General features: G+C 39.0%; 1 protein-coding gene across 1 annotated transcript; it reads right to left on the reverse strand.

The window, feature by feature from the left end:
* Window positions 1-711: 711 nt before the first annotated feature.
* Window positions 712-118,604, reverse strand: TER94 (Transitional endoplasmic reticulum ATPase TER94). The gene is made up of 14 exons (XM_068227580.1): window positions 118,451-118,604; window positions 102,142-102,247; window positions 93,199-93,452; window positions 78,334-78,526; window positions 67,413-67,647; window positions 66,767-66,900; window positions 56,404-56,652; window positions 55,854-56,018; window positions 50,303-50,425; window positions 34,306-34,518; window positions 28,080-28,388; window positions 26,402-26,563; window positions 26,165-26,319; window positions 712-2,329 (listed from the first exon to the last, which is right to left on the reverse strand). The coding sequence occupies exons 1-14, from the start codon at window positions 118,465-118,467 to the stop codon at window positions 2,233-2,235; spliced, it is 2,412 nt and encodes an 803-aa protein (XP_068083681.1). The 5' UTR covers window positions 118,468-118,604; the 3' UTR covers window positions 712-2,232.
* Window positions 118,605-144,179: the final 25,575 nt, after the last annotated feature.

Genomic DNA, 144,179 nt, shown 5'->3' on the forward strand with positions numbered 1-144,179 from the left:
ACACGTGTGCAGCAATTTCTACATTAAATTGAAGTACTCCTTATACCAAGAATTTACTAATTCAGTGCTCCCCTTGGGCAAAATGCTTTCACTGTTCTTTGTAAGTGAATCAGCAGTTTTAGTTTTTCAGTTTGACACTGATAAATTTTAAAACAAAGTAGCTCTTGAGCAATCCCGATGTACAGCAGTTTGAGAGGCAGAGGCACTACCCGTTTATGCTCCTACAATAAACCCTTTACAAAATCCAATAAATTCCACCCCTGCTGAGGCACAGAGAAACTATCTATTTACCATAACACATTCTTATCCATAGTACGTTGTGAGATGCGATGACTATGAACTCTCTACTATCATGTAATGGAAACGGCCAATTCACTTATTTCTAGAAGTTGTGATGATTTAAGGATCACTCAGCCATTACAATAAATGTGAAGCTTCAAACATAACTTCATCATAGCAGCACACATTTAACATCCATGTATCAGAGAGAGACAGAGAGAGAGAGAGAGAGAGAGAGAGAGTACATAATGTTAGTATCCATCAAGGTGGTGTTCCAAAGCAAAATGTATGAGCAAATTGTTTGCAGAGAAGGAAGGAAAAAATGAACCAATACGTTCCTAGCCACATAACAAATTTTCTCATTTTAAAGATAAAATATGAAAATTTTCACCTACCAATATTATTAGTGGCAACAGATCAATAATCTGCACCTCATCATGAGAGTTACGTTTTATTTGATTAGGATAATGTATTGAAGTGTTGTACATATATTCACAAATAAATTAAAACATCACAGAAAAAGAAAATTAAAATTCAATCAATGGATGCAACTGTTACAGATAAAATACATCCTAACTTCTGTAAGTTAAATAATCAAAACATTTGCATATCAAACAATTATACAAGCAAATAAAAAATTATGAAGTACATTCATGTGCACCAGGCAGAGATATGTACCTCAGTAGTTCATGTAAAGCTACTGTTCCAAAGGCCACTGCCCAATACAGTTATTTCTCTATCAAAGATGCAATTTGAGTTTCCGTGTTGCATTAGCTGCACCAAGCAATATGAAATCTTAAACTAAAATAACTTTATCTAGAACACCACTGTAAGGAATAAGTATGTAGAATAGTAACACCAAGACCAGATAATTAAGCAATGCAATACTGTGAATCAAGCGGCAAAAGAACATGAGCATGAGAGTAAACAGACATTACACACTTATCCCTGACAGGACTTAGCAGAGTAGGAATAGGCAAATTAAGGATATCTGACCAAAAAGGACAAACTGAAGCCACACACTTATACCCGAAACCTCGTGCAAGTCTGGAAAATGTTCTCACATTTATTTCAAATAATCCACAAGTTTAATTAAACAATTTTAAAAATAAAATTAAAGAAGGTAAACAGCGACCCACAGAGAGATATCCTACAAGATAAGACCCTCCCATGAGGAATTATGTACATAAATCTAATACTTACTAAGTACCCTGTTTACGACCATCCAAAACATTTTAAGTATTAAGAACAACAAGACCGTTAAAAGAATCACAAACCAAATTGTTTCTTTCTCATAGTTTCAATAGTAACAATATTCAAGGATAAAAATGGGACTTGTTTTATAATCAATAAATCATATCTACTAGGTTGGAGAGTGAAACTTAGGAAGTATTTCCTTCTTTTATTTCGTGTAAATTTATTTTGAAAGTAGTGCGTTACAGGAATTTTCTCTGCTTTTCAGAGACCAACCACTATTCCAGCATAAATCAGTATTAAGCAGAGCCAGATTACATCCATAATTTTTGAGGATTATTCCACAAACACATTACCCACAAAAATCAAGGGAGAAGACACTGTTTTATAAATTTGAAAACAAGGAGAACTTTCCCACTTTTTAAAACAACTATCATTCTAGTGTATAATATAGGCACGCAGACACATACATACTTGGAACACTCACACACATATAAAACAATCACACTCCTGTTATAAGCAGTCGCCAATATCAGAAATGATGCTGACCAAAATTATATTGACAAGATTTTCTTCCAATATTAAACAACTGTGTATTTCTTCTTAGAATATCACAAGTCTTCGATAGAAACTACGGTTGGTCTTGTGTGTGTGTATGTATAGTAACTCGCTGGTTACAACAGACCTATGATACAACAGAATGATTAATGCTGTCTGATTAAAGTTCACTATATTACAACTTTCACAAGGTCCTTCAATTTAGTTATAGAGATCATCATCTCCATCATCTTGGAAATTACTCTGATCACCTCCAGTACCACCTTGAGATGAACTTCCAGGATTTGAAGATGGAAATCTGAAAAAGAGATAAATTGTTAAAGTCAATAGTTTCAAGAGTTACTATCAGTTATGCTCTTGTTTTTAAAGGTACCTAACATCTGGGTCATCGGCACTATCAGTTGTGCATTCACCCATTTGCATTTCTAAGCGCAATGATACACATGTAATGCCTGGCCTAAATTGTCAAGCATATTTCTACATGAATGTGCAGTCTATAAGAAGCACGTATTAAGTTCTATGTGTGTTCTTGGTAGCTAAAATCATTCCCTTTATGGTAACCTCTACAGAGTAAAACCGAAAAAACTTAGACCACAAACATGATGGTATATATTTATCAAAACCTGGTGAATTCTGAGTAGCGATGACAACACTGATGTACAGTGTCAATGCTACCTCTAACACCTTTGCCACGGCACTGGTGCTGCAGCACGATCAGTACCTATAGCTTGTAGTTGCCTAATTCAGAACTTCGTGGTTAATTTAGCACTTGTACAGGTCTATAGTTGTGAGTGGGTCACTACACAGTTTAGTCTAATTTTCTCGTAACTCGAGGCAATGTTTATAAAAATAATTTCACGATTAGTTTATTACATCAAAAGACGCTAGAAAATATGTGCATCCGAAGAGAAATAAACCTACAAGGAACTAGTTTTACATTGATCTGCCATATCATATAACTAAAGGTAATGGCTGCAGTAAGAATAAACCTACAGCACAGCACAAGGCATGCAGCTTGAGATACAGGCTTCACTCGAAATAGCTTGGAAGCTGGCAGACTGGCACGGATATGAAACAATGTTTTGTATTCACGGCACTTCAACCCTGTGGTGCCCCGTGGGAAAGACAAGGGTTTGGCAGATATGGTAAGGCGTTTCTGCTCATGCACATTGTAACTGAAAATAAGAATTTAATGCTATTTTAAATATTCACGTTCTTTATGTGCTCAAACCATCCGTTTTAATTCCCTTCAATGGTATCTCTTCACACAGTATCACTGGCACTGTGACATTTAACCCTTTCCACTCGAATTATTTGCAAGTCCTGATTTCTCCCAAGTTGTATTTATTTCTGTCAGCATTCTTCATATTTTAAAACCTGGTATTAAGTACTGGTTGTAACAATATATACAGGAAGGAACTCAAAAATTAATGAATGTATGGTATTTACAGGATACAAAATCAAGTATTTCACTTTTTTAATAGTATGTCTTGGGTGTGTGGAAGCATTCAAAGCAAATGCCTGGATGGAGCCCTGTTTGTTTATCCAACCAGTCTTCACTAAAATAATCCTGCATTTCTGCCTTACTGTTCATCCCCATGTTGATAATTATACCAATAAATGCCTTCAGCTCTTCTAATGTCACAGCTTTCCGAGAAAACCAGATAGATCTCTTCTGAAGTGGATATATTTTGCTGTATTTTCATCTCGGCAAATTTGTTTGTCTCAAGGACAACAGAGGTTATCACCTGATCACTAAAAAAATAGCTACCAGTACTCTAGTTCCAATTTAGGTCTATTGCCACAACTTACGAATCCACTGACTAATCTGTAAAGAAATTTGACTAATCCTGCATCACCCGTTCTCTGCGATCTCCCAAGGTATGTTCGAGGTCAGCACTGTATGACTGGGACGAGTCACAATACTATCGCCTTCTCCACGATTTCTTGCGACACTGATATCAATGGAAGATAGAAAACTTAAAAGGGTCCACCTTTTCAATACAAAAATGTTATACCAATTTTATATTCTTGTCGAGCTGAATACCGGACCTGTGAAGATTACAAGATTATTTTGTGCATCTACAGAATGGTGGTGTAAATGAAGCTATGTAATATAGAGAGAGACTTTCAAAAGGTGGTTAAATGAAGAAGTTATATCATGTTCAAGATCATGCTTTCAGGTCTCTGCACAGTATTTAAAATACAATTTACCGTTGGTCTTTATAGCTATTGTTGAGAGTGAAGGAGAATTTCCTGTTGTGTATGTTTATCAGGAACTCAAGGGAGACTTCATTAGTTAGTCGGAACATAGAAAAAATGATGAATTCTAAGAAGAACTCTTAAGGTTTCACCTTATTTTTTCCTGCCTGCTGGCTCTTCAGAAGTGTGTGCGCGTGCGTTTTGTATTCAGGAATCATTCAAGGCAAATATTTTCGCACTGCAAGATGTGTGGTTAAGGTTATTTTTAATATGTATAACTTTTGCTTTCTCAACGATTCATTTGTTTCTACATTTGTCCCTGTTTTTATCTCCTCGTAAGATGTGTATTGTTTAATGTAACGCCTTGTGTAATATAAATGTCTACATGCTGGCCTATTTCCCACATTTTGGCTGAAGATGACGCCAAACAGCGTCGAAACTAGTTCGAAGTGTAAATATTTGTTGTAAATGAACTATAACATTTTTGTATTGAAAAGGTGGACCCTTTTAAGTTTTCTATCTTCCATTCTCAGTTCAATACGGACAAAAATGAAATTCTTAGATTTAAACTGATATCAATATCGTCATTTGAATCACTAACGGATATATCATTTTCATCGCCAGATTCAAAATTTTCATCACTTTCATGGTCACTATCATAAAAATCAGATGAAATAGACAAATTGTCAAGGAAATGGAGCAATTTTGCGAAGCAAAGAGAAACTAAAACACACCTATTTGGTTTCTTTCGGTTTCCGGAAGGGACCAGCACTTATGAAACAAAGTACAAAAGCCCTGGCATTCCAGGTAACCTAGCAACGAACGGCGAAACACTGTGTCGACTCAGGGTCGACACACGAGCAGAAAGAGTTAAAATGCTGTCACCACCGCTTCTGTGCCAGCCCTAGCACTATTGCCAAAGCACGATGTTGGTGCATTCTTGACATCACTCATCCTGAGTGGCTTAATCTTGGCTTTGGGTAGTAGATGTACACATTTCAGACTCAAGCAAAGTAGTAGTAAAGCGAGTCCGGCCCCGCGGTGTATGGGGCAACGCGTCCGCCTATCGCCGGCGCCCAGGTTTGATTCCCGGCCAGGTCAGAGATTTTTAATTGTAAATGATTAATATCCCTGGCCTGGGGACTGGGTGTTTGTGTCGTCCTTAATGTTCCTTTCCCCACATTCAACACACTACACTTCCGCCATTTTCCAAATACACGCAGGTTCACAACATATGGTGCAAAGCAGGGGCAAAAGATCATCTTATGTCAACGCCCCAAATAAATACCATAAAAAAAATGTAAAGGGATCTAATTAGATTCTGATGATCTTGAAAATGATTTGGAAGAAGATACTGCATCTATTAAGCACGTAAGAAAAGAATCCTTGGGACCCCATGAAGGTCACACACACAGCTGCTGCCAAATGAGCTAAGACAAAAAATTATGCATCATGTGTCTGGGGAAGTAGTTAGAGAAAGACTATTCAGTGTGACAACTCGTATCTCATATTTCAACTCATATCACATACCCTAGAATTATTAGAGGTTTACAGCTTCTCCAAATAGCTAGAATCATCAGATATGGATTTAAAAAAGATAATTTCCTAGTTCTTTAACTTTACACTAACCATTGAAGGGTTTTGGTAATAGAAGGATAGGCAAAGACTAGAATTGGGAGGGTAGAGACTAAGGCCTTAATTCTGGCACAGCACAAGCATTTCCCTGGTGCAAAAATAGGAAACCAGAGAATACCATCTTCAAGACTGACAATGGTGGGACTTAAATTCTGTAAGGGAGTTGATTGATTCAAGTACCAGATAATTAAGTACAATGGACTTTCAGATTACTATTAAATGGACATTTCTCTTCAATACCTTTCAAACCAGTCACAATTATAATTTAAAAAATGTCCAAGTTGCCGCATTTTTAATAAACTACTGTCACTGGAACCAATTACCTTTAAATCCTGTGGATACAGGAGTCATTCACATGTGCCCAGCAAACAAACGGATTATAATGTCATTACACGAACAGTCAGAGAAGGCTATAACTGAATGTTCTGCCTTATGTTTTCTATAGGTTTTTTTTTATGTGAAGTGTTTCTATTAGTGGTGTTTTAGGTTCTTACCTGTGTGACATTGTTTTTTCATTATTTTTCTGGTTACAGTGATATAAATATTTAATTCCATAAACTTCAGAAACAAATGACAACATTGTGGCCATGCAATTGAACGATCCCAATTTATACTGTATGCATTTTACACTATGTTAGTACAGTAGAACCTCATTTACCCAGATTAACTGGGACCAGGGCCGAACCAAGTCAACAAAAATGCGGGTTATCCAGAAAATGACGGAAAAAACATGTACATCACCGGAATATTTTTAATGGAGATACATAGTTTTTTGGAATATTATTGTATATTTCTCTTGAAATTAAATCAGAAAGACCAGAAAATGTGGAAACAAGTATTTACAAACAGTTAAGGTTCAGCATAATGTTGCGTTTATGCAACTTCGGGCCTAGTAGGCCGCTATCATTTAGCGGGAGTGAAATTGTTGGAAACAGTTTGAATGAAGATGAACATTGCATTTTTGACACTTGTAAACTGTTGTGCTCTTACACAGTCGGCATCATCTTCTAAGCTTTGTTTTCCTCTTGGATTATGAAATGTCTTACTTGATCATTGCAAGCTGTCCACTTCATGGCTGTATCGATGAGTACAATCAACAAATTAATCTAAAAAGCCACCTAATCGATACTTTATTTCTTTTGCCTTTGGCAAACTTAAAAATACATTAACAAACACAGTACATGTTTCGACCACTTAGTGGTCATCTTCAGCCGTATATAAAAATCTTAGATGATAACATTTAAAAGCATGCACATTGGATCTTAAAACTATATCCCACGGGAATCCAAAAACTATTGTTCTAGATGCTTTAAATGAAATGGAAGATGGGGGCGGGAGGGGGTTGGGGGTAAGGAGATTTATGTGAATGATACTTAAATTACAGTATTTTTTTAAAAAAACACAATTGTAAACGATACTGTAATTTAAGTATCATTCACATAAATCTCTTTACCCCCCCCCCCCCCCCCCGCTCTTCCATTTCATTTAAAGCATCTAGAACAATAGTTTTTGGATTCCCATGGGATATAGTTTTAAGATCCAATGTGCATGCTTTTAAATGTTATCATCTAAGATTTTTATACACAGCTGAAGATGACCACTAAGTCGCTGAAACATGTACTGTGTTTGTTAATGTACTTTTAAGTTTGCCAAAGGCATAAGAAATAAAGTATCGATTAGGTGGCTTTTTAGATTAATTTCTTGATTACTTGATCATAACGCACTTCCAAGGGTAAAGCTACTTTTAATGGTCGACCATAATTAAAATTGTTTCTTCCTTCTTTCTATGTCAGTTTCTTTATTGCCTTCCCCGTCATCACTACATATTTCATCATCTTTAATGTCATCATCTTCAGATTTCATCAGGGCCAGAGCTATATATGATCTAAATTGCAGCTGAGATATTTTTTCATCGTTTGCTAGTCTACGTATTTTCCAAGAATTGACTATGACACTGTCAACCAAATATATAAACCGAGGCCACCACCACTTTTTACCCCTAACTCGAATCCTGCAATTGGCAATGCCATTGTCGTGCAGATTATTGCATATCTGATTCTCCTCAAATGTTGAAGTTGCTCCAGTATGAAGCAGTATGGTGCAAAGATTTTGACGCAGTCAGTAACAACACTATAGTAGCTGCTTCATCATTTGCAGAACTTGTGAATCGAAGTACAGTGAAAATAGTTCGTAAGGTGACTTACCACCTACAATGATTTTTATTTCTTCAAACTAGCCTATTCTTCTGAGGTTTGTGAAGAAGTATAGACAGGAGCAATTTTTCTTCTCCAGTTTGGGAGCTGCTCCTTCTTTCTTTCTGCTTGCTTTTTAGGTTTATTTACAGCTGACCCTCCACGTTCATACTCCGGTTCTTGTTCAGTACTTACATGTATTTCAAAGGTACCAGCCACGTCACATACTTGTTCCTCTTCCACACGACAAAGCCTTCTTCATCCGTTACTTCATTGACATCAGGTAAAATATAGACAGTGTCAATGTATCTGCATTCACAAAGTCATCTTTTTCATCTTCTAGGAAACAAACACAACTGCCTATTACTCTCGTAGCATTTTTCAATTACCTGGCACATACTGAAAATCTGATCCTGACGGCCCCTCTGTGGTCTGAAACCACACTGGTTTTCATCCAACTTCCTCTCAACGACTGATCGCACCCTCCCTTCCAAGATACCAGTAATACTTTGCCTGGTATACTAATCAATGAGATACCTCGATAGTTGTTTCAATCCTTCCTGTTCCCTTGCTTATAGATAGGTGCAATTACTGCTTTTGTCCAATCTGAAGGTACCCTACCAACACTCCATGCTAATCTTGCTACTCTATGAAGCCATTTCATTCCTGCCTTCCCACTATACTTCACCATTTCAGGTCTAATTTCATCTATTCCTGCTGCTTTATGACAATGGAGTTTATTTACCATCCTTTCCACTTCCTCAAGCATAATTTCACCAACATAATTTTCCTCCTCCCCATGAGCTTGGCTGTTCGCAACACCACCAGGAAGATTCCCTTTTACGTTGAGAAGCTGTTCGACATATTCCCTCCACCTCTCCAGTGATTCCCTGGGATCTATTATGAGTTTACCTGAATTACTCAAATCACTGTTCATTTCCTTTTTCCCCTACCTTCCTAAGATTATTACTGTCCAGAAAGGTTTCCTTGCTGCTTGACCTAGCCTTTCCAGATTGTTACCAAAACCTTCCCACGACTTCTTTTTGGATTCAACAACTATTTGTTTAGCTCTGTTTCTTTCATCTACGTACAAATCCCTGTCTGCCTCGGCCATTGTTTGGAGCCATTTCTGATAAGCCTTCCTTTTACGTTTACAGGCTGCTCTCACTTCATCATTCCACCAATATGTTTGTATTTTCCCATCTTTACACACAGTTGTTCCTAGGCATTCCCTTGCTGTTTCTACTACAGCATCCCTGTACGCCACCCATTCACTTTCTATATCCTGAACCTGCTTACTGTCTACTGTTCGAAACTTCTCACTAACGATATCCATGTACTTCTGTCTAATTTCCTCGTCCTGGAGATTTTCTACCCTTATTCGTTTGCAGACAGATTTCACTTTCTCTACCCTAGGCCTAGAGATACTTAGTTCACTGCAGATCGGATAGTGGTCCGTATCATCGAAAAATCCGCGAAAAACTCTTACATTCCTAACAGATTTCCTGAATTCGAAGTCTGTTAAGATATAGTCTATTATGGATCTGGTACCCATGGCCTCCCATGTGTAGTGGTGAATAGCCTTATGCTTGAAGAATGTATTCGTAACTGCTAAGCCCATACTAGCACAGAAATCCAGCGAACGCTTCCATATCTTCCCCACATTTACTAATTACCCTTTCGTATCCTTCAGTTCTATTTAAAACTCTCGCACTGATATCGCCCACTAGCACTATTCTATCCTTGCTGTTGACCCTGACCACAATGTCACTCAATGCTTCATAAAACTTGTCAACTTCATCCTCATCTGCACCCTCACATGGTGAATACAATGAGAGAATTCCTGTCCTAATTCCTCCAACTGCAAAATCTACCCAGATCATTCGCTCATTTACGTGCTTAACAGAAACTATGTTGCGTACAATGGTATTCCTGATAGAGAGCCCTACCCCATACTCTGCCCTTCCCTTTCTAACACCCGTCAAGTACACTTTATAATCTCCTATCTCTTCCTCGTTATCTCCCCTTACCCGAATATCACTTACTCCTAGCACATCCAGATGCATCCTCTTTGCTGACTCAGCCAGTTGTACTTTCTTTCTTCCTTTCTCTTTCTTCCATAAGCCCCATTAATATAGATAGCCCCCATCGAATTCCATTTCGTTTGCCAAGTTATTTCCAAGGAGTCCCTCGCCTGTCAAATGGGAGTGGGTCTCCGTTACTCCCATAGGTCTGAGGCTTGCTTAAAATGTTCTGAGCTTGGTAAATTCACGAAGCAGGATGCTACCCTACTTGCACATGACCAAGTGAGGATTTCTCCTCTAACGGGTTATGGAACACTGGTGAAATGTATAGTCCTAGCTGCCTGAGCAAAAGGAGGGCCACGACTCAGAATATGTCCGAGATGCCCACTCCCATTCCATAGCAACTGGTATCCCGACTCTCAGGACCACTTACTAGGACATTCAACCGTTGCCCATGGTTCACGAACTAGGACGTGACTACAGTAACCCATGCCATGAGACAGTATTAAATAGTTCGAGACTCCCCCTATAACCTTTTCGAACTGGAGTGTGTTGCCATTTGGAAATTCTGTGTCAATCGGCTTTTGCCAATATACTTTTTTGAGGACAGCATGCCGTGTGCGGCAGTTTGAGTTCTGTGTCTGCGCCTACTGCGCGTGCGCGAGTGGTGTGACGCGAGTCTACTGTTCACTTCTAGCGACTACTTCCGAGTGAGTCGGCGTCCTGTACCCGCCATGGATGGACGTGAATGTGTGTGTTCCGCTATGCGGCGGGTGGTTGTGCTGAAACCCCCGTGATATCCAACTTAAGAGGGATTATCCCTTATTCCATTAGTTGCTGGCCTCCTACTGTGTCATTGGATTATGTTTTTGCTACGATAATTCTCCAGGATCCTTGGTGAACAACTTTAGTTCACGGCCTCGTGGTTGCCGGTCTTCAATAACAATGGCCAGGTTTGAGTTTCTCAATTTTTCTGGACTCAAAGGTATGTAACTGTTTTGGATTAAAGTAATTCTGGGGAAGCAAGAAGATTTATGTGTTTCGGCGTACTTCAAGATAACTGTAATAATAATAATAATAATAATAATAATAATATTCGGATTAAGACTTCCTCTTCGAAATTTGTGCTGGATATCGTGTGCGTCTGTGAACCATGAGAAACGGTTTCGGCAATTAATCATTTTAGAATGCAGTTTGCACGGTGAAAGAAATTAGTATGTTTATCTTAAAATTAAGAAAAGGTTTTTTTTTTGGCACTTTATTGTACCATAAGGTGTGAACCAAGGCGCTGTTTCCAAGGTAGCGGGGTTAGCTTTCCTTCGGGTTCCTTGCCTTCTGGGATTTATTTCTCCTTGCTTTGATTTTTTTTTGCATTGTTTCTGGGATCTCTGTTTTATTCTAATTTTAAACCGTTGGTTTTACTTCTCATTTGTAGACGGTGCTTTGCTTGTCCGTTACTATGGCAACGTGTGTTTGGGTAATTGTTGTGGGTTTTTGTTTTTAACGGTGATTGTTGTTGGTTCGTGTGTGCTGCTTGGATGAAAATATTTTTGTTGCCTGGTATCGTTGGCATTTCTTTCATATAAAGTGATTTATTTCGGCCAACCTCTCTGTCGTTTCGTCTCGTTCCTTGTCTGGGCGAAATGTGTAACTTCTACCTTTATTTTCGTGGGCCCTTGGAAATTGCCCTTGGTAGAAATTGGAACGAATTGTAGTAAAGTTAAAAGGCAACCGGCCTAAAGGTCATGAACTACGGATTGTTTACTAAACATGGTATTTTGTTTTTCTCTTAAACGCGTGATCGATCACATTTAAATCAATATTTTAATTATCTTGTTTGAGGTATGGAGGTCACTGTTGCTTTTTTTTCTTGTTGATATTTACGGATTAGTTCCTTTATTATTTGTTAAATGAAGTCTATATTTTCTTATTTAAAGCTGCCTCGTTGGCTATTTATTTACTAATCATATTAATTTCTTGCAAGTTAATTCAATTACTGTTAATCGAGTATTTACATTCTTTTAAACAACCTGGTTCAAGTTGTTATCCGACTAATCTCCTTTGATGATGAACCTAGGTCCACTCTAGATATTATTTTTTTGAATTGTTACCTCTCATTTAAATGCCTATTAAAGTTTTCTTTCATATCACTTAAAAGTTGGTTTTCATTTACCACATTTGGTGCAGCGCTGCAACTATTTCTTTGTTTGGGTGTCCACGGGCCTTAAGCCGCTTTTCCTCCACGTTTTGGGTAAGTGTCTCTATTTTCTTCCTTTTGGGTAATTTTAGAATCATGTTGTTTGCTGGTGTTTTACCCTTGAATTTTTTTTGAATGTACTGTGACTTGTTGTTCACTTTCCCCCTTGTTCTCTCTTGTGTTCGCTTAATCTACCCATTTTGGGCGGACACAATAACAACCTTCACACCAGTCTCTCTCTCTTCCTTTTTTCCTCAGCTGGTGGATAAGGTTATTAACCTCATAACCGCTAGGATGTTACCGGGGTCCTAGAGGGTGGTGCCGGTTAGAGTGGTATCAGAGCGGTGGTTGTTTTGTTGTTCCACTGTTGTTCTGAACCCGGTTAGAGTGGTAGCAGACTTGTGGTGGTTGTTGTTGTTGTTGCTCTGCTGCCTAATCTCAGTTGTTTCTGCCTTGTACAGCCTAATTTTCCTTCCCTTCTACCCTTGCTTGGTGCAGTGCTGTAGTAGATGTTGGTGGATGGAAATCAAAGACTAAGAAACTAAAAGTGTTATTGTTAATAACTATTGTAAAAGGAAATGCAAGGATCTCGTGTAATTCCCTACGTTATTTGTTTCATGTACCACCGGGCGAGTTGGCCGTGCGCGTAGAGGCGCGCGGCTGTGAAGCTTGCATCCGGGAGATAGTAGGTTCGAATCCCACTATCGACAGCCCTGAAAATGGTTTTCCGTGGTTTCCCATTTTCACACCAGGCAAATGCTGGGGCTGTACCTTAATTAAGGCCACGGCCGCTTCCTTCCAACTCCTAGGCCTTTCCTATCCCATCGTCGCCATAAGACCTATCTGTGTCGGTGCGACGTAAAGCCCATAGCAAAAAAAAAAAAGTTTCATGTACCTGCGATTTGGAGTTCCCTGTTGCTTTCTACTGTGTTTATGCTGAGCTGTATGGATTTACCTACTTGCTGATTATGATTTTGAAACCCTATGGGTACCTGTGCTGTGAATTCTGCTTCTGCCTTGCTGTTTCGAGGTGACCTGTAAATTTTTCTTCCTTTTTCCCGGCGGATTTGGTGAGTGACTGCATGTAATTAATTATTCTGGGTTGGTGGAAGTTGTAATAATTGAACAACTTGTAATGGAGTATGACTTGGTTGACTCAGGGCTACTGGTGTACTACCGCTTAGTACATGTCCTGTATTATGAGTACTGGCTGTCAACCTTGTATTTTTGCTGCCTACCTGCATTCTGTGGTTGCGATTTAGGTTTGAATTAATCTGGTTTTATCTTGGAGAGCTTTTCTGATCATTATGTTATGTGAAGGTTGCTCGGTTGCTTTTGGAGAGTGACGTAGTGTGTCCTGGGATCATTTTATTGCGTTATCTGTTCTGGCCTTGCTTCTGGCTCCTAGACTTAATGATGTTATTATCATTTCTAGCATATTTTCCTGTATGGTACCTTGGTGGTGTACATGCTAACCGTTTATTTACCTTCTAAATTTAATTCTTTCTACTGCGTTAACTCTGGCGTGTGATTCTGATCTATAATTTGACCTAGCCACTAGGCATGTCCAACTGTGCCTAATTATACGTGTAAACGGTTATGTGCTGGAGTGTACGGTGATGTGTTATGCCCTTTCATGGTTTTGAACTGTGACCTGGTGTTTTGGCGTTGATGGTTGTATGTGCTTTCCATTCAATTGGTGCTGTGTGGATAAAGTTATGTGGCCCTACTAACTTATGGCTAACCACTGTTGTTTCCATGCCAGTAACCATTCTTTGCTGTCAGTAGCTGATAATCTGGTGAGCAACATCATGGTATTTTGAAACTTACCAAGCCTGTAATGCTTCTGTGCACCTTGGTTGGTGTTTACTTTGGAAATTGCTTAACCTTACTTGTCGATTATTATTTCTTTAAATTTGGTTTAGGTTACGGTTATCTGAAGTGTAGTTGGCTTTTAGTGTGCCGTTATATATGCACCCGTGTGAGATCATGTCTGGGTTATTTGACCTGTTACTAGAGACGTGTTCCCATCCTTGTGTGGAGTTTGGTATATTGAATCTGCCTATATGATGTGACTCAATCATTACCGAGCTTTTGTGTGTTTGTGCTTTGGCTGAGTGCTGTGTGTTGTCGGCATGAGTGTCCTTTCATTTCATCATCCCATCCGTGAATATGTATGTATGCCTGGTCTTGGTTTGTGATTGGAGTTATCCTTTCTGTCAACTCTTTGTGAGGCAGTTATCAGTTATGGTTGGGCCATGTTGGCTGGTATTAGGTTGGGATAACTAGATGGCCTTGTGCCTGAGCTGTTATAGTTTTATCTGGTTTTTCCCTTCCTGATTATTGGTCGGACGGATTTAGCTATTTCTGGTGTGTCGTGAACCATCTTCCTCGTGTAACCTATCAACTAGTTGAAGTACATTTATCTGGTGCCTGGGCCACTTCTAGTTTTCCTACTCGTAACTTGTCTTGCTGTGTATTAATTAATGTAATTGACCTTTTCTGAACTACTGCTTTGGATTTCATCCCGGTGTAAACGTTATTTGGTAATTTGGTGTTTCTTATGCCTGATTATTCTCTCCATTTTGGTATCGTGCACTGCCGTGGTAATTATATGCCTAGAATATGTATTTCGAAAATTTTGTTAACCTATTGGTACTTATCTAATTCTTTTGAGTTGTGGGTTCAAGTATTCCCTACCATATCTGCTTGTTGGCTCTTGTGTTGTGTTGTTGATGATCCTCTGCCTGAGGGGTGGTATATGCCCTTTTGAACCTTGATTGGGATGGCTTTGGACATATGTAAGGTGGTTGTCTTGTGACGGTACCGTGGATTGTTTTTGGGGATTTATTTTGGGGTGGCATGAGAACTTCACGGCATGTTGTTGAGGATGTTTGTGTTCCTTTGATCCCTTTGTGGGGCTGACACATGTCCGGTGTGGTTTGTCATGGTTGGGTTATTCTTGTTGTGTTGTATTATTTGGTGATGTTGACACCTTGGTATGGGCAGTGTTCGTGTTTGTCTTTGATTTACCTCCGTGTTCTGTGGATATGGCCATTTCTTCTACATGAATCTACTGCTCTCAGAATTAGCTTGTGGGTTTTCAGTAATGTGTTTGTTTGGTATGCTCGGGTTCTTCTTTCCCTGTCTCCGTGCATTTCCTATTGATCTGATGTCGTCGTGTATGTAATTTCTTCTACGGTAAAGCTCATTTTAATTTTACCTGCCACTCTATGGTGTTTTATTTTTCTCAGTGGATCTCTTAGTGTCTGTTGACATTGGTGTTTGTCATCTTACCGTGTTCTGGGTTTGCTACTCTGGTATGGGACGGAGTAGTGCTCCCTTAGTCGGTACTGGAATATTCCTGCGAGTAGATTATGGGGTCTACTTGTAGAGTACTGCCTTCTTCATGCTACTGTGAGCATTTTCCATGGACTCGCCTCGTATTCCGCCACTTATGTTTTATTTGCTTGCTCTCCTGGTGGATAGGAGAAAGTACCTGTGGCCGTATTGGGACAGTGTGATGGGAAAGTCACGTATTTATAGACCGGGTAATGCCGAGACCCTATTGGGTATCCGGTGGTGTACGTTGTGTGCGTCATTGCTCGATATTTTCCATTTTGGTCTTCCGATCTGAGGTTTTACTTGCCTTTTAATTTGATTGGCTGGCCATTGTGAAATTAATTGTATTTAAGGTTCTGTGTAGTAGGTTGGTTACTGATTCCAGTCTGTGTCCCTCCTGTGATTCTTCTATCCCTATTTCTGTTCCGTTAAGTCCATGTCGCTTATTTGTGACTAATGATATGTGCGGTTGCTTGGCTGATCTGTTGTCGATGACAGACTATTCGCGAACCCTCCATCTGGATATTTTAAGAAGTCTCCAACCGGTCCAGTCAATCCTTCCCTTGCTCTAAACATGTTTACCCTTTTAAGCCTTGGATTTTCCATATTTTATACCCTAACCCCGACTTCTTGAAGCTAGATTTATCTATTGTGTTTTGGTTGCTTGTCCTCACTCTTATTCTACTAGGTGGTGTATTTTGAGGTGTGAAGTTGAACCGGTGTTCGTGAAAATTTCCTTAATGCCCTTGTCAGTGGATTTTGGAATCTGTTAGTGGTTGATTTTTCACCGTGTCGTAGCCCTGTATCTGCTAAATTCTAAAACCTTGGACTTAACCTGCTTTCATTGGTGTACGCCGGTGTAATGACCTTTGTCTAGATGAAAACTTTCTTGAGTTATGTCATATTTATTTATGTTTAGTTAGTGGTGGTAAGACGTTGTACTGTTGTGATGGTACTTGTAAGCTAGGCGTTGTTTCACTCTGTGCATCTAATTTGGGCTCCTGTGGAAAATTGCTATTTGACACGGTGGTTATGGCACCTTATGTTGTGGTTGATGCTCTTGATTTTGGGTTGTTTTGCGGTAATTTTTAATCCTGGGTATTTGATTCCTCTACCGAAACGTGTGTTGAAGTTTGAGTTCTCGTTTGGCTATGGTGATGGGTGTGGTTGCTCGTTCCATTCCGGTATTATGGATACTCCGTGTACTACTGGTGCTTACCCTGTTGACTACCCACTACTGTGTTTTGTGGGGTGTACCGTGGCCCTGACTCAATCAAGCGTAACAAAACTGTATTGATCTAGATTTTGCGGTTCACTTATTTTGAAGATTACATTCACCAATTGCGCCTACTTTGGTCCTCCCCCGATTCCGTTGTGCGTTCCTTTATCCTGGTGTCATTCCTTTTTTGCAACTCGAGATCATGCATTCCCTTAATACCAAAGGAGACTTGTAAAGGTATTCGTGCATTAAAATTAATTTACCACCGTGCTTTAGGAAATAACCTGGATGCGTGGACTAATAGTCATGTGGTTTTCGTTTGATTTGGGTCAGTATATCTGTGATTAGTGTAAGAATTGCCAAACCTCAAAGGTGAACTTGTTCATGTGTCAAAAACTATATCATCGTGTGATGCCTTGAAACAAAGTATATCAGGTGCATCTGAAGATTTTGTGAACTCTGATCATTGTGCTCTCTATCTAGTGAAAAACATTACTCTGGTGATTTCCTGTGTGGGCGATTAACGTTTCTGAACACTGATGTTGATTGCATCCCGCCAATTATTTTGAAAAACAATGTAATATGCAACTGTGTCTTGAAAAATTTAACCTGGTCATGTGGACTCCCAATTAAATCTAGTTTATCCTGGTGGTCGTTTTCAGTTGGACTACTTCACCCAAATTTAGGTTATGTATGACCACATCATCATCGAATTATGCTTGAGATTTGTTGTCTTTCGGGGCGGGAGGACTGAGACAGTATTAAATAGTTCGAGACTCCCCCTATAACCTTTTCGAACTGGAGTGTGTGTTGCCATTTGGAAATTCTGTGTCAATCGGCTTTTGCCAATATACTTTTTTGAGGACAGCATGCCGTGCGCGGCAGTTTGAGTTCTGTGTCTGCGCCTACTGCGCGTGCGCGAGTGGTGTGACGCGAGTCTACTGTTCACTTCTAGCGACTACTTCCGAGTGAGTCGGCGTCCTGTACCCGCCATGGATGGACGTGAATGTGTGTGTTCCGCTATGCGGCGGGTGGTTGTGCTGAAACCCCCGTGATATCCAACTTAAGAGGGATTATCCCTTATTCCATTAGTTGCTGGCCTCCTACTGTGTCATTGGATTATGTTTTTGCTACGATAATTCTCCAGGATCCTTGGTGAACAACTTTAGTTCATGGCCTCGTGGTTGCCGGTCTTCAATAACAATGGCCAGGTTTGAGCTTCTCAATTTTTCTGGACTCAAAGGTATGTAACTGTTTTGGATTAAAGTAATTCTGGGGAAGCAAGAAGATTTATGTGTTTCGGCGTACTTCAAGATAACTGTAATAATAATAATAATAATAATAATAATAATAATAATAATAATATTCGGATTAAGACTTCCTCTTCGAAATTTGTGCTGGATATCGTGTGCGTCTGTGAACCATGAGAAACGGTTTCGGCAATTAATCATTTTAGAATGCAGTTTGCACGGTGAAAGAAATTAGTATGTTTATCTTAAAATTAAGAAAAGGTTTTTTTTTTGGCACTTTATTGTACCATAAGGTGTGAACCAAGGCGCTGTTTCCAAGGTAGCGGGGTTAGCTTTCCTTCGGGTTCCTTGCCTTCTGGGATTTATTTCTCCTTGCTTTGATTTTTTTTGCATTGTTTCTGGGATCTCTGTTTTATTCTAATTTTAAACCGTTGGTTTTACTTCTCATTTGTAGACGGTGCTTTGCTTGTCCGTTACTATGGCAACGTGTGTTTGGGTAATTGTTGTGGGTTTTTGTTTTTAACGGTGATTGTTGTTGGTTCGTGTGTGCTGCTGGGATGAAAATATTTTTGTTGCCTGGTATCGTTGGCATTTCTTTCATATAAAGTGATTTATTTCGGCCAACCTCTCTGTCGTTTCGTCTCGTTCCTTGTCTGGGCGAAATGTGTAACTTCTACCTTTATTTTCGTGGGCCCTTGGAAATTGCCCTTGGTAGAAATTGGAACGAATTGTAGTAAAGTTAAAAGGCAACCGGCCTAAAGGTCATGAACCACGGATTGTTTACTAAACATGGTATTTTGTTTTTCTCTTCAATGCGTGATCGATCACATTTAAATCAATATTTTAATTATCTTGTTTGAGGTATGGAGGTCACTGTTGCTTTTTTTTCTTGTTGATATTTACGGATTAGTTCCTTTATTATTTGTTAAATGAAGTCTACATTTTCTTATTTAAAGCTGCCTCGTTGGCTATTTATTTACTAATCATATTAATTTCTTGCAAGTTAATTCAATTACTGTTAATCGAGTATTTACATTCTTTTAAACAACCTGGTTCAAGTTGTTATCCGACTTTAATCTCCTTTGATGATGAACCTAGGTCCACTCTAGATATTATTTTTTTGAATTGTTACCTCTCATTTAAATGCCTATTAAAGTTTTCTTTCATATCACTTAAAAGTTGGTTTTCATTTACCACATTTGGTGCAGCGCTGCAACTATTTCTTTGTTTGGGTGTCCACGGGCCTTAAGCCGCTTTTCCTCCACGTTTTGGGTAAGTGTCTCTATTTTCTTCCTTTTGGGTAATTTTAGAATCATGTTGTTTGCTGGTGTTTTACCCTTGAATTTTTTTTGAATGTACTGTGACTTGTTGTTCACTTTCCCCCTTGTTCTCTCTTGTGTTCGCTTAATCTACCCATTTGGGGTGGACACAATAGCAACCTTCACACCAGTCTCTCTCTCTCTCTCTCTCTCTCTCTATCTTTCTCTCTCTCTTCCTTTTTTCCTCAGCTGGTGGATAAGGTTATTAACCTCATCACCGCTAGGATGTTACCGGGGTCCTAGAGGGTGGTGCCGGTTAGAACCATGAACCATAGTTTAATTTCATTGTGAAAAAAATTATTATATCACTCCAAAGGCCTCTGTGGCAAACGTTCCAGTTTTCTTCTTCAAACAGCACCACCTAACCCAACCGTACATATATCATGGTAACATATTTCAAGCGCACGTAGAGAAATTATAACCTCCTCGCTACACATTTACATGGGATCAGCCTTCTGGAGATATAACTAGACTTGAGAAAATATAAAATACCCTCTGAATCAGGAATGTACTCTGCCATATCTTGAGGTCTATCACATTTTTACTTAATTTCAGTACATAACATTCAGCAATCTGCTATCGGCCATGTTATTTACGCATTTATTATGAAAAAGTGCTATCCTCTTTCATTCTGAATTTCCTTTTAGAGAACAGCAGTTGACGGGTATTACTAATCAACTCAGACATCGCCTTCGAATGTCGCGAGGGAGCTTGCAAGTGTACATAGCGAAAAAACGATATGGTACCCAAGATGATAGATCACATTTTGTGGCAAAGGTTTAAGTTTTCTTATTCAAACAGCATCACCTAACCTAACTTAACAGTACTAAATGTATCACGAAAACATATTCCAAGCGCCAGAAGAGAAATAACATTTTCGCAATAAATTTACATGGAAATAGCCTCTCCGAAATTTAACCAGATGCGAGAAAATATAAACTAACCTCTGAAATCAGCGATGCGCTCTACAGTATCTTGAGGTGTATCACATTCTTTCTTAATTTCAGTGCAGAATATTAAAATAAAACTTTTACTTAGACATTATTTTTAACGAGTTAAAAACTGCTACGTTATTTATGTATTTGTTACAAAACCATGTTCTCTTATTTTCAATTTTCTTTACGGAACAGCAGTTGACGAGTATTACTAATAGACTCCGACATTGCCATCGAATGTCGACGAGAGAGCTCGCAAGTGTACATAGCGAAAAATAGATGCCAAAGTTGGCATTCTGTAGCAAATGCTTCAGTTTTCTTATTCAAACAGCGCCAGCCAACCTCACTTAACCACGTATGTACCAAGAAAACAAAATCAAGCGCGAGTAGAAAAGTGATAACCTCCTCACTATAAACTTAGACGGGAATAGCCTTATCGAAATTTAACCAGACACGATTCAAAATACAATCAGAAGGAGAATCAGAGAAGCCAAGAGGAAAGAAAAACTGAATTATGAGCAGAAAGAGTGTTTTATCAGAGTAGACATGACAATTTCAATGTGCACCGGAAGGCACAGGGAAAAAAAAGCATACAAACTGTGCAAAGCTAGTAGATAGTAGTTTTTTTTTTTTGCTAGGGGCTTTACGTCGCACCGACACAGATAGGTCTTATGGCGACGATGGGATAGGAAAGGCTTAGGAGTTGGAAGGAAGCGGCCGTGGCCTTAATTAAGGTACAGCCCCAGCATTTGCCTGGTGTGAAAATGGGAAACCACGGAAAACCATTTTCAGGGCTGCTGATAGTGGGATTCGAATCTACTATCTCCGGGATGCAAGCTCACAGCCGCGCGCCTCTACGCGCACGGCCAACTCGCCCGGTGATAGTTCTAGTAACCTCATTTAGAGTTCGTGGTTTATAGCATTTAAAAATCAGTGATTTAGCGTTTTGATTTTAAAATTTAGCGTTTTGTAGCATCTAAACTTCTCAAATTTAGCATTTTGAACCAAATTGGTTAAAAATAGGGAGTAAAATTATACTGCTTAATCACACATTGCTCGTCATTCAGTTTTGAATTCACTATGGAAAATAAGACAAACATCAACATAAGACTGCAAGAAGTATTAACGAACACACAGGAATACGCTTATTTTCAAATTTACAAACACAATTTCAAAGTGAAAAATACTATTCTGAACGTATTTATTTATCACAGTACAACACACCTACAAGGAAGAGGAAATTCAATGATGATTTAAGTACAACATGCCAATTGTTTAAAAGGTGTCCTTCATTTGAGACTGCCTATCAGTTACAATTATGTAGTACTTGCTAAAAAGAACTCTACATCGACACTGTTCGTAGAGGCCCAAATGCATATAAGTGCTGCCAAGGCAAAGGAAAGCCTGCAAAACATTTTTTTTCTTCAAGTTTTTGATTGCAGAGTCGGCACATCAATATAGGCCATCTGTATCGCTTACATAAAAATGTCCCGATTTGTGACTTTCGGCATGCTGTTTGATCGTCACTTCGCTTCTACCCATAGCTAACAGACAATAAAATAAATCGCTACCGTACTTTTAAACAGAACTACTACTCAACACCAATGTCAAGAATAACCGACTATGATCAAGGGTCAACACACAAAGAGAATGAACGTGGTGCTTGAAAGTGTATTTGCTGTTTGACTGACTGGTCTTTGCAGTGCCCTTTAGCCAGTGAAAGAAATTCCACACATTGAATGATTTAACCCTTTGGGCTGCCTTACTTGTGAAAGGAAATATTCCCTTACTTACTATTTATTTTTTCGTCACTTTAACATAAATTTGATTAATCACATAGGCTACATAAGAATACACAAAGCAAAGTGAGCTTTTAGCTCGTCTAAAGTAACAGGAAACCAATGTTTTTGTTCGTAAGTATTATTGGTTTCCAGGGAAGCAGATAAATTAGCAAGAAATGTAGAGGCATAGGTACTGGTTTCCTTAGTGACGTGATCCCAGAACTGTGAGGTTAGAAATTCATTCCTTAAGTCCATTTCTTTCGGATTATTACCCAACCCCCTCCTCACTATAGAGTGAATTTCAAAAACTGGTTTACATGTTACAGAAAGAGGCTTATTGTCAACAAGACCATAATTCCAAGTATCATTTTACTAGACTTCTCAACGAGCAAGTTGGCCGTGCGGTTAGGAGCGCGCAGCTGTGAGCTCGCATCCAGGAGATAGTGGGTTCGAACCCCACTGTCGGCAGTCCTGAAGATGATTTTCCGTGGTTTCCCATTTTCACACCAGGCAAATGCTGGGACTGTACCGTAATTAAGGCCACGGCCGCTTCCTTCCCATTCCTAGGCCTTTCCTGTCCCATCGTCGCCGTAAGACCTATCTGTGTCGGTGCGACGTAAAGCAACTAGGGAAAAAAAAAAAAAAAAAAAAAAAAGAAACTAGACTTCTCACTCGCTCTTGTTGCATTCTGGTTTCGTCACGTAGTTTCAATTGGCACTATCATCTCGGAACTGAAATCGGAATCACTTTCATCACTGTCATTTGAAGAAGAAGTATTTTCACTCTCCAGAGAATCTTTTCCACTTTCAACATCACTATTTTCATCCAGTTACGAATAAACTCATCCATGCCGCGCTTGGATGCCGCCATGATTGTTTACAACCTGCGGCAAAATGAGGTGCTTTTTATTATCCGTATTTCAGCTCAGAGTTACTATTTACACAGAGAAAATAGCTTCAGGTATCATCTGACATCAATCGGTTAGGCTGAAAAACAAAGAGAATAAATCTCTCCGACCAGCTAACTGCGATAATGAACTTATAGATGTTCCGTGCACCAAGACGGAAGTGTCCGTCAAAGCATGTTACCGTTTTACGATCGCACTGGGCGCCGTAATAATTATTTCTCCTGAAATAAATAACAACATTTATATCTTATTTTTAAGAAAAATGCATAGTTTTAAAAAATATATGTTTATTTCGTATAAAACTGAGTTTCGCATCTATTTCGCATAAATTGTATAATTTCGCATTTTGAACCAATTTCGCATTTTATCGCGAATTCGAAATCGCTAAAAACCACACGTACGGGTCATATAAGATGAAGGCACATACACTGACAAAGTTTCGGCATATTTCGCATTTATCGCAAATGCTAAAAATCACAAACTCTACTCATAATCAACAAGGAAAAAAGAGAAAATGGGAGAAATATCTGGAACAGTTAGGCTATTCCAAGATGAGATGAGGAGACAGGAACCAGAGATATCAGATACAACGGGATCAGATATCCTAGCAAGTGAAGTGGAAGTGGGCATACAACAAATGAAGGAAGAGAAAGCAGCAGCTGGGTCAGCTGGCATACAAGCAGAATTTCTCAAACTGCTCAGTGAAGAAAAAATAATGATCACAAAAATATTCAATGACATTTACTTATCATGTAAAGTCCCTCCAGAATGGTTAAAATCAGAATTTATTGCTTTACCTAAGAAATCAAATGCCAAAGAATGTGAGGACTACCATACCATCAGTTTAATGAGCCATCTGCTAAAATTGTTTCTTAAAGTGATACACAAGCGGATATGCAGCATTTGTGAAGAATAGATAGCGTCCAATCAGTTCGGGTTTTTAAAGGCATTTGGCATTAGAGAAGCAATATTTAGTGTACAGGTAATCTTCCAAAGATGTATGGATATCAACTGTAATGTATTTACATGCCTCATTATCAAAAAGGCATTTGATCCTGTGAATCATGAACACATGATAGATGTACTCAAGATAATAGGAATTGATGGGTAAGATCTAAGAATAATAGCAAATTTATACTGGAACCAATCTGCTGTCATGAAAATGGATCAAGACCAATCTGAGGAAGTGAGAATACACCGAGGGGTCAGGCAAGTGTATAATATCACCGAAACCCTTCAACCTTTCTTCTGAGCACGTATTCAAAGAAGCCTATTTGATGTGGAAGAAGGAATTTCAGTGAATGGTGTCAAACTCAATTTACGATACACAGATGACAATTGTCTTTGCAGATACGATGAAAGGACTACAGAAGTTGAACAAAATTTCTGAAACAAGCAAGAGATATGGTCTGGACATCAACACTAATAAAATAAAATTTATGATCATCAGTAAGAAGAACATCTGAGGCATGAATCTGTTCCTCAATGGAGCAAGTATAGAGAGAGATTCACAGTATCCGTACCTGGGTACCATAATTAACGAAGCATGGGACAATTTGCAAGAGATAAAGTGTCGCATTGGAAAAGCAAGGAGTGTTTTCAACTCAATGAGCTCAACCTTCAAGAATCACAACCTTATCATGGATACCAAAACGTGGCTCCTTAGGTGCTGTGTGTTTTCAGTTCTCCTTTATGGTGTGGAAACCTGGACCCTTACAAAAGCCACCACTGCTAGACTGGAATATTTGAACTCTGGCTATACAGAAGAATTTTGAGAACATCATGGATTCAAAGTTACAAACGCTGAGGTTCTACGCTGAGCTAACGAGAGACCAGAGCTGATCAACACCATCAAGTGTCGTAAACTACAATATTTTGGACACATCATGAGGAATCAGAAAAGATAGGAGCTAAAATAGAAAGAAAAAAGATCTGGGTGAAGCAGAATTTCCTGGCTTGACAACCTTAAAACCGGGTTCAACAAAACATCTGCAGAACTGTTCCAAATTGCAATAGACAAAGTCAGAATAGCCTAGTTGATCGCCAACGTTCGAGCCAGACAGGCACGCTATGAACAACCAGCAGAGAAATCAGTGATGCACTCTGCCATACCTTGATGTGTACCGCATTCTTAATTTCAGTGCCGAGTATTAAAATTAAGCGATAGTTTATTTCTAACGTTTAACTGTTATCGACCACGTTATTTACAACATATTTATTACGAAAACATGTTTTCTTTCATTCAGCCTTTATTTTTAATGAGTTAACTGCTATCGGACACATTTATGCATTCATTATGAAACATGTTCTCTTTCATTTCCATTTTTCTTTACGGAACAGCAGTCAACAGGTATTACTAATTGACTCTGACATCGCCTTCGAATGTTGACGCTGCATGCATAAATATTGGTTAAAAAAAAAAAAAACAACCCAAAACGCAGATGCTTAATTGCTCGTAATAATGGATGCGTCAGTGATTGGGCTCTTGCTGTAAGAGAAGGATAATACACAGTTTAAAATAAGAATTTTGAGGGGACAGACAAAAACTGTCATAACGTGGTACTCGTTATAGCGGACTTCTACTGTATTTTCTACTCCACTGATGTTTCCTACCACTACCTCTAAAAATTACCCTGCATTCATTCCACACATGTAATAGCTTGGCAACTAATATATTTGTTCCAAAATGCTTGAAATGAATAAAAATATGTCCATTCCTGTTGGGATTCACTTCTCATATGACTACTGAGGGACACACGAACATCACAACTCGGAATATTTCATAACCTGTTTTAAAATATATTCGGACTGTGAAAGAGACAAATGCCTGTAAAATGGAAAAGAAAGGGATGAAACCCCAAATGAAAAACTTGAAAATGAGTCCTATATAAAAATGTATTGACCACTCTTCTCTCAAGCAATGAAACTCATGACAGACTTTTCTCAATGAACCATAATTAGAGTGACTGTAAATTTGTTAGAAATAACATTCATCAACTGTGCTCAGCAAAGAAGCCAAAAAGATTGAGCTGACACACTGATTCTAAAAATACACTACATCTCAACAAGCAAATAACACCTCTAAAGAAAATATTCAATGTACATGATGATTCAACTTAATTGTCAGTACCTGAAATTTGTGCCAAATCCACGAGACTGTTGTAACGTCTGAGCAAACATTTCATATTTCCGTATATCGTTATCAGACACCGATCGACGTGCAAATCGCATTGCTTCTTCAAAATGTGCACGAGTTATTTCAGGAACAGGATCTTCTTCATCCATCTGCAAAAGATAATATCTGCCATAAAGGACACTTACAATAAAGAATACAATCTAGATACCATCAAGCATCAAGTTTCCTTACATCCATAGCCAAGTTCTGATTGTTAGCTCTTTCACGTTCACGTCTTATTTCAGCTTCAATGCTTTGGCGAATGGCTAGTTTACACGCTCGTTGACAGATTTCTGTGAGATCAGCGCCAGAGTATCCATGGGTCACTTTAGCAATGTAAGTAAGATCCACATCCTAAAATGATAGAATGAAAAAAGAATTATGCACACACATGCTGAAGAAAATTTACACATGAATGAAAAAATAAAGGATTAAAATAGGTCATTTTGACTTCAGACCTGAAAACTGGTCATGAAAACAAAATCTGAGCTGGAAAGTGAAAGACAAAGCCAAAATTATATTTGGCGATACAACATGGTTTAATTAAAAAAACTTGTGTTATTCAGGAAACATGACAATGCAAGTTTTAATTTGGCTAGACTACACACAAACTGAATCTTCATTAATCTAACTAGAAATCGTACCATACCACAAGGCCGGCATTTAGAAAAGGACAAAGATATAGGCAATAAAAAAACACCCCCCCCCCCCCTTCTGCGCGCTTGAGGGAAAGATACATACATTACACAAAAGACTTGTATTCTTCCTAATCTATATTCCTATCTTTCCACAGAAGTCTGGGTTTGCATTTAATGAACCATCAAGCATTCATGTATCTAATCGGATATGCTTTACACCGGCGCACAGCGCTTTTACAAGGGGCAAGCAAGTGTTAATTTGCAGAATGCAGCTCTAGGTTAGTAGCGGGAAGGTAACCCATACAACAGTAAGGGCCTGTACGACTGTCGAACATCGACATACATGCCAACTTTTATAAGGAGAAATCCATAAATTCTTAAAGCGGAAAAATTTCAACAACATGATAATGGACGGCAAGGGGGGAGATTACAAACAATACTAATACAAGTCGAATACATGTTATGATTACCCAACAGCGGATACACGTACAAATTCAACTAGCAGGGATGAACGTGCACATAAAACAGAGGCCAGGGTCAGGGAACACAAATCATGTGAAGGTATACAGCGCCATTCCCTTTTCACGTGCAGCAAACGAGCCCACAGAAAAAACACTGGGCACACCGGAGTGAAGTTATGAAAATTACACGCATGTAATTCTCACTTGTGCCAGAGGATAAAGTAATTTTTATGAGAATTTTACGAACAACCGCCAATGTCCTCTATGCTGCTATTTTGGTCACACACTGAGTGAGATAGTTTAAGCACATGGTGAAGGTACACCATACAGTTGGCAGCTAGGTTTCGAGATCCACTGAACCAATGTAAATTGATATGAATGGCAGATTTGAACTGGTTGGATGTCTATGTTTCCATTCAAAACCTCCAGATAAAGCCAAAATCAGCCAAAACTTGAATTTAGAGGTTGATGTTCAGAGTATAGTTAAGCTATGCCGAAGATCGAGTGGCAGTTGAAGCTCTTATCTGGAACTCAGCTGTCAGAATAAAGATGGTTGCACATTGTATGATTTGGTCATCTGCATCTGCATGATGCTATATGGAAAATACATAGCATGAACACATCATCAACCTGTCCTCCACATTCCTTTACATTGATCTTTCCCCCCATAATACTACTTTTAATATTAAAAAAATAAATCCAAATATTGTACATATCTACAACACAGAAACCTTACACTTGATAAGTGACAAAAATATCTTTGACACTAACCTTAGCAACTGGAGATTTGCGAAGATTTGCTTTGAATATAGCCTCTCGAGATTTTTCGTCTGGCAAAGGAATGTAAATCAACTGGTCAAGACGCCCAGGTCTGAGAATGGCTGGATCAATAATGTCTGGTCGGTTTGTGGCACCGATGATGAACACATTCTTCTTTGCTCCCATACCATCCATTTCTGTTAGGATTTGGTTGATAACTCTATCAGCAGCACCACCACCATCCCCAACCTTTCCTCCTCTGGACTTCGCAATAGAATCCAATTCATCAAAGAACAGCACACAAGGAGCTGCTGCACGTGCCTAAAAAAATTACAAAACATAAAAGTCATTCAAATTTACACTTCCATTCTAAAGCATATTGAAGCATATATTCAAATTCTATAGTGAAGACATCATTTGCTTTAAGTAAACATTCGTTACCCTGAAGAGACAATTAAGGAATGGTTTTTAAAAGTCCTTATCACTGATATTGAACAATGTTTTACATGGGCTCCTTTAGTAATAAATAACTTATAACACATACATGAGGTACACAATGTTATAAACTTTGCCCAACTAATTACTTTTAGTGTTATTTTTTTTTTTAGACGCCAAGGTCCCAGTATGTTCTCCCGCAGGAGTGCTTTCACGTGCCCGTAAATCTACCGACATAAGATTGGCGCATTTGAACTCCTTAAAAAAATCACCTGACTGAGCCAGAATCGAACCCCCCAATATGGAGTCGGAAGGCAGCGCTCTTACCATCTGAACTACTCAGCCCAGCTCTTTAGATGCATATACAGGGTCTTTTTTTTTTAGCTTCAGTTGCAGCACAACACGAGAGTACGGCACAGCTGGCGCAATGACAATATCGCTAGCCGGTATAACATGTGCCTTTTCTCCCCACTAGATCGCGGCAATTCATATTTATAGGAAGCTATTTCTAGTGAAACTATTACTGTAGTCTAAAACCTACTTAGAATTACATTTGATGTTCAAAATATTGTCCCTCAGTAATCAAACACGCATGACACCTTGTCAACAGGTTTGGAGACACTTTGCGAATCTCAGTCCGTGTGATGTTCGAAATAACTTGTAGTTCTTCTCTTGTAAGAGTTGTTGACATAATTATGCTTTTCCCTTAACCCTTTCACTCCAGTCGACTGCTCTAGCAGTGAGGAGGGATCTGTGCCGCACACCCGGTGGACTGCTGTAGCAGTCGTGCTGGAGCTGTGCCTCATAGCTGGTGGACTGCTGTAGAAGTCGCGTGTCTTTCGGCTGTTTTCCGTTTCGCTAAGATAGACTGCTGGGGAAGTTCGGCCTTGGAGGTTTCTCGTGGACGACTTGGGAATCTATAGTTATGGCTATGAAATGAAATGACGTATGGCTTTTAGTCCTGGGAGTGTCAGGCGCGGGTCTTTTTATTTGACGCCTGTACGCGACTTCCGCGTCGTAATGAGGATGAAATGATGATGAAGACAACACATACACCCAGCCCCTGTATCAGAGAATTTAACCAATAATGGTTATGGCTATGATCACCAGATGAAAGGAGTAACCAGTACAAAGACTAAAGCAATTTGTCCGGTATGCTACTCACTTAGCGCCTGGTTGCTCCCCTGTACTGACATGCTTGTGCTTCTCGATTTAACTTTCAATCACTTTTAAACTGTGAAAGCCCTGATGACGGGGGAAAGATATACTGCGGAGGAGGCTCTTGCCCTCATATTGGGTAGTGACTTTGAAAAAGACGACGATAGTGATTTATCATCCGATTCTGGTGACTGAACGACTTCAATCACACCTTCTACTTCAGGCCATTACCTACTTCAGTTATCACTTCATCGTCTAAAAGGTCGGCCTGATTCGACTGAAGATGAAGATCAGGTGCCTGAATCAGAGCAGAAAACTAAATTGGAAAAAGAATAACCTGAATACGAAGAAACATAAAAACTGAAAAGTTTAGTGGACAATGCTAGCATGTTAAGATTCTTTCAGCTGTTGTTTAACGCGAGTATCATAACTGTTCTCCGTTTTTCGAGGGACCATGAAAATAAAACATACAACACGGGAAAAGGGAACATCTGGGAATGAATGAAAACCATCAACAATTTGGCTAAACATCACAAAAATGAAATATGTATAATTATAATCTTACAAAAACTCCTAAACCAAACCAAACTATAGCCCCAGTGGGACTTTGCCTGCCAAGCGACTGCTGCTCAGCCCGAAGGCCTGCAGATTACGAGATGCACATGGTCAGTGCGACGAATCCTCTCGGCCGATATTCCTGGCTCTGTAGATCGGGGTCGCCATCTCACCATTAGATAGCTCCACAATTAAAGGTAATCACGTAGGCTGAGTGGACCTGGAACCAGACTTGTATCCAGGTAAATTTGCCTGACCTGGTCGCACTCGAACCCGGGCCCTCTGGATGAGAGGCGGGCATGTTAGACCGCGAAACCGCATTACTTACCGGTACGGAAGTTCAAAATCTCGAGTCTTTATATTCAGTTTTACAGGGGAATCTTCGTCAGTTTCTCGTGAAAACTTCTTTCAGTTCAGCAACTTTAATTTGGCTAGCCAAACTCTTCGAAAAATCTAATAACGCCAAGCCAAACGACAATCGACCACAAGTAGTTTTTAATTCTCTCATCTAATAAAATAAAGCACATTAGATACAAAAGCACCCAAAATGATGGCAAAATCCGTTCATTTCTTAATCTTTCATTGTAATTTGGTCCCCGGTATACTGTTCGCAGTCAGTTTCTGAAAATCTCGTAACACGCAAATTAGGCCTACATCGACATTTAAAGGTTATGTTGCACTCGAAAACATGGTTTCAAATGTAAGTATCAATTCTTAAAAGTTCTCAAATGCATTATATTCAATTCTGCGCATCACAAATTATTGGAAAGATAAAAGAAATATAAAAACTTCAGAAATTACGGTTATTCGTGACCTTGAGGTCATCTGTAAAGCGCGCTCGTTGCACATGTCAGTACGACGGTTTTTGGTATTTTAATACGAAAACGTAAAATTTCCAGCCTTACAGTAATAGGCAATCCCAAAACCTCCCATGGCTTTTTTTTAAAAATGTAAGATGCAACATCTGTTTTGGTCTCGCTAACATAATCATGTACGATAATATCAAAAATAGGTACTGAATTTGTTTTAAGAAGGAGCAGTTTCGATTCCAGCCTGAAAGCCCAGTTCCTTTGCAGTGCCCTGAGCAAAGTGCCAAAAACCTCTTCGGCAGTACGAATGAAAAAAATGAAAAAATATAAACGTCTAACCCTGGACATAATATGGACGTATTATAAGTGCGAACATTCGACGAAACTCGTTCCATCTTCAAGCAGAGCTGTCAAAATGCGGCGTGTCTCCTTGCTATTATTGTTGTGGCCACTTTCTGCTTTATGATTTTCCGAGATTCTCTAATGCGATGCGATGCTAAGGTGGTCTCTTATGCAAGTTCACCGCCGATCGCTTTTCCAGTACGGTACCGGTACAGTACTTGCTTTAATTATTGCAGTGACGGGGCGTTAACGCCAAGATCCATAAATATGCCATAGCCGTCCTTTCGTGAGATACAGTTTATTAAAAAACGATTGATCGACGATTTAGCGTTGATGGAACTGGAATTTCTGGACGGTTGATCCGGGAAATAGTTTCTTCGAGGAACAGATGATGCGGGACTTTTACAACGTGATTTAATTACGATGCTCGCGGGACCACGTAATTTGGACGCATATTCCGGGAAAATGTATTTTCCGGGAACGGATAATCGAGGTTCTACTGTATACTTTTCTCAGAAGGTGGCTGCAGGTGCAGTTCCGCATTGAAAGTAAAATACATTTAACCCCTTCCTGTTCTCTCCTCACGTCGTGAGCCGTATGCAGACAGGAAAGAGGAGAGAGACATATATCCTGTACAATGGGCTCGGTGAGCCACTCTCTGCTTGCCTTCAGAGGGTCACGCCACCGTATACACTACGTCGGTAGGGTAGGGACCTGCATTTTTCACGTTTTCATGTCCGAATATTAAAATAATCTTCTATAATTATAAAAGGAAGTGTTTGTCTGTGTGTCTGTGTGCGATGCCCAGCAAAATCTATAGCAGGCAGAGATCTGAAATTTTGAACATAGGTAGATGCACCTCGAAGCCGGAATTTTCATTTTCGTTGGTGAGTTATGAACGAAAAACCATTGGAAAACGTGCATTGGAATATGACAATCCAACGTGCTGTCACCAAGATTAAATGCACAGAGTCGCTGTTGCTAGGAAGCACACATAAGATAGGTAGAGAACACAATATTCAAGGAGCCATTTTAAGTCCAGGGCGTAGGAAACTGTTTCTGGTCTTATATGGTGTGAGAGCATATGACGCTGTTGATGGTGATTCATCCGTCAGACCGGGAGCTTTTCAAGAGGAGTGGGCTATGTGCCGGCGCCGGGATTCATCCTCTTCATTCTTACTATCATATACAATGTCATTCATTTCATCGCATTAACTTATCTGATTAGGTTGACGTCACGAAAGTCATCCGGTCGTAAAAATTCGCTACAAAGATTAATCTCACTTCATACCCAAACCCCGTAGAGAAAGGGGACAAGGGTTGGACACTTACACATTTAGAGGAAACATATATGACAAGACAGACGATAGTAATAAACAAGGAATAATACATATATCAGTCAGGGTGCCATTGTAAGTCCGTGGAATAGGAAGCCATTTTCCTTCCATCCATGATGGTGTTCACGTGTGTGATGCCCAGCCAAATCCACGGCAAACAAAGATCTAAAATGTTTGTCATAGGTGGGCACAGGTTTTCACCTAAGACGCATGGCTGTGTCTGAGAGCAATTCTTGCACCAAGATATGAAGCTGTCAACATCATCAACAAGCAACACTCACAATAATTATCCGGTTTCATATAAATTGAAAAGTCTCTCGACATGACATGTCCTACAGATGAGGCTGTCAACTACACGACAGATTTTGAACAATTTGGAGTCACCTGGAGTACCCTCGAACATCTTGGGGTGGACGATTGTGGCACCGATTATCCTTCTCAGGAATATGAATCCTTCCCTCTGCAATGAACATGGCTCTGAAACTGATGACTCATATTACTGAAGCCACCATCATGACTGAGCATGCCACAGGAGAAGTAGTATTCCTCGGACTGTAAGTCCATCGAGTAGGAAGCCATTTTCTGTCCGCGACACGAGGAACCATCAGCCCGTAATTTTCGGAAGTGTGTGTGTGTATGCAAAGCCCAGTCAAATCTACGACACACAGTGATCTGAAATTTTGACACAGGACAATCGCTTAAAGTTGTAAGACTCCATCTTCGAAAACAGTGCGTTTGCCATTGTCAACTGTACGGGGATTGTTCAAGAGTTCGAAAGTCAAACACAATACAGTATACATCTTACCTCCAAATGGAAGGACATTATTATATTTTATTCCAAAGCTCCAAGGAAACAATATGTTTTGTATTATATAACATGGTCTTTTACATGGTTTTAATATTATTTGTACCATCCATCAACCCGGTATCTTAATCGCTGAAAGTAACAATATAATAAAAATAAAATAATGTATTTCATGCAATTTACATCAAAAAGATGTGAGTTAATAAATATAATGCTTTAATTTGCTTTGAAATAAAGAATTTAGAAACATGTAACGGTTGAATTACTAAATGCGGGCAAAGCTGCGGGCACATGCTAGTGTACCATAAAGCCACTAATAATCCAATCTTTCCACACCCTAATATAAAAACGACAAAAAATAGGCTGTTTATTTACAAGAAATTAATCCTACATAATGATGTACTCCAAAATTGAATAACATATAAATTTATTTTAAGAAATTAATCAATTATCACATACTGCTGGGTAGGCAACCCACCAATCAGAACTAAAAATAATTTTGCAATTATCAATAATTAGCTATATTGGCATTTGTTACAGCAACATTTTAATATATATGAGTTTGTGATAATTTGTACCCAATATGCATATGTTTGTAAACATACAGTAAGGAGACAAACGTTCAATTAGTAATGGTATAAACTGGAAAGTAGTTCAGAAGAGGAGTGAAACCTGCCCAGTATTTTCATTCAATCTTTTCGGGAGTTATCTTCATTTTGGGTAAGGACCGTATAATTATTATGAATGAACTATTCATGCAAATGCAGTATTCATACAAACTTTGCAATTCAACTCACCTTGTCAAAGACATCCCTGACATTGGCTTCTGACTCTCCAAACCACATAGTAAGCAATTCAGGTCCCTTCACAGAGATGAAATTTGCTTGGCACTCATTAGCAATGGCCTTAGCTAGCAGTGTCTTACCACAGCCTGGAGGTCCATAGAATAGGACACCACGGGAAGGCTGCATGCCAAACTTGAGAAACTTGTCTGGATGTTCAACAGGATACTGTAATTTAAAAGAAATTAACATTTATTTACAATAATTCAGTAAATTAATATAGCTGGATCAAAACCAGGAAAATTTATCTTAGTAGAATGGTGATGGTTGTGACAAAGTTATTATCGGCTCTAATTTAGAGGAATTCTTCTGAAATCTGGACGCACATAATCATAACAATAAAAGTTAACAGTGAAATTACACAGGTTGAGGAAAAGGAGAGTGATGACTTACTAGGTAAGAATGATTACACGATTTTCAACATCTTTACTAAACCAAGCACGGCATTCAGCTTTCTTAACTTTTAAGAGAAGTTTCCCCTCAAGAACAGCCCAATTCAATAGAAACCACAGCCTTCAGCAAAAGTGTAGAACATATTTTATTTAAAACTTGTTTTTAGAGAACGGTACAAAAACACCCTAAGATTTTAACAAATACTAACCTATATTTCAAGTGCTACAATATACAACAGAAAGATCCTTCTATGAAGAACTGCATTCAACTGTAGTACATTAAGGACAGATCTTAACACCAAAATGTACTTTCATAGGTGTAAAATGTGTGTTATGGAAGTTGTATATTTTTATAATGACGTCGTTTGACTAGACTCTATAGATTTAATTCAAAATGCATGTGTAATAATGTGACTAGGGCCTATATTTAATGTGATAAGTTTTGATTAGTGCACAAAGATAGGATCAGGTACCAAGAATTTCCAGTGTCTTTCAAAATCTAAATACTTGCATATTAGACCCCCTTTCACCCCACTTTTACAGCAAAAAAACGTAAAGGGGGGTCCAATATGCAATAACCTCAAATTTTGTGCAGTGAACACAGGACTTCTACGCCATAAAGAGTTATAAATTATACACATAAATATTCTACACAGTTCTTTAACAAACCTGGGAATGTATTTGAGTTATACTGGCTATTTTTGTTGGAAGGCAGTATTTCTAAATGTTAAAAGTCAATAAATGGTGAACAAGACTTCTAGGCCTACATATAAAATAATCGGTTTTAGTTACTCATATCACATCATGCATTTCATCGCGTTAATTCCTCTGATGAGGTCAACGTCAGAAAGGGCGTACGGTCTTAAAAACTTGCTATGAAGATTTGTTGCAGTTTATACGCGACCTCGTAAAGAAAAGGGAAAAGGGTATCGTATCATCACATTATGCAATATTGATAAAAAATAACTCAATGGGCAGTCTTTTGTCAGTCAGTTGAGCAGTAAGCCTACTGCACAGTAAACCTGATCACTGCTTTCATTTTAATTGTCTTACTCCGCTAACTTCCCTGCTACCGGCATGTCGTCATTCCAAGTGACGGCATCTTCACTGCCATCTTGTCAGCCATGCACTGCAACTGCAATCGAGACAGAGCATTCGAGGTACTGCCTTTTTGAACCTTTTAAAAAGTAGTCTTGTTTCTGACTATAGAGTCCAAACTGTGCGAAGCTATTCCCAAATGGTTTCTGGAGATGGTCTCTGATATTCCCAGCTGGTGTATGTGTAGCAGAAACCACTCCTCCTGAATAGAGCCGTGTTGTTGAAAGCGTGCCAAACCACCAGCTGATAACTAGGGTATGTTATGAGTTGTGTTTCCAAATGTAATACTGTATATAGCGACTTGAAGCACTCTTTTGATAATTGCAGCTGTTGAAAGGCAGACCCTTATTTTTAAGTATATTTCATGCTTTATCATATCAGCATTTACCGAAACAGCTATAAATGATATAAGAGAGACTGCATTGTTTAGGTTAGGTATGGTATCGCCGGGATAGTGCCAAAAGTTCCACAATGGAAATAAAAAAAAATAACAGGACTGCATTTATGGATATCTACAGGTGTAGCGGTTATGCGTTTTATTATCATAATGTTTAATTTCGAATGTTTGTTGTCTCTCACTTTTTATTAATGCATACCCTAGTATGATTTGCATGGCGCTCCGAAAATCGTTGAAAGTGGGGACATAAAAAAACCAATATTATTATTGTTAGGTACCTTGGCAAGTAAAACAATTGCGATTGGATTGTTTTTATAAAGTTTCAAACCCACTTCTCTCCCAAAAAACCTTATATTGGCCTGAGTTACGAGATATTACACGATCACTTCGTTAATAATCTCGCCTGCCTATATTAATAGGTCTAGCAACAACCGTGAATATTTCTCAACTAAAGTAAACTAGTTTCCTCATACCGAACTGTTGCAGCTCTTTTTAGACAGGCCCCCCAGGGAGTTACATGTATCACTTTTACAACAAATCAACCTTCCTGCCTTTCCCAAATATCTGGCAATACAGTTCGGGGAATCGAACTCAGGTTCTTAAGGCAGCTAATTGTGCTAACCATTATGGTGGCGGACATTCGTAACTACAAAACAAAGACATATACAAGACTGATGCGTGCTTGCAATGCGCAGGTCGGAAACGAAACTATTCACTATCTCTGCAATGTCATCAGAGCTGCAGTACGCCTACGCTACAGTGGCGGGCATTTCTTAACTACAAAACACAGATGTACCGCATGACTTGAACGCGTTTTCATTGCGCGGGTCGTACGGACAAAACTATTTGCAAATTTGTAAGATGTCATCAGAGCTGCATAACCCTTCTAGCTGCTTCAAAGCGGAATCGTTTTTCTCTGACAAATTAAGTTTTATTTGTTTCATTTTCTATGTCTCGAAAACCTAAGGGGGCTTATTACATGAGTAAATACAGTATATCCTTGTTCTCTTTTTTTTTTGTGTTTTCAATTTTGATGGCTGAAGATGTCCTGCAATGAGGACGAAACATGTACAATGATTTAAGGTTATTCTGAAAGGAATATATTTAATTTGTATTATAAAGGTGGAATTCTCCTAAACATACCATAACACTTCTTAGGTAAGAACGAGTTACAACACATACAGGAATCATCATAGTCATTTCCCATTATTATCTAGCTTCAGCCAGGTTGGGGCATTTATGGTTCTTCTAGACCTTCACCTCCCTTTCCATCATTCTTCTTCAGTGCAGTGGAACCTCGATTCTCCGTTTTTGGGGGGAGCATGGGAAGAAAACGGGATAAGGGAAAACAGAAAATTTGGGAACGATTTAAAACCATCAACAATTTGGCAAAATATCACAATTACATGCGAATAATTATAATCTAACCGACACCCCTAAAACAAATCAAACTACAGCAATAATGGGCCTTGGCCTTACCATGCGACCGCTGCTCAGCCCGAAGGTTTGCAGATTACGTGGTGACGCATGGTCAGTGTTACGAATCCTCTCTGACGTTCTTCCCGGCTCTCTAGACCGGGATCGCCATCTCACCATTAGTTAGCTCTTAAAATTAACGGTAATCTTGTAAGCTGGTGGATCTAGAACCAGCCCTTATATACACGTAAACATTTCCAACGTAGCCGGGAATCGAACCTGGGGCCTACGGGTGAGAGGCAGCCAAGCTAAGTCACGTGGCTGGCTTTGAACATTAATTACGAGTTACAAATCTCAATATTTTACATTAACTTTTACCAGGGAAATTTAGCCAGTTTTCTGTGAAAACTTCTTTTATGTAAGCAATTTTGATCAGCCAAGCAATCGAAATATCTAACAAATAACACCAGGCTGAACAAGAATCGATTGCAGGTAGTTTTATCGTTCTGCATTGCGATTTTATTTGACGGAAATAAATATCACATGAGAACACGTTCACTTCCTTATATAAATTACTTTATTGTCACTGTAAGCCACAACACACAATTATACACAGTAGCAAATGACACTACAACACTTAATAGCGGAGTACCCTGAAGTCGATTCTGACAAGTACAGATATGAACAACACTGACTCGTGCACTATAACATACACTCTCTTGAATTCACCGCCTCACTCACTGACGACTCGACATACCGTATTTCACGGCATAATCGTCGCACTTTTTATACCAAAATTTTCGAAAAAAATTGTAGGGTGCGACCATTATACGATGAATATTTAATACCAGTATTTGTATTACTCAAAAAATGTATTTATAACTAAATTGTATTTGATACAAATTTAAGATGCACGTAATACTCGCGTTTATACATCAAAATAATTAAAATAGTCTAAAACAAAATTCATAATTTTTCGCAACAATTCGGCGAACGTTTTTCCAACCTGAAAATAAAAATGAACGTATTAAGTTAATTTGTCACTAATTTGAGTATTAAAGTTAAAATATTACACTTGCAAAAAATTATCGCTTTGTTGTGAAATGCGGACTTACCGGTATGCAATTTATTCCAAATCTTCGGTGTCGCTATCGCAGGTTTCGCTATCTGATGCGCCGTCCTCGCCTCTGTTAATACCAGTATCAGATTCTTCGTCTCCCTGCCTCACTGCGTCATCTTCGGAACCGTCTAGTGCATTCGAAATCCCAGTCCTTTTGAAGCTCTTGGAGACTAATTCAGGTGGTATAAGATCCCAACTCTTCTTCACCCACGAGCATAACAAGTCCAAGGGTGGACGCCTGATATTTCCGGCGGGCATCAATTGCTGATCGCCGCTCATCATCCACTCGTTGTAAAATCGACGTAAGTGGTCTTTAAAGGGTTTATTAACACATACGTCTAGTGGCTGCAAAGCAGATGTTAGGCCACCAGGAATGACTATCTGTAATGTCTTATTTGTAGTGAGAATTTGCTTCACTTCGTTCACGAGGTGACCTCGGAAACTATCTAAAACAAGCAGAGCTGGTTGTTTTAGTAGTGCACCAGGTCTTCTATTCCACACAGTTTTAACCCTGTCCAGCATGAGTTCTACGTCCATCCAACCCTTTGGTTGCACTCGTACATGAATTCCACGGGGAAACTGTATATTCTTAGGCATCGTTTTCCTCTTGAAAATGATGTAAGGCGGCAACTTTCTCCCGTTAGCTGTAATGGATAGCATTGCCGCGCATCGCAACTTCTCAATACCACTGGTTTTCATTAATACACTCCGTGATCCTTTTAGCGCAATAGTGCTGTTGCGAGGCATATTAAAAAAGACTGGAGTCTGATCGGCATTACCGATTTGAGAAAGCAAGTACGAAGTTTCCTTGCGCAAACGTATGACGAATCGGTGAAAATTTACAATCTTGTCCGTGTAATCAGCAGGCAACTTTTGGCTGTGTTGTTCTCCTTCTCACTGACAGATTGTGTCGTCGCATGAACCCCTTAATCCACCCACGAGTCGCCTTAAACTGAGTTACCGGTATGTTGTGTTTGCGCGCTACCTCCTGTCCCTTAATTTGTAACATTTCATATGATACACTGCAGCCATTGTTACGTATTTCACTGACATACCTAAACACTTCTTCGTCAATTATAGGAAACTTCCCTGTTTTAGGACCTCTAAACGCGCGTCTAGAAGGGTTTGTGCTTTTTAGCTTGTTTTTTACTTTCCGCCAGTCACGCACCAACTTTTCACTCACAGAAAATTTTCTTTCTGCAGCTCTGTTCCCGCGCTGTTCAGCGAAGGCAATTACGCTTAGCTTGAAGCCCGCAGAATAGTTTCTATATTTACCCATAATCGCTTATAAATGCTTCACACGTTAATGTTTTGCGATATAAATGACTTTCCGTAATTGTTCACTATTAAAACAAATTATTTCTGCAAACACCCAAAACACAAATTAAAAACTTAAATTCTCACGCACACATGTCTACAGTAATCACGTAAATCTGAAACAAAATGCATCTGTGATCTGTCCATTCCAGAGCAGCCAATACTGTTAGGCAGCAAGGAAGCATGCAGCAATTTATCAGTTTAGCTCGCTGGTTGCGACACTCTACTGCGCTTGCGCAAAGCTCGCAAATCGGAGCTCTAGCTAGCGCGGTGTAGATCTACTGTATAGTTGACTGTATTCCGAGACGTCAGTAACAAACATTCATTTTTTTCAATTTCTTTTAAACATACGGTAATTAGGTTAATATTTCTTCCCAGTTATTGATGATTTTACATTACAGTACTGACGAGTTTATAAAGTAAAACTTTAATAGCATTGGATAATAATTATCTTGACTGCTTGGATAAAAGTTTTCATCCCATGCCCGGACACTTATGACGTAGTAGTAAGATAAGAGTCTAGCGATGACAACTGAGACATCGTAAATAATTCGGCTGAATAATTCCGTGGAAATCTGCGTTATCGTCTTGGATTTCACTTCGTGCGCAATAACACAGGAGCCGGCCCCATGGTGTAGGGGTAGCGTGCTTGCCTCTTACACGGAGGCCTCGGGTTCAATTCACGGCCGGGTCAGGGAATTTTACCTGTATCTGAGGGCTGGTTCGAGGTCCATTCAACCTACCTAGCCGGTATTTCCCGGCGACGTTGCCGATAAGCGATAACTTGCAGCCTTGCGTATTTCAAATGGGAACTCATAATATGTAGGGGGTGAATAAATAGTACACTGTCTCGCGACCACGTTGTCAAACTGCCGATAGTCTACCGGTAAGCCATGCGTCGTACATATACCGGTATTATTTATTTATACGTTGTGCAACATGTCGCAAACATGACTGTGTTGCCAAATTGCCCATAAACCATACACGCATTTAAATTGCGCATTCATGTGCAACTTACGTTGCAGTTCCATTTACCTTTTAACCAGATTAGTGAACAAAATTTGGACGTGCGACGATTATGTAATTAAAGGTTTAAAGTCCGATTTTTGTATTGAAAATAAAGGATGCGACGATTACGCGGTGGCGACGATTATGCCGTGAAATACGGTATATACGGTTCGATCAACCATATAGAATTATTGATTTCTGGAAGGGTTCTTACAACAATCTAATGGAACACACTCGAAACATCGATTGACCAGCTAGTCGAATGGAGTACTTCAGTAAAGGATCCTACTCGAAGTTTCGTTTACTGTTTACCAATACACACAGAGATTTCTCCAACATTCCTAATGTCTCTCCATGTATCTGGATAATAAACCTTACAGCAAGTTTCTAGAACCCTTCATATACAATAAATCTAATTATTATTATTATTATTATTATTATTATTATTAGCGTATGATGTGTACATGACAATCAAAATATACAAACATAATTCAAAATATACAAATATACAAATTGGTGACAGCATCAGGACTTCACTTTTATATTTTAATGTCCAAATTTTTTATCCACGTAATCACTTCTGGTGTTACTTCAAAAAATTCCTCCACAGAGCCAGGAAATGCACGTAGGGGGCACTCTTGAACTATGTGCTTGATAGACTGCACTTGAGCACCACAGTCGCAGCAGGGAGAATCTACCCACAGATGTAAGGCTGCGCCAGTCCTACTGACACATCGGATCCTATTCAGGGTTGACCAAACAGCACGGGGCAGACTAAAGCCAGCCAGTTTCATGCTGGGGTCAGAGATATCACACAAGCCACTGGGAGACGACATCCTCCACTCCTCTCTCCAGACATTCCTGGGATTGAACTGAAGACATGACAGGTCCAAACGTGTCTTCCACGCTGGTTTTCTTGATTTCAGCCTAGTTGTAGTGTGCTGCTTTATATCCTGATGTATAGGAAGGGCCTCATTCTTCACTATTCTGCACCATAAGCTATTAAGTGCTTGTTGTCTCCTTGTATGAGGGGGAGAGATGTTGCAAAGGACAGGTAACCATTGCAATGGAGTTAAGTACAGCGTGCCGGATACAATACGCATAGCCTGGCGAAGTTGGATATCAATTAGATTGTAGTGAGAGCTATTTAACCATATTCCAGCACAATACTCAGGTGTAGAATACACCATAAATCTAATATATGAACATTATAGAGTTTTCTACTGCTTTCAACTAAACAGATTTTGAGGTTAAACTTTTACACAATACGTATTTGAGGTTATACAAATTTATAATACATATTTACAGGAGAACCATGTATTAAGTCATAATTTACATTTAATAAAATATAATTTAGCACTTAATAAAATATAATTAAAATATATTAAACATAATACTTGAAGGTTTTACACCAGTTACAATGGCAGTTTTTAATTCTCTAATCAAATACAGCACATCAAATATAAAAGTGCCTAACATGACGGTGAAATCCTTTTTTTTAATCTTCCATTGTAGCAAAACCCTCAATAAGAACAAAATGCTTGGATTTTTGGACGATTTAGCTCTCTTACCCCTTAAACTGAAAGAAGTCCATCCCAGATCACCAGTGTCCAAAAAAATTCCCTAAAAATAGGATTACAAATATCCTTTGAGAAAATTGAGATCATGCCCATGAAACCCCTGACCATAAATTAAGTCTCCATAACTTATCAAAACATTAACAGCGAAATCATCACACAAAACTTAAAGGAAGAAAGATGGATAAATACTACTATCAAAATGAAAAAAGACCAATTTCTAACCTGGTCAATATATAATAAGAAATGCTTGTCAATAGACACCAAGATCCGACGCTATAAACCTGTAACTCTGCCGGAAGCCTCTTATACTTGTGAAACCCTGTTCCAAATTAAAAATGAAAGAACTGATTAGCTCCTCAAAATTGAAAGAATTATCAGAACTTGCATAAATAAAAATTACCAGACTAAAGGAGTCTAGTTCCACGACGTGAGGAATAAAATTAAATAAGAGGCAAGTTTTCTGCATTTATGGATATCTACAGGTGTGGCAGTTATGCGTTTTATTATCATAAGGTTTAATTTCGTACGTTTGTTGTCTCCCATTTTTTGTTAACACATACCCTAGTATGTTTTGCTTGGCATCTCTGAAAATCGTTGAAATAAAGTGTGGACATAAAAAAACCAATATTATTATTATTAATTGTTAGGTACACTGGCGAGTGAAATAATTGTGATTGGATGGTTTTTATAACGTTTTTAACCCACTTCTCTCCCAAGAAACCCTATATTGCCCGAGTTATGAGATATTAAACGATCACTTTGTTAATAACCTCACCTGACTATATTAACAGGCCTAGCAACAACTGCAAATATTTCTTAACAAAAGTAAACTCTTTTTGTCATCCCGTGGTGGTACAGCTCATTTTTTAGACAGGCCTCCCTCCAGTGGAAGGGAGCTGCATGTACCATGTTTACTGCCCAGGCTCTCCAGAACGGCAGCTAATTGTGCTAACCATTGCGCTGGTGGATATTCTTAACTACAAATCAATGACGTATATACATGACTGATGTGTGCTTGCAATGCGCGAGTCAGACAAAACTATTCCCCTATTTGTGCAACGTCATTAGAGCTGCAATAGGCCTACGCTACGGAGGCGGACATTTCTTAAGTAGGAAACACAGATGAACCGCATGACTGCGAAGCGCTGTCAATGCGTGGGTCGTACGGATGAAACTATTCGCAAATTTGTGTGGTATCATCAGAACTGCTTCAAAGCAGAATCGTTTTCTGACGAATTACGTTGCGGGGGGGGGAATCTTGTAAGCGAGGTGTATTTTTAAAATTTTGTTCATCTCGAAAAGCCAAGGGGTGTCAAATACGCGAGGGGGTGTAACACACAAGTAAAAACGGTAAACAACACCAAGTCCACTATAGCAAGAACGCCTTTGTAATGATAGTTTTTCTGTCCCTTAGAAATTCCTATGATAAACTGTATTATCCTTCGGTTACGGCGAGAACACTGATGCATTCGTTATACAGAGCAATTAAGCAGGAGTAATTTTTTCCGTGATCGATATTTATGTGCTCAATGGTTGTATTGAATACGTTCATCTTCAGTATAGTTTTCTCACTATGTACACTAAGTGAACTCTCCCATTAACATTTGAACTCGAAGACGAAGTCTGAGTCTTAGTAATACTCGACTTGTGTTGTGGAATCACAATTCAAAATTAAAGAAAACATGTTTCCATAATAAATGCATAAATAATGTAGCAAACAGCAGTAGTTAACTTGTTAGGAATAAAGGCTGAAGTAAATGATCGCTTAATTTTAATGCTATGTACTGAAATTTTAGTAAAAATGTAATACACCTTAAAATACGACTGAGTGGATGACTGATTTCAGAGGTTAGTTTATTCAGTAAAACCTCGTTAGGAAGTTTCTGCAGGGGACAAGGAAAGAACAGTTAAGTGAGACAACATAATATTCAATACACAAACAAAAGATTATCCAACAGGGATAAGTAAACACTTTATATGTTTTTATTCCAATGTTTACAGTATAATCCCGAATACCACCTGCCACCGAATGAGACCCGCACCCTAAATTTGAGACGGCAAAATACAGAGAGAGAGAGAGAGAGAAAAAAAGCCACATATGGAGGGAGTTTGGCTCCATCCGCGAATACGCACATTACCATACATCGTTGCTTTTCGTTACCACCTGTTCTGATGGTTACACTTCTAGAATCCTTTGTATCCACTGTATTTTTCAACGGCATTTCAAAATAGACAGAATTCCCAATTTGCAATAGGAAATAAGAATTTTGCTTAATCTAATGAATGTGACGCTGAAAGGCTGTTAATTTTTCTTCATACGCCCCAGGGAGACATTGTGAAACAGACCTACGTCTTCGAATGCACAATACCTTTCTCCGATAAAAGTTTAGAATCCATCCGCGGCTTGCAGTAAAACCCTGTGTTTTGAGTTCTTTTGAGATCACTACTGCTTTCAATCGACACATTTCACTACAAACACAATATCCTAACTCACGGTGTTCTATCACAAATTTGTGGAGTCCTTCAATTTCCGAAAACACTGCACTCCGCTCGCGGAACGCTCTGCGATCGCTGTTACTTTTTATAAGTTTTTCCTTCTTCCGCTCATCACGAATACACGATTCATCAATATCGTACTTTCTGCCAAGGGCACGATTTCTGTATATTTTAGCTTTGCTTACAACTTTAACTTTCTCACGCACAGTAAATGACCGCAGATGCCGTTTTGAATCCATCGCTTACTGGCTAGTTGCTTTACGTCGCGCCGACACAGATAGGTCTTATGGCGACGATGGGACAGGGAAGGGCTGGGAGTGGGAAGGAAGCGGCCGTGGCCTTAATTAAGGTACAGCCCCAGCATTTGCCTGGTGTGAAAATGGGAAACCACGGAAAACCATTTTCAGGGCTGCCGACAGTGGGGTTCGAACCTACTATCTCCCATCGCTTACTATTGAGACAGCACTTTCAAGAGATAGATACGGAACTTTAATGTGAGTGAGTTAGACTTCCGTAACCAACAGTCTAGATTCTCACAAAGTATGATATCTCGCGAGATCAGCTATTCGTGCACCCAGCATACCAACAAAACTTGTGAAACAAATTACGATCGAGCATCCGCAGCAGCGTCTTTCATATTTACCCATTATCTTTGATTTACCGCATTTCATCACCTTACATTTCGCATTTACATGCCCCTCTAACTGTATTGAGAAAAAAATCGATCTTGTTTTCTAGAACGCAACTAAAACACAATAAGACCTGACTGCCCGTTTACACGTGGTATAATGAGTACGGTAAGCGTATTCAAATCTATTTCAATACTCCCATGTAAATATAGTAAATATTTACGAGAATGAACGGCTTGAATACAACCCGCATTTAGAACCAATATTTCGGGGGGAAAAAGTGCGGGTGGTATTCGGGATTATACGGTATATATGGGTACAGTGAAGGATATAGGCTATCTGCCGTTTCTAAAGACGAGATAGAGAGTATTAGGAGTGGAAAAGACTAGAGAACAAATAAGGAAACCTTTTCCACCAGAGATTATTAAATAATAGTGTATTAAAAGGTGTGTAGAACACCAGACAACGAATGTTAAAAACAAACACTGAGGCCCACAAATTATCAATGCTTGCAGATCACACTCTTTCTAACACGAATATTTGAAGCCTTAAATTTCGGACCAGTGCGTTAAACATTCACTTCTAGTCATACTCTTCGACCATGAATTATTTCGCCATGTGTGCGAGAATGACTCTGAAAGTAATCTTGAATCTGAAACACTTCGATATTTGACTCAAAACTCGAATGAGCGAGTTTCAACATACACGCCACCGCTGAACGATTCAGAAGCCTGTCCACTTCCAGGATTTCAATTTTGTCTTCATCAGTAAGCAATTCAACAACTTTCTCAGTATCCATATCACAAGACAAACGTGCACCACACTAGTAAACTTCACCCGATTATGTCCATAATCTGTAGGTAAGCTACTGTGTGATAAATATTCACTACCTTCACTGTATCACTCAACACAGAAGGAATATCTATTTTCTGAAGGGAATGCAAAATACAGGCACAAACAGACTAATTGGGTTATTCAGCAATATTAATGAAAACCAGCAAGCAAAAATGAACTTTTCTGAGGCAAACCGCCTGCTTTCCGAAAGTTCAGGAATAGGCCATTTTGCTGTTTTCATGCAACTTTGCCAGACGTGCCTCCTCTAGTGAGGGCTCTTATCTGAGCTGGATAGAAAAGATTTTCAGGGCTAGGAAAAATGTGATCGCACTAAGCGGTGTTAGTGAAAATTTGTGACGTGATAAGCGAGGTATTATATAGATGTGCTATGCAAGAAATCGCCTTGGTGAGGAATACACAAACGAAGTTTCACTTCTCACATCCAGTTAAATTTTGGAAAAGCTATTCCCATGTAAATGTATAGCAAAAAGGTTATCAGTAATTCATTGGTATTTTGAAATATGTTTTCATGATATATGTAAGGTTAAGATAGGTGACACCGTTTGAACAAGAAAACGTTTTCTACAGAAGCCACTGTAGAGATATTACTACAATTTTTCAGAACGAAATTGAAGATACACATTCATGTATTCTCTGAATTAGATAAATAATGAGCAAGTCATAATCATACCTGCCAACTTTACAAAACCAAAAATCAGGAGATTTTGATTTGAAAATCAGGAAAAATCAGGAGAAATCAGGAGATGAAATTGGTCAAAATTGCTTATTCTACATGTCTTGCGCAACACAGTACTACGATATATTTATAAGACTTATTGTCTCAAAGACCGACTGTTGCTATACGAGACTACAAGGCTAAAAATTACACATCTCTATTCCCTCACAGGAAGTACGTGAGTGGGATAATCGGTCTCTGATAGCCTACCGAAAATAGTATGAACTCATGCTCCACATGTGTGAATCAGTCATGCACTTAGATGCTATTACTTAGAAATGCAAAAATTAATATATTGCATAAAGTGCCCAAGCAACTATGTGAAGCACAATGCTATTTGGATCAAATAACTAGCTGATGTTCCCGTGTTTCGCTACGGAATTCTCAGAAAGACTGTCCTTATAGTTTTCCCAACTGAAGTCAACATGTCATTACGACGATGCCAGTATGAATGTCACGATTAAAAGCAATGCTTTCATACGAAATATTCGATAAAATGAAAACAGAACATTTTCTCACTTTTAGCGAAAAGTACTGCAGTGTCAATCTATCAGTTCAAAGTTTCAGAGCTAGAATGACCGGGCTGCAGACAGCCGCGAACACTCCTGTGTAATTATTCTGTTTAAGTGTGCACACTGCTCATTCAAATCACTACCTCAGAGTAGGGATCGAACAGCTGGAATACTATGATGATCCAGTGTGTTACGTACCAGTAGTATCAGAAAATTTATGAACCAGAAGAATAGCATGCTAAACAAGAGAGATCTAACTCCCCACTCCCCAGCTTCTTCCCGCCAATATTCAAACAGGCTGTTATACTTGAAACGCAGCAGTAATCCCGCCTATCGTAGATAAATGGCAGCAGAATACACAAAGCACATCACAACAAACAATGGTCAATGTAATTGTTGATCAATTTTATGAGCTTTCTATATTGGAGGCCTTCACATTTAGTTTTCTTCCAAATCTGTGATATTAGAGCATCTAATGTAAAGCGAGTTGTCCTTTCTTTCATGACTCCCTCTTGTGTTATTATTATTCAAGCGATCGTTCCTTCATGACTTTTCTCATTCTTATAATCTTCAAAATTTAATCACCATCACCACCAATATTATTGTAATCGGAACGGTAAAACTGAATAAGCAAATTATCACAAAAATAATTTATTCCATTATTACCACCTATTCAATACAAGCCACGTGCTACGTGGATGAAATCTACGTAATACTATATACACTTCTCAGGGACATTTTTCGCCCCTCGTTAAGGGCATCATCAACCTTTAGGTAACCTTAAAGTCACATATCTGAAACATTATCTATTCATACATGGATTACAATGGAAAGTATGTTTCAGACATTTGAACTTAAGGTTTCCTAAAGGTTGATGATGCCCTTAACAAGGGGCGAAAAATGTCCCTGAGAAGTCTATATAGTATTATGTAGAATTCATTCACGTATCACGTGGCTTGTATTGAATAGGTGGTGATAATAGAGTATATTTTTGTGATAATTTGCTGAAGTCAGTTTAAATACGAATCAATCATGAGAATTGTCTCTTGCAAAACTGAATAAGACAAATAATCAGAAATTGCATTCTCTGTAACTTTTGTTATATAGTACTTTTCAATATGACCACTAAGATAGGTAATTAAAAATTAAATTTTTGGCACCTTCCCCTCAACTACCATTTCGAACAAAGTGAATAAAATTATTTATAGCATAGACTGTAGTTCCTTATTCCCTGACTTTACGTAAAATTCTGTTCACCCATTTTCTTGTACCTCGGCGCTGATACAGGGAGAAAAAAAAAAAGATCCAAATTCATGAATATCTCCGTTATCACAGCTGGTACGGTAAAAATGCATAAGACATAAATGATAGGAAATTTAATAATATATAACTTTAGTTATGTAGTATTTATCGCTAGGGCCAATAATAACATAAATATTTGCGAATTAAATTTTAGGCCTTCCCCTAAACTACCATTTCACTCAGCGTGAATAAAATTATTTATGGCCTAGATTGTAGCGACTTATTCCCGACGTTATATACCGATTTTCATTAAATTCTCTTCAGCCGTTTTCTCGTGATGAGCCTGCGTACGTACAGACATACAGACAGAAATTACGGAAAATTAAAACGTGTATTTCCCCCTTGTTACTATGGTCACGACCGGTACGGAAATATCGTTCTTTTTAAATTCTGAGCAATGTACAGACAAAACATTTTATATATACTAAGATAAATTACAATTAGTCAGAATTGTATCCATGGCTCCTAAAATCTCTACAAAAGTCACTAGTCGTTATCATTGAAATTATGTCACTAAATTACTAAGAAAGCGACTAGTCTCTAGAATCGATCAAAGAGGATGGAATCGACTAGACTGACGTGAACGAACACGAACATAGCACGCGAGAACGAGAGATTGACAATCGATATACGCGTTGCGATATACAGGTTTCAATCAACATCACACATTCGCACACATTTCTCGCATTAATAAACTTCGATATTTCGTTTGAAAGCGGCCAATGAGCGAAGGACTTCCGGCCACTGGCGTTAAAAAGCTGAAATGGCGGGATTTGAAATCAAATGTTTAAAGTTCACCAAAAAATAAGCTAAAATCGGGAGAAAAGATAAAATAATCGGGAGGCGGGAAAAACTGTCGAAAATCGGGAGTTTCCCGCCTAAATCGGGAAAGTTGGCAGGTATGCATAATATAGGAATATGTAAAAACACAAGTTTTGAACAAATTGATTGCCATTTCATAATGATTTTAGTGTGTGTGCGTAGAGTTAATTACCGACTTTTTACGAAAAGTCTGGTATAATGAAAATACAGTATAGTGAGCAAATTTTTCACTGTTACAAAATCCTGCTATAATGGAATTCTACAGTATAAACTAAATTAAAAAATAAACCTACCTGAACCAGTTCTTGAAGTTCACGCTTAACGTTTTCAAGGCCACCAACATCTTCCCACGAAATATTAGGTACCTCAACCACAGTCTCACGAAGAGCACTGGGACTGCTCTTGCCCATGGCATACTGTTAAACACACAAAAACAAATGAACAATTAACATAAAAGAAAAGGAGATCCTTGTTGTAAATAAAACACATGTTCAACATACAATGTCAATAATACTGGTCTAAAAACTGAAAATTTTCTTTCGCAAGAACAAAATTAACTGAATCTGCTTTTTTCATGCCGAGCTCAAAAACGATTTCAAATTTCTTAGATCGGGCAAGTTTCTTTTGTGGCACATGTTTTATGTTTTGTAGAATTAGTACTAACGTATGTACAACTAAATTAAATCTACCTCATTTGGGATTACCACAAATATTTTATATAATGATTTTTAGCAATATTTTGCCTATGGGGTGTGTCTCTCTTCAGAATCCAGTAGAGGTCTGCCAATCCATCTGCCTTGGTATCTTTTTCATTTCAGAAATCTGCTAATGAAAATGCTTCACCATGCCCATATTTGAGAGTTCCAAGATCTTGTGGGAAGAAGATTAAGTAGAAATAAATAATGCTATTGTTTTTACATCCTACTGACTACTTGTAATGGTTTTCAGACATACAGTAGATAAGAATTGAAGTTGTGAAGACTATGTTGCATTCCATACCTTAGAATGATTTCAGAAAATCACTATTTCATAATAGCTTCCTGCTTACATAATTTCCACGAATTTTTGGCTTTACGTTGCACACGCACAGATAGGACTTATAGCGACGATGGGATAGGAAAGACCAAGGAGTGAGAAGGAAGTGGCCGTGGCCTTCAGGTACAGCCCCAGCATTTGCCTGATGTGAAAATGGGGAAACTACTGAAAACCATCTTCAAGGCTGCTGGCGTGGAGCTCAAACCCACTATCTCCCAGATTCAAACTCTCAGTTGCGCGCCCCTAACCGCGCGGCCAACTCGCCCGGCATTTCCAAGAAAACCAGAACAGATACTTTTGAATAATTTCCTGGCAGTTTTTCAGTAATTTTCACAGTTTCTCAACATTTTCAACACTGATTATTAATCACAACTCATTTGGCTGGTGTTGAAGTCCAAGACCCTCCATTAATGAACAAACATTTTATAAAAAATTACACTCCTTTACAGTAGTAGTCTTAGAAATCTCTATCACAACTACAGTAAATGCAAGCTGCCTCTGTGGATCAGTGGTAGTATGTGCCTCCGGATCCCAAGACAGTGTGTTCAAACCAGACAGGGGCAGTCAGATTTTTGAGGGGCAGAAAAAAGTCCATTCGACACTCCATGCTGTACGATGTCGGCATGTAAAAGATCTCTGGTGACACATTTGGTGTTTAAGTGACGAAATACATTAAAAAAAACCAGCCACAGACGCCCAAGTGAGACTGCTGACATCAACACAAGCCAAATGAGTTGTGATTAATAATCAGCGATGAAAATGTTGAGAAACTGAAAATTACTGAAAAACTGCCTGGAAATCATTCAAAAGTATGTGTTCTGGTTTTCTTGGAAATACCGGGCAAGTTGGCTGTGCATTTAGGGGCGCAACTGAGTTTGCATCCGGGAGATCGTGGGTTTGAGCTCCACTGTCGGCAGTCAGTCTGCCATCTAGTAGGCCTAGAGTAAAACGGAATGTCGAAATTGATGAGCAGACAGCCAGATAGTGTCAGATTGAAATGTCTGCACACGGTAGCCGAGGCCATAGGATTATTATATTTAATAAATGCACATCTTTCTTTGTTGAGTGGATTCCAAACTTTGAGCCTGGAACTTGAAACTACAGCCAGTTCTGAAGAAAACTGGAAATCCCGAATCAGATCATTAAGATATTGAGTTAAAAAGTGAGGTTCTGATGAACAACTTTCTTCACATGTACAATCACTTCCCCTGTCTTCCTGTTCTTTACTATCAGTTGGGTTTGAGTTTGAGTTATCACTCAAGGTCAAGCAATCTGGATACTTTGGTTCAGGATATACTTCACTATGTAATACAGCCCAAATCTGAGAATGACAAATAGGGATAGTTTCTTCAGCAGCCCTACTGATCGCATTCTTCATGACTATCCACTCTGTCGGTTTAATATACAGTAGAAGCCCGCCATAGCGAGTACGGCATATAACGAGAACTCCGTTATGGCGCAGATTTTTTTCTGTCCCTTCAAAATTCCTATATTAAACTGTGTATCGTCCTTTGGTTACAGCGAGAGCCCCATCACTCACGCATCTGTTATTACGAGCGATTAAGCGTGTGCAATTTTTCTCGTTACCGATATTGCATGCGATCGATTACCTTCGGCATCGTTTCCTCACTATGTGCACTAGCGAGTTCTCTCGTCGACATTCAAAGGCGATGTCCGAGTCCATTAGTAATACCCGTCGACAGCTGTTCCGTAAAGAGAATTTGAAATGAAAGAGAACATATTTTCGTAATAAATGCGCAAACAACGTGTCCGATAATGGTTGTTAACCCGTTAAAAATTAAGGCTGACTAAACGACCGCTTAAGTTTGAGGCAAAATACTGCAATTGAGTAAGAATGGGATACACCTCAAGATATGGCAGAGTACATCACCGATTTCAGAGGATATTTCATATCTTTTTGCATCTAGTTAAATTTCGGAAAAGCTATTTACATGTAAATTATTACATAAAATTAGCTTCATGGTCCGTATCGCACTTCAATAGATTCACAACTATTTATTTATTTATTTATTTTCCACTTAGTCTATACAATGATCATTCATCATTCATATGATTTTACAAAGTACTTTTTGAGCTTCAATTAAATTTTGACTGACAATGATCATTGTATCGACTAGGTGGAAAATACTTTGTTGTGAATGTAAATTATTCGCGAGGAGGTTATCATTTCTCTACATGCATTTCAAATATGTTTTCACGATATTGTACAAATACGGCTAGGTTAGGCGACGTCGTTTGAAGAAGAAAGCTGAGGTGTTTGCCACATAAACCTCTGGAGTGATACTGTATTTCTCCAAATCCAAGACTTTTTTCTCAGAATTTCATGCGAAAACTCAAGGGTTGTTGCATTTGCAGCCTAACAGGAAGTTAATGGATATCACTGGCAACTACCGCAGTAACCACGCTGCTTCTTTCCACACGCACACAGAACTCTGACAATAAACGACCGCTTCTTTACTATACATCGCTAGCCGCGACAACCTGTTGTACAGTGCCGGTGAGTAACGTCACTGGATCTCAGGAAATAGTGAAGAGAGAATGGCGTTCTATTAGCCTCTACAAAAAAAATTCTCGAATCTGCAGAATGGCATCAAAACATGCGACCCTTCGAATTCTTAGAAAGGCCATGGCCACTCAGTGGCAGAGTTATAACGTGTCTATTGTACTCGACGCTGAGTGAAATTAAGTTTTATAGACAGCAGAAATATTTTCGTGATGGTTAGTCGTATTGTAAAGGTATGAGGAAAAGGTATTGCCAGCAAATTTTTACGGGTTCTAGTCGATTATATGATACCAGTTTTAAGTTAATGAATTGTTAATAAACACTCTGAAATTTAGAATAATTGTGCAGCCGCAAGAAAATACAGCATAGGCCTAAATAAAGCCAATATTTGCCGTTAGCAGGAAGACAAAGAGCTAAAAAAATGCATTCATTGATCCGCAACAAGGACGGTTTGAAGAAGTCGAAGATGAAATTGTGAGGTATGTGCACGAAAAACGTAAGGGCGGAATGGACATACCGTGGCGCAATAAACTAGTTCGTTGACTTTCAATGTCCGCAATTAGGCCTATACATCAAGCCACTGAATTTGGCCGAACCCGGCAAGCGAGATGTGCGCGTAGCGGTAGCCGGTTATATCTGACGCTGAATAAAAGTAACAGTTTTATAGACAGCAAGAATAATTTCCTGATGGATCGTCGTATTGTAGAGATGAATGGAATAGGTATTACCCGCAAATTTTCAACAGGTTCTCTTCAGTATTATGATACCAATTTTAAGTTGATGGTCATTAAACCCGTGAAAACAAATAATTGTGCAGCTGCAAAAAAAAAAAAGTCAATGTTTGGCGTCTAAAAATGTGTAGGCCTACTGTACAACAAGGCATTCATATGATTTTACAAAGTACTTTTTGAGCTTCATTTAAATTTTGAAGGAAAAAGTGGGGTTCATCTTGGATTCGGAGAAATACGGTACAATTGTTTTTTCAGAATGAAATTAAACATACACTTTCACGTAGTATCGGATTTCGAACAATAACAAACAAGTAAGCCGCAGTGTGGATATAATCTGCGGAAACGCACGTTTTGAACAAACTGATCGCATTTTCATCCCGATTTTAATGTGCATGGGGGTTTTCCGACTTTTAGAAAAAAAAAAAAATGGATATAACGACAATCCGTTATAGCGAGTGAACATTTCGCTGTTGTGAATTCTCGCTATAATGGACTTCTACTGTAGTCCTTGCGCAACATGTTCCTTGAAACAATTCCTCTCTCATTTCCTTTGTCTCTCGGCATTCCCACATTTCAACCTGAGACAGAATTTTATGAGAAAATTGTGGGCAGAGTGCAGAGTTTTGCAATAAACCACCTGCTTTCTGAATCTCAGCCTGATCATAATGAAATCTATTTGATACCTTCCAGTGTCTCCAGCTGCCGTTTTTGATGACTGAAACAAGTACTAGCTGGGTCTAAATTATGATCCATGTAGAATTATGCCAGCCAGCTTCCTCTTTCATACCTGTGTTCTAGCCTGTGTTCTACTATATTACCTCCTCATTCATGACCTCTTAACTGCATCCCAGTCTCGTATCACAATTAAATTCTCAACTTTTCTTACATATTATATTGAATCTTCTATTTCTTCATATATTCTTTCGATTTCATAATCATCTGCTGAAGCAGGGGTGGGGCAGTGGTTTGGTTTCTATCATTACAACAATAATCCATTCACTATGTTGGTCATGGTAGATTACCTGTTGCCCTTATTATTAAACCAATTTCTGAATCCCTCCCCGTTCCCACATGATTTTATACTGACCATTCTAGTTACCAAAATTCCTGCTCCTCATGCCAAACTTCTTCACTTATACCAACTACATCTAATTTTAGTCTATCCATTTCCCTTTTCAGATTCTCTAACCAACTGCAATGATTCAAACCTGAAACATTCCAGGCTTTGTCTCGTAGAATGTCAGTATTCATCTTCCTGATGATTGCTCCCTTTCATGTAGTCCCTTCCTGGAGATCCAAATGGGGGACTATTTTCCTCCCACCTATTATAATATAAAAGTGTGTTCCTCCACAAGTGACTGAGAAAAAGCCACTAATTCTGATTAAATGTTTGAATTCAGCATAAAAAACTGCACTAGTCAATATTCTGTTTTGCTGTAAAAAAACCCATCCTATCCAGTGTAATTTCGAAACTAGCAACATAAGTAAAGTAACATCTTAAGAGCAGCTTCAATAACAAATATGGAAAGAAAATCTGAGCATTTCATAACATACCCTGAAATTCTCCATAGTCACTGCTAGAGAACTGAGCACCTCGGCGTCAATCTGATCATCTTCCAAATCAATCAGATCCATTTTTTCTCGTATTTGTTGAAGAGCTGCTTCAGAACAGAGGGATGCTAAATCAGCACCAACATGGCCATGAGTTTCAGCGGCAATCTGGAATATAAAAATTAAAAAAAACTTATTCACCACAACTCCATGGAAATATGGGAAATGCATAAATTCCCAGAAATATCAAGCATTATCTTTTATCAATGAAAATATTCTTTGCTTCCAGCTTAAGTTAATAGACAAAAACAGCATATTTATCTAATCCCTAAAAGGAAGGAAACAAACATGGATGGTTAATGAATAAGTGCAGAAAAATGTCATTTTCCATAAATTTTCCAATCATATCAACATTTACAGCAACTTATTCCACAGAAGTTCTTGAAAGCAATCAGAGAGAATAAAGGTGTAACATATAAAGTAGAACTGATTAATGTTGAAATATTCAACTGAAGTACATTTCAAAAAAAAATTGATACTGAATGGAAGTTACCTGTTCAAGATCTACATCATCAGCAAGTTTCATATTCTTCGTATGAATACGCAATATTTCTAGTCTACCAGTTGCATCTGGTATGCCAATATCAATTTCTCTATCAAAACGACCAAATCGACGCAGAGCACCATCTATTGAATTTGGACGATTGGTAGCAGCCATCACAATGACATGAGAGCTCTGCTTTAGGCCATCCATTAAGGTCAACAACTGTGACACAATACGGCGCTCTACTTCACCATGGGTCTGGTTAAAAGAGAAAAAAGTACACATGAGAGAAATACAATGAAAAAAATGGATTTTATTTTAATTTAAGTCTGTTCTTTTATAGTATATACAGTAAAACCTTGTTAAGGCGTTTCTGCAGGGGACAAGGAAAAAGAACATGTTAAGCGAGAAAACGTACTACTGAATACATGAATAAAAACTATCCAACAGGGATATGGAAACACTAGATACGGTTTTTTCAGACATAATGGGATTTTACATTGTATATCAACGGGTAGAGTGAAATTTCTATGGGGAGAGAGTATTAAAATGTGTGAAAAACACAAATAAGAAAACTTGTTCTGCTGGGGTTTATAAAATAATAGTGTACTGATAAGTGTTAAACACGCCAAATAAATATGAAAACATATGAACGGATCCCATAAAAATATCAAAGTATTATTGCAGATCACACTTTGTAAAACAAATGTTAGTAGAAGCCTTTTATTTCGGACCAGTTGGTTCTTTCTTTTCTAGCCTATTTCAATACACTGCTGGATGTAGCCATCTACCATATGCTTCCATCATCTTCGGTCTTGAACAACTTAGAACCAGTGTATTCCAGCCAACGGCTTTATGTTATCGAGCCATCTCTTCTGGGGTCTTCCAATGCCTCTTGTGTTCCCATGGGGTCTAGTGAACAATCCTAGTGGTCCACCTGTTGTAGTCTTGTTGATCAATATGTCCTACCCATTGCCATTTTAGTCTTGCTAGTCTGTCCAGGATGTCTGTTACATTCGTTCTGTTCCTGATGTCCTCCGAACAGATCTTACCCCTAAGACTGATCCCTAGCATCTGTCGTCCACGACTCGTCGTGGTCGCTGAAGCATGTGAGCAGTTGTATTAGAGTCATAATTTCGAGACCATAAGAAGGTAACTGGCAGCACACACGTATTATAAACTTTGGTCTTTCGGTTAATTGGAACATCCTTGTTGGTCAGGATGAATCTTCAGAATTTTCAGAATGCTATCCAACTCATACCTATTCTGCGGGGGAATATCTGCACGTTGGTTGTTTTCCAAGTTTCATCTTGTGTCCAAGATAGATGCACTCATCGACAGCTTATATATATATTGGTTTCCTATTTTAAGTAGTTGACGGTCTGGACTTAAGGCTGGTTTACACGGGTAGAGTAGCGAGGCGAGTAGAGTAGATAGTAGAGCTACTAGCATCGTGTAAACGGTTAGGATAGTAGCAAGCAGAGTAGCTAGTACGCAGTAGAGTAGAGTGGGTTTCAGCTGTGGTAAAGTAACTCTACCACTATCCTTCCCCCTCCACCGGAACCGAGCTCCGAGAGCTAGCGGAGAAGGCCGAGGACTATTTCCATGTGTGTACTGATGGTATTCTGTTCAGTAAATGAGCATTTTTGTGCGTTTATTTGGCGGAAAAATAAAGTGTACGGAAGAAGAAACGTGCAAATTTGTAGAACTGTACCGCAAAAAAGAATGTTTATGGAACATAAACAGTATTATTTACAGAAACTAAAATATGAGACGGGAGGCAGAAGAGGACTTCATTACGAAAATGGGTAAAGAGGGTTTTGGTTTTATGGAACTTAGAAAGTTTTTAAAAAAATACGATGTACCTACAACCAAGAACTGATGAAAATTCGTGAATCCAAGAAGTCTGGAGGTGGTGCCGCAGACATCTACACTCCCTATCTTAAGTGGTTTAGTAAAGTATAATCTGCAAGCTAATACTGAAATCCGTCCGCCTCTGTGGTGTGGTTAGTGTGATTAACGGCCACTTCCTGGGGCCTGGGTTCGATTCCGGACTCTGCCACGAAATTTGAAAAGTGGTACGAGGGCTGGAACGGGGTCCACTCAGCCTTGGGAGGTCAGCTCAGTAGAGGTGGGTTTGATTCCCACCTCAGCCATCCTGGAAGTGGTTTTCCGTGGTTTCCTGCTTCTCCTCCAGGCAAATACCGGGATGGGACTTAAGGCCACGGCCACTTCCTTCCCTATCCCTTCCAATCTTTCCATCCCTCATGAAGGCCTCTGTTCAGCATAGCAGGTGAGGCCGCCCGGGCGAGGTACTGGTCATCCTCACCAGTTGTATCCCCCGACTCAATGTCTCACACTCCAGGACACTGCCCTTGAGACGGTAGAGGTGGGATCCCTCGCTGAGAACGAGGGGAAAACCAACCCTGGAGGGTAAACAGATTAAGAAAGAAGAATACTAAAAGCCTATTCATCCACAGAATAACATTATAGCTGAGTGCTATTAAGGGGAGGCACACCTTTGAAGGTCAAACAAATGCAGGTGTATTGTCCTATAATGGAGAACAAACCTCCTTTTCGATGGAAAGAGGATTTTAAAAATACCTAAACCTATAATAGTTTCAAAGATGCAACAACAAATATAAACAAGTGTCTGCCGTGATCTACATATCACTTGCCAATGCCATTAATTTTAAGCAATAATAGTAATGTCAACAACAAATAGAATAATTTTCATATTTAGTTTGGAATATCCAAAATAATTATTGTTTACAGTACAGTGTTGGGTCTTGAAGCTTAAGCTCTACACCTGGGTCGTACAAGCAACGAACGAATTTGTAAAGATATCAGTAATCGGGGTATTTATGGCAAAGAAGCTACTACAAATTAGGCCTACGCCAGCATGATTTACAGCGTACTGATGGCTATTATCAGTGGCCAAGAACTTCAGAGTCACCTCAAGCTTAAATCTTTGTGTTATTGCATCTCTCATCACTGTGTCGTGTCTTTGAATTTGCGATGTTATAGCATCTAACAAGTGTCTGAAAGTTATCAGGCGTCAATCTCATACACTTTCTGTATTCTTCTTTATATTCTGTCGCAAGTTCTCTCAGAATTAATGTTGATGCCCCGAGTGTATCTCTCCTAAGCCAGCCTCTTACCCATTCCCTTCTTTCCTCATTTGCTTCTTCTAACGCTTCACTAACCTCTTGCATTAATATGTTTGCAAATGTCTTTAAACTCTTTGTTACGATGTGCTTGCGTCGTGACATGGTGCTACTCTACTGTATGACTACTCCTGTATGAACGATATGAGTGTCAACTCTACCAGACAGTGGTACAGTAGAGTAACGTGGCTACTCTACCCGTGTAAACCAGCCCTAAGTACTTTCATTTTGCCAATGTTCATTTCCAAACCAATCTTAGCAGAGGCAGTTTTTAACTCTTGGATCATGTTTCCTAATTCTTCCTGATTTTCACTTATGAGCACAATGTCATCGGAAAAATGCAGGTGGTTCAAACATAATCAGTTGAGTTTTATTCCTATATTATCGCAATGAAGAGTTTTGAATACATTTTCAAAGGCAAGGGTAAACAGCTTTGGAGAGATTGTGTCACTTTGGCGAACTCCTTTCCCAACTGGGATTTTAGTGGTAATGAGGTCTTAATCCAGACTGACCACCATTGTTGCTTGATCATAAACGATTTCCAGGAGCTTTATATACCTTAAGTTTATCAAGGCATTTTGAAGTGCCTTCATCATTGCCCAAATCTCCACTGAATCAAAAGCTTTTTTATAATCAGTTGGTTTTAAAACCTACAACCTGTTTTCCAGTCATTGACTGGGTCAGGGATGGAAAGATATTAAACATTTTTCTGGTCACACACTTGGACAATGAATTGGAGGTTATACACGGCCATGTGTGACTGCAACAGAATGACTTTGGTTACCATTTTGAATCGAATAAAACTTCGACTGACTCGAGTGATCGATGCAAGTGATGAATATCATTATGGATCCGTATTTAAGATACTATACTGTAGGATGCTAATTAGTTTATTAACAATATCACCTATTCAATATATTAACATTTTTAACAATTAGGAATTTATCATTATTACCATAAGAATGAGATAATGATATGGTTATAGTATGGTAATGAGAGTCGAAACTGGAAGGTGCGAGTTTCAACATTCACGCCAATTCTGCGCGCTTGAAGTTGTGAATGCCAGTCGACTTGCTGATAGACTTCAATTTTGTCTTAATTAGTAAGGAATATCAAGACTTTTTCCGTATCCATAATTAGGCTATCATAAGACAAAGATGCACCACACTAGTCAACTTCACATGATTATGTTCCAGATGTAGACTATCGTGCAACAAATATTCACTGCCCTTCACAGTACAACTAACCAAGAAATACATACTTTTAAATGGAATGCGAAATACAAGCACAAACGGCAAGCAAAAATGAGCATTTCTGAGGTTAATGGCTTGCTTCCCGAAGGTGCAATTTATCCTGTGAAGTTCAAGAATTCAAGGCATTTTCCCATTATCACGCAACTGCGGCGAGGGCTCTTACCCGAGTTGGAAATCAAGTTTCTTCCACAAGGAATGACATAACATTTTTAGGGCTAGGAAAAATGTGATCGTACTAACCGGTAACAGCGAAAATCCATGATGTGAAAAGTGAGGTATTCTTATATAGATTTAATACAATGAGAATCGGGACTTCGAATTTACAATGTGCAAAGCGGGAAAATGTGTTAATGAGGAACGCACTAAGGAGGTTTTACTGTATTACTTGCAAAATGAATAGGTAAATTACAAATGTTTCTTTAAGCATATTTATGTGTAAAAATACAGTAAAATGTCAACAAAATATCTGAAAATTAACAGTATTTCCTGTTTAACAGAATTATTTTCCAGGTATTTAATTACATCTTATGCCAAAAAGTCTAGTTTTATGAATGCCACTATAATGACTTTTCAGTTTTAGGAATCTGAAGAATTCACAATGACAAATTGCACATTTTCCATTAAATGTATCTACAATATGCATTATACCCAAATATTAGAGAAAGAAATTCATTGGTTGAAAGACATGTACTGTATCAAAGAACATGAGCTGCACAGACTAGGTCATATGCTAGCAAAATTGACAGTATCCTTTCAATTGCTGTAGTACATCTGACCTGGTTCTTTCACAATATAGAACATTCTCAAATTGCAGAAAATGAATTTCACTGCAAAGCCAAATGGCAGCACTACGAACTGATCCCCAACCAAGAGTTGATCTAACCAAATAAAAGTGAAGAAAAACATCTATTTTTGGAAAGAGCATAATCAATGAATTGTCACGAGGTGGTAGTAATAGATGAGCTTGAATTTGATTGCTTTCATATAGTATGCAGTTAAGGTCATGATTCTGAAAAAGGTGTAAATGCATAAAATGACAATCCCATTCTTCAGTAAAAGTCAAACAGAAAAACACCACCATATTCCTGTTCTACAATTTGATCTGTCATTCGTTCTTTTCATTATATACCGCATTTACACGAATAATCCACGCATGTGTTTTAAAAAATTTTGAGGCACGAAATTAGGGTGCGGCTTTTATTTGCGTCAAGATTGCTAACACGCTCCTGGTTCACCCAGTTTTCGATGCTGAGTGTACAGTTATGCTTTGTGCAACCGTAGATGGAAGGAAACTGTCCCCATGTCATACTTAAACTGAAAACAATTCAGACTTTTAATTCTAACCTGACTTTACATTAAAAAAAAACAGTACCGTATTTTAGAGCAATTTAAATTCAAAATTTCTCCGCATCACAATAGAACGCGTCTTCCGGAACGCACAGGGGTAGCTTTCCGCACTTTCACTCACTTTGGTGTCTCTATAGTGTTTCATAGTTTAAAATAGAGTGAAATCTTAATTCTTTTGTATTCAGCGTTTTAAGGAACGCCACAATATCACTTAGCAGGCAGCATGCGGAAAAGCAGAATCCGCGAAAAAGTGAGGGTTGGCATTTCTGAATTACAAGATCGCTGTGAATTTGAAATCACGTAATTGGAAGTCCAATTTCTGTATTGCAAAGACTTCGAATTAAAGAGATTAAACTGTATCGCAAACCTAACATCAGATTTTGCTGGTGTGTCTATTTCAAGTGTTTACATTGCATGAAAGGAATTATCCACCACCTGTTGTGTTACTGTCCAGTAAAAAGAGACCACGTGTGAGAAGTGTTTTAGACGTGGAGTGTGACGAACTTACAGTCTCTAGCTCTCTAGTGTATTTGCTTGTAAGTAATTTAGGAAAGGATTCTAGAGTAGAACGCAGCCAGGAAGGCGGTCTGAAGAGGGTTGCGCAGTAACATTCACGCTTTATAGTATGACATGTTTTCTGCTGAGCCAATAGAATCATTTCAATAAGAAGTGCCTGCCTGTTTGTGCGGGTCACGAGAGAATGTTTCGAGATTTATTTGCAAATATCATAATCAATGAATTTAGGGAATTATTTGCGTGTGTATGATGGATCCACGAAGAGCCAAAAGACAAGTACTGCATCGATAGGCGAGGGAAATAATATTTGGAGTGTATTTGTATTTTGTAAGCATGCAGCAACAGGTGTTCAGAGGCGGTGAGGAAGGCCATGTTGCCATCCCTCAAAAGAATACAGCACTCGCATGTGGTATGGGCCTGCAAACAGTACAGCGGATAAAACAAGCTACGGTAATAAAAATAATGCAGTTTCAGGTCGCCAGGGAAGAACCCTAAGAAGAAGAAGCCAGTGACAGACCTCGATGATTTCAATAAAAATGTTCTGCGTACAACAATTTGATATGTATTAAAACGGCGAAAATCCTATGGCATTGAAACTGGCCCGTCCGTTTACCTTCCTTAATATCTCAAAAATTTTCCTCAACACTTTCTCGGAGTTTGGTGTTAAAAAAATTAATTTAGACTTTCAGGAAACATTTAAGCACACAAAAAATATAGGTCATCGCTTTGGAATTCAAGATATAACTGGATGAAAAAATGATTATACTTTCGTGCTGTTATGCTCTCTGCATTTCTCTCAACTTCCATTTACATTCTTTAACCCATATGCACCCACCCGTCCTTTGATCGCCAACATTTTAGTATACAACCTTGGTGTTGCAAGCTTTCGGTTAAAACAGTATAGTGGGTGATCGACTGCACGTCTTACACGGGACCTGTTTTATATTATTGAGAAATTCCACGCTATTGCCCATGACACAAAAAACAGAATACAGAAATATAACACATTCAAAATCCCTTTGAAAACTTAAATTTTTCATTAACTTATCTTACCTTGGAAGTTCTTTAGAGTGTGGTATGGCCTTAATACGATACGAGCCTAACATTTGCCTGATTTGGAAATAAGGAACTAATGAGAAACCAACCATGAGGCACGCGAATGATGAGATTCGAACATATCTCCCAAATATGAACTTACAGCCGTATGCCTCACTCTGTGTATTATTATTATTATTATTATTACTACTACTATTATTATTAAGATTCAGTCTGAGATCAGTGGTAAAGTGTTCACATCCAAGTACCAAGATCGTAGGTTCAAATCCGGCAGTCGTAATCGGATCGAGGGGCGGGAGAAAGTTCATTCGGCATTCCATGTCGTTTGATCTCTGGTGATACATTTCGCGTTCATTCATGCACAGGATCACTAATAACTTCTTCCTCACTATCACTGCTGAAATCAGAGCCTAAAACATCAAGTATGCTTTGAATTTCGCTATTACCGAGCATTTCGCGTGAGCAAGCAACTTCCTTCTCAGCCATCTTGTCAACAACAGAATACAAATTTCTTGATCGATATTTTATTCAATTCTCCTTGCCAAAGAAGCATACCAGAGCACTCTGGAGACACTTTAATACACCAAGAACAGATTTCTATTAGAAATGTTTCCGGAAAAAGCCAACAGATGTCTCCAATATGCGACCTTGCACCCTGGTGTATCAGGCCACATGTGGAGTCCTGACCCACCCGCTCGAGCGCGTATCTGTCTGCTTACGGGTGCATAGGAGTGAATATCTCGAAAATATCCCTCAACACTTTCTTGGGATTTGATGTTAAAAATTAATTTGGACTTTCAGGAAACTTTTAAGCCCGTGAAAAACATAGGTCATGGCTTAGGAATTCAAGATATAACTGAATGAAAAAAATATTTACACTTTCGTCCTGTTATGAGTAGCCCAACTGGCATCATCGCACCTCATACTTCTGCCTCTGGAAAATACACGGTATTTTATAGCAGTGATAACGTATTTTTAACATCTCAGGCAAAGCAGCTATATCCGTAAATTTACACGTTCATACTTGTGTAAAGACCACGTGGACCTTGCGGAGGGGTACGAAATGTTTGTTTATGCCTACGTTACTTTTTGGATGGAAAGAATTTTAGTTTATTTCATTTTTTTTCTCAAAATGAGCCTTCCTAAAATGAGGGTGCGGGCATTATTCGGGTAAATACGGTAACTAGGAGCAAAAAAGAAACACTAAAATGTAATTGTAACGAACACCAGTTTAATGAAATGTCCAGAATAGTGAAATTATTTTCAGGCCCCTTTCCCTATTTAACTGTGTTAAAATATTTCACTGTAACGAATTTCAAGCTTTAGAATAACAAATTAAAATGTAACCTTTTTCTTCAAAATTTAGTTGAAATCCATCCTGTTTTAATCGCCGGGTATTTTGCACAACATCTCTATACAGCTAATACCAGACGGCACACACTATACAACACAGGCGAAACTGAACTATTACAAATCAGGGAAAAGTAAGCAAATGCATCACAATTATGACGAGCGTGCCTACCCAACAGCACGTGAAGATTATCTTATTCAGTTTTGGTGTACTGGTACAGAACGTTATTACAGTAAAGCCTCGTTAATTCAAACTTGTTGGGACACAAAAATCTGACTTCGAATTAATGCCAACACGTAATTAAGAAATGCCAAACCTTGCCGCAACACAAAATATTCCAACACCTGTTACTGCATGCAGTTAACCTTGATTCACAGTTTAAACCTTTCAAATGTTATGGAAAAAGCTATTTCCAACACGTATCCAACAAGGTACATTTCCAGTATTCAGATAATGTACTCTGATAACTCACTGACAAACAACCTCGTGCAACGGAAGAAAATGCACGATTCAAAGACGAAGAGAAGTTTGTGCTGGCTCTTATGTGCAAGTGCTTTCATTGGATAACTGTACTGTATGCATTTTATATGCCCTGTACTTGCATGATAAGTGCCCGATGCCCTTAAAACGTTGCGGCTTAGTTTCCTATGGCGACGTTATAAAGTCTCTCGCTTCCGTGTGCATTGTAACACAGTACAATGTCCCCCACCCTTGTACGATTACCTTGTTGGCACTTATGTCCATTAGGACTTGTTATTAAGTGATTATATGAGCCATGGTTTTTTCGACAACCGTCGACATAGCCAGCGTTTGCGGATTCTGCTTCTCCGCCCACTGCGCGATATTGTGGCGTTCCTTAAAACGCTGAACACAAAAGAATTACGACTTTACACAAACTTAGCAAATATGAAGCACACTGTAGACACACCGAAATGAGGGAAAATATGGAAAGCTCCCCCAGCACATTCCGGAAGACACTTTCTATCATGATGCGGACAAATGTTTTAATATAAATTTCCTCTTTAAAATATTTGCTCACAATGTAAAGGTAGTTTTGAATTAAAAGTCAATTTCGGTAATGATGAAACCGACATGGCTCTTCAGAATTAAAAATGATCCATATTTCAAATTAAACTATTCAAATAACAAGCAAAACCGCACTTCATGTTTCTGGGAACAAGACTGAGTTACACCATACATCGTTTCAGTGGAGTCCCCTTGAAATGTTAAAATAGATTTTTGTTAACAAAATAATATTGCAAATGGTCATTATGCTTGTGATTGGTCAAATTTTGGCAAGGTCTACAGGAGACTCCAATCAGGAAACATATTGTTAGATGACTATAACTTTGTTAGTATACTAGTGCGACGACAATGTAAGTGGCATATATACTTGCAATGTGCGTATAAATACATACTCAGTCTTACATATATCACAAAATTTCAGTTTTAAGAAAATATTAAAACAGAACTTGGGATTTTATCTTAACATTATTTCATTGTATACCTTAATAAAAGGCCAAGGCCCAAGATAGATTCATCATAGTGGCTCTCAGACTCAAGAGTAATAAGTTGGCAACAAAAGATTGAAAGATCTTTGTACACTACAAAAGGAAACAAAAGAACCCACAAAATGATTACAAAATGAAGACCTATTTGTAGTAATTTCCAATATGTACTACCTTCTCTCTCTTGGGTGCAATAGCATCCAATTCATCAATAAATATAATAGCTGGAGCATTTTTATCAGCTTCCTCGAATGCTTTGCGCAGATTACTCTCTGATTCACCAGCAAGTTTACTCATGATTTCTGGGCCTAAAATCAAATCATAACAAATAGAATTCAGTTTCCAGTGGTGAGAAAACAATTTGGTTCAACAAATGTACTTCCAAACAAATTTCATAGAGAAAGTTGCCAACACTCCCCAGGAACAACTTAGTAGCAGTAAAATCAGAATTTGAGATTCAGACATGTTCATAAATAAGCTTTACAAAGAAACTACTAATGAACGCCGCAACCATAACCTTATCAAAAATGTAGGATAAGCATTACATACCCACCTGTAAGTCAAATGGTAGAAAACTAACAATTATCTGCTCATTCTGAATTATAGCACTGAAAACTCTACAGTGGCTCTCCTTAAATTAAACACTATTAGATGGGATTTCACCAAAGATTCCATGGAAAAGGACGGTCACATTTAAGCATTCTAACCAAACGTGTTGGGATTTGAACCTGTATCCTTGGGCTCAAGAATAGATAACTTCAGCTATATATGTTCTAGAACAATCACATTTAAAAGAGTAATTATGGAAAATATTTCTTACCATTGATAAGGAAGAAAAATGCTCCGGTCTCATTTGCAACAGCTCTAGCAATGAGAGTCTTGCCAGTACCAGGAGGTCCATACAGCAATATACCCCGTGGAGGTTTAACTCCAATAGCCTTGAAGAGACTTGGATGTCTTAGCGGTAGCTCAACCATTTCTTTAATTTGGGCCAACTGTTTTCGACAACCACCAATGTCATCATACCCTACAGCATTCAAGGCTTCTTCCTCTTCCTGGGGAGAGAGACAAAATGTTTAGCGTTCCATATTAAGATTACAGCATAGCAGAGGAGAATGTAATACATGCAACATCTAGGGGATAATGTAGTCTTCAGGCAAAAAGTTCCTGTCTAAAAATTCAAAACAGAAGGTTATGGAAACAAGTTATTTAAATCAAGATTTTTTTTAGCATCCATTTTTCATACCTGACAACTTAAGAAACTGAAAAGTTTATTTTGGTGGTAGTGTGATTACACATAACACCACATTCTTCACATACAGTAAAAATAAACTACTATAGTAAATTACCCTAGCATCTTTTGCACTTGCCAAAAAATAAAAAAAAGATGCTATATACCATCACTGTTTGCCTGTAATACTTCTGCCTTATGTTCAGGAAGTCATAAGAAAAAAAATTACTTTTGCATGTAAAATCAAAGAAGGTTTTTCAACTTCTATTAAAATTGGTCGTGGGTACAAGTGTCACTACATCTGCATCACAATAAGGTCAGAGCTAACAGTATTCCGCTACCCCTAAATTCCATATACCTTCTATCGTCAAACCGTGCCTGTTAGCCTGGAGCTAGAGCATGTGACCTTGTATTGCAAAAGTCAGAAGTTACAGAAGTGCGAAAATGAGGCAACGTCAGTTCTTTACGAACTTATTCAAGCTGAGCGTACAGAATTTGCAAACAAAAAAAAAAAAAACAACCCAGCACCTGGGCATTGAGTCAATTATGATGAGCGACCATGTATAATTTTATGCTAGTGATACCTAGGCTAAAAAAAACCTACTACAGCACAGTAGTAACAAAGAAAACCTGCAATTTTGTGGGGGTATAGGAAGCAAAGTATGAGAATGCAGATAAAATGCTTGAGAGAGTAACAGGGACAACAAACAATTTGTACATGAAACAGCAATATGTAGCAACCCAAAATTTAGCATTTCAAGAAATGCAAAATTGCGCAGAGCTTTGTTATTTTGGAAAAAGACTCTCGCCTTAATTGGCTCTTAAAGGGCACTCTTTTGTCCTTGAGTTGAGCAACTGGCTTTAAAGGCAGAGGAACCACAAAGGTGGTCAACGGCATAAGGATGTAGAACGCACTGGACAACGACTACATTAAAGGCCTGATGACAAGTCCTAGTAATCATTATGGCTATGCTCATGACGAAATTATCATCATCCGGAGTAAGTCTCCGGGAGGAACAGTAGTGAGTACTGGCATGAAGAAAATCAAGTGGCAAGAAAAAATTAAAGTGGCAACCTGGAATGTGAGAACGAGCCAAGGAGGAAAAATACATAATACGATTAAAGAAATGGATAGGATAGAGTTAGATATACTTTGTGTTAGTGAGATGCGATGGCTGAATACGGGAGATGTTTCCATAAATAAACATAGAGTGCTATATTCGGGTAGAGCTGATGGAACGCATGAACATGGAGTCGGTGTAATACTTTCAGCGGAAGTAGCAAGGTGTCTCAAAAGTTTCACACCCGTATCAGCCAGAGTAATGATGTTACAGCTGAGTGCTAGGCCAATTGACATAAACATAATACAAGTGTATGCGCCTACAATGGACAAGGAAGATGAAGAGGTAGAAGAATTCTACGAAAGCATAAATGAAATTTTGGAAAACCTTAACAAACATGACCTGACAATTGTGATGGGAGATTTCAATGCGAAAGTGGGGGAAGGTAGGACATCAGACATGGTAGGACCGTTTGGACTACGAGAGAGGAATTCCAGAGGGGATAATCTTGAAAGTTTTGCGATGTCAAATGATTTAGTGATCATGAACACTTGGTTTAAACTCCCACCTAGAAGACTATATACATGGAAGTCTCCAATGGACAAACCCAGGAAATGTGCGAGAAACCAGATTGATTTCATATTGGTAAATAAACGTTTCAGGAACAGTTGCAGCGCAGTGAAAACCTACCCAGGTGCAGACGTCAACTCAGACCACACACCACTTGTAAGAGTTTTCAAAGTCAAAATGAAGAAAGTGAAGAGAAAGAACAGGCAAAACTACAATTTGAGAAAAATCGTAGACCCAATAGTGAAACAGAACATGCAAGTAGAACTTAACTTGAAGATTATCACAGCGGAAAACGTCACCAGCAATAATGTCAAATTAGAATTAACTAAACTACAAAACACCATTCAGCAAATAAAAGAGAAGTACATGAAACCGGACGAGAAAAAGAGAAAGTCATGGATGACAGATGAAATACTGAACCTAATGAAGAAAAGAAGAGTCAATAAAGGAAAACCTGCAGAATACAGAAAGATAAATGCAGACATTACAAGAAAGATTAGGGAGGCAAAAGAAAAAGTGGAGTAATGTAAGGAGATTGAGTTAAATTAAAGTAGGTATGACAGCTTCAATGTACACAGGAAAGTAAGAGAAGTAACAGGAAAATACAGCAATGGCACTGATGGAAAGTTAATAGATGAAACCGGGAACTTGATGGTGGATTTAGAAGTCAAGAAAAAGATTTGGAAAAAATATATAGAAGATTTATTTCGTGACACTAGATGTACTTTTACACAAAATACAAATGCAATAAGTGGCACAGATATATTAGAAGAAGAAGTTAAAACAGCCATCAATCAGATGAAGGACGGAAAGGCAGTGGGACCAGATAAAGTAGAAGCCGAGTTCTTAAAAAACTGATGGATGATCATCATGTAAAATGGTTGACCAAAATTTGCAACCAAATTTATGTATCCGGGAACATTCCATCGGAATGGCTCAAATCAGAGTTCATCACCTTGCCAAAAAAGCCAAACGCAAACCAATGTGGAGATTACCGCACAATAAGCTTGATGAGTCATCTCTTGAAAGTGTTCTTGAGAGTGATACACAGAAGAATATACAGACTGTGTGAAGATCAGATAGCCCCGAATCAATTTGGGTTTATTAAAGCAGTAGGTACGAGAGAAGCTTTGTTCAGTGTGCAGGTCCTCTTTCAGAGATGTAAATAAGAATGTATTTGCTTGTTTCATAGACTACCCTTTGAATGTGTAAAACATGAAAAATTGATGGAGATTTTGAGAAATATTGTAATGGAGGAAAGAGATCTGCGAATCATCAAGATGCTGCACTGGAATCAATCAGCGGTGTTGCGCGTTGAAGGAGAACACACCGAAGCAGTCAAAATCCTGAGAGGAGCGAGGCAGGGACGTATCTTGTCACCTATACTATTTAATTTGTATTCAGAATACATATTTAGAGAAGCCTTAGAAGATATAGAAGAAGGAATTTTGATAAATGGAATGAGATTAAACAACATCTGGTATGCTGATGATACAATTATATTTGCTGATACTATCCAAGCGCTACAATCACTAATGGATAGAATTGTAAGAGTCAGCAGCCAATACAGGCTTGAAATAAACACTGCAAAGACAACACTCATGGTTATAAGTAAGGAAAATATTTCCGGAATAAACTTGGTTATAAATCAAAAGAGTATAGAAAGGGTAAAACAATATTCATACCTTGGAACCATAATAAATGAAGACTGGGATTGCTCACAAGAAGTCAAGATTTATGTACACTGACTGATAGAGCAAATGCAACACCAAGAAGGAGTGGTTCGAAAGGGATGAAAGTTGGGAAAAAAAACAGAGACGGCACGGATGAATAATTGATGTTTATTTCAAACCGATATGCAGGTTACACAATGCGCACGGCATTGACTCAGTAGGATGTAGGACCACAGCGAGTGGCGATGCACGCAGAAACACGTCGAGGTACAGAGTCAATAAGAGTGCGGATGGTGTCCTGAGGGATGGTTCGCCATTCTCTGTCAACCATTTGCCACAGTTGGTCGTCCGTACGAGGCTGGGGCAGATTTAAAAACGGCGTCCAATGAGATCCCACACGTGTTCGATTGGTGAGAGATCCGGAGAGTACGCTGGCCACGGAAGCATCTGTACACCTCGTAGAGCCTGTTGGGAGTTGCGAGCAGTGTGTGGGCGGGCATTATCCTGCTGAAACAGAGCATTGGGCAGCCGCTGAAGGTACGGGAGTGCCACCGGCCGCAGCACAGGTTGCACGTAGCGGTGGGCATTTAACGTGCCTTGAATACGTACTAGAGGTGACGTGGAATCATACGCAATAGTGCCCCAAACCATGATGCCGCGTTGTCTAGCGGTAGGGCGCTCCACAGTTACTGCCGGATTTGACCTTTCTCCACGCCGACGCCACACTCGTCTGCGGTGACTATCACTGACAGAACAGAAGCGTGACTCATCGGAGAACACGACGTTCCGCCATTCCCTCATCCAAGTCGCTCTAGCCCGGCACCATGCCAGGCGTGCACGTTTATGCTGTGGAGTCAATGGTAGTCTTCTGAGCGGACGCCGGGAGTGCAGGCCTCCTTCAACCAATCGACGGGAAATTGTTCTGGTCGATATTGGAACAGCCAGAGTGTCTTGCACATGCTGAAGAATGGCGGTTGACGTGGCGTGCGGGGCTGCCACCGCTTGGTGGCGGATGCGCCGATCCTCGCGTGCTGACGTCACTCGGCTGCGCCTGGACCCCTCGCACGTGCCACATGTCCCTGCGCCAACCATCTTCGCCACAGGCGCTGCACCGTGGACACATCCCTACGGGTATCGGCTGCGATTTGACGAAGCGACCAACCTGCCCTTCTCAGCCCGATCACCATACCCCTCGTAAAGTCGTCTGTCTGCTGGAAATGCCTCCGTTGACGGTGGCCTGGCATTCTTAGCTATACACGTGTCCTGTGGCACACGACAACACGTTCTACAATGACTGTTGGCTGAGAAATCACTGTACGAAGTGGGCCATTCGCCAACGCCGTGTCCCATTTATCGTTCGCTACGTGCGCAGCACAGCGGCGCATTTCACATCATGAGCATACCTCAGTGACGTCAGTCTACCCTGCAATTGGCATAAAGTTCTGACCACTCCTTCTTGGTGTTGCATTTGCTCTGTCAGTCAGTGTATGTATGTATGTATGTATGTATGTACAGTCTTCAGCCCTAAGGCTGGTTGGATCCTCAACAGCTCTGCCATCAGCTGTCATAGATGGCCTAGGCATCACTGAAGAGGCATACTAGGGAAATGAGGAGCGAGGTTGTTTCCGGTTGCTTTCCTCACCGAGCCAGAAGTTGCTATTACATATCAGCCTGCCAAGCCCACTGAAATGCATGCACCAACCAACCCTATGAGCAACATTTTCACACCATTCATAGCAGGGACTGGCTGCAGAAGGAATGGCATTACTAGCATCGCTCATACCTCAGTCACTTTCATAGAGTCAAAGCCAAGGATAAGACAGAGACAGATCAATGAAAGTAACAAAATTGCTCTAGCCTATACCAGAAGATACAGTGCACTGTAAACACTAGGTCCTGCCAGCAAAGGCACGAAGTCAAGGTACACATTGGAAAAGCAAAAAGTGTGTTCCAGAAAATGAGTAATGTCTTTAAAAGCCACAATCTAACTTTAGGGACTAAAATCAGACTTCTGCACTGTTATGTATTTTCCGTTCTTTTATATGGTGTAGAGACATGGACCTTAAACAAAAACACAGAGAAGCTGGAGGCCTTTGAAACATGGCTTTATAGGCGGATCCTGAGAATATCTTGGATCCAGAGAATGACGAACGTGGAAGTAATGAGTAGGATGAACACAATACCTCAGTTGATCAAGATAGTGAAATGCCAAAAGCTGCAGTATCTGGGACATATAATACGCAACACAGATAGATACAACCTACTCCAAAAAATACTCCAGGGGAAAATCAACAGCAAAAGAGGTCCTGGAAGAAGACGAATATCTTAGCTAGACAGTCTTAATAGGCTGGTGCAATATGTCATCAGTTGAACTGTTCGGCGCTGCCACAAACAAGACGAAAATAGCCATCATGATCACCAACATCCGAAATGGATAGGCACCGAGAGAAGCAGAAGTTCACTCTTTGTTGCAGTTGTTAACGATATTGTGGCAGATTTGTAATATATATTTTTGTAATTTATTAAAGTTTTCATACTTATCTGAATTGAATGGCAAAAAAGATACTTGCAGAAATCTTATTCTTGTCATTTGCTTATGTTTGTACATATTTGTTAATTCTTCTTTGTTAATGCTTTATTGGTGACATTGGCTTTTCTGGCTAAAAAGCGGGGGTGGGGGTGGGTGGGGGGAGAGGACAGCAACGATGACTTTCATTATTGAATGTAGTTTATTCATTCTTCTGAGGGACACATATTGCACTGGAAAGAGAGTTGCATCTTTCCAGGCTGAATGAAATTGTAAAAGCCAGAGGAAGCATAACATCAAGGAAATACGAAATATTCCAAATTTGAGGAAAAGGGAAAAAAAAATAGCAGAAGCTGGTTCAAAACTTGAGCAACAGGCATTGCAAATGACTGTATGCTCTTAATGGAAAAAGTGCACTTGGCATACAATCTTTTAAAAGGTGCACTTGGCGAACAATCTTCTGCGCATCCAATGGTTGGATCGACAGATTTAGGAAAACTTGTAATCTATGAAATTGTTTGTGGGGATTCCAATGTAGTCAGTGACAAAACTGTGTAAGACTGGGTCAATGAACAATTGCAGGAGCTCTGAGAAGAACCACCACTTTGTGATTGGGAAATCTAAAAAGCCTCCTTGCTTCTAGCATGAGCGATCAATGTCAAGTGCTTATGATGCCAACCATAAAGCTTGGATGACCTCATCTTTTTCTATAGCAGTTGGCTGCTCTGGTCGCAAAAAACGGGTGCGCAAAATAGGAAGATCCTTTTCATCGACTGTTGTGCTGCACAACCTGTCGATGTTTATTTGAAGAACGTGCAGTTAGAATTTCTGCCCAGTAACCACACAAACAAGCTACAGTGGAACCTCGATTATCCATTCCAGGAAAATACGTTTTTCCGGAATATGCGTTCAAATTACGTGGTCTCGCGAGCATCGTAATTAAATCACGTTGTAAAAGTCCCGTATTATCCGTTCCTCGAAGAAACGATTCCCCAGATCAACCGTCCAAAAATTACAGTCCCTTCAACGCTAAATCCTCGATCAATCGTTTTTTAATAAACCGTGTCTCTCGAAAGGACGGCTATGGCATACCGGTATTTATGGACCTTGGCGTTAACGCCCCGTGTTTGCGATAATCAAAGCAAGTATCGGTACTGTACCAGTACCTACTGGAAAAGCGATCGGCGGTGAACTTGCATAAGGGACCATCTTAGCATCGCATTCGGGTGGTATTGTTTAGAGAATGTCGGAAAATCATAAAGCAGAGACTGGCCACAACAATTGCAAGGAGACACGGCGCATACGAGAGCTCTGTTTGAAGACGGAACGAGTTTCGTCAAATATTCGCACTTATAAAACGTCCATATTATGTCCAGGGTTAGATGTTTATATGTTTACATTTTTTCCGATTGTACTGCCGAACAGGTTTTCGGCACTTTGCTCAGGGCACTGTAGAGTAACTGAGCTTTCAGGCAGGAATCAAAACTGCTCCTTCTTAACACAAATTCTGTATTTTTGATATTATCGTACATGATTATGGTAGCGAGACCAGAACAGATGCTGCACCTTACATTAAAAAAAAAAAAAAAAAGAAAGCCATGGGCGGTCTTGGGATTGCCTATTACTGTTTAGGTCCTAATGTAAGACTGGGAATTTTACGTTTTCGTGCTAAGATACAAAAACACGCAGTCGTTTTATCTGTGCACGTTACATTTTAAATGGCTGGTATCATTTCCAACTCGTACCGACACGTGCAACGAGCGCGCTTTCCAGATGACCTAAAGGTCACGAATAACCGTAATTTCTTAAGTTTTGATGATATTTCTTTTATCTTTCCAATTTGACTGGATTTGTGACACGCAGAACTGAATATAATGCATTCGAGAACTTTTAAGAATCGATACTTACATTCGAAACCATGTTTTCGAGCTCAACATAAGCTTTAAAAGTCGATGTAGGCCTAATTTGCGCGGTACGAGATTTCCAGAAACTGACTACGAACTGTATACCGGAGACCAAATTACAATGAAAGATTAAGAAATGAAGGGATTTCGCCATCATTTTGGGAGCTTTTTTATCTAATGTGCTTTATTTTATTAGATGAAATAATTAAAAAGCTACTTGTGGTCAATTGTCGTTGGCTTGGCGTTATTATATTTTTCGAAGAGTTTGGCTAGCCTAATCAAAGTTGCTGAACTGAAAGAAGTTTTCATGGGAAACTGACGAAGATTCCCCTGTAAAATTGAATATAAAGTATCGAGATTTTGGACCCTCGTACCGGTAATTAATGCGGTTTCGCGGTCTAACATGCCTGCCTCTCATCCAGAGGGCCCGGGTTCGATTGCGACCAGGTCAGGCAATTTTATCTGGATATACGTCTGGTTCCAGGTCCACTCAGCCTACGTGATTACCTTTAGTTGTGGAGCTATCTAATGGTGAGATGGCGACCCCGATCTACAGAGCCAGGAATATCGGCCGAGAGGATTCGTCACACTGACCATGCGCCCTCGTAATCTGCAGGCCTTCGGGCTGAGCAGCGGTCGCTTGGCAGGCAAGTCCCAATGGGGCTGTAGTTTGGTTTAGGAGTTTTTGTAAGATTATAATTATACATATTTCATTTTTGTGATGTTTAGCCAAATTGTTGATTGTTTTCATTCAATTCCGGATTTTCCGCTTTCCCGTGTTGTACGTTTTATTTTCATGGTCCCTCGAAAAACGGAGAATAGAGGTTTCACTGTATAGCCTATGGATTTAAGGGTTATACATTCCTGAAAGTCACTTGATAGGCTCCATGTATTGATGGGAGAAATCTGAGTGGGGAACATTGTAAGTTAATGTGTCTCACTTCACAAATATCTCCTGTCTCTCACAGTGTTGCCACGGCCGACTGAAAACAATAACAATAGTACATTGTAAACAACTCTTCAGCAAGAAGATCATTCTGAGCATCACTGCTGGACGTTTAAGACGTTCACTGTGTGTGCAACCTATGGACATCAAAGTATTCAAGAACTATAAATATATACTTTTTTTACCATATGGTTTTTAGTGCCAGGAGTGACCGAGGAAATATTTTGCTTGTCTGGTGCAGGTCTTTCTATTTGACAGCCATGGGCAACTTGCATATAAATGAATAAATAAATTGCCAAAACATTTCTCAAAATGTTCTCTAACCCACATAACATGCAGGAACCCCACCATGAATACAAGCTCCACCCCCAAGCTCACTCACCACGCCTTTCCCTTCCCTCACTCAAGGCCTCTCACCACACAGCGAATCTCTCACAGATGAAAGAATGGAAAATATGACTAATGTAGTGTTAATAAGATCTGCATGAAACAGAGGGAGTAAGTACATTACTTAATACACCTCTCACACCTTTAGCTTTGTGTAGTCAAGTTCTTATATAAATTCTGTATATTTACAGACATCCAGTACATACAAGCTAGACATACACAATTGACCTACAAACTGATTTCAACACTACATGTTCCATTCAACCAACTCAAATAGTACTGAGAATGATGATCCCTCCTAATCATCATCCGTGTTTTGAAGCGACACTCACCATACAATGATGCAAATTATTTGTTGATACCTACATATGCATCTGCAACATTGTGAATTTTTATCATTTTAACTTATGGATAACATGAATTACATGTTAACATCAAGGTCAACACCATAAGTGACCTACACTGCAAGAGGTCAAGAGTGTACCAAACCATTTTAAATGTCATCATAGCACAGACTTATTTTACCCAGCCCTAATACAACAAACTGATGAGATTTTAAGTGTATACATTGAGAAAACATTTTTATGCTTAGGCTAATTAGTCCAAGATATTCATGATTAAATGGCTAAGGATGGCCCTATGCTGTGCCGAAACTAATACCATTATATAATATTGTGTCGAAAATAAATTTTATTGGTTAGGAGGAACATATACCAAACTTATATACCATCAATATGGAACAAGAAGCTTATAAATTGCACACACCTGTGCGAGATGATGACTATATAAAGAGGTAGGGAGAGGGGTGAAATCCTGTATGCTCACTGCCTATTCTTGTCAAATAAGTATGGATCTACTCAACGCTTAATGTCTCCACCTGAACGACAAATCACCATGAACACTGCGGAGAGGCTTGAAATTGAATCCAGGCTTTTGGCATGCAATATAGGGATTAGCAATTTTATATCACCACCTCTCCTACCCTGCCAGCTAACATTCTAACGGTGAGTATTTTTTTCCAAATCAGCTAACTATGGTGTTAGACCATAAAGACTCAGCGTCTTAATGGACACGGCCACCAGGTGAGTTTACTGTAAAAATACATTTCATATGATATCAAAAGCATGCAACATGAACATCTGGTAAAATTAGGAAAGCATTTGGGTAAATTATGTAGCTGGATTTTGTGTATGTGGTACATTACCCAATCAGTAAAAATAATTGGCAACTTTTAAGAAACACTTGCATGTAAGCGAAGATTACAACCTTTTGTTATATGGCCCTTATGAAATGAGATGAAATGCATCTTAATATCAAGAACAATCACTGAAAAATTATAAAATGTATATAAACCATTAAAGGATAAAGAATAATAATCACAATCACATTAATAATAATAATAATTAGTGAACAAAACTGATAAAGATGGCTCAAGTCCTCACCTCTCTTTTGATTGGATCTCCTTCACAATGTATTACTGTGTCAGGAGCAACAATGCAGTATGGTGCAGGGTCTGTCTCCACAACTTTGAACTCAACTGCTCTCATTCCTCCACGAACAATGAAAGCATCATCTTTATGAATGGGTCGATAGGCCTCCAGGAAATACGGTTTCAGGTACACTTCAAACAAGTTTCTGTTAGAATTAAAAAATCCGTTAAGAAAAGCAGTGTTTAGCATACAGGGATTAGCAAAACATTTTCCTTTTAAGAATCCATAACACATGCAATAATTGTCATAGCATACAGTTTACCCTTATTTAATTTTTCATACTACAAGAGTGGAATCTTCCAATCTTACTGTTTGTAGTTTACACATAGAATTAACTGAAGGGTGGTACTCAGGAAGACATTTCTGAAACAATTAGGCTTATGCCAATAATCAAATTGAAATGACAGGGTCCAAAAGTTTTAATCTTATCTTGGAACTTGAAGAGCAAGTATTGCATGGAGATATACTGTACATATCATGGAAACTCGAGGCATTTCAGTAGAGAAAATGTAAGAGAATCGACAGCCAAGTATGAAATACAACCAGGAGCAAATGAACTTATTTTAAGGAAGAAATGTTTTGATCAACTTGTCAGATGGGATAGTGGGAGAAACAGATTCAATGTGTAGGGAAACTACCGAGTGTTTGAATTATGTAGGAATGCTGTTAGTTCAGGTTTCAGCCTGATCTTTTAACACAAGGGTGATGGGCCCCAAGAATCCTCGTAGTTGCTCAGTCGACAGACGGGCTATAAGAATTCTCAAGGTTATGTACCTCATGTTTCCTCAATCGCTGCTATAATCTGGTGGTGAGATTGTAAGTTTTAAATGGTGTAGTCAAGCAATATAGAGCATAAGGTAGCTATTGCTGTACCTTTCTTTCTTTAAACCTCCATGGAGTTAAAATAATATAGGAAATGTAAAGTTCCAGTGCAGCTGTCAACATGGTGTAGCTCACACAGTTGCTAAAGGATAGTAATATTCGTGATGAATTATGTGAAGACTGGTTATCAAATGTACAGTGAGACAGTGAATTGGACATTTCTTAATGATGCGAGTGATTTTGTAAGTGATCTTGGTCATACTACATCCAATCATGGGCAATAATCGCATCTGTAGGAATACAGCAGCAACTTGGATACAGCTGATAACTTAAACACAGCTTATGTAGTAGGCATAGATAGTGTGAGGCAAAGGACTCTACTTTGAGAAGTATCACACTGTACAAAAATACTAAACAACCTGGTTAAAAGTATCATGTTCCAAGTTTGAGGTTGATATTTCAATACTTTTTTGAGTTAGAGCAGTGTGAGTGGAGCAGTGTAATTTTGTTCTTGCAGCCTTGAACTGTACAGTTAACAGGGGTAGCAGCCTCCATTCAGAGTGCTTCACAAAAGTGTTAATATGGGAGTAACTACAAGAGAACAGTTTACAGCCTTCAGATGGATTTGTTGAGAATGCACTCTCCAAAATTTCCTATATGCCTTCATTCATTCTTCTGATCGTTTACATATTACACATCAAAACCATCTGTGTCAAGGCCTTCCTCTATATGATCTCATATGTTTACAACATGGCAACATGCGTCTTGTAGCAAATTTTTAGATTTCTGCATCACTATTCAGCTCCAAATTAGGCTTCTTACACACTTCAATAATCCCCAAATTTTCTGTTTCAGTCTCTTCTTTCTTTTCAGTTTCCCACACTTCACAAATATTTGAAATTTCTTTACATTTTCACTTCCACATGTTACTCCAATATCAGGTTTTTCTGCCTGCATGTTGTGATAAATACTTCACCATTCTCAGTGCTTACTTTCATTCCACATATGCCACATGCATCCATAACATCTTACAGTTTCATTATCCATAAGCTTTCTGTACATATAAAAGAAATATGGTTGTGGAGAAGAATGGAAAAAGTGAAGTGGACAGATAAAGTGAGAAATGATCAAGTGCTAAGAAAAGTAGGAGAAAGGAGAGGAAAATATCCTGGTTGGGTCACATACTACGTAGAAATTTTCTTCAACAGGGGAGGGAAAATAGAAAAGGAAGAGGAAGAAGGTTTGGAATGTTAACAGATGTCAAACAAGGGAGAAGCTATGAACAACTGAAGCAAAATGCTCAGGACAGGTATTCGTGGAGGCTGTCCAGTTGATAACTGTCTCAAGACAGATATACAGAAGAAAAGAAAATGTTGGAAGGAGTTTCCTGTATATGTACGTACAGATTTTGGCAAAAATACAAGATTCAAAGTTGATTCTCCAGGGTAGAAGCTATGTTCTCAAAATCGATTTTTAGGCTGCTCTCGATAAGTTATGAAGTTCAACCCATTTTCATATGATCACATCAGAGTTATTCCCTTTTATCTCTTTTCTTCAAGATTAACGTTGTTCTTCATTCCTTGCTTCCACTCATTTGGAATAACCTTTCCTTTTGAAACCATCATACAGCCACAGCATCTGAACTATACCAGGTGCTATCTACATATCCTCCTTTAGATACCGTATTTACTCATGTATGAGACCCCTCTTGGCTCTTTGAGATGAAGAAAATGAAAAAAATAAATCTGAAATACAAGGACCCCCCCCCAACGTAATTCGTCAGAGATGAGCGATTCCACTTCGAAGCGGGTACAAGTCTTATGTACTTCTGTTGACATCACGCAAATTTGCGAATACTTTTGTCCAAACGAGCCACGCAATGAAAACGCACGTCAAAGTCATGCCGTACATGCGTGTATTGTAGTTAAGAAATGTCCACCTCCGTTGTGTAGGACTGCTGCAGCTCTGATGACGTCGCATATATAGGTGAATACTTTTGTGTCCGACCCGCGCACTGCAAGCACGCATCAGTCATGTATATATGTCTGTGCTTTGTAGTTACGAATGTCCACCAGCGTAATGGTTAGCACAATTAGTTGCCGTTCTCAGGAGCCTGAGTTTGATTCCCGGTACCGTATTGCCAGAGATTTACGAATGGCAGGAAGGCTGATTTGCGGTAAAAATGTTACAGGCAATTCCCTTCCACTGGAGGCCGGTCTAAAAAAGAGCTGCACCACCTTGGGATGAGGAAACTAGTTTACTTTAGTTAAGAAATTTTCACGGTTGTTGCTAGGCCTATTAATACACGCAGGCGAGATCATTAACAAAGTGATCGTTTAATATCTTGTAACTCGGGAAAATATAGGGATTTTTCGGAGGGAATTAGGTTTAAAACGTGATAAAAGCAATCCAATCACAATAATTGATTTACTCGCCAACATACCTAACAAATAGTATTAATTTTTTTACATCCCCCACTTTCAATGATTTTCGGAGATGCGAAACAAAACATACTAGGTATGCGTTAATAAAAAAAGGGAGGCAACAAACATGATATCAAACACTATCATAATAAACACATTACCGCCACCACACCTGTAGATATCCTTAAATGTGGCAAACTTTCCTGTTACTTATTCTTTGGGTGGTGTGCACCATCTTGGAGTAAATTACTACGGAAGTAGCGTTTACTAAAGAAGTCCATACTACAGATGTAAATTACTACGGGAGTTACTCACTCCGGAAGTAACGTCGGAGAATTGAAGTACAATTTACTCTTTTAGTTACTACTATAGAAGTAGTGTTCGTTACTCACGGAGTAGTGTTGTGTTTGCGTATCTTCTTTAAAGAAATCTAAATGGATAAGGTTATGTGTGATAGGAAACGGGGGAAAAATGTAAGCGAAAAATATAATTGCTTGTTAATGCAGATAATGACAATGTATACAAAGGATATAGGGTGTTAGAAACACAACATAAAGATGCTGGATAAGAAAGAAATTCATGGAAAGTCGTGACAGAAGAATTCAATGCTTCGAATGATGGAAAACGCAGTGAAGAGCAAGTTAAGATTCTGTGGAAGGACTTAAAAGCGAAGGCGGAAGCAAAGCAGAAAGTCATGGACACACGGGAAAAATTATAACTGATGGTGGTTTCTTCATACAGATCGCCTACATCCACAGCAAAATTTTCCCATTTTCACACCAGGCAAATGCTGGGTTTGTACTTTAACACCACAGCCGCTTCCCAATCCCTAGGCCTTTCCTGCCCTATCGTTGCCGTAAGATCTATCTGCCGGTGCGACGTTAAGCAAAAAAAGATAAATACCTCTTCCGATTTCTGAAAAGTTCACCGTCGTCACCGAGACGGCAAAAAATGGGAATATCTGCGCGGTCACAGTCAATTGCACCCACGAATGTGTGGAAACCTGCCAACGTGAAGAATATCCTTTTTATTTTCCGAACAATCATCATCATCATTTGCAGGCGTACCTCCCTCTTGGCCTCAACTAGTGCTTTAACCACGCGATGGAAGATATGGCCAGCAGTTGTGCAGTAAACGTTAATTAGATCACCGGCAACTGTACTGAAATGTTCCGGTACGAAACACTCGTAGGGCACACAACTGTAATTTGAGAAATACAACAAAATTAAGACAAGAATTCAGCTGCAAGTGATCTCCAAGTAGATTTAGAAGGATAGTAAAGGATTCCTTCCTAAGACCAAAAACATTCTTGAAACTCTCCGTGTGCACATTATACAGCTCTCGCCTGTCACACACTGTAGGCATACGCACTATTACATTATCCATCGTTATCTGCGTCGAGATTGTCAATATAATCTAAGTAATCCATAAACGTGTTTGAAACTACTTTCCTCTCATATACGGCACGATATTATCATTAGTCAACAAGTCTAAACTTAGAGTACTCCATGCACGACGTGAGAGTAAATTCTAACCTATATTCGTGAGTTATTTACTTCTTTAGTAATATACTACAAGATGGTGTTCTTCAGCATTTTACTCTTGTAGTAATTTAGTCCAGGAGTATCTGAAAGGACTAAAATACTTCGGAAGTAATTTACTCTCGTATGGAAGTCGCCGAATGCTGACTTCAAGAGTACTACGGAAGTAGAACTTACTCTTGGTTGGTGCACGCCACCCTTTCTGTCGTGGAAATTTTGGCACTAACCAGGCGATACCATACCTAACCTAAACAATGCGGTCTCTCTTATCTCATTTACAGCTGTTAGGTAAATCCTGATGTGATAAATGTACAGAACAAGCAAGAAATATACTTAAAAATAAGGGTCTGGTTTCCAACAGCCGCAATTATCAAAAGAATGTTTCCAGTCGCTATGTATTACATTCGGAAATATAACTCGAAACATATGCTAGTTATCAGCTGGTGGTTTGGCAAGCTTTCAACAAGACTGCTTTATTCAGAAGGAGTGGCTTCTGCAACACATACACCAGCTGGGAATATCAGAGACCATCTCCAGAAACCATTTGGCCATAGCTTCACACAGTTTGGACTCTATAGTCGGGAAAGAAACTATTTTTAAAAGATTAAAAAAGACGGGACCTCGAATGCTCTCTGTCTCGATTTCAGTGCATGGCTGGCAAGATAGCAGTGAAGATGATGTCGCTTGGAATGATGACACGCCGGTAGCAGGGAAGTTAGCGGCGCAAGACCATGAAAATGAAAGCTGTGTGGTAGGTCTACTGCTCAACTGACAGAGACAAATGATCGGCCATTGAGTTATTTTGTATCAATATTGCATAATATGATAATAGGATACCCTTAGTCTTTTTCTCTATGGGGTCGAATATGAAGTGAGACGAAATTTCGTAGCAAGTTTTTACGACTGTATACTCTTACTGACATCGACCTCATAAGAGGAATTAATGAGATGAAACGAATGGCGTGATAGCTAACTAAAACAGATTATATTTATTTTATATGTAGGCCTGAATTGTGTTCACCATTTATTGACTTTTTACGTTTAAAAATACTGCCTTCCAACAAAAATAGATAGTATAACTCAAATACATTCATAAGTTTGTTAAAGAACAGTGTAGAAGGCAAGTACAATTTATAGCTCTTCATAACCTAGAAGTAGTGTTCACTGCACAAAATTTGAGGTTATTGCATACTGGACACCCCCTCCCCCATACTTTTTTTTGGCTGTGGAAGTGTGGCAGAAAGGGGAATACTACTTCATTCCCCAAAAGGTCCTCCGCAATTTCATGAGTGGTGGTCTATCATAAGATCATCAGAAAATTACTTATGAAGCATTTAAAGGAACCATAAGGTACTGATTTTTCATTCCTGATATTACTGAAGGACTACTGCTTACATGATTACCACTATTTCATTCTATCTGCTTTGGAATTTTCCCACGGGCTCTTCTGTTTTGATGGGAAACCATAGTCTTATTGTATTATTTTCTTCTTTGGATTGAGAATTTCATCATGGCGCTTACTATTTTCTGTAATTACAGTAGGACTCCAACTATCTGATGGCCAAGTACCCATACGAATTTTCACAGAAGCGCAATTAACATTTTACTCCCCTCTCCTCCAAAAACGAAGAAGGAGAATGAGGAGGGAACTACAAATGAAATTGTGAAAGATCAAGATGTTAATGACTAGGGACCGTATCTTTATGCACTTCAAACAATTAAAATATGCATGCAATTATGCACAAAAAGTGTAGAAAATGTGTATTAAAAACTGAAAATTACGCACTTCAGAACAAGCCAACTATTCACTGGAGGCTTCAGTTTTGCATGCGCAAGAAGTAGCTTCAGTGTGTCGCTCTTTTCCTCCACCAAGCAAGTTGGCTGTCTGGTTAGGGGGCACGCAGTTGTGAGCTTGCATGCTGTACCTTAATTAAGGCCATGGCTGCTTCCTTCCCATGCCTAGCCCTCTCCTATTCCATCATCGCCACAAGACCTATCTGTGTCGGTGCAATTTAAAGTAGATTGTTAACAAATTTCTTCCCCCCCCCCCCCCCCACTTTGCTGTAATATGTGCAGCCTTTTTTGCATATTGTTCAAGTTGAAATTCCTTTTCACATTTCACTTCCTTCGAGCATACTTGACAATGGACGACAATGCCATTAGTTGAATAATCACTATTAACAGACACCCACAGATGTAATAAAGACTTTCTGCTGATCTCTTACTGCATTTTGAGCAATGGATATGCCGACTAAGTGTAAAGTAAACAATAACTTAAACTCTTCATGAAACTAACCCCGGGCTACTGGCTGCCGAGATGGCGAAAATAATGTCCTCGCCTATCCCTTTCTTGAAACAGCCAGGCAGCATGCTTGTACAAAATACTGTTATCTCGTTATCCGTTACTCAGAAAGCTGCTTACAGGCAAAATAAAATTTTGTTCGAGAGGTTTTAAATTATACCTTATTTCAAATGGATATGCTGAAATATGCCGTTATGTTTAGAATATGCAATAAATCCAATAAACCCACAAAATATGCATTTTCAAAAAACCTGGTCCCTATTAATGACATTACTGTAAAAGTTCCTGGCTGTAATGCAGACTGCATAAATGGGTGTTACAGTGGGATTCAACAGAACAAGGATTTCTGATTTTAGGTGATGAAATTGTTTTAACCCTTACCGCTCGTCTGTTGGAAGAGTCCGACATTACGATATTCCTCTCTGGTCGCATGCCGGGCATTGCCCGACATGACATTGTATCGCCCACCGCTCACGTGCCATCTCTTAGCTAACGAAATACACGATGCTACACTGTACTGCCATCTTTTGATTTAGCGTGGAACTTTGCAAAATCCAGATCCTATTTGACAGTCAGTCAAAAATGTATTATTTAGATGGCAGTGTAGCCGTCAGCTGTGTCCAGTCCACTCATGCATGCGAAAGTAAACAAACATGGCCGCCATGTGCTCTCTTAATCATATACCGTGTACTGTTGGATGTTTTATATGTTAGGTAATTGTAAAAACCCCAATATTTTCGCACCTCTACTCCTTCCTTGTACCTTAATGAATATATCTAATAACATTTGACATCACCTAGAAGTGAACTGGCAACTGTAGGCTCCTGTACCGTAACCCAACACGTAGCTGATGCTGACAGCTGGCACAATTATAGATCAACAGATCCCTTTTACAGGAAATCACCATTTATAGCGGTTTCAGGCTACAAACCACCGCAAGGTATGAAACCAGAGACTAAATTAGAGTTTAATTGTTTTTTACAGATAATTATTTTACTAACGAAAACAATCGGTATCTAATAATGATAATAATAATGTAAAATATTATATCTCAAATTGTACATATTGCTTTTATTTGTTTCAGTATATCTTGCTGTAAACGTTTACAGTGGAACCTCGATTCTCCGTTTTTGGCGGGACCACGAAAAAAAAAAAGTACAGCATGGGTAAACAGAAAATCCGGGAACAAATGAATCGTCAACAATTTGGCTAAACATCACAAAAATGAAATATCTATACTTATAATCTTACAAACACCCCTAAACCAAACTATAGCCCCAATGGGCCTTCCGCCTACCAAGCGAACGACCTCGGTCTGAAGGCCTGCAGATTACGAGGTGAAGCATGGTCAGTGTGACGAATCCTTTCAGCCATTAATCCTGTCTCTCTAGACTGGGGTCACCATCTCACCATTAAATAGCTCTTCAATTAAAGGTAATCGTAGAATGAGTGAACCTAGAACCAGCCCTCATATCCAGGTAAAAATGCCTGACCTGGCCGGTAATCGAACCCGGGCCCTCTGGGTGACAGGCAAGCAAGTCAGAACATGGGGCTGGCTTCGAACATTAATTACTAGTATGCGACTTAAAAATCTCGAAACTTTACATTCAGTTTTACCGGGGTATGAGGGCTGGCTCCAGGTTCAGTCATACTACGATTACCTTCAATTGAGGAGCTATTTAATGGTGAGATAATGACCCCAGTCTAGAGAGCCAGGAACAACGGCTGAGAAGATTTGTCACACTGACCATGCGTCACCTCGTAATCTGCAGGCCTTCGGATTGAGGGCGGACGCTTGGTAGGCGGAAGGCCCATTGAGGCTGCAGTTTGGTTTGGTTTAGGGGCGTTTGTAAGATTATAAGTATACATATTTCATTTTTGTGGTGTTTAGCCAAGTAGTTGATGGTTCATTCGTTCCCGGATTGTCCGCTTTCCTGTGTTGTACTTTTTTTCTCATGGTCCCTCCAGAAATGGAGAATCAAGGTTCCACTATACTGTATAGGCCTAAATACATCATAGCAAGCGCTATCTCCAAAATTATGAAAGATGAATACAGATAATGCAAGACAGAAATTCACATTTAAAATGCGAGTAGTAGAGGCAACAAAGAGAACCTTAATACAAGCGGTAAGGGTTAAGTGTTTTGGAACATTCTTAGGACGTGAACAGCGATGACCATAATATGACAGAACGTTCCAGAAACAGCACCTAGCATTAGTGAAGCCTTCGAATGTTTTAAAATCTCTCTGAAGTTGAAGGAACAACAAACTGGATGCAATCCTTTGCAGTTTCCTGCTGGCAAGCACTTGAGACAAGGCTGCAAACAAAGTATCGGCCTCACAGTATACATATACAGGTAACGTTCTTTTCTGTAGTGCAAAGTGGAGAAATACTCTGATATTTTCTTGTTTGTTGTTGCTATGTGTTGGTATATTTCAAATTTTTGTTCTTATTACAGGCAGTAACCTAGTGCAATTTCACAATACAGAAAAATTGATCAACCGTTGTTTATTTCTGATGCAATTATCCATATTTCTGCACCAGGCCAATCCCAGACTACTCCAGATAAGTGGAGTTCTACAGTACTAGTTCGGTCACACACTGTTTCAGCAGCATTCACCAAAGCTGAAATGTATTAACCCAATTGTATCATTTGACGACACTAGCTCGCAAAAGTTATTTGTGGCATATGAATCCAATGACGAGCTCAGCTCGCGGCGATGCACTGCTGTATAATACCAATATAATGGTCAGTTATTGGACATTATAAATTTTCCAGCTAACTCATTCTTGGTTGCCTGCATTTCGCCCTCGTGTGCTAAGTCCCAACTGATGAGCCTAACTTAGCACACGAGGGCGAAACGCAGGCAACCAAGAATGAGTTAGCTGGAAAATTTATAATGTCCAATAACGGACCATTATATTGGTATTATAAATTTACTCATTCAGGACAAATATTTTAGGTTCCCTATGGGAATCAACATCTACATCAAGCACTGCTGTATATCAATACATGTAGTTCAGTTACCAACTCACAGATGCCACCTGTATGGCTTCGGTTATTTCCCACGCTCCACATTATCACACACTTCTGGAACAAGAGATAAAAGAATCTTAGGTCATATTTCACTCACGTCAGTTGCAATCATGGCGTCAAGCAGATGTGTTGGTGTTGATGAAGATGGAATAAGAAAGCTAATGGATAGTGTTTTAGAGAGCAATTATCAAGACAGTGATGTTTGTGACGATGAAATAGACCTTGAAGGTCTTAGTTCGAGTGATGCGTGTAATAGTGCTGATGATACGGAAAGTGATACAAATGACGACGGTGGGCCAAGTCTTTCGAAACGAGTTCGTACCTTAGCAGGAGCACAATTACTCATTCAATTATACTGATTTGCGTTGTATATTTCTATATACACGTACTTAACTTCCCGCAACCGAGACAAATTCTAGACCTTCAAAACATTCTCCACTCCACTTTGGCGTTTGACCGCAGCGCATGACCTTGAATGTGCCGCGCTGATCACCAGGAGCTAGCGGCTTTCTACTACAAATCTATTCGTCTGCGACTTCTAGTTATTTTTGATCTTCGTATATTAGTTGATAGTGTTGTGACTTTGTGCATACAGAATGTGGTGTCGTGTCTTTGTGCCTATCAAAGTGTGAAACTGACCTTCAATATTCATAAACATTGTACATCTTTTTACGGCTGATGATGACCTGGACTAAGGTCGAAACCGGTCCCATTTAAATAGGAATGTGATTACTGCATTTCCTTCTTTTAAGTATTGAATAGGTTGAACCTCCTTTTCAATTATTTAATTTTTAACATGTTCTCCAATATTCATAAACATTGTGAGACTTCACCTATCATTGCGTGTGCCATACTACCATTCTTAATATTACGTACCGTTTCATCTTATACCGATCCACAGTTTAATTAATCTTTTTCTTTTTCATATGCATTGTTTTACATGTTTTTACGGCTGACGATGACCTGGACTAGGGTCGAAACCGGTCCCATTTATTTTTACTATTAAATAAAAATGTAATCACTACATTTCTTTCCTATGTATTGAATAGGTTGAACCTCTTTCAATTATTTAATTTTTAACGTTAATACTTTCAATACGGAACAATGAAATTTTTATCTTTAAAAGAGTTCATACCTTGGCGCCGACTAACTGGAATGAGTGGAACTGGACAAAAAGCGACAATATCCCTGTTAGTATGAGACATGGGCTGCCAACAGTATATTGTGTGTGAAGTGGAAAGATAACAAAGATGTTTGCTTTCTAACCACTAAACACAACCTACGATCATAACCTACAATATTCCTGTTGTACATAGTGGGATAGTGGGATTCGAACCTACTATCTCCCGGATGCAAGCTCACGCGCCTCTACGCACACGGCCAACTCGCCCGGTCGTTATACTAATGTCACAAGTGTGAAAATCAAGAATTCAGTTAAACTGGAGTAAAAACAAGTGTATAGACACTCCCATTTTTCGTGAAACCATGAGCAGGCGAAGATTCATTATAATTTCACGATTTTTACATTTTGTTGACGATGAACGAGTCTATAGTAGTGACAAACTCAGGAAGATTAGATCTATAATACAACATTCCCGTTCCGAATTTTCTGAATTATATTTACCTTCACAAGACATTTAGTCGAAAGTCTAATAAAGTTCAAAGGCCGTCTTTCATATGTCCAGTGCAATAGGTCTAAACATTCAAGGTTTGGAATCAAAATTTATATAATTTGAGAAATCTAGTTCTGGCTACTGTCTAACCTTCAAAATATATGTAGGAGATGATGTAACGGATCCAAGTCTGCCGGAAAGTACAAGCGTTGTGCTCAATATGTGTGAACCATTGTTAGGCCGAGGGCATACATTGTTCTTAGATAACTGGTATTCCTCCCCAGATTTATTCAAAAGGCTGCACGACAAGAAGACAAATGTAATTGGAACTGTTAGACAGAACCGAAAAGACACGCCTCGCGATATCCGCAAAACTAAACTCAAACATGGAGAGCATGAGACATGGACTGCCAACAGTATATTATGTGTGAAGTGGAAAGATAACAAGGATGTTTGCTTGCTCACCACTAAACACAAATCAGCTAACATGACGGGGACAGGCATACTCAGACGAAAGAGAGGACAAACAAGAGGGAGGAAGTGTTAAAATCCAAGTGTGGCCTTGAATACCATAAGGGAATGGGTGGGGTTGACCTTCATGATAAGGTGACAGCTCTGTTCCCTGTCATGCGATGCATAGTAAAAGGATATAGAAAAATATGCTTTTACCTCCTAGATATATGCATTTTCAATTCCTTCACTGTATATCACAATATTACTGTTAACAAAAAGATGAGCTGACTTCAGAACTCGCATTGCAAAGCAGCTACTTGAAACTGTTCAGTTGCCGGAGTACTCTATGTTCGAGGTCGACCTTCAGCGAGCACCACCCCTACCAGATTACAAGCTAAATAATGGGTCCACTTTTCCATGCATATTCTCCCGACAGAGGAAAAAAAAAAAAAGTTACGAAAAGGTGCGTTGTGTGGTACAGCTGGGGTAAGATAAGTGAAAGTTGCAGGCAGTGCAAAAAGTGTGCTGTAGCACTTCACTTAGAAGAACGTTTTGAGGTGTACCAAGCTCAGCAGACGTACTAGAAAAGCAGCATTGGTAAGCTTATTCCTTCGTTATTATGCATGCAAATTTTCGCAAAGGAATCTTTACTGGTTGGTTTTGTATGATTTTTTAAATAATACTGTGCAGACGACTGCCGTAGTGCGGGATTTAAATGGGTTAACAATCACTCATCGAATGTCCTTTGAATATCTCATTATCTAATATTCTATCTTGGCCTCTTCCTATCCCAACTTCAAAGCCCTGTAACAACCACCTAAATATTGGGAAAAATCACATCTTAATATAAATTAAGAACAACACTGCCCTTAGCAACGAGCCGTCCAACCAATAACATACTTGCCAACTTTACAAAACCAAAAATCAAGAGATTTTGATATGAAAATTAGGAAATACAATTGGTCAAAACTGCTTATTCTACGTGTCTTGCACAATACAGGAGTACTGTAGTATATTTTAACATTTTCTCAAAACCCAACTGTTGGTATACGAAGCTACAAGGCAAAGAATTACACATCTCTATTCCCTCACAGGAAGTATGCGATTGAGATGATCGATCTCTGATAAGCCTTCCGAAGATAGTATGAACACGTGCTCCACATGTGTGAATCAGTCATGCGCTTTGATGCCATTATTTAGCAAATGCATAGATTAATATATTGCATTACGCACCCGCACGATTATGTGGAGTGCAATGCTATTTTCTTCAAGTAATAAGATAAAAGCCAGAATTGTCACCAAATGAGTCCTAAAATCTCCCTAGAAAAGTCACTAGTCGCTATCTTTGAAATTCCGTCACTAACCCCGCCAACCCCCCTGCCATGGCACTACAACCCTGAAGGGCCTTGGCCCACCAAGCGACTGCTGCTCAGCCTGAAGGCATGCAGATTACGAGGTGTTGTGTGGTCAGCAGGACAAATGCATTCTGCTGTTATTCTTGGCTTTCTAGACTGGGGCCGCTATCTCACCGCCAGATAGCTTCTCAATTCTAATCACATAGGCTGAGTGGACCTTGAACCAGCCCTCAGATACAGGTAAAACTTCATGACCTGACCGGGAATCGAACCCGGGGCCTCCGGGTAAGAGGCAGGCATGCTACCCCTACCCCACGAGGCCGGCTGAAATTCTGTCACTAAATTACTAAAATAGACTCAAAATCTAGCGACTAGTCTCTAGAATCAACTACACTGATGTGAACACGAACATAGCATGCAAGAACGATAGATTGACAATCGATATACACGTCACGATATACAGGTTTTAACAAACGTCGCATATTAGCGTGCATTCCTCGTATTAGTAAACTTTGATATTTCATTTGAGAGCCTCCGTGGCTCAGGCGGCAGCGCACCGGCCTCTCACCGCTGGATACCGTGGTTCAAATCCTGGCCACTCCATGTGAGATTTGTGCTGGATAAAGCAGAGACGGGACAGGTTTTTCTCCGGGTACTCTGGTTTTCCCTGACAGCTTCCATTCCACCAACACTCTCCATTAGCATTTCATTTCATCTGTCAGTCATTTATCATTGCTCCAGAGGAGTGCGACAGGTTTCGGCAACCGGCACATTTCCAATCCTCGCTGCTGGATGGGGGATTCATTCATTCCATTCCTGACCCGCTCAAATGACTGGAAACAGGCTGTGGATTTTCATTTAAATTGAAAGCTGTCAGTGAGCGAAGAACTTCTGCCCATAGGCCTACAAAATCAAAATGGCGAGAAAAAAAAAGAAGCCAAAATTGGGAGAAATTATAGAATAATCGGAAGGCGGGAAAATCTGTTGAAAATCGGGAGTCTCCCGCCTTAATCGGGAGAGTTGGCAGGTATGTAATAACCAAGGTAAGTTAAAAGAAAGATAGCTCTAAAGAACAAAAAAATATTTTAAACATTCTTGCAAGCGTTCAAATTTATAATTTGATAATGATGAGAGCAACATAGGATGGATATATGAGATTGGCATGCTGCTTTGAAACTTGCAAATCGTGCCAGGTTGAGTGGAATAGGAGAATACATAATTTTCAACATAACGTAACGAAAGAAAATTCGGAACCATCTGAAATAACTTACCCAGTAAGGCCTTCAACTGTGTCATCAATTGGCAGAACATGGATTCTCTTGCCATATTTCACATCTGGACAAGGTTGAACAGCTACAACGTCTGAGAGTCGCACCCGTAAATTGTTCCTCACCACTCTATTCATTCGAATTTTCTCGTCGGGGCAAGTGTCATCAGAAAGAACGATACAAACGGTTTCTTTCCGCCGTTTACCTTTCAAGAGAACCGTGTCTCCACGGAATAACTGCAGTTCATCCATCTTGTGCTGTTAAAGAAACAAGGCAAAATTAGAACACAGCAGAACACAATGAAGTTAGAAACTACCCAAAGTAACTAAAGCTGGCGAAATCAACCACATGTAACCTTTAAAATTAACCATGCCAACCTAACGTGGTAGAAAACTGTCTATAAAGGACAGAGCATTTCAAACCACTTTAAAAAACAAGAATTAATTTAAATATATTGCAGTCATATTTAGTATGGGACAGTTTGAGGCGTATATCACTAATTTAACCTGAAATATTTTCCTTGCCATATCTACTCATAACTTCTAATTATTTCAGTCTGCTTTTGTCATATTAGCAAGATTTATTATGAAGCATTTATTACCATATTTGCAACAACTTTATGCAGGTTTAAAAGATAAAATTGTTCACGGACATACCTACACAGGTAAGTTTGACATATTTTTTGGTACTTCTGGAGAACACGACACAGTGAATTGCCTGTATTATTTTAACCATTATGGTTTGATTTTGGATTGACATATCCAACATACCACTGAAAAACACTGCTAAAGATCTGTCCACATTGTCAATACTATAAAAAGGTATTTTATCTGTAATAATAAAATGCCGTACATGATTCCAGAATCTCACTTATTCTCTTCACCAGTGACGAGACATCCTACAAATTATTTTCAGACTTGATACCTAACCTTCTCACAAAATACTAAATTAGTTATATTTAAAATACAAGACTTGTCATCTGGATGCATCCGTGGCTCAGGTGGTAGCACTGGGTTCTGTGTTTCAAATCCTGGTCAGTCCATGTGAGATTTGTGCAAAGCAGAGGTGGGACAGTTTTTTCTCAGAATATTCTGGTTTTCCCTGTCTTATTTCCTTCCAGCAACACATTCCAATATCATTTCACCTGTCAGTCACTAATCATTGCCCCAGGGGAGTGCGACAGGCTTTGGCAGACTGCACAATTCCTATCCTTGTCGCTAGAGGGGGGCTTCATTCCATTCCTGATCCGGTCGAATGACTAGAAATATATATTACATTATCATTATAGACTTATGCCTTTCAGCATTCAGTCTGCAAGCCTCTGTGAATTTACTAAACATCGCCACAATCCTCGATTTGCAACTAGTGTTGTGGCCTCATTTAGTTCTATACCGCTTATCTTTAAATCATTAGAAAACGAGTCTAACCATCGTTGTCTTGGTCTACCTCTACTTCTCTTACCCTCCACCAGCAGAGTCCATTATTCTCCTAGGTAACCTATCCTCCCCCATTCGCCTCACATGACCCCACCACCGAAGCCGGTTTATGCGTACAGGTTCATCCATCGAGTTCATTCCTAAATTAGCCTTTATCTCCTCATTCAGAGTACCCTCCTGCCATTGTTCCCGCCTGTTTGTACCAGCAATCCTTCTTGCTACTTTCATATCTGTTACTTCTAACTTATGAATAAGATATCCTGAGTCCACCCAGCTTTCGCTCCTGTAACGCAAAGTTGGTCTGAAAACAGACCGATGTAAAGAGTTTTGTCTGGGAGCTGACTTTCTTCTTACAGAATACTGTTGATCGCAACTGCGAGCTCACTGCATTAGCTTTATGACACCTTGATTCAATCTCACTTACTATATTACCATCCTGGGAGAACACACAACCTAAATACAGTAGAAGTCCGTTATAGCGAGAATTCATAACGGCGAAAAATTGACTCGCTATAGCGAATTGTCGTTATATCCAATGTTTTTAAAGTTGGGAAAACCCCCATACACATTAAAATCAGTATGAAATGGCAATCAATTTTTTCAAAACTTGCGTTTTCGCGGATAATATTCACACTACGGTTTACTTGTTTGTTGCTTTTCTAAATCCGATACTACGTGAAAGTGTGTGTTTAATTCTGAAATATATATATTACCGCATTTCTCCAAATCCTAGACGACCCCCACTTTTTCCTTCTAAAAATTTTATCCGGTTTAAAAGGTGCTTTGTAAAATCATATGAATGCCTTTCTTATACAGTATGCATTTTTAGACTATTTGTAGACGCTGAATATTGGCTTGGGTTATGCCGTATTTTTTCGGCTTTAATAACCATTAACTTAAAATTGGCATCATAATATCGAAGGGAACTAGTTGAAAATTTGCCGGCTACACACGTTCCACGCGTCTCTACGATAATCCATCAGCAAAATATTCTTGCTTACTATAAAACTGTTTCCTACTTTCACTCAGCGTCAGATATAACTGACTGCCGTTACACGCGCGTCTTGCTTGCCGGATTCAGCCAACTTCAGCGACTCGCGATGTATAGGTCTTAATCGCAGACTTTGAAAGTCAATGAACGAGTTTACTGCGCCGTGGTATGGCAATTCCGCCCTTGCATTTTTGTGCACATACCTCACAATTTTTTAAAGCGTCCTTGCTGCAGGCCACTGAATGCATTTTTTTGTGCAGTGCGCATTTTTAAGCTATCTTTGTCTTCACGGTAGAGCAGAATATTGGCTTTAGTTAGGCCTATGCTGTATTTTCTTGCAGCTGCACAATTATTATACATTTCCGAGTGTTTAATACCAGTAGCCATTAACTTAAAATTGGCATCATAACATCGACGAGAACCCGCTGAAAATTTGCCGGCAATACCTGTTCCACGTATCTTTACAATACGACGATCCATCACGAAAATATTCCTGCTGTCTCTAAAACTTAATTTTACTAAACGTCGGGTAGCCTACAGCAGACGCGTTGTACCTAACTCTGCTACTGAGTAGCCGTGGCCTATCTAAGAATTCGAAGGCTCGTATGTTTTGATGCCATTCTGCAGATTTGAGAAACGTTTTTGTAGAGGATAATAGAATGTCATCCTCCTTCCACTATTTCCAGAGATCCAGTGACGTTACACATAGGCACTGTACAACCGTTCGTCCTCGGCTAGCGATGTATTATAAAGAGGAGGTTGTTTATTGTCAACGAGTTTTGTGCGCACGCGCGCGGGGGGTGAAGAACAAAGTGGTTACTGCGGTAGCTGCCAGTGGTGTTCATTACTATCAGGCTGCGAATGCAAAACGACCCTTGATTTTTCACGAGATTCTGAGAGAAAAAAACGTCGTCTTGGACTCTGAGAACGCCTACGGTATCACTCCAGAGGCTTCTGTGGCAAACATTTCAGTTTCCTTCTTCAAACGGCACCATCTACCTTAACCGTATATGTATCACGAAAATCTATGAGAAACGCATGGAGAGAAATTATAACCACCTGACATGGGAATAGCTTTCCGAAATTTAGATGCGAGAAAATATAAACTATCCTCTGAAATCTGTGATGTACCCTGCAATATCTTGAGGTGTATCACATTCTTAATTTCAGTATACGGTATACCATTAAAATTAAGAGATCGTTTACTTCAGCCCTTATTTTTAACGAGTTAACAACTGCTATCGGCCACGTTATTTACGCATTTATTACGAAAACGTGTTATCCTCTTTCATTTCGAATTTTCACTATAGAACAGCAGTCGATGGGTATTACTAATCGACTCCAATATCGCCTTCGAATGTTGCCGAGAGAGCTCGCAAATGCACATAGCGTGAAAACTGTACCGTACCGAAGATGATCAATCGCATTTTGAAGCAAACGCTTCAGTTTTGTTATTCAAACAGCGTCATCTATCCTAACTTATCTGTACTGTATGTATCTACGATGAAAACATACTTCAACCACCAGTAGAGAAATTATAACCTTCTCGCTATAAATTTACATGATAATAGCCTTTCCATAGTTTAACGGACGTGAGAAAACAAATTAACCTCGTAATCAATGATGCACTCTGCCATATCTTGAGGTATTGGCCTATCTTATTCCTACTTAATTGCAGTATTTAGCATTAAAATTAAGCGATCGTTTATTCAGCGATTATCTTTAACGATATTACATACTATCCACTTCATTCCGTATCGATATTGTAATCAAATTAACAAATGAAAAAGGTTCCGCCTGATCGATACGTTCCTTTTTAAATTATTATTTAGCCTTCGGCTAAATTTTTCGTCATTAAAACTTACAGTACGTTTCGATTGCTTAGCAATCATCATCAGCTGTTTTATATAATTCTTAGGTGAAAAATAGCATAAAACAATTCCATAATTAAGATTAAATAAAAAAAAAGGAAAGTATCGATCAGGTGGAACATTTTTTGTTTGTTAACTTGATTATCTTGAACGAGTTAACACTGGTTATCGGACACATTTACGCATTTATTACAAAACATGTCCTCCTCTTTCATTTTCCTTGCGGAAGAGCAGTCGACGGGTATTACTAATTGACTCCGACATTACCTTCGACTGTCAACGAGAGAGCTCCCTGGTAGGCATAGCGAGAAAACGATACGGTACGGAAGATGATCGATCACATTCAGTATAATGAATGGGTGCATAAATATCAGCAACGGAAAAAATTGAGCGCGCATAATCGCTCGTAATAACGGATGCGTCAGTGATAGGGCTCTCGCTGTAACCGAAGGATAATACACAGTTTAATATACCATTTTTGAAGGGACGGACAAAAGTTATCTTTACAACGGGGTTCTCGTTATATGCCGTACACGCTATAGCAGACTTCTAACGTACGTGAAATTATCGACATGTTCTAGCTTTGTATCACCAATATGACATTCAGTTCTGTTAAATTTCTTACCTACTGACATAAATTTAGTCTTCGAGAGGCTAATTTTCATACCATACTCATTGCACCTATTTTCAAGTTCCAAGATATTAGACTGCAGGCTTTCGGCATAGTCTGGCATTAAGACCAAGTCGTCAGCATAGGCCAGACTGCTTACTACATTTCCACCTAACTTAATCCCTCCCTGCCATTTTATACCTTTCAGCAGATGATCCCTGTAAACTACGAACAGCAAAGGTGAAAGATTACACCCTTGTCTAACCCCTGTAAGTACCCTGAACCAAGAACTCATTCTACCATCAATTCTCACTGAAGCCCAATTGTCAACATAAATGCCTTTGATTGATTTTAATAATCTACCTTTAATTCCATAGTACCCCAGTATAGTGAACACCTTTTCCCTCAGTACCCTGTCATATGCTTTCTCTAGATCTACGAAACATAAACACAACTGCCTATTCCTCTCGTAGCATTTTTCAATTACCTGGCACATACTGAAAATCTGATCCTGACAGCCCCTCTGTGGTCTGAAACCACATGGGTTTTCATCAAACTTCCTCTCAACGACTGATCGCACCCTCCCTTCCAAGATACCAGTAATACTTTGCCTGGTATACTAATCAATGAGATACCTCGATAATTGGTGCAATCCTTCCTGTTCCCTTGCTCATAGATAGGTGCAATTACTGCTTTTGTCCAATCTGACGGTACCTTACCAACACTCCATGCTAATTTTACTACTCTATGAAGCCATTTCATCGCTGCCTTCCCACTATACTTCACCATTTCAGGTCTAATTTCATCCATTCCTTCTGCCTTATGACAACGGAGTTTATTTACCATCCTTTCCACTTCTTCAAGCATAATTTCACCAACATCATTTTCCTCCCCCTCTGTACTTGGGTGTTCGCAACACCACCAGGATGATTTCCTTTTACATTGAGAAGATGTTCAAAATATTCCCTCCATCTCTCCAGTGATTCCCTGGGATCTATTATTTCACCTGAATTACTCAAAACACTTCATTTCCTTTTGCCCTCCCTTCCTAAGATTATTACTGTCCAGAAAGGTTTCCTGTTGCTTGACCTAGCCTTTCCAGGTTATTACCAAAATCTTCCCATGACTTTTTGTTTGGATTCAACAACTATTTGTTTCGCTCCGTTTCTTTCATCTACGTACAAATCCCTGTCTGCCTCGGCCCTTGTTTGGAGCCATTTCTGATAAGCCTTCTTTTTACGTTTACAGGCTGCTCTCACTTCATCATTCCACCAAGATGTTTGCCTTTTCTTTACACACAGTTGTTCCTAGGCATTCCCTTGCTGTTTCTACTACAACTTCCCTGTATGCCACCCATTCACTTTCTAAATCCTGAACCTGCTTACTGTCTACTGTTCGAAACTTCTCATTAATCATAATTAGCCATGTACTTCTAATTTCTTCGTAGTGGAGATTTTCTACCCTTATTTGTTTGCAGACAGATTTCACTTTCTCTACCCTAGGCCTAGAGATACTTAGTTCACTACAGATCAGATAGTGGTCTGTATCATCGAAACATCTGCAAAAAACTCGTACATTCCTAACAGATTTCCTGAATTCGAAGTCGGTTAAGATATAGTCTATTATGGATCTGGTACCCTTAGCCTCCCATGTGTAGCGGTGAATAGCCTTATGCTTGAAGAATGTATTCGTAACAGCTAAACCCATACTAGCACAGAAGTCCAGCAAACGCTTCCCATTCTCATTAGCTTCCATATCTTCCCCACATTTACCAATCACCCTTTCGTATCCTTCAGTTCTATTCCCAACTCTCGCAATGAAATCGCCCATTAGCACTATTCTATCCTTGCTGTTGACCCTGACCATGATGTCACTCAATGCTTCATAAAACTTGTCAGCTTCATCCCGATCTGCACCCTGACATGGTGAATACACGGACACAATTCTTGTCCTAATTCCTCCCACTGACAAATCTACCCACATCATTCGCTCATTTACGTGCCTAACCGAAACTATGTTGCGTGCAATGGCATTCCTGATAAAGAGCCCTATCCCAGACTCTGCCCTTCCCTTTCTAACACCCGTCAAGTACACTTTATAATCTCCTATCTCCTCCTCATTATCCCCTCTTACCCGAATATCACTTACTCCTAGCACATCCAGATGCATCCTCTTTGCTACCTCAGCCAGTTCTACTTTCTTCCATAAGCCCCTTTAATATTGATAGCTCCCCATTGAATTCCATTTTGTTCGCCATGTTGTTTCCAAGGAGTCCCTTGCCTGTCAAATGGGAGTGGGACTCCATTACTCCCATAGGTCCAAGGCTTGCTCAAAATGTTCTGAGCTCAGTAAATTCATGAAGCAGGATGCTACCCTACTTGCACGTAGTCCAAGTGAGGATCTCTCCTCTAACGTGTTATGGACCACCGGTGAATTGTATAGTCCAAGTCGCCTGAGCACAAGGAGGGCCACGACTCAGAATATGTTCGGGCTGCCCACTCCCATTCCAGAGCAACTGGTATCCCGACTCTCAGGACCACTTACTAGGCCACTCAGCCATTGCCCAAGGTTCACGAACTAGCACGTGACTATAGTAACCCACAAACATGAACCATTGACTAGAAATAGGTTGTGGATTTTTATTTTCACTTGTCATCTAAAGAAAATATTTAAACGACATAAAAACCACTTTAAAATAAGCATATCTTTCTTCTTAAAATTCTAATAACATTACTGAAGACCAAGTGTGTGCCTACAATTGAAAGTTTTTATTTGAGTTTCTGTTTGAAACTTCCTCCGAATGTCTAATCTCTTTCTGGTCGAGTGCGATTTAGCTTTGTTACATGATGTAGCTGGCTGTATACATATCAAATCATGAATACATGTGGCCGACCTTGACTCGTGATTTGATACCTTTTAGAAACATGCGAAAAATAATTTTCAATTTGTATCAAAACAGTACTACATTTATATTTAAAACTCACATTTTATTATGGCACACCTTATGTACTGCGCAAGTCCTTTCCAGTTTGCATGTAAACCCAAATGTGTGTTCTTTCGGATGGACCCAGTTTGAGTGTGCTTCCTACATCAACACTGTTCTTTCCTTGATAGTATTCAGAGAATAATTTCAATATATCACATAACTGATATTTTTATAAAAAGATCTTCAGGTATATTTGAAAATTAAATGAAACAAATACTCGTCAGCGTTCCTCAATGTTTTCCTGCTTAGCACATAGGAAATTTAAATCTATACAAAAAGCATCTCATTTATCGCCTTACGAATTTCCGCTTTCCAAGTCGGGTAAGAGCTGTTGTCACAGTTACGTGATTATGGGAAAAGGCCTTCCTGAAATTCAAAGGAAACTTTCTACTTTCAGGGAGCAATCCATTAGCCTTAGGAAGGTTAAGTTTTGCTTACTGGTTAGCAGCGAGATTGCTGAATAGCAGAGTAAGCCTGTTTGTGCTTGTATTTCGCATTCCATTCAGAAGGTGGAAAATGTATTTTGGGTTGAGTGGTACAATGAAGTGTAGCTAATATTTGTCATGTGATAGCCTAGTTATGGACATAGAAAATGTACAGTTTCTTAATAATGAAGACAAAATTAAGATATGTCAAAGGATTGGCATAAGCGTGTAGAGGTCATGAATGTTGAAACGCGCACCTTCGAGTTTTGACTCTATCCCTCAACTTGGTCGAAGTTTTATTACATACACAACGTAAAATGCCCTCATGTTTAAAAAAAAATCTAGTGTTTTGATATCCCTGTTGAATAATTTTTATTTGTTTACTCATTAGTACGTTTTCTCCCTTAACACGTTCTTTTTTTCTTTGTCCCCTGCAAAAATGTCGTAACAAGGTTTCACTGTAGAACACCTCTAACAACTTGGCATTCTTGAATGTGAAACAGAACCTTCAAGAACCCCATAACTGATCCTACAGTTCAACTTGCTAGGATATATGACAGGCTGCTGTCTACAGAGGCCAGTGAAGGCTTTGAAATATCTACCAAAACTGAAGTACACTGAACAAACCTGCGAAAGAGCAACCACCGAATTGTCATCATTCACAGCTTCCTCCACCAGGAGTCTGTTAGGACGTTCTTTCTTGCGTAGAATAGCAGTGGCCAAATCATCTGGGCTGTGAACACAGATCATTTAAAATACTTTGAATATAATTTTAAATATAACAGAATACCTATTAAAAAATGAACAGATAGAAACACAACTCACTCAAACAGTTTTTAGAAAGCTATCTGCAAATTTCAGCATACATGGTATTAAATGTAACAGCCTCAAATGGGAAGCTGTTACTGTAGCAGTTGTTTTATGGGGTAAAAATATTTTGGCTAGTTACATGTGACATTAAAAGCAAAGAAATTCTCTGCTGAGCACAATGCACTGACTGGGTCGGATAACAGAGCAGCCACTAGGTTGGACACTTGTGAGTAGCCTCTTAAGGTGAAAATGACTCATCTGACATGGTCTAAAGTCTGCAAAGCCAAAAATCTTTGCACAGCCTTATTTTCCGTAATTCCACACAGAATTAATTTTTTATTCAATCATTTTACGGTACTCCAACATGAATGAATACTGCAATTAAAAGCATCATTACACACAGATGGCAAAATAAGAACGGTATGTAATTAGACATTTTGTGAAACCTATTTCTGATGTCTGCCACTTTACTTTCCAATGCCCATCTGGAGGAGAAAAAAATGTAGAGTTAATCTTTACGAAGAAGATTGTTAATCACCTTTATAAAGAAAAATAACAGATCATAAAAGAGCAACCAAATTGAACTAATACTTGTATTTAAGAATATATGCCAACAAATCAGATCGAACATATTTCAACATTAAAATGACAGCAAGTTTCAATTGGTTTACACCAATTGCCCCTTGAACAAACATGGAGAACAGATTATTAAACAAAGCAAAATGATTATTTTAAAAGATGTCCATTTTCAAGTTAAAAGTCAAATCAAAGGCAATATGGGATTTCAGTAATCTGGACAGGTTCGAGAACAAATTATTTAAACCATTTAAGCTAATAAGGTAAAGTAGAATTTTCCCTTTTAGTTTAATGCTAGTAAGTTACGTCAAATTCCGCCCCAAAATTCAGAATTTCTTCTGAAGTCACAATAGTTTCAAAGCATAAACCAAATTCATATTGAACATTGCCAAGCAAAAAAGGAAAACTGTTGTTCAAGACCCCCGAATGAATAATTTCAAAGATAATATTTTTTAATTAGCTTACTAGGTGTAGTACCCGTCGCTGACAAGCAATCACTTAGCACCCCCATGATTATATTTTTGTTCACACCTCACACTGTTCTTCATACCTGCCAACCTTTCACACTGAAAAAAATCAGGAGATTTGACGACAGCGGAGAGCGGGTCTTCACTTATCCGCCACAGGAAAAACATCCAGATTTTTCTTACCAAGATCATGCGTACACAAACTAACAAGTTACTGCACATATGTACATATACAATTAAATTGTATGAAATGAACATGTTATGATAAACCAGTTTAGAAATGCATTAACCCCTTAAGCGGGGAGCTCTGTACACTCCAGCTCACTCCCAGGTGGGAAGCGATTTCCCCGACTTAAGAAAATATTCACTTACTTAAAACCGATCTTTGACTATAGTGAACTATAGAAGGGCCCTAAGAAAAATATTTCCTTGAATGTAATTTATTTGTTGAAAAATCCTATTGTTTTAATTTTTCAATACTTCATGCTAGAATATACCAAGTCCTGTCACACTGTGATACCGAGCATGTTTCTTCTTCTGGTTTTCGTTTATACAGTAACTTATACCTAAATGTATTGAGCAGTTTACGAACAGTCGCTGCCTGAAAATACATTTTTCGTACATGTAAATTGGAGATTTACAATGTTTACATTTACTTAAGATTTAGAATGGAATAAATTATAATACTCACACAATTTTCTGTTATGTTGGTTAGCGCTTTTTCATACCGTCCTGGCTTTGCATAATTTTTAGAAAATATACAAGATAAAACCAGTATTTGACCACCTGGTAACAAAATTTTCAGAAGCTTGGAAAGTGTCAATTAATGAGAACCTCTTGTTATGGGAACGGTGGAAAGTTTACATACCAGATAGCTTCGATATAGAATAATACAAAGCTGTAAGGATTTCCGTTTTGCGAACTTCTATGAATAGAATAGGTATGTGGCTTGTTTACAGCTCTCCTTTTGAGAACTTTACTCTAATTGATTGCCTAATTGCAGCCTCTGAAAGCAAAAACCTTTCATCAGGTGTTGACCAGTCTCCTAACCATGGCTCCAGGCATAGTAAAGGCCAGTGATGATTATGATAATATTGAAGAAGAGATTTTAAGTGAAAGTGACAGATCATCTGATATGAGTGACTGGGAAATCATACCTAAAGCCCTCCATGCGAAAGCAAAACACAGTGACTGGGTGCGGGCTAGTAACAGTGATAACCAACCTATTATTCATCAGTTTACAGGCTCTTCTGGAGTGTCTGAAGAGAGACGAATATTAAGAGTTCTGTATTGGATTTGTCTACACTTTACTAGTACAGTATATGGACCTGTTTCCCCACATTGCATGGGAAACAAATATTTACACTACGAAATAATTATGGGACCCAGATAAGGAAAAAGGAATAGACTATGACAAAGTGGTTTGAATCTAATGACGATGAAATTAAGGCCTGCTTTGCCTTCCGCATTCTGATATCCCAAAGTTGTAAGCCTCACATAAAATTATATTGGAGCAAAAATAAATGTATTGAGACCCCCAAAAAGCGTGAAGGGCCTCTATACATACAAAATCTTTGTTCTGACATTGTTGGCAAGTACTATTCCGAATGCTTCACTGAAAACTGTGCATGATAATTCTGTTTGTTCCATTTATGGAATTTATTTCAGAGTGGTGCACAGTAGTTCAGACTGGGTGGCTTACTTGTGTTCAGGGAGATTTAAATCTGATTTCTAAGCGAGTACATGGGACCATTAAACCTGAAGCAATTGGGTTAAGCATTCAATCACTATGTAATATTCCCATACAGGAGGGTTCTTGTTTCTAAATAAATTTTGAGCAAGACCGAGTATAATGTATTAATGTTTCAAGATAATTCATACAATATTATAAAACAGACAAAGAACAGCAATGTAAAAGAAAAGAAAAAAAAAATAGACAGGGAACAACATTATGCCGTCATTACTCAATTCATTGCTGTAAGGGGTCAATGTATGTTTATGGATAAAGCTCAGATTTCTGCTGTCAGTTTAGGCCTGGCATTACATGTTTCACCCCCATGCGGTGCATGGTGTGGGAATATGGCAGATCTCAGTGTCACTAATAAGTAACAATGTTATTGGTTTTATGTAACACTAACTACTTTTGCAGTTTTTGGAGACGCCGAGGTGCCAGAATGTGTCCCGCAGGAATTCTTTTACGTGCCATTAAATCTACCGACACGAGGCTGATTTATATGAGCACCTTCAAACACCACAGGGCTGAGCAATGATTAAACCTGCGAAGTTGGGCTCAGAAGGCCAGCGCTCTACCATCTGAGCTACTCAGCCCGACTCTCGGCATCACTAAAAGGACGAGGAAGATCTACATAACTCTGCATTTCTTCAAAATAATTTAATTACCATCATATCAAACTGATTAATTTTATAAGATGACAGCATTATATGTTTATTGTTGAGAATAAGAATACTAGACTGTTTAATGCTTTCCTTAGTTCAATGCCACTAAACATGGTAGCCTGCTACCTTTTTCTTTTATCTCCTCTGTCTTAATTGTATTATGTATTTTATATGTAGTGTATAACGTGATGCTTTTGACACGAACAATTAATCCCCCAATACCCCCTATATGCTGGACGTCATGGAAGTACTGAAACTGGCTTCAAAGCAATGTCCAGCATTTTCTGTTAGGAAACATTCCGTGTGGCCATTTAATCGCTATCTATACATCTCAACTGAGTTTGGATGGATTGCAGTAAGTCAAGGTCATTCCAAACTAACTGCCTTTCAGCGAGAACAGCCTGCTTGTGGGCCATACACTGATAATACATTCATACTGCTGTTCATCAAAAGCAAATTTGACTACTATTATGCGGTCACTAATTTGTTTAATTTCAACTATGGATTCTTGAAAGAGAGTCAATCATTCTAGCAACAATCTATGTTTTTTGTGCTATCAGAGGATCTTGTAGCCTTTTCCAAAGTATTTTGAGTCTTACACACTTTCCATCCTAGGTTTTTTTAAATACTGTTGTGCTATAATAAGTATCTACCAACAGTATTACCAAATCAAGGTTCACCGAGCTTGTTAGCTGCAGTCACTTAAGTGCGGCCAGTATCCAGTATTCGGGAGATAGTAGGTTCGAATCCCACTGTCGGCAGCGCTGAAAATGGTTTTCCGTGGTTTCCCATTTTCACACCAGGCAAATGCTGGGGCTGTACCTTAATTAAGGCCACGGACGCTTCCTTCCCACTCCTTCCCTGTCCCATCGTCGCCATAAGACCTATCTGTGTCGGTGCGACGTAAAGCAACTAGCAAAAATCAAGGTTTTGACTGTTGGAATATCTCCTTACACATCTACAGTGGATGTTGTTCTAAAGTGACCTACCTGGTCATCTAGAGACTAACAGAAAACATTGGGGGTCAATTATTTATTTCATGCCTTCATTTGTGGCGAAGTTAGGGCTCACGGCCCTCTGTTGCACTTAACCACATAATAATGAACATAAACTTTGTATCTTGATTAATTAGTTTCATTTTCCGTATCAATACCAATTTAATCTTATACCGGTATAAATAAAATTGGTATAAGGTGGAACATTTTCTTATCTATATTACATAAACTTTGTAAACATGATAATAGTAATAACCTACTAATATACTGTCATATTCCGCTGCATCTTTGAGTAACGTATGTAATTTTAAACACATTTGCATAGAAAGAGGTTATTTGGACAAAATGATAAGTATGATCGTATCTGATTCTCCTCAACTGTTAACCCCTTAACTGGGGAATAGTTTCATAACGTCAACCAGCCAGTGGATAATTATTCAGCGCAACGAGCACTTTTGGAATGGGTACAGTAGCGTGCGGCAGATGTAAATACTCGACAGAAAAATATATTTTACTTGATTTACTTGAATTATTAGTGATATAGCAGAAATTCAATAGCATTATGTTATTACTGTTTTTCTTGTAAACCCATAAATATATACATATATACGCAGTGTGTTCACACAAAAGTGAATACAAAAAGTGTTCCCTTCATTATGATGACATTTTTCAAGTTTTCAAATACGCATCAATAGGTTCTACATACTTTCTGGTTTGTAGGTCATTCGGAAATTGCACACAGTATGGTAAATACGGAAGCATGGGCAAGCACAAAGTGCCACGACACATTCCTCACAGCAGTAGACATTTTGCCGTTGCCTCTGGTTTGACAGGCACACAATACGTTTTCTTGAGTGATTCCTACTTCTGGTTGGCGGGTTGTCATACAATTCAATGTCTTTCCTAACCAAGCCATGTTCACGTCACACGGAACAGTTTACTACGATACACAGACCAATTTACAAAAAGTTATCAGGACACGGACAATGGAGTTAGCAGAACAACTGTATTGCAACAACAAAAACGACGACAACAACCCTCAAATTTAGTAATTTCAATGTTCATATACACAAATAAATTCTTTACGAAGAATTTCGAGCGAACCGCATGAGGCAACACGAGACAGCTGTCGGACTGTGGCCTAGGTGCGAACTACCCGACTGGCGAGACAGGATAAAAATTAATAGGAGTCAACCTAGGAAGGGACTTCACGTCCCTGGCAAATGGGAGTGAAATGCGTCGTTGCGACCATCTGCAACAATAAACTATTGGATTCAGCAAGAGAATCCAACTAGCCTCTTTCACTCCAACTCCAGCACGTAACCTACACGAGGTGCCCCTGTTAAGCCGAGCAACCCAGTGGAAGGTTGGGTAACCAATCCCAGCGGGAAACTGGGTCAGTGAACCGATCAGTGCTGGGGGCTCCAAGGCTCACAACCTTGGTAGTACCTTGGTCGGTGCGAAATATCACCGACCCCATTCTACAGTTTTTCAACTGTGAAAAAAGCATGGAGGAAATTTCAGCTAAAGCTACTACCCCAGGTGGTAACCAATCCACCGTCGTCTTGTACGACGTTAGTGGGCCTTCGGATTCTGGGGAGCCTGCACCGACATGCTTGGAGGTATCGGAGACTCCACGAAAGATCAAACATAGAGCCAAGAATTTCTTTGCTACCTTTAATGCCAATTCTCTCCAGAAGGTAGGAAAACTGAAACAGCTCACAGATATCCTATCGCAACAGCAAATATTGATTGCAGCAATTCAGGAAACGAGATTTACAGATGAGCAGGCCTTTGAATCTGAAGGTTACAGGATCTTCAAGGGTAAACCTGGTAAACGTGTCATAAAAACTGTCCCCTACCTTGGCACAGCATTTGTAGTCAACAAAATGATTCTGGACTCAATAACAAATTTCACCTCTGTGAATAGCAGAGTCTCGACTCTGTCCTTTCGAAGCACAAACAAAATGTATACTATTGTGAACGTTCATGCGCCGATCAACCAAGCGAACAAGAGAGACCCAGAGGGAACTGATAGATTCTGGGAAGAACTAGAGGAGATTTTATCCAAGATTCCAGACAAACATACCATAATCATGCTTGGAGATTTCAATGACCAAGTAGGCAAAGAGAGAAAGTTCCGAAACATCGTTGGCAACTATCCTGCTCAGCAGAGAACAAATCGTAATGGAGAAAGGCTAACAGAGCTGTGTAAGGCATTTAACCTCGTAATGAAGTCTACTGCTTTTAAACACCTGCCCAAGAAACAGAAAACCTGGAAATCCCCAAATCACCACCTTGGTGAATTCCAGATTGATCAAGTCGCGATCGCGCGGAAGGCTCAAAGAGAAATTCAGAATGTTAAAGTTCTAAGACAAGCAAAACTGGACTCAGATCACTATCTATCCAAGATAAAAATCAAACTGCTCCCTAGAAACACAAGGAGAGTTCGAGCCAAAAGGATTGAAAGATTCGATAGAGAAAAACTAGGATCTAACCATGAATTCACTCAGAAACTACAATCGGTGGATGCAGAGAACTGGGAACAACTGTGCGAGGCTCTGGTCTAAACAGCTAAAGAGACGGTTCAGCTTACTAAGCCCATGAAGCATGCTTGGTGGAACAGTGAATGCGATGCAGCGATAAGGCAAAGACAGTTTGCCTGGCAGAAATGGAACTCGCTAAAGAACCAAGTCAACTGGACAAACTTCTTAAATGAGAGAAAGTGTGCAGCAAAAACCATCCGCAGCGTTAAACGGGCTTTTGATAAACACCAGCTGGCTCAAATTGAGCAGGATTTCAAGAAGAACAATACACGCGACTTTTATAAAACATTTAAAAGCAACTTGAGGAAATACGACCCACCAAGCCTACAGTTCAGAGATTCCAATGGAAACCTAGCCCATAACGACAATGAAAACTGCCGGATCCTTGCAAAATACTTCGAATCCCTTCTTAACTGCGAGGCCCCAATGTCCAGATTCACATTTGAAGATAAAACAACAGTTCACCGAGATTCAGCTCCACCTACGAAAGAGGAAGTGAGACAGATTATCCAATCCTTGAAGAATAATAAAGCGCCGGGTGAAGATTCGATAATAGCTGAATTGTGGAAGTTTGCTAGTGACAATGCAGTGGAAAAATTAACGGACATCATACATGAAATCTGGAACACTGAAAGACTTCCAAGTGACTGGACATCTGCCCTAATCCACCCACTTCAAAAGAAAGGCGACAAGTCGGATGTTAACTATCGCGGCATCTCCCTCCTACTTATAACCTATAAAATTCTCTCGAAAGCTCTTCAAATCAGGGCAGAAGAACAGCTAGATCCAGAGCTGGGTGATTACCAAGGAGGTTTCAGGAAAGGACGGTCATGTGTGGAGCAGATTATGAATCTGAAATCTGTCCTTTCATATCTTAAACTAAGGAGCAAGCCTTTTGTAGTAACGTTCATCGACTTTAAGAAGGCCTATGATTCAATTGATAGAACTACCCTACTTCAGATCTTAAAGGAATTTGGCTTGGACGGTAAAACAAGAGGGATCATCCAACAGACTCTCACCAACACCATCTCAAAAGTGAAGTTTAGAGGAGAGATTTCAGAGGCCTTTGAAATACGGACAGGAGTTAGGCAAGGAGATGGTCTCTCACCTCTGTTGTTCAACTGCGTTCTTGAGAAAGTGATCCGTGAATGGCGCAGAGAAATGAGTTATGAAGGAGTCGAAAGCGGAGTCAGACTAGGCCACAAGAACAAGAACTTTTCAACTGACTGTCTAGCATTTGCAGATGATCTTGCGGTTTTCGCTGATTCCTTGGATGTGGCCACGAAGCAGATCAACCAGCTTCAAAGGCGGGCCTCCAAATCTCCTTTGAGAAAACGAAATTCATTACAAACATCAAACAGGCGCCAAGTGAGCTAGAAGGGACTCACGGAAAAGTCAAGCGAGTTGAAAAATTTAAGTATCTTGGTGAATGGATAGAACCTAACTTGTCCGAAAAAGAAGCCTTTTCTTCACGCATGAATAAAATGGAAATGGCTTACCATCTGAGTAAAAATGTCTATAACAAAAGATCTATATCTCTGAATGCAAAAATCAAACACTATTGCACTGTCATCCGGCCAGAGGCTCTATATGCTGCGGAATGCCTCGCCATGAACAAAAAAGGCATGATGGAGAAATTGGAGGCCAAGGAAAGAAAGATTTTGAGAAAAATCTTAGGTCCAGTCAAAGACAACGGCGAGTTTAGGAGACGGCACAACCAGGAGTTGTACTCGCATGTGGAGAAAATAACCAACGTGATGCGAAAAAGGAGGATTACTTTTTATGGACACATGGCCCGAATGAATTCAACACGGTTAACCAACCGCATTTTCACTTTCCTCCAAGAGAAAAAGGCAAAGGGGGCATGGTTCAGTGAGGTACAGAAAGATCTGCAGGAGATTGGGATCTCATTTGAGGATATCCAAGAGCGTGTCCCACTTAAGAAAAAACTCCAAGAACATCAGTTTCCTACCAAAGCCGAAGATGAAAACTGGAAAGGCATGGACGGAAGAACGAAAGGAGCAACACCGTATACGAATGAAGGAGTACTGGACCAACATGAAAGCTCAAGGGAAACAGTTGAAATGACGTGGTCCTTAGTTGGCCGAAACGAAACAAGAAGGAGAGCAATAATCACATCTAATATGAATGGAATTAGTTTTAAATTACAATAGTAGATGGCAGAAGTGATTAATAGGCAGATGCCTATAGGCTGCTAACCCTATGTAAGAACACATTTAGAATTACAAGAATGCCGAAGGGCGTCAAACCCAATACTCGTGCGCCAGCTGTTGACTCCTTTAGGCATCAAACTCAGTTAAGGGCTTAAAGATGTCCCAGTATTAGGCAGTTACTATTGCCTTGTAACAAACTGCATTAGAATCTTCAGGTTGAGTTTCTACAGTGTAGTTGGGTACTGGTACAGATGCTACAGGTCTTGAAAAGCACCAGTCACTGTTTTTGTGCACAGCCCCCTCCCCTTAAGGATGACTAGGGCTAGTTCTTGTCATACCAATTTTTTTTCTTTTCAGCATTCTCTCAATACTGGCAGCAGTTGTGAGGCAAGTCAAATTACTATAATGACTACTTTCTAAATCCAAATCTCAGCAATACAAAGGTCACACAGCTCCACATGAGTTGCAAATGTGCTGCAAACCATAAATTGAATATGCTGGAGAAAGATGACAACTTGAGATCATCCCAGTTGTCAAATACCGTGGAGTTTGACTTGATCACTTACATTTGAAGAAAAATACTACTCTCTTAGCATGTTGATTACAGTAAGGAACAGCTTACTTGGGATGCTGACAGGATGAAAGTACATCCAGCAACTGTGTGAACTATAGCCTTGGCACACACTTTCTCTGTAGCTAAGCATGCTTGCCGTATGGGGGTCATCTCTGTGTATTCTAGGAAAGTGGATACTGCTTTGAATGAGACATGCTGTGTCCTCTGGATGCCTCGGACTAATGTCAAGAAGGCATGCCATCCCTGTCGTATAGCACCACCTCAGTGACAGTAAGTAGCAGCTGAAACTGCAACAAGTTATGGGCATTCATAGTTATCTGCTTGGCCTTCAAGCAGTAAGAAATCTTGGATCATGAAAGTGGCTCATGAACAGCTCAACTAAGGGACCAGTAATGGCGGCAACCAAACTTGAATAAAGGTTACATAAATGATCAGCCGTTACAAGATGGAACAGAAAATTTCATCTATGCTGATGATTGAACCATAACTATTCAAGGGGATGACTTTGTTGAGCAGAAGCTGTCTGAAGCTCTTGGCACACTCGCTGTCTATTACAAGCAGAAAACACAAAATCTAATCTATCCAAGACAGACTTGTGCTTTCCATCCTAAGAACAGACAGGCTTTTTGTAGCATGAAAGTCAACTGGGAAAGAATTCCACTGGAACACTGCAGTACTTCCATATATCTGGGAGTTACTCTTGACCAGACTTTGATGTTCAGAAAGCATTGTTCAAACATCAAGCAGGAAGTGGCTGCTAGAAATAACATACCATGGAAGTTGACTGGAACAACTTGGGGGGCACATCCAGATTCGGTGAAGACATCTATCCTTGCGCTGTGCTATTCTGCAGCCGAGTATGGCATAAATCCTGCCATAACAAAACTGTGGATGTGACAATGAGACAGGCTGAATTATTATTGGCCGCCTGCATCTCACACCTCTGGAAAAGCTCCACTGTCTTGCCAGCATAACACATCCTGATATCTGGCGAGAAATAGCTGCCCGAAAAGATAACTGCTGTTTAACGCCTAAGCTGACAGTTTTCTTTTGCTCAAAGCACCTGACTTGCTGAAACAAATTTTAAAATTGAAAGTTTTCTCAGAAACGATGATGCGCCATTACAGAAGACTACCGTTATGGAAATTTGTGATATATGAAGATGGGATTGTGGCTCATCACTAAAATATTGATTAAACCACTCAGCACAGAGGAATTTAAATGCCTGGTTGCCTGTGTGTTGTGGGAGGAATACTGAACGCAGTGTTTAAATTTTCTCAGATTCGTGCAAGGCTTTGTTCAAAGCAACATAACTTTGGTACTATTTTTACACATTTCGATAACACTTTCACATGCATGTTTAGAAAACTCCATTCTTTTAGAAAATATGATGCTATCTTACCTGGATAGTCTACAACCTACCCTCTGTTCTGTTAAGTACGAAGTCTCGAACTTATTTTTTAGGAAGAAGTATAAATAACCACCTAATCGATACTTTATTAATGCCTCAGGCAAAATTGAATAAAATTAAAACTTACAGGACATGTTTCGACCACTTAGTGGTCCTCTTCAGCTGTATAAATAAAGAACTGAAAAGAAAAACATTATGACAATAAGCACAAATAAAAGTTCTTTGGAGACTCCTTTGATAAAAATGGAGGTCATCAGAATAGGTCATCTTGCCTCTCGTTCTTGTTTGGAAAAGATGTTTATTCTGCGCTGTCTAGAGGGTCTGTCTTTGAGCGCGACCTGGTGAAGTAACGATGTGATACAGTTTGACAGTTCATGGAAAGCTCTGGAGAGAAGGGAAGTAGAGTTCTATCGTCATCTAAAATAACATGTGAGGGAGGAGGGAGATTGGGCTGTGCTTCTGCGATGTCGTGTTTGATTATATCTCTCGTTCGTCTAGTCTGTTTCATGTCTACCCATTCTAAGTATTTGCTAATATTCTCATATAAGATGTTTTTATGCTCATTTTCGTTGAGATTCTCTTCACTGTTTTCCAATTTATCAAGAACGATGTGGATGTTTTCCAGGTTGTTCATAAGATTACCTTTATTAATCATACAGATAATTTGAAGGTCCTGTTTTATATTGGTGAATTTGTGGTTGGACTCTTTCATATGGGATCCCATGGCAGAGAATCATTTGCATCTTTCAGCATTGACGTGTTCTTGATATCTAATTGAGAAGTTCCTTCCAGATTGTCCCACGTAAGTTTTTTTACATTGAGCACAAGTCAGCTTATAAATACCCGATTCCTGGAATTCGTCATCTTTAAGTTTATTAGCTTTATTATGACTAAAGAATCTATGTTTCGTGTTGTTGTTTGTAGAGAAGGCTACCTTGGTGTTGTGTTTCTTGAATAAGTTGGTGATTTCGTAAATCTTCGGGTTATTAAAGGTGAATTTTACATATCCTTTTTCTTTTTCTGAATGCTGTTTAAGTTTAATTTGTTGTTGGTATTTGCATTTAGTGATGATTTTATTGATGAATTTCAAACTGAAACCATTATGTAGAGCCTGTTGACGAATGAAAGAAAGTTCCTTTTTTCTGTCTGTTTCTGTTAGCGGAATTTCAAAGGCTCTGTTGACGAAACTATAATAAGCTGATTTCTTTTGCGAGATGGGATGTAAAGAATCACTTACTGTACTATTTTCAGAAAGTTCTGTTCATCCATATAGGCCTACATTGCAACTTCAATTTGCTCATAACCTCAGGAAGTACCCCAAAATGCCAATGATGTAGTTTAATTCACAATTGAACTAGCCCTCTTCAATCCCTTAACTCGCTTATCCCATATTGTCAGGGAAGATCGTGATGAGCCGTTACACAAATCAAACCGATGAAGGTTCCTTTGTTGCAGCTTTATACTATGACAAAATTTCAATGCCATTTTAGATAAATCATTAACATTCAATTTTCAGTAATGAGACGATATACTACATGATCCTAGATGGTCTGTCTAGAATTTTACTGACAAAAATTGAACCCAGTATTATGAAGGATAAGTTTTCCTCATTTTCTTGTAAATGCTACGTAAAAAACATCCCAGAACAAATTCAACAAATTACAAAATAAGGTAACAGGTCCTCATTCCAAAACAGCACACGATTCCATCAGGTTCAAAGAGTCTTACAATTATTCAGAAATTTTCAGCTTCAAAGTTATTTAGCTAACAGTTACAGTGCTTTGAATTTTTTCCCATTTGTTTTATATTGTATCATCTCAAGGCAGGCCTTATGGCGACAATGGGATAAGAGACGATTAGAACTTGGAAGGAAGCGATTGTGGCCTTATGGCACAGCACCAGCATCTGCCTAGTGTAAAAATGGGAATGCACAGAAAAACATCTCCCAAATGCAAGAGTACGATGTAGTCAACTCGCTTGGTTTCTGAATTCTTTTCTAATTTAGGTACTGTACGTACTAGTCAAAATGCTGTCATAGTCTAAGATACCTAGTGTAGCACTGGTACATAGAAAGAACTTCAATATACCTCAAAGTTGCCGTTATCAGCAGATACAGATAAAAAGTAGAAGTTTTTGCACAATAAACCATTTCCCTCCAAACCTTGTGGTCTATTCCCTATATTTTTATTTTCACACACGGATATAATTTCAAAGAGAAAATCCTACAGTATGAAAAATTCTGATGTGCAAGTAGTTTTATCAATAGTTGCCACCGTGCCACCCAATACTTACTACATTCAGCTGCACGCGGAATGATTGTCGTTTGTTTAGTTCTTGCGGTCTTCTTGCTGAGGACGCTGCCAATCTGTTCCTTTGGGAACTAGGACTAATGACACAGGACTGTGACCAAGCAAAGGGGGACAGGAGGAGGGATGGGGGGTCGTTAGCCCTCAGGTTAGGGTCGTAAAGCAGCCTTTAGGTTTTTTCTTACGTAAAACAATAGCAGCGCATTCTATATTTGACTGTGTGGAAAAGATTAATTAACTTATATTTCGGGTCAGTGAGAAAGCAAGTGTCTGGTTAGGTCTGGCTAGTGTCAAAACCATTGGTTTGGGTTGGTTAGGTCCGGTTAGTGACAAAACTGTTCAAGTGTGACTAAGCAAAGGGGTCCAGAGGCATTAAGACCCCAGGTTAGGGCTGCAAAGCGGCTTTTAGGTCTAGCATTTTGTAGGGCGATAAGAACCTACTCTATTTCACCTACGGTGGGGGCTGGTAACGCAATCTAATTATCAGCATTGATGGCAATGATATTGCATTCTGTTCCCGTTTACCAATAGGAATGCAAGTAGCTACTTTAGACATGGACGATGGCGGGTGCTGTTCTTTAATAGGTTATAAAAGTAAATGTACTTCTGGGAGCAGGATGGTGGGTTCTTAGACATCGCAATGAACACATCTCTGCTCTAAAAGGAATTTCAAGTAAGATTTGCTTTATTTTCACTTTCTTATAATGTTACAAACTTCAGTGGCGCTGATGTCAACTTTTACCGTAGTTTTAACCAATGACAACACATATGCTTATGTATTACAAAAATACAACATATGACATAACGAAAGCCATCGTTACAGAGCAGACAAGTATCTATCTATACGCAGACGACATGGTAATTGTCGCGTCTTGTAGAGAACTACAAACAGCACTTGATAGACTGTCAAAATGGTGTGAAGAGGCCGGTTTGGAAGTTAACAAAGAGAAAACAGTAGTGATGGTTTTTAGAAGAGGAGGAAAACGAGCGGCTGCAGATACTTTCTATTTTGAAGATTCTCTTCTAAATTCTGTGAACTCTTTCAAATACCTTGGAATAACTCTCCAAATGAACGGCAAAACATTCTCAGCTCACGTGAAAGAAAGATCTCTTGCAGCAATAATAGCAATAAATGATATAGAGCACATCGACCAATTATCAATTGAGACAGCAATGAAACTGTTTCATCTAAAGATTACTCCAATTGCAACTTACGGTTTAGAACTAATATGGACCTTCTTGAAAAAGAAAGACCTAAAGGAATTAGAAAGGATTAAAGCTACCTTCCTTAAATGAATCCTTTGTGTGTCCAAATACACGCCTTCGAGACTTGTTTACGAACTGACAAGAGAACCGTTTTTCATCGAAGACCTACGGTTTTCTTTGACCCTGCAATCGACGACAGAATACCAAGACTTCCTGCGTAATTTGAAATTTAAAAAGACCGAAATACGGAGTGACTTCTACACAACCGACGCAATGACTAGAACTGACTGGCAACAAAGTTGTTTTGAACTGAGACACGCGGTGACCCGTGCAGAGGTCCACGGATTTCACCACAAGGCTTGTGCTACTCTCCGCTTTCACGATCCGAATAGTGACTGTGTATGTCGATGGTGCAATAGACTTTGTGGCCGTTACCACGCTTTGGAGTGCCCATATAGAGCCTACTCTCTGAAAAGTTTCTGTAGTGAATAGTGCTATGTATTCTATTCTTTTATTTGACCATTGGTTGCAATAAAGATTTATAAAAATACAACCGTTTACACAGAAAGTTTGATCGAACATAGGCTAATATTATCGAGCGTAATTTCCAACCAAAGGCAATTCTATTATTTACAATCAAGTAACATTGGCTCTTCCAGTCAGCTGTTGACCAATAACTTTGTAGCTGGGTCCACTGTATTTATAAAATTTTGATATTGATGGTTGCAATAAAAGATCTATTTTACGAAGTCCATTCCAGGACGTGCACTTCACTGTACTATCTTCAGAAAGTTCTGTTCAACACAAGCCTACATTAAAACTTCAATGGGCTCATAACCTCAAAAAGTACTCCCAAGCAACCAATGACTAACTACTTAGTTCAATCACGAATTAAACTAGCTCTCTTCAGTCTCTTAACAAGACATGACTTTTACTAAATACTTTCAACGAGATGATCGTAACAGTAATCCGTCCTACCGTACACATTCAACGCGTTTTTTAATCTCAAACAAAATGGCCAACACACTATATTATTTCAAGAAAGGTGCGAAATAAATTTCGCATACTCCTACAAAATACTAACAATAATGATTCGGCCATTTGAATTACTGCTAATTGAAATGAAAATGTTGAAATGTTTCAGAGGAGTCAGGGAAGCTACCGTGCAACCCTCAATCAAAATTGCGTTTAAGTGGCCAGAACAACACTGAGGTTCACAATTCTTGAACTACCGAGTAAAAACAGACATATATTTCTATAATATCATGAAAAACATCAATATTTTTATAAGTGACAGCATAATTCTACACGAGATTTCATAAACAAAGGAACGACGACACGATGACAACGTACATTTGGACAAGTTCGTGTAACCCCACTTGATTTAAGTATCTAAAAAACAATTACTTAAAACCGACCCAGAGTTACTGAAGTATCTTACACGTGTAATGAATTAACAGAAATTCATACTTACTTGCGTCCTTCTGCCATACTTAATAATCCCTACACAGTGATATAAATTCAGACACCGCTACTCTCCAACCTCCAATTTCCCCAGTCACCAATCTTCTGCTTCCACCACAATGCGGAAGCAATGTTGCCACAATTAATACAAAAAATGTTGGAAACACGCATAAATAAGCAATACGTGTCAGAACGGAGGCATTATACCATATTTGAATAATATAATAAACCTGAAAACGTAAAAGCTGAAGCGAAATCTGAGATATTTTGCTTGAGTATAGAAGGTAAAAAAGGTCCCAAATGAAGAGGTAGAACGGGAATTTTCAAATGCGTTCACAAATCTTTCCAGATCATTATTATAATGCTAAAGAAAAGAATGCAATGAATAAGAAAACTATTTACTAATTTATATAATTTAAAATTTGAAATCGCATCCTATAATATTTTCTTATATCTGTCAGCCAGCATTTCACCATTGTCAAACATCAGTTTATAATGTTGGCGACGGACTGACTTTTCTCCACAGCCATGTGATCACCTGTATTTGTGATCACTCACGTCATATGTTTTCGAAGTTCAGTTGTTTTCAACATGGCTGGAATTAAAGGTGATTCATATTCTTCACTAAAGAAATGTCATTCTCATCTTGGTTTATGTCACTGTTGAAATATTGTGCATACATTCATAAGATTTGTATCTCGCTCTTGTTTTCAGCCGGGTAGACAAGGACGGATTGACGAAATATTTATTGTAAATTATACCTGTAATGTTTGTTTGAGATTTGACACTTGCTGTTTACTCTCATTCCTGTGTCGGCCTACCTAAAATGATCGTACTCTTTTCTTAATAGATGCTTACGAGTACCCTCTCCATATATGCATATTAATGTTTTCTGTTTAGGCAGCGGTCTATTACTGAATATTGGTGGGAGTTATCTTCAGGGTGGTAGCTTTTGTCTGTCAATAGTTACATAATTGCAGTGATCTCTTGTCTTAAGTTGAGTAAATTGAGGATGTTCAGAACTAGTTTTAGTCCCCTAATAAGTAGAATTAATAAGAAGCTGGAAGTCAAATTCGTCCAATATGTGACCAATCATAATTCCAGTATAAATGGAAACATTTCCAATAACGGATCATTTATATTGAAATTATGAATTTATTCATTCAGAACAATTACCGGTATTTCAGGTTCCTTATGGGAATGAAAATCGATACCGTTAAAAATGATTTTATTCTTTAAATTTTAAGCACTTAGGTCTCGTATGTTTTTATTTCAGTGTGCTTGGCATGCAGTAGCTATGAAGTTACTCAGAACAGATGTTGCAGATATTGACTAAAATCAAACATAAATTTAGATCTTGAAAAACCATTTCTAAAATCTTTGTGAAATTTAGCACTTTGTAGTGAAGTATTGGTTGAGAAAAAATTGACTCTGTAACATAATAGCAAATTGCTGGTGAGTTTTAAAGGTTTATATAAAGCCTGTGGCAACGATGAATTACCATATCAGACCATTGCACGATAAGTGCATTCCATCAACGTTGGAATGTGTCTGGGGATTTATCCTGCACAGATTGGCTGTCCATTTTCCTTGATCGAATACAGTTGATGCAAGGCCTCCTTTCCGTTGACCACTGATGGACTGTCTGGGAATAATTGTCCTTAAAAGTTGGACTCAGTCATTAAATTGGTGTGGTACGTGCTGAAGAACATCTCGGGCTGTTTGACTCCCCATCACCTCTCATACAAACAAAGATTACAGCCGGGCTGAGTGGCTCAGACGGTTGAGGCGCTGGCCTTCTGACCCCAACTTGGTAGGTTCGATCCGGCTCAGTCCGGTGGTATTTGAATGTGCTCAAATACGTCAGTCTCATATCAGTAGATTTACTAACACATAAAAACTCCTACGGGACTAAATTCTGTCACCTTGGCGTCTCTGAAAACCATAAAGGTAGTTAATAGGACGTAAAGCAAATAACATTATTATTAACAAAGATGACACTGGTATGCTGTAGCTCATGCCCATCTTGACAGATCTTGCAATGGAGGGGCCCATTTCTTGAATATTAATTCTTAAAAAAACTTTATTTTTGAGTCCACCTTTTCAGTCTACATTAGACTAAACTCTAGCTTTTTTTTTTTTTTTTTACTTTAAGGTCACAGATACACTAAAATTGATTATTAAATTTATTCATACAAGAGTTACAGAACATTTTTCAACCCTTATTGAGCAATCTTCAGCTAATTATAAACATTGAAAAGACTTACACAAATATATAAAATTCAATAGAAATGGTGATTGATGAAAAACCATGGGTACATGCCTGTCTTAAAACTATTTTTTTCATTCTGAGTAAAAGTTGGCAGTGTGGTTTTGGAACATTCTCGTCTAACGCTAGTTCAAATATTTATCTGTCTGGGTTGGGGGAACTCTTGTTAATATGTGGTGGATAGTTCTTGATAGTGGAACAGAGTGCTTCTGATAATAAGAATTTCAATGCAGAACTCTGAATATATTAAACATCAGTATTGATGGTAATGCAGTTCTTTCCATGTCTGGAGTCTAGAAAGGAAGAAAAGCTAAATAAGTGTGCTAATAGAGGAAAAGAAACTAGGTTGAAGAAGCAAATTGGGTAAATGATAATTCAGTATACTTGCTCACCGTCCGGCTTTGTTAAGCAGACTCTGTCCCCATCCCTTGTGTCATGTTTTGACGTTCGAATGAGGGAAGGCAGTGGAGAAGGGGAAAGGAGGGTAATTGGAAGGGAAGCGATAGCTTGCCTCTCACATGCTTTGACATATTCGTTTTTGACTCTGAAATAATTTTCATCGAAGAGGATAACTTTCTCCAAAATTTCATTCAGAGTGAATTTCTGCGGCGTATTGTAGCCATTGATGAAACATGGGCTTGGGTGAATGAGTCCAAACTAACTGAATGAATGGCACCACCTAGGATTGCCACATCCAAAGAAAATTGAGTGTAACCCAATAGGGTGAGGGTCATGTTGATAGCATAATATGATGCAGAAAGTGTCATCGTTAGTTGTGCTGTATCCCAAGGTGGAACCGTCATTGCAGCGTACTATCATCGTTTCCTCGAGCACCACTTGCGTCTGGCTATGTGGCAGAAACTTCCACATTTCATGCGGGATAAACCACTTTGCACCTTGTATGATAATATGCAGGACCATGTGGGAGAAGCAGTGACTGCCGTGTTAGGCAGGTGGCGTTGGAAAGTTTTGCCTCTCAGAGGCATCAGGTTTCATGGCATTCCATCAGTGGATGTAGGATGCTAATTATTATTTAACCACCTATTCAATACATTATAGTGTTTATATTTTTAGGATTTGATCCTTATTACTTTATGAAATGTGAGACAAGTTTCGCCTTTCATAGAAGGCATCTGCAGTCACTGTACCTCATCAAGGTTAAATCAGGCACCTGATTTATAATTAAAATATAATTATTAAGATTTAAAATTAACATACTTAAAATAGTAGCAGTCTTAAGGAATATTGAATAACAATTTTTGGTATTATTGTGAATAACATCATCAGCCGTTGGCTGTTGAATATTAGTTGTGACAAAGGTACATAGTACAGTGCTTAGTAGCAGTGGTCTGTTTTGAATATTTAAATATTACATTTTTCGGAATGTTAGGAAAAGCATTCCAGCAATTTGAGAATGTTAATTGAGACCTTATTCAGAAGTAAAGTCGTAAAAATCAAAAACTATCTGGTTGAAGTCTTAGGTTAGAGATTTTTTGGCTTGCAATAGGTAACACTAGCCTGCAAACAAAAAACTTTTATTTAGTGCAGTAAAAACAAAAATATGTGGGTTTTATGAATTTCTTAACGCAGAATTCGAAAAAAGAAATTAGTTTTGGCGTATCACGTCTGGTTTAGTGGCAATTTTACAAAATGTAATTTTGTTCTTACGTAAAATTGTTGATGCTTAGTATTGATTAAATTTGATGTATTAATGTAAATTTCAGCTTGCAAAACGTAATCATATTTTGCATACACATAAATGCTGCTTTGTAAGAAAGTAGATGGTTTGTATTATATTTTTAATGTATATTGAAATTCGTGAAACTGAAGCATAAAGCGCCTATTTAGTTTTGGCTGTACAGTTGCATTTAAATTAATGTAATCGTACCTTGAATAAAAATTACATGGTTAAACATACATATTTTTTTTAACTTACATTATGTGCAGGTTAGATTCACATCTCCGTCTTTTCCCATTTTCCATGGAATTTCCAGGTTTTTGAAGTTCCCGACTGATCTCTATAAGGGTCGTCTCGTGCAATTGACCAACAGTAATCGTCTTATCATATTCACATCCCAACGTCCCTGATAGCGTCGTTCTGCATCTTTGAGATCCTGGTGAAACCTTTCATCTTGTTCTTCACTGACAACTCCTAAATTTAGAGGGAAATAATCCAGACGCGAAGCTAAGAAATGAAGCTTAAGGCTCATATTACAACAGAGTTCCTTAAACTTTTCCAATATTTTCGTTACAATTTCTTTGTACTGAGGGTCCTTAATGTTGCCAAGGAATTTAGTCACTACATCTTTGAATGCGTTCCATGCCTCTTTCTCAATATTGGTCATCGTGTCCGTGAAATTTTTTCCCTTCATCAGTTCACGAATCTGTGGTCCATCAAATACACCTTCTTTGATTTTTGCATCTGATAATGAGGGAAATTTAGTGGATAAATATTAGAAGCACAGCCTACTTGTATCTATGCCTTGACATACTGTTTCATCAGTCCTAATTTGATGTGCAAGGGTGGACGTAGAATTTTTTCACGGTCAATAAGGCTTACATTCAAGACATTTTTGGATCCTGGTTGTAGTTGTTTCTTTTCTGGCCAATTCACTGTAACCCATTGTTTATCCCATGCCCTGCTATCCCATTCACATAGGAAACTGAAATTTTGTATAGCCTTTTTGTTGTCCCAGCAACAATCCAATGATCTTCAAATTACCGCAAATTTGCCACCCATGCTCGTGATATTTAATTTTTTCAATCGCCAACTTTAAGGTCTCGTATGTTTCAGACAATTTTGTGGAGTGTGCGAGTAGTATGGATGCCAGAACATTTGTATTATGAAGCAAAACAGCCTTTAAACTTCTTTTAGAAGTCAATAAAAACACGCCAGTTACTAGGATGATACTTTTTCTCTCCCAATTGACGTAGATTTGAAACATCCATACAAAATACAAGTTCATCTTCATGAGTATAATACTTTTGGACTGTTATCTTTGCAAGGAAACTGCTTTATCAGTCCATCATAAACATTGCATAAGGGCTGGTGCTATTAACACGTCTGTTTATTCAAGTGGTCTAAGATGAAATACAAACGCTCAACTGTCTTATCTTCAATCCTACATACCTCGTGGTCTATTGCATATCTGGGGGAGTTTTGTTATGAATTTACAAGGAAACCCCAAACTACAAAATGAAAATTTAGACAGCAGTAAACCTATAATAAAATGCAAACATTAACAAATCAAATCACATAATTGTATTCTAAAAAAAAAAAGTTGCATGAGAACATCTCTCAACATTACATCTTACGAATTTATGCAGATACTAAAACATTGAATTGCGTCAAAACTAGACGTGATAGGAAAAAAAAAGCATTTTCGGAATCAGGGCAGCGATTTCCATAAGAATTACGTATTTTCTATTTTACCGCAAAATCATGTTGGCTAGTGTAATTGATGATTTAACATTTGGGGTAAATGGACAACTTGATTGGAGTATCTTAACTTGTTTACCAACTTAAAATAGGCGCAGTTGAAAAGAAAGGTTGAATAAACACTTTTGGTGCATTGTGAATAACAACAACAGCTGTTAGCTGTTGATAAATAGCTGTCAGGGTACATAGTACAGGGCTTAGTAGCAGTGGTCTAATTTGAGTTTTTAAATATTACATTTTTCATTCCAGCAATATGAGAATGGTTAATTTAGACCTTACTCGAAAATAATGTCGTAAAATTGAGAAAAGAAATAACAGGTTGAAGTCTTTGGCTCGTGATCTTAACCTTGTAAAAGTAATTGATGATTTAACATTTGGCGTAGTCCATAGTGAAGAGATCAAATGTTAAAGTAAAATAACAACAACTTAATTGGAGTATCTTGACTTAAAATAAGCCTTTACAAAGGTAAAAAATTGAGTGTATCCTCCTAATTCAATACATCATATAATTTCATCAGTGATGGAAGTGTATCAAAGTCCTTAATGGCAACTCCGGCGGAGATGGAGACCATCAGTATGGTGTAGTTGGCAGATGAGGCACTCTATCTTTCTGGGAGTTAATGCTGAGAGGAACGTAGCGTTTGTTCTCCAGAGGAGCGGCTACAAAAGGCGTCTGTTCTCCAGGTCAGGAGCGGCCTAACTACCTGCTGGCAGCAGCTCTAAAATGCTTGGCGACAGGCTCCGTGACAAGCCGGCCGTAAAAACATATCCTCACATCTTTATGGAAATGTTGTCTCATGGAATCAGAACCACGGCTAGGCGTACCCTGCTAAAAGCGATGCGTGTTGGCAGGGCCCAGCCAGCACGAAAAGTATGCAAGGGTTACAGTGACACGGGCGGCGACGGCTAAACGAGCGAGCCCCCACATCCAGAATAGCATCACTGAACGTCGGGACTATGTCTGGTCGAAGCAATGAACTGGCCACAGCAGTTGAAAGAAGGCATATAGACATCTGCGTGGTGCAGGAGACAAGATGGAGTGGAGAAAAATCACGCGACATTGGGTGTGGATACAAACTCATATACAACAGAACCCGAAGAACAACTAACGGCGTTGGCATTGTTATATCAGCAAAATTTGATGGTTCTGTCTCTTGAGTTGCAACGCTATGATGATCGATTGATGAAAATCGTATATGTCGCGGATAGAAGGAAGGTCCATTTTTTTTCGGTGCCTACGCTCCACAAACCGGCCTAGACGCGGAAACAAAAGATTCCTTCTGGGAACTGCTCGATGAGAAGACTGCTGAAGTGCCACCAGAAGACTACCTTATCGTTGCCGGTGATCTGAATGGACACGTTGGACAAAGGAAAGAAGACCACATTGCCCATGGTGGACATGGATATGGAGAGAAGAATGGCGACGGCCAACGAATTCTTGATTATGCAGAAACTCGTGATCTGATCATCACGAACACCTGGTTCAAAAAGCGTGATACTCATTTAATCACATACTACAGTGGCTCCAATGCAACTCAGATTGACTACATCCTTGTGAGACGACGGAATTTCAAAGATGTTCTAGATACAAAAGTTGTTCCTTACGAAACCGTCGCGATGCAACACTGATCTGTCATCTGTAAGCTACGGATGAAGTCGCCAAGAGCCGAATGCTTCCCCAGAAATGGGCCTAAAAGAATCAAATGGTGGCGCTACAAGGAAAAGGAGGCTGACATTGTTACAAAAATTACAGTGCCACCAATCATCACGGTTGAAGAGGACTAAACAGAAAGACGCCGTTCATGAAGCCGCACGCTCTATTCTTGGAACAACTAAACGAGGACAACGTAGGATTGACAAAGACACGTGGCTTTGGAATGACGATGTTAAAGATGCAGTGCAGAAGAAGAAACAGCTCTACCATGAGTTTCTTTCAGATAAAACACCATCTCGTTGGAATGCCTACAAAACAGCCTGTGGTGAGGCGAAGGTCATTGCTGTAACAAAAGCAAACCGATATGCAGACCTATATGCAAAACTTGACACGCGCGAAGGAGAGCGGCACATTTACCGGCTACTCAAATCGAGGCACCGCAAAATGGAAGACATCCAATGTTTTTACGGCATCAGTGACGAAAAAGGTGACCTGCTGGTTGACTGGAAGAAAGCGCGAGAACGCTGGCGGAGCTATTTTGAGAAACTTTCAACCGAAGAATTTCCTCACCCTCCAATCCCAACCACCTCCGCTATTGAAGGCCCAGTGAAGAAAATTGATGTCACGGAAGTTCAGGCTGTTCTGAAGGAGATGAAACCAGGGAAAGCCACCGGCCCCGATGATCTTCCGGCAAGAGTTCTGGTGCTCTCAACGGTGGGATGCAGCAATATGGCTAACACAGCTTTTCAATCAGATCATCAAAGAAGGTCAAATACCATCAGATTGGCGACAGAGCATTACCGTACCAATCTTCAAGAAGAAGGGAAGTCCTACCGATTGTTCTAATTATCGCCCGATCAGACTTCTGAGCCACGCCTTGAAGATCTTCGAATGTATTCTTGATAAAAGGATTCGCCAGATAGCCAAACTTACAACGAACCAAGCTGGATTCGTGAAAAATTGTGGCACAACAGATGCAATCCACGCTGCACAGCTGTTAGTTGAAACACCATGAAAAACATAAGCCTCTTCATCTCGCTCTTCTGGATCTTGAGAAGGCCTTTGATCGGGTGCCACATGACCTAATCTGGTTAGCGCTACGAGAACATAGCATTCCAGAGCACCTTGTTAAGTGGGTACAGATGCTTTACGTAGAACCAAGGAGTTATGTTCAAGCTGCCGCAGGAGCGTCCGATGATTTCTGCATCACTGTAGTACATCAAGGCTCTGCCTTATCACCACTGCTATTCATAATTGTGATGGACACTGTTACATCAGACCTGCACAAGCCAATACCATGGACTCTTCTCTATGCTGATGATGTCATGCTGGCTGCTGAGAATAAGTCTGATCTCCAGCGCTAAACAGAAGAGTGGAACAACCGACTAGCGCAATACGGCCTGCGCCTCAACCAAAAGAAGACAGAGTACATGACATTAGATCCTCGAAGTTGGAACCATCCACGTTGATGGTGAAGATATACCACGAGTAGAGAAATTTAAATATCTTGGCTCCACACTCTCTAACGATGGCAGACTTACTGATGAGGTCAACACAAGGATACACGCACCCTGGCTGAAGTGGTGAATGACAACGGGCATCACCTGCGACCGTTGGATGAAGGACCATCTGAAATCTAAGATCTACCGGACTGTTATCCGTCCCGTCGCTCTCTACGGCACTGAGTGTTGGCCTGCTACGAAGCAGGTAGAACGTCGACTAAGCGTCATGGAGACAAAGATGCTTAGGTGGACAGCTGGCATCACTAAACTGGATCCTGTTTCAAACGACAGTATTAGGAAATGCTTTGGTGTTGCACCGATCCAGAAGAAAATGCAGGAAAACCGTCTGCGCTGGTTTGGACATGTGTTGCGTGCAGAAGACAATACACTGGCAAAGTCAGCGTATACATTGTAAGTCGCTGGAAAGAGGCCCAAGGGATGACCGAGACAGCGATGGATCGATACAGTGCACAACGACCTGAAAGCTGTAAGACTACACCCTGACATGGCCCATGACCGAATTAAATGGAGACAACGAATCCACACAGCGGACCTTGCCACCAGGCGGGATAAATGCTCAAGAATAAGAAGAAGAGATGGAGCAATCAAATTCAAACATGTTTCGGCTCGTTTGAGCCATCTTCGCTGAAAAAAATTCAGAGGTTGAAATAATTTACATAATACAAGCTAAAAAAATGCCAAAAAACAAAAGTTAGCACAATTTATAATATTTACATCATATGGAGCAAAAAACAACTCGCTGCGATAAAATACAGTGAAAACAGGGGTTAATACGAAACATAGCCTATTGAAACTTAAAACTGTGTTAACCTAAAATAATAACCTTAAAATAAGCCTTCATTAATCTTATTAGTGAAGTGAAGTTATAAGTAGCACAGCATGGTGGTGTTGGTGCGTGCTGGATGCTAGCGTGTTGGTCAAAGGGGACATCTAATTTGTGATGGATGGTGTGAATGCCAAGCGTGTGTAGACTGTCTGTAATTGAGAAAATGTATAACTTATTGTTCAAAAGAAATGAGCTTCAAGTGATAAATATCATCACTTCCAACATTCCATCAATGCTCCGAGTAATAGGGCGCTTCTTCACTGTGATCAGCTTAGACCATCCTACAGGTGCCTCACATTTGGCAGAAGGTCCAAAACTTCACTGATGACTATATTGAAGGTATGTTATGGAATTTTGCTTATGACTGCAATCAACTTTTGGAAATATCTGTGTTACAACAGTATTTAAAACCCTTGCATTTGAAAGATTGAACATATTCTATAGTGCAAGACAATTTGTAAATTTAAGGGACGATATGACTGCTCTTGATGAAAATATTAGACTGATGTGACACAGCCAGAAGTAGTCAACAAACCAAGATACAATCACTGTATCCCCTACTATCTTAATAAATATCAGCTGAAGAACAATTGAAACTGTGTAACTCACAGTCGGGAGCTAAAGGCACGATTATAACTCTCTTTGTTGTCATTTGTAACAAATGGAACGTACAAAAATATAATCCACGTTGTTGCCTTCACAGCATAGAAGGGAACTATCAGGATATTGAGACATTATTTACATATTTTTAATGCACCGAATGTGCCACAAATCTTACTTTTTGATTCTTCATTTATAACTGCTCTAGGCTATTAATTTATAAACTTATATGATCCAGAAAACCAGGAAAGACAAGATTAGGAATGAGAAAATTAGAGAAGTAGGAATAGATGATTCTCTCCACAATAAGATTCAGATATCAAGACTGAAGTGATTTGGTCACATGAAGAGGATGCCAGTAAACAGAACTGCAAGGAAGGAATTTGATAGAAAAGTAGAAGGAAGATGACCCGTGGGAAGGCCACGAAGGAAATAGATAGATTTAGTTAAGAACGATGTACTGCTGAGAGGTCATGATTGGAACAAGTTGATGGAGGAAGAATGGTACAAGGGCAGGATGAGATGGAGGAGGCTCATATACCACACCCGGGAAACTGGAGATGCTAAAAGGTTTGTTTTGTCACCTATTCAATACATATAAATTTTACAATTTAGGAATTTATTATTGATTCTACTTGAGACATGTTTCGCCCTTCATTGAGGGCATCATCAGTCAAATTATCTCCTCAAGGCAAAAATCAGGTACCTGGTTAGTAGTTGACATGCACAAATTAATACATATTATTAAAACACATTACAGAAATTAAGTATGAGAAACAGTTGTACAATAGTGATGGTTGAACATACAGGTTTATAGAATAAGAAGTCAGCACCAATGCGTAAAATTAAAATAGAGTTCGGCAGTGGTGCTCTGGAGAACAGTTGACGCAATCATAGGAAAATATAAAGTTTTAAAAATATTTACATTATAACAATCGCGGGAGAAAGTGTGTAGTGCTCGGCGTCAATGTTTGTAACCAAAAATTAATGTCAATGGTTGGTAACTATACAGTATTTACATTTACAATTGAACAGTTGAGAATTTTACAATTTATATACATATTTACAAAAAAGCAGCTTGTCAGCCATTGGTACACCAAGGTGCGGCCTTATACCTATACCTGAACACTTCTGTGAGCTTAGGGTGAAAAAAATTATTTTGATCCATTTCACATGAGAAACATTTAGTTTATACTAGCAAGATTAGATATGGTGGCCATGATGGTTGAGGCATAAAGTCTATATGGTCTGACACTGTGGTTGGCTGGTTCGAGTCCTGTTGGTTGAAAACATTTTTACCATCAGAATGTTGGTGGAAAGGTATGAGAGGAGGTGATATACAAATTCTAATCACCAGATCGCGTGGCTACACATGGATTAAATCTAACCATCTCTGCAGTACTCATGTGGAGTGAGGGCATATGACACTGTTGGTGGTGATTCGTTCCTCGGATAGGACTTGAAGCCTTGAGCAGACCCCTTGGTTCTATTCAACAGGAGTAGGCTATGTGCCGGCACCGTGTTTCACCTTCTGCCTTCCTGTTATCGTACACCACGTCATTAATTTCATCTCAGTAACTCCTCTGATGAGGTTGACGTCAGGAAGGGCTACTCGCCACAAAGTTTCATCTCTCTTCATACCCGACCCCTTAGAGAAACGGGACAAAAGTTGGACAGACATACATATATATGTACATACATGGGCCAATGATCTTCAATGTTAGGCCCCATAAAACAACAAGCATCATCAACATACGTAATAGCTAGATATAATATTTCTTTTTATGTGATTCTCCAAGAAGGAGCTCCGTGGCACAGATGGCCTCTCACTGCTGGGTTCACTCCATGTGAAATTTGTGCTGGACAAAGCAGAGGCAGGACAGGTTTTTCTCCGGGTACTCCAGTTTTCCCTGTCATCTTTCATTCCAGCAACACTCTCCATTATCATTTCATATCATCTGTCAGTCATTAATCATTGCCCCAGAGGAGTGCGGCAGGCCTCGGCAGCCGGCACAATTCCTACCCTTGCCGCAAGATGGGGGCTTCATTCATTCCATCCCTGATCCGGTCAGTGACAGGAAAACAGGTTGTAGGTTTTTCTCCAATAAGGGAACATGAAGTTAACCCCATGTATCAGGTGTAGGCAGCTGATATAAACCATAATCAAAAGTTGGTACACAGTATGTATATTTTAAAAATTTTGTCTCGCCTATCTTTCAGTTGGTGATATAAAATGGACCCTCAACAAAGTAAATTTATAAAGTACCTACATTCATCTATGTCTGCTAAAATGAATGCCAGTAAATATGGCAGCTTCTAAATAAGGGGTACCAAAATTTGCTCTTCTGTACAAGCCTAGGAGGGGTGTAAGTTGACATGCTGCAGTCCAAAGTTTGTAAAATTTTAAGGAAGTAAAAATAATGAAAATCTTACTTAGAATTCCTTTTAGAGGAGAGATGGGTTCATTGCAATGTCTAGGAACCCACTATCCTGCCCCCAGAAGTACATTTACTTTTATAACTTAATAATGAGCATCACCCGCCAACATCCATGGCTAAAGTAGCTACTTGCATTCTTATTGGTCAATGTGAACAGAATGTGAAGTCATTGCCACCAATGCTGATAATTACATTGCGTTAACCAACCTCGGCTGAATAAAAGCACAAACAAAAAAACACTATGTAAAGGAAACAATGTGAAATACACAACAGCAGTGCGTTGGTGACTCTGAATAACTTTGGGCTGATACACTGTCCTCGTACTGGCGATGCACCTTTCAAATGTCTGCCTCATCAACTGTCGAAGATGGCTGAGAAACAGAACAACAGAATGCAAAACAGAATACAAGCTCTGCAAGAAGGGGTGCTCCAAGGTGGTTCAAGAAGAGAAAAAGAAATGCTGGCAAAAATTCACTGAATCTCTACAAGAAGATGCAACCAGAAGCAAAAAGATTTTATTCCAGTGGGTTAAAAGGAAGAAAAACCCGGGTGAAGGTGCTAACTTCATTAAAAATAGAGGAAGTGATGACACAGAAGCAGGATATATTGCAGAGGAGGGGAAAATACTTTGAACAGCTTTACAATGTGCAAAGTACCTCAGTACAAGGAGAAATCGAAGAACCAGACTTAGTGCAGATGGAAGATAGGGAAACGAGGTGTCCATGGCAAAGATTGAGTGGACCACTAAAAGAATGGAACGAGGCAAGGCAGCTGGAATCGATGAGGTCACCATAGAAATGATAATAGCAGCAGGAGCAGTTGGTCTACAGTGGTTGTATAGACTCTTCAGAGAGATATGGAGAGAAAAGAATGTTCCAAAAGAGTGGACGAAAGAGGTCATTTTACCAATCTTCAAGAAAGAAGACAGGAAGCAATGTGAAAATTACAGAGGAGTGACACTGATACCTCATACAGCTAAGATCCTTGAATGAATCTTGGATAAATGAATAAGAGACAGAGTAGGGGAAAATTTGGCAGAACACCAGTAGGGATTCAGAAGAGGCAGGCCCACATTTGACCCAATATTTACATTTCGTCAAATGAGAGAAAGGTATTGGGAATAAGGAAAGGACATGGTAGTAACGTTTTTAGATATTGAAAAGGCATATGACAGTGTCCCAAGGAATTTGGTATGGACAACATTGACAGAGGCACAGATTGGGAATGAAACAATGCTGATGGTAATAGTATTGTATCAAAATTGCAAAAGCTGGTTAGAAGCAAAATGGGTCAAACAGAATTGTTCAGAGTTGAGACAGGCTTAAGACAGGGAAGTGCATTGTCTCCCTTACTCTTCATTTTCATCATGGATAGAATTCTACATAATATCAAGGAGAAGATGATGGGCGAGCAAGTAAAATCTATGTTCTTTGCTGGTGACATTGTAGTTTGGGGAGATAATGAAGAGGAAGTACAGACACAAGTGGATTTATGGAATGAGGAGATAAGAAATCTTGGAATGAAGATTAATGCTGTGAAAAGCAAGACTTTGATCATGACGAGAGGTAACAGAAAATCCAGGGGAGTGATGAAAATAGGAAATGAACCTCTTGAAGTAGTGAAAATTTTAAATATTTGGGCTGCGTGATGTCACAAGATGGAAATTTGGATGGAGAAATTGATTTAAGAATACAGCAGTCTGCAAGTTCCTACCAGTGTGTGAGAGACATTGTATGGAACAAAGATGTGCCAATGAAGTGCAAGAAGGTTTTATACTCGTCCTGTTATGAACTTATACTGACCTATGCTTCAGCAGCCAGGATGTTGACTAAACAGAACCAAAGTAAGATACAAGCAGCTGAAATGAGGTTCTTGAGGAAAAAACAGGGAAAGACAAGACGAGATAGAATACAAAATGAGAAATAGGAGAAGCTTGGAAGTGTGCAAACTTCAAGAAGAGACTGATATAGCAAAGCTAAAATGGTTTGGACACATGATGAGAATGCCAGGAGAGAGAATACCAAAGAGAGCATTCATGGATACAGAGACTGGAAAGAGGCTTAGGCGACTGCCTAGAATGAGATGGAGGAGTTCTGTTGTGGACTGTGTTGCAAATAGAGGAGTCAATAGCAATAAAGTACTAGAAGAGGAATGGTGGAAAGATCGAGTAAGGTTGAGGGATTTCGTACACTACCCTACCCAGAGAGAATCTGGAAAAGGGAATGGATGAAGAGAAGAAAAGAATAGTAATTTAATATAATACTTAAGTTAATGCAGAGGCTTTCCACTGTCCAAAATAGAATGTGCTGCTATCTCCCTACAGAACGCTAGAGACCTAAAAGCCGCTTTGCAGCCCTAACCTGGGGCTTACGCCCCCAGACCCCCTTTGCTTGGTCACAGTCCAATGGTTTTGTCACCAACCAGACCTAACCAATCCAAACCAATTGCTTTAAAATAATTCAGCTCTTCCACACTGTCCAATGTAGAATGCAATGCTATTACTTTGCTTGGCACTAGTCTTATTTTCAAAATAAAGAGGTTGACAGCATTGTTAGACCGCCTGAGCATGTACTCACGTCCTCACCGAGAAGACCGCGAGAAATAAACAAATGACAGTCATTCTGCACGGAGCTGAATGTTGTGAGTATTGGGCTGTGAGGGATCAACTATTTATCCCGGGAGAAAGTATCCTGCTTATAATGTACAGGATATCTGAAATGTTCAGGCTGTAGGCTAACTTATAAACAATGATTAGTTGATTAAGGGTAATTTTTTTTTTGTTATATCATACAGTATAATCTGTGTCAGCCTTAGGAGATCAGGAAAAATGTGGTGTCAGCTACAGGTACGAAAACACACATTTAAGAATAATTTTAAGGGATAATTAATGATTGCATTAATATTTTATTTTTATGCATCTTGGGCACAAAGAGATCTAACTGATGGTACATAAAGATAATGTGTGACTTGTTTAGTAAATGTTTTTGCCTGGATTATGTAAATTTTTTTATTTAAGTGTCAGCAGCTGGTGCATCTGCCTTAAAGGCCAGATGCTCTTCCTGATGCCACATGATTTTTTAGATGAATATCTCAACCCAGGATCGACTGAGATTCAAACGTCAGTCTTCTGAGTGGGAAACCAGCAGCTAAGTCACTGAGCTAATCATGCCTCCTCCCCCCCCCCCCCCCAGGTAGATTAAAACTAAAAATATTTGAAAGAAAAGCACCAAATCAGATATTGTTGCTTTACCATGTTATTTCAAGATGTCGTAGCATTCAGTATTTTTATTACAGTCTGTACAGCCCGCGAAACTTTTAGTGATACTTCATTTTTCGGGAGTGAGGATTAAGGAGGTTCCGGTAATATGGCCAACTGAATGGAAATGAAATCTGAATTGAATCAATAGTATGATTGATCGATATGAATTTTCTAAACCTTTTATATAACGTTTCTCGTTGCGAATCTTGTTCCTAGCATGAATTTTGTATTTTGGCTTTCCTGTGTAAACAACAGTACTAGTACGTAAATTGTTTGCCATTATCGATTCATAGTTTGTGTGTCAAAGGTTGCCAATCCCAATCTCAAAGATAACCGAGGTCTACCGATTCAGCACTAGGGAGCCGAAGTACCACTAAAAGTTTCACGTACTGTACACCTCCCGACGCAGAAAGGGAGTGCCCTTTGGAAGATATAGTTGCCCGCAATATAAACACACAAATAGATGCTAGGGTAGGACATGCATCATGGCCTTGCCTAGAGTTACATTCTATTTAGTTTTCCTAATATGGGCACAGGATGTGGCTTGTTATGTCTCTCGGCCTCAGACATATTTCTGCCCAGTGCGCACATTAGTCTAATGTATACACTATATTTTGTCTGGCAATTAAAAGTAAGATTTGCTACACTAAATATTGGAATGTTGACTGGCCGACATCGTGTGCTAGCAGAAATGTTGATATTGCCTGCATACAGGAAACAAAGTGGAGAGGTTCCAAGGTGAAAGAAATTGGAGATTACTACACACTCATCCATCATGGCACCAGCACAACATCGAATGGTGTGGCAATAGTGGTTGGCCTACGTTACCGCAACATCATCACAAGTGTCATCAGAGTGTCGGCTAGGCTCATGTCTGTCAAGATTGATTTAGCATCATTAACTGCCCATATCATATCTTGCTATGCACATCAAACTAGATGCACAGAAGTTGGGCTCACTGGGGCAAAACACTGGCAACAAGGAATGAGTTAGCTGGAAAATTTATAATGACCAACAATGGACCAACTACATTGGTATTATAAATTTACTCATTCGGGACAAATATTTCAGGTTTCTTATGTGAATCAACATCTATATCATGTGATGGCCAGGCAGGCATCAATTTTTGGTATTGAGACAAAGTCTCTCATAGTGCATTGGCACTGCCGGTGGCTCCAAGTTGCCTACTCAGTGGCCTCCACGGTATGCACTAGCCATGCGTCAACTGATGAGCCCAACGTAGCACACTGGGGCGAAATGCTGGCAACTAGGAATTGAGTTAGCTGGAAAATTTATAATGTCTAATAACGGACCCCAGACAGGCATCAATTTTTGGTATTGAGACAAAGTCTCTCATAGTGCATTTGCATTGCCAGTGGTTCTAAGTAGCCTACGCAGTGGTCTCCATGGTATGGAGTAGCCATGCGTCTTGGTGGGTGTGCTATGTACCAACTGATGAGCCCAACTTAGCACACTTGGGCAAAATGCTGGCAACCAGGAATGAGTTAGCTGGAAAATTTATAATGTCCAATAATGGACCAACTACATTGGTATTACATACCACTTAGTTGAGCAGCCCGTCTCCTTTCTCCAAAGTCTACCCAGCCCAAACTTTGCAACATTTTTGTAACGCTACTCTTTTGTCGGAAATCACCCAGAACAAATCGAGCAGCTTTTCTTTGGAGTTTTTCCAGTTCTCGAATCAAGTAATCCTGGTGAGGGTCCCATACACTGGAACCATACTCTACTTAGGATCTTACCAAAGACTTATATGCCCTCTCCTTTACATCCTAGTTGCGAGTAGTACCACTATGTAAGGTACACAATAAGTTTGTGATTAGTAGCAGCAGAGAGTGGTTCACTGTGGGTTTCCAGTACCCATGATTAGTACCATTGTGAGATACACCATGGGTCTGGGTGTTGCCTGTGATTTGTACCCACTATATGAGGAACATCACGGGAATACCTGCACCCGTGATTAGTACATTTAAATGAGGAACACTATGGATTTGCGTTGCCTATGAGTGGCACCATTATGTGAGAAACACGGTAGGTCTTAGTTACCTGTGCAACATAGAATACTTGTATTACCATAATTTGTGGAACACCGTGAGTCTACGCTACCTTTGATTAGTACCGATACATGACAAATACCATGGTTCTACTTTACTAGCGATAAGTACCATTATGAGGGACTGTTGACCTGGATTTTAGACCCCTTTAGACCACAAGCATCCTTGATTCAGCAGGATTGTGCTTTAGAAGCAATCCTTTGGTCAGTAATACTATTGTGTATGATAGTTCTGGGTCAGATCCCCTGATTGTTTAAAATTCATATCCACCTATTCATTTCATCACATTTTTCACATTTTTAATTCTGTTCAGTGGATGATTTGGAACTTTTAAATTGTCATTACATTTCATACCATTAGGGGCCGATGACCTAGACGTTAGGCCCCTTTAAACAACAATCATCATCATCATCATCATCGAATTTGGGTTGATGTTAATCTATGGATGTTTTGGTGAATTGGAAGTGACTTGTGGCTAAGGACTGGAAGCCAGTGCAATGTAGTTTTTTTTTTGACACTGGTGATTATCCTGTACATATTTGGAAAACACAGTTCAAGGACAGCCTTCACCCTTTCATACGCTGCCATGCTTTAGCAGATAGGCTCTATCCTTATCAGTTCTTGTTCTTCATCCATTTCTGCTGTCAGCTTTATGAGGAGGTGGGCTTCAACACTCTGTGTCTGCATTGACAGATCTTCAGTCAGTATGGAAGTTTAGGATGAGAAGAAAGCTGAGTAAACGCAGGGAAAGGGAAGAGAAACATAGGACAAATACAAAAGGAGAAAAATAAATCAGTGGGCTTGTATGATTGTGTTTCTTCTCTTTTCCTATATTTTTTCCAACCGTCGTCTTATAATATACTGTACTTCTCACATGAAGACTAAAGATCTGTTAAAGTGGTCCCCTCAGTGAACGTTGAAACCTACACTCCTGATGAAGCTGAGAGTAGAAACGAGCTTGTTAGGGCCTGAGAAGAAATGGATGTAGAAGAACTAGTTCTTGAGGAGAGCACCTATCTCCTTGGAGATGGTAGTGTATAGACATATCAAGATTGTCCATGTCATTTTTTTTTCATATTTGCCCTTGTCTCCTTTCTGTCACTCCCTCTTCCCACACCGATCTGTTATTGTAAATGCTGAGATAAGAAAGCTAATCAAAGCAAAATATATATAGGAAACAGACGGCAGCAATTAGCGTGGATTGAGTACACATAGACATAAGACATGGGTCCAAATTTTCATCTTTAGCCTCTGTCAGTGGAGAATAGGTGTGTCATTATGTTTGTCCTTTTGTGTGTCCATTTCATGTTCCTATCTTCCAGTATACTCTTATTACTTAACTAAAAATATCTAGGTTGCTGAAAATAGACTTGTATTACTGCATTGTAATCACTGGCCAGACTCGAGTTTCTGTAGTGTTAACTTTGGGAGTTTCAGTACCGGTACTATCCTGTCTGAAGTTCTGACATGACTTCAGTATTTGGACTATTGACATAACACCTGGTTTGAAAGCGATTTGCTATCAATAGTGTAGTTCAGTTAGTCATCTCCTGCCTTAAGGTGTTTGACATTAATATTTTGTAATTCAGGGCGGGTACCGTACTGTAACACAGGAACATAGTTAAGACAAGCATGGGGGTTTATGTGTAAATATTTTCGGTACTAAGAACAGAATTATAAGTTTCATGTATATACGCACTATTTCAATCAATTTTCACTACAAGAAGTCTTTCTTAAATTGTCTTCATTGATATTTTCAGTGGTCATAAAAGGATTGAATAAACTAGTGAATTTAAGTATTTAAAACTGAACCTTAAGAGGAAGACTAAGAATAACAATAAATAGGCAAATCGTGTGATTTTACACTTCAACATTCATGTAAATACGTCTAACAGCTTTGTCCTATGCAAGGATTTTTTTAAAGTTCTGCATATCAGAAATTTAAAATGAAGAGTTGTGAAATGCTGACATTGTTTAGGTTTATAGCTATAGCCTCTGGTTTAATTTATACTTATAGAATTCTAATGTTCATGTTTTCTTTTCTTTTCCATGTACTCTTCATTTGGGACAACAGCGTAAGTATTGCAGCTGATCATTAATATTTAGCTATTTGTACCCATATTCCATCTAGAATTGTGTTACAGTTTGTAATTTTAAGCTCTACAGAACTCATACTCAGAACTTGAGAACTAGTGCTGGGAATGATAGACTCTCTCTTAAAGTTATAAAGAAAGAAATTTGATATCATTAGTGCATTTATTTTGTATAAAAATCACTTCATAATTTTTGACTTCATCAACATTTTCAGCATTTACAATAGGTCTAATGAGAAACTGGAACATTTACTTCTGTGTCAATTTCTGAATGAAGAAAAAGGTAGTACTTCAAAATGAAATAGAAACAGATTTCTTAATATCAACCCATTAAAATACAGTACAGTTAAGTTTAAGAGCTTCACACATGTTCAGTTTTTTGCTTTGTGGACATTGTAGTCTGCAATTAGTATATCTCACTATTAAACAGTTGATAGTTTAGCAAATTCTCTCCACCTTCATCAGTATTGGCTTAATCTTCAATTTGTTCATTAAATCTGATCCAAAATCCACATTCAGCTTCCTTTTTTCATAATTTGTTGGGATGATAATTTAAAAATTTTTTTTTTCAAATTGCTTTACGTCACACCGACACAGATAGGTCTTATTGCGACAATAGGATAGGAAAGGGCTACGAGTGGCAAGGAAGTGGTTGTGGCCATAATTAAGGTACAGTATTTGCATTTGCCTGGTGTGAAAATGGGAAACCACAGAAAACCATCTTCAGTGCTGCAGATAATGGGGATTTGAACCCTCTATCTTCCGAACTCAAGCTCACAGCTGCACAACCCTAAACCGCACAACCAGCTCGCTTGGTAGTGTATCTCTTCCTCAACTTCTTCTATCCTTTTCCTCTCTACTTAACCTCACTCAATCCCATCATTATAATCTCCATTTCGACAAAATCGGTCATCTCTTCTGCATTTCCAGTCAGGGAAACAAGATTGATTATTGCCATCTCATAACATTTTCTACTGGTTGCCCACTTTTCACAGTTCTCCCAGCATAATAACTGTGCATCGCTTCTGGGGAATGCACTAGCCTTTTCTGAGGCTGATTTAAAAGGACCATTTCCCAAAGGCAATTTAGAGATACTGCCTGCAGGTGGTCAGGCCTTTCTTAACATGGAGTACAGACGTCTTTAGCAGCAGCCTTCAACTTGGGATTAGACGTTACTTGATGGGTTCCAGTGTCATTTCCTACACTGAGGAGGACCATCAGTTCACCTAAGAAAATTCATCTGCCTAACACTTGGCATTAAGATTCTTGCTGTATGGTCTACTCATTACCATAGCAGGGTAACCAGCCAGACGTCATATGCTATGAAAAAGTTAGTCTTCTGTGAGCCAGAGTTAGAAATTGACCATTACAGATGGCTTGGAATGACATTAGTAGATGAATAAGCTTGAGTGAAGTTTGTAACTAGGAAAGGTCATATGAAGATAAAGTTGGAATTCAAGGGGACAAATTGGGGTAAATACTAGTTTCTAGGAAGAGCAATTAGGAGTTGGAATAATTTACCAAGGGAGATATTTGGTAAATTTCCAAATTCTTTTAAGTCATTTAAGAAAATACTAAGTAAAAAAACTGATAGGGAATCTGCCACCTTGATGAGAGCCCTGTATGCAGATCAGTGGTGACCGACTGGTTTTTAAGGTTCGATATTGACCAAAATGGTTTATGAAGCAGACGCACTCCCAAAAATGTTGAGATCTGATTCAAGACACATTTTTTCCAAGAACAAACTATACCACCTAATAAAAATGAATTGGTGTCTGCTTGTTTGTTTGTTTGTTTGTTTGTTTGTTTGTTTGGGATAGGCTCGGAAACTACTTTACCAATTGAGCTAAAATTTTGTGAGAATACAGCTTGGAATCCCGAGTCACCCAAGGGATACTTTTGATTTCGATATATTTCACTGTTTCAAACTAGTGGAAGGTTTTAGAATTGTATGTCCCAAATATGGCAATTTTTGCCCTACATCAAGTAAATAACAGGTAAATGGTTGACTCTACTGAAAAATGAAGTGCAGCTTGTGGCCTTGAAATTAAATTTTCTATAAAAAATGACATATGCATTTTCTTTATAACTCTAATGACTCTATGAAGGCATCGTTCATTTAACAGGCCAGCGGAAGAATGAGCATGTCATTCCACAGAAAGTGTTTGGAGGCTACAGTTGTATTGTTGAGAGTGCTTATCCTTATTTGAGATGCTCTGTGGGCTGTAGTTTATTTATACAGCCATTTTTATTATCATTGCCATCATATTATATTTGTATTCTGTGTTTCTATCTTTTTAATACTGTGTAAGTTTAGGTTTCATATTTAGTGGGCTTATAATTCACACTTCATTTTGTGTCTGTTATCTAGAGAACCATTGCTTCAGTCATGGCCAGCTTTACTTGGCATGATATCCAGTGTCGAGGGGCCATACATAACCTATATCGTCGTTGCACCTGCGAAAACCACTATTTGATAATGTTTTGGGAGAAATACTGACCTGCAACACAGGTCATCAAGAGTGAAAATTCTTTGAAAATACTCGTACAACCTTAGATGACAACCCTGCCGGCCAAAGTTCTAAACTGAAATATTTCACATAGAGGCTTTTGCAGATTCAATATCACTATATTTGTGTACCCGATGAAGAGGTTGTAAATATTGTCTACAAGAGCTTGTTGTAATCCTTGTTCATAAATCTATATGAAGAATGGCTGCTTTAGCTAGTTTTTATTAATTACTCGTAGATTGGAGACTTATACCTAACGGCAGCTTCACCATAAATAACTGCCTTACAACTGGATATATTGCTTTATGCTGATAACCAGGTACTCTTCGAGAGTTCAAAAGATGCTCTGTACACTGTCATAATACAAAAATAGCTGCTGGATATGACATGGAAATATCAACTGAGAAACCAAAAACAGTGGCTTTAAAAATAGTGAATTGACTCTAACTCTGCATTATGTGGCTGCTGTATTACAATGTTGAAGGCTCCACTGTAGATGGAATGTTTGCATGGTTTAGGCACTTGTTCTGGAAGGTTCTGAATTGTCTGAAGTTTGGACTTAAACACAAAATACTTTCCTTAGAATTTTTCAAAAAATTAAATGTTTTTTGATTTAAGAAAAAAAAAGAATAGTTCATTGGAGAAGTCTAATACATTATCTGACAATGTACCTCGAAAGACAATCCATTACAACTTTCTTCTGAAATATCCTTTCACCCTTTTTCTCACACACCCTGGTGGGGTGAACTTGGTCCTGTTTCACAGCCAACTGTCCTTCCTTATGCCAACCTTATATGGATAAATGTATTTGACTATTAGGTCTACATGTTTCTGTGGTGGTTAGTGGTATGGTGTGTAAATGCTCCCCAAACCAGAAGAGTTAGCCATACATTGCTAAAATCCCCAACCTGGCTGGGAAATGGACCCATGACCCTCTGAACCAGAGGCCACAACACTGATTTTTCAGCCAAGGAACTGGACACAACTTTCTTCTAAAATAAAAGGGAAAATTATTTCATTGTGGAAAACTTTTGATTTAATTGAAAAAAATTAAATATATATGAGTGTATCGACGGTGTGATGTATGGCGGAACTATCTATGAAGGAGAATAGACTAAAAAATTCCTCTGCTCACTTCAATCCAGGTTGATTAAGTTTATGGTAGTAATCTTGCCAGTGTCAATTTCTATATTTCTGTCTTATTTCCGTATGTATTGTTGAAAGAATAGACCTCAGTGCAGATACAGAAAGAGCATTTGAAGTAAGGACCAGCCAAGCTGTATATTTGTATTGAGGTCTGTTGTTCTTTCTGTGGTATCCTGTTTTGTGTCTGATGTCAAGTTTTTGTTCACTCTCATAGAAGGATGTTAGAGGATTTAGTTCTTTCACATATACCTTTATTTAATTAAGCTGGGTTTCAAGTTATCTGATTGGAGGTAGGAACTTATTTAGATCTCAGCCTTGGCATAGGAAAATTGTGCCCATATGTCAATGGATGGGTAAATTTTTTTATATTTGTTATAGTCAGGGGTCGAAGAATACCGGGCGCCCTGTCGCCATGGCGCCTGAAAATGTTTACCTTGTGCCTGATTTGTTAAATCTGGTTTTGAAACTTCATATTTTGAAATCCGGAGTTCCCTTACATGTACGTTCCCACCACTTCATAAAGAACAAGTTGTCTGGTGTTTCACGTGTTTTCTGTAGCTCATAAATATCCTAATATCTGCATTAAACATTTTCACTACTTTTGGCACTCTATGAATTCTGCAATTGATGCTTCGTACCTTGGAACTTGACGTTTCAGTTCTGCACGACTATCGGTCATGAGAGACATCGTTGCAACCCGTCAAACAATGAGCCTTTCATGTGGACGTATCATAACAAATAGTTATGGAGAAATGCAGAGAACGACTACATTAAATAATTCTACAAAACACTACATTACCACCTTCCTTCCCATGACTAGTCATTTCTAAACTATTGCCGCCAAAACAGTGCTGATAAGTTCCCGTGGAATTCATTCTTTGCACTTAAAACATACAGAGTGACGTGTTTATCAATTCTTGTATTTTCACTGAACATTATTTATACTTTTAATTTAATTACAGCATCTTGGTATTGAACAGTTTGCATTTTAGAAATACAGTTGTTTTCATTCCTGTGCGGTTATAGAAAATTGGCAACGTTGCATCAGACATCGAAGCCTGCGAACTAGGAAGCCATTTAATGCTGGTGATATACTGTAGTCTATTACGTGTTTACCTTTCTGTGTTATAATTGAGAAAATTGGCAAAATGAAACTAACAAAGCCGGACAAATGACTGATGCGAGTAAAAAACTTTATAAGTAGGCCCGTAAATATAACACAAAGTGATACAGAAGCAAGTGAATGTGATCAAACACTTGATGGAAGTGCCAATTGTATTATTCAGGATGACAATGACCTGTGTGAAATTTATGGTGTTCAAGACAATTAAAAATAGGCCTATGTCAAAATTTCAATTATCAGGCAAACGGAAATTTCAGCAATCGTGGCTCGAATTACTACCATGGCTACCCTATGAAGAAGGAATTGCGTTGTGCAGTAACTTTCTTAGTATTGCCAGCCAAAATTCTAAAGTTGTATCCAGATTTTCAGGACATTTTAAAACTGAAAAAAAAAAAAAAAAAAAAACAACCCAGTCGTATTTTCACTCGTGAAGTATCTGGAGACTGACAGTTTCAAGAAAAATTCAGAATGTGCACCTTTAGCTAAGTGGGTAAAGAAAATGGATGTTAATATGTTACAGCATATGAATGCATTGTTCATCACATCCTATTGTATTATAAAAAATTAACAGACCCTACACTGATTTTCAAGGTTTGGTCGCATTGTTAAGCAAATTGAATGTTACTGATTCAGAGAATTATGTGAATGATAAGCAATGCAGAGAATTTCACACATTGCTTCAAATCTTCGTGAAAATTTGATATGTGAAATTAAGGAAAGTTCATATGTCAGTATCTCACTCGATGGATCAACAGATAAATCTGATGATGAGGAGCTGATACTTGAG

The sequence above is a fragment of the Anabrus simplex genome, chromosome 5 (assembly GCF_040414725.1).
Source record: "Anabrus simplex isolate iqAnaSimp1 chromosome 5, ASM4041472v1, whole genome shotgun sequence".
NCBI classification, from domain to species: domain Eukaryota; kingdom Metazoa; phylum Arthropoda; class Insecta; order Orthoptera; family Tettigoniidae; genus Anabrus; species Anabrus simplex.

What these genes read in the sequence shown, in the direction of transcription:
- TER94 (XM_068227580.1), bottom strand. An exon ending in ATGATGTAGATCTTGAACAG is followed by an intron (nt 56,019 to 56,403) that starts GTAACTTCCATT and finishes TTTATATTCCAG; the next exon opens with ATTGCCGCTGAAACTCATGG. An exon ending in TCAGGGATGTCTTTGACAAG is followed by an intron (nt 28,389 to 34,305) that starts GTGAGTTGAATT and finishes TAATTTTTTTAG; the next exon opens with GCACGTGCAGCAGCTCCTTG.